This window comes from Amphiura filiformis, chromosome 8 (assembly GCF_039555335.1).
Source record: "Amphiura filiformis chromosome 8, Afil_fr2py, whole genome shotgun sequence".
Classification (NCBI taxonomy): Eukaryota; Metazoa; Echinodermata; class Ophiuroidea; order Amphilepidida; family Amphiuridae; genus Amphiura; species Amphiura filiformis.
In genome coordinates this window covers 8,547,823-8,692,001 of record NC_092635.1, presented here as the reverse complement: position 1 = coordinate 8,692,001, position 144,179 = coordinate 8,547,823, and the positions used below count along the sequence as shown (strand labels likewise).

Sequence of the window (144,179 nt, the reverse complement as noted above, 5' to 3'; positions counted from 1 at the left end):
TTCTATAGAAATACCCATCATATCACGATCCAGGTGTTTAGTTCAAATCATCCGTAACCACCTTCTTGAATTATAAAGATTTAAAATGTTTGTTACACAAATTGAATAAACATAGATTCGTAAAATCATTAAAGTGATTAGACCATCAATAGTTCTTTATGCCCACTTCTAATGTATTACCTGTTGAAGTAGTTGCGTTTAGGTCTCTATTTTGCATAATAAGGAAAATTGGCAAAAAGGTCGTATAGCATGTATAGGCTCATATGAAATGGTCATTACAGTTGTCAACCTCAAGAAAACTACACCTATCGCTATACCTGAGCAATGATACTCTTCTCTGTGAATCGAGTTTACGATTTTGGAACAACCATGCAATTATGGACACTATTGTTTATCATGGATAATTTTGTGATGGAATCATTCCGAGGATATATATCGTTGATTCGCAGCAGAAGGACCAAAATCAGGTACGAAAAGGTACGAAAATTTTAAATGTACTACAACACATTTTACCTAGGCCTATTATTGTCCTTGAACTTTGTCGGCAAAAAACAAAACAAACTTCGCCGCCTTCGACGCGAAATAAAAGCCACCTCAACTTCCAGTCCCCCTTCCGAAATCAAATGGAGCGTCCCTAACATTGTAATATTTAATTGTGACCGTAAAATGGGGGTAACTTCGGTAAGCGGGGTAACTTTGGTCGTTCAAATATATTTTTTAAATGGTCATATTTCCGTACAGCAATATTGTTTTTAGTCATATTTGGTCTCAATTTGTTAAGAAATATATTTGGAAGAAGTCGCTCATGTCCAATTTCTTTGAAAGTTATGAAAATATTGGCATTTTGACCAAAAATGAGCATTTTTTACATTTTTTCAGACAAAATAAAAATCGATATTTGTGAGCAAGGATGCGTGCTTGCTTAATTTTGCATGGGGACAAATGTCACAAAAAAAAACCTTGCCCATATACAGCGAAGATCAATTTTTTCATTTTCTTTTCTTCATGGAATGTAATACTCTGACCAAAGTTGCCCCAAATGCGGGGTAACTTTGGTCAGGCTATTTTCAACCCCTAGGGCACCCTTTCAAAATTATTCAAAATCTTTTTCAACTTCAAGGTGTAGAAGGAACCCTAACGTCATAAAAAGAGATAATTAGAAATATATTTGGTTTTGTTTGGAAGCAGTGGTTTTTGAAAAGTGCCCAAAGTTACCCGTTTTACGGTATCGGATAGGCCTACTGATCGATGTAAGTAAATATTCAAGCATGCCAAAATACCATCAGATGAAACATCAGATATACTAATGACAAATAAAAATTATACAGAAAATAGACCTACTGTGGCTTTTATCATTATTAAACATGCCCGAAGAGAACGATTTGAAAATAAACAGATTCATAGGCCTAAATACATTGATACAGAATGTGTATTATGTATATGTAGCAATGTTGCCCAAAATATGACAAATTATTATGTAGGGCCTAAGCCACTGAAAACGTATAAAAATATAAAGAAGGAAAAAAAATGTTATAAAAAACAGTAAGCGTAGAAAGAAAAAGTAAAGGCCTACGAAGTAAAGCCTAAGTGAGGGTAAAACACATCTTGCATAATAAGTACAACGTACTTAGCCAACAATTTAACCTGCCCGTTTTGATCTTGACTTACTTTTCACAGATTGCATTGTAAGGGCTCGGATAGCGACGTTTTTACGTATTTTGTTTGTGGCACCTAAGAGCAAATCAGACACATCCTTCTGATATCAAATAATTTAGATTTTTATTAAATTCGCGATACAATACACATTTTAAGGCAAATTATTAAAAATTGATATTTTTGAAATTTAACAGTCCTCAAAGTAAATTGTATAAATCTAACGATATGCAGTAAATAGTAAGAAGTTGGGTTGAACAGCCGTCAATCATATGAAAATTGTGACCTTCATTATTAAAGATATAGATTTTTTCCTCAAAACACTAAAAATGTAGGTCTTTTGGAAACAAATGTTTAAGTTCTATATGAAAGGTCAAATTTTCAATTGAGTCGGCTTTTCATCCCAGCTACATAGGCCTATAGTTTAATTACATATCATTAGATTTATAAAGTTTACTTCGAGGACTGTTAAATTTGGAAAAATATAAAAAATATGAAATTTTAATAATTTGTATTATATCGCGAATTTCACGAAATCAAAATTATTATTATTATTAGATATAGGGACAATCCTCGTATTCAGCATGCAATTCGATATGTCTGATGTGCTCTCAGGTCCCATGACAATACTGTGCAAATGTTGCTATCCGCTTCCTCAATTTATTGTATTAATGAAAATCATTTTCTTCTTGTTTTTCGTATCATTGTTTTGCATGAATGAAGTGATGATAACAATACCGCACTTTTCGCAAATACTTGCTTTTCAAAAGTGCAATTGATATTAACACTACGTTCGTAGATGCCAGTACTTTTTCCCTGAAAAGTATTTGCTTTTCAGAGAAAAGAGAAAGGCATTTACGAATGGCGTGTTATTGTGATCATCGCTCCATTCGTGGAAAATAATGGAGCGGTAAAACAATAGCGCGACGTCATAGGTGTGTATTAAATAAAAATAACCAACAGATTTTCTATCACTTTACATAGTCATACCCCGCCAATTACTACTATGATGTCAGCACTTTTGGTAAAGCATAATCAAAACTGGTAAATATAAAAGAAACATTCAAAATAATAATAATCATTTCATTTCATTTCATTTTCATTTCATTTTTATTTTTAAAAAAAAAGCATCGTGGCCCTAGGGCCAAATTGAGCAATTTTTACATTAAAAGACATCAACATATTACAAATACAAAATATATAAACATTAAATCTAAATTCAAATAATGCAAGATAAAAGAAGAAAATATTGCACATAAGGTATAAATGGTTATTGTCACAATATTAAAACATCAGCATGCTGGTGCGAGTCCGGTGTGAGTGGGAAAAGGGCACACGGGTGAAGGGAGTATGCGTGCACACAAACCCCTGCATGCAGATACACACACAACAGCGTGCCCAGCACACATGGTCCCATCAATTCTGAAAAAAATACAACACCCAAACACCACAGAAAACAACCACCCACACCTGCATACTCACCCCAAATGCCTAATTCACACCACAGTCACAACCATATCACTGAGCACAAACATACTCCAAAACACCAAGTACATGCTCCCACTCACTCACTTTTGGTAAAGAATAATTAAAACTGGTAAATATAAGAAAAAATACAAAATAATAAAGACTAAATGTGAAAAACAAAGGTGCAGTGTGCTTGTGTTCATGTGTTATTTTAGTAAGTCACTCTTGAGACCACTTTCCTTTTACGCTAGTAAGCTAATTTGCTTTTAAGATACGCAGTACAAACGTATTGGATACTTACAAAATATAATATCGAAAAATTGACGTTGTTTTGTTGTTTCATCGTAAAATGATTATCATATTCTAGATGTAACCTTTGTTTTGGGACACTATGTAACGACTTCTATGCAACCAATGTTGTCGTCTTAGAGCTCGGATCTACACTGATTTTTCTTTTTTTTAAAGAAATGAAATCAAACTAAAAATGCGGCATGGTTGATGATAGCTATATTTTCAACTAAATCAAAAATATTTTTCTGCAATGTCTGAAACTAACCAAAACGCATCAATCTTTCTCCAACATCAAACGAAGAAGAGGACTGACATAAATCCTTTGGTTGAGTTCAAATACAAGATTGATATTTTATTAAACTTATAACCAGATCACACAACTTCCAATATTTTTCACATAGTGTATTAATCAGAATATGATTGATTGGTTTGTTGTTTTAAGTGCAAATATATACAAGCAATGTAAGAATACAAGGAGGAAAAAAAACAGGACAAATTCTGGTCAAGTCGTTGGCGGCACATAGCAAAATCCACGAGAATATAAAAACACGCAGAAGATTACAGTATTACGCTTCTACCGAATGAACTCATCAAAATGGCAGGGCGGTGAGTGTGATCCCAAACTTCTGGCTAGCATTCCAACTTTAACTTACAATTAAGGGGTAGGGTATGAGCGTTTGGACAGTATTTTGTGTGGGACATGAGAGCACACCAGACATATCAAATTGCATTCTGGATACCAAGAATGTCGTTCAGATATCAATTAATTTAGATTTTTTTGAAATTCGCAATATAAAATACATTTTATGGCACATGATTAAAGTGTATGTAGCTGGGATGAAAATCCGACGATCAATTGAAAGATTTTGAATCTTCAATATGAAACGTTAAAATGTTCAATTGACCGTAGGTTTTTTCTCCCATACAATTTAAGTACATATACAATTAGATTTACAAAGTTAACTTCGAGAACTGTTATATAGCAAAAATTTAAAAAATATCAAATATCAATAATTTGTCATAAAATTTGTATTATATCACGAATTTCAAAAACAAAAATTATTTGACATTCTTCGTATTCAGAATGCAATTTGATATGTCTAATGCTCTCATGTCCCATACAAATACTGTCGAAACGCTCATGACAGAACCCTTATGAAACGTTTGAATAAATAGCAAATGTATCAGCAGAGACACATTGAATCAAGTTTATGAAATGTAAATATAACAAAAAACAGGAAATAACTCCAAATTTCCAATGCATTGAGAACCCGTTTGTTGAAGCTTATATCAAGTTGACTGAATTACTTTGGTTCTCTTGGGAAATTTATACCAAAGTAAAGATGAACGAGTACTTTCGTCAGTCAAGCGATGTGCGCTGAAACTGACCAATGAGCTGGACGGTCAATTCTATACCGGGAGATATCGTTTTTCATCGTTTGTCAAATAGCATTAGTATAGCAACTTAAGTATGAATACAATTGCAAATGCTTCAACATAATTTCAATATGATACTTTTTGAAAGAGTCGAATTTCAGAGCTGCAAGTAAAATGACGAATTTATCAAAACAATTTGTAACAAGGACTAAGACAAAACTGGAAATAATATATCGTACGAAGTTTTGAATATGTCACGTTTGCTATTGATAATGTCCATTCCGATGAATACGGGGACATGTCAGCCATGGGTAATTCATGAATCAGGAGTTATATATTACAAGGACTAATATTACAAGAGAAACATGGCGTTAACATGTTAGTCTCATATTATAGAGATGGTGTACCAGGCAAAGGTAATAAAGCAGAGGTAATCAGGCAATGTATACTCGATCATGTCTTCTGATTTTGATAGTCAAAAGACAAAGTGCAAACGTTGACCTCAAGTTGTGGAATACGAGTTCTGAGGTTAAAGATCTGTACTAATAACTGTTATTGAGATATTGGTGTTATACGCGCAATGAAGGTATTCATTAAACACGGTGACCAAAAACAAATATCCATCTTTTTCGCATGTTCCACAGTGCAATTTACACATTAACAACTTCAAAGTAATGCTCCATATTGCCGAAGCTCCAAACTGCAGCACCTATTATATGTATCCAGCAGGCAAATCACTCATGAACTTTCATGTTAAAATGTTCAAATGTTGATTGCACCATAATGTATATGATACTAAAGAATGACTTTATTTTATTTTAGTTTAGTTTAGTTTAGTTTATTAGATCTTATTTTGCCTGGGGAACAAACTCAGTGACCAAGTACCATTTTAGCCTACATACCATGGAATTAACAATTAACATCATGTAAGAAGACATCAAAAGAAGCACATCTGTGCTGGCCGTCTGCAGTGCGGCAGTATCTGCAGGCTTCTATGACAGCCCGCAGACAAAGTCCGCACTGCAGCCGACCAACATGCAACAACCTGAAGAATTCAATAATTAAATTGCAAATTGATTGGTCTGGTGTAGGAGGCAATGGATCTTTAACAAACATGGGCTGGCAATAGGTTAATAGAGACCACGCCTCTGGATGTGAATTTTCTCTTAGTAGATTCGCTCGTACTAGGTGGGATGACCAGGACACCCTGCACTATTCAGATGGCTGTGACTAGAGGCAACTGTATAGAAAATATTTCACAGTGGAGATGGTAGTAGATTACAAAGGCTTTTGTACACTATTATATTTAGATGGAAATTACGGTGGCAATCCATTTTATCCCATTTCAGGTCGTTGAGAAGTATATCTGCTTGGGAGTGATAGTATGATTTTACCAGCTGAATTTTGGAGTTTATCAAGCCTAGTACTAAGGGATGTCTTCACAGCGTTACCCAGACAATATCCCAATAATCAAGTTGCGGGAGTATGGGGTTTTCTTAGGCAAGATGCTTCTCAGCCTTCGTAGCAAACCGTTACGTTTAGAAACAGCGCTTGAGATCTTCTCAATGTGAGAAAACCAAGTGAGTGCCGGGTCCAGCCAAACAAACTCTTCAACATTCTCCATGACAGACTCATTGATGTAAACTCCAAGCTCCGTGTCTTTAGGAGCAAGTGTTTGGGCAGTACCTAGAATCATCCCTTTGGTTTGAGCATGAGGAAGTTGTTGTTTAGCCACTCGGCAACATGGGTGAGTTCATAGTTCAAAATGTCATTAAATGCCCTGATAGGTTTAGCTCTAACATGGTAAAAAGGAGAGGCCCAGTATTGACCCCTGCGGGACTTTTAGTGACTTGTTGCCGATCTCTAATGTAAGATCCGAACCAGTCAAGTTCAGTGCCATGCACACCTATGCTATGAAGTTTGTTAATCAGGACGTGTTGCTGCACTGCGTCAAAAGCCTTCTTTAGTTCTAAAAATAGCACCAGTGAAAAAAACAGACCACAAGAAGGCATGTTCGAGTGGAGTGCATAGCCCTGAAACCCGACTGGTTTGGAGACAAACGATTGCAATCTGTGATGTAGCTGTAAAAAAGACCGTGGACCAACCTTTCCAACACTTCCATACAATCAGGGATGACTGATATTGGCCTGTAGTTGCTAGTGCCTATGTGGTCACCCTCTTTAAATATTGGAGAAACTCGGTTTTTCTTCCATTTTGAAGGTACTCATCAAAAACTTATTTGGAGTACAACTCATATAGTAAAACGTAATAAAACATTGCCTAATGGTCGTGCATATAAGCTTTTTTTTACTGCATAAATGGATACATGGTTGTACATTAACGAATAGTAGAGCTTGCATGATCTTTATAAATGTGCTCTAAAGAAATAACATTCAAGAGAACGGACGGAAATTGAGGTAAGTGTATATCAATGAGCACTACCGCATAAGAGAAGAAATGAGTGAGAAACTACTTCGCGAATGGTTTTTGAGATGGCTTACTGATTCATACACTTTTACTTTCATTGCTGTAGAAAAATATAGAATGCAATTACATTTCTGTAGTCAAAACAGGATATTAAAAACTGTCATTTACAAAATTAATGCAAATATTCATGGTTCAAGTATCTTGTTTGATACTCGAAACAAATTACATGCCTCGGTATTTATATTGAAATAAAGGAAATGTCGTTTGTGAGACAAACGAAATTTAGTTGATACTTATACACCATAAAAATTAAATGTTAATAGTTGTTAGGGATTTGACATAATCATTATACGGATATCGTACGCTGATATGATGGTAACATGCCCTTCAGCTATATTCCTGTTTTAGGATTTGCACAAGGTGCAATAGAAGTGCGATAAGTAAAGGCAAATATATCTTATACAAGATTGCAAAAAAAATGTTATAAATACTTCAGCAGCAGAGGCAAGGCTTGTAAGTCCCAAAATAAGCAAAATAGAAGACACACAAAGTGTACTTTCTCTGGGAAGTTCCACTTGTGCGATTCTTAATCCAAGTGTGGCTGTTATGTTAAGAATTTAATGGTGTGACCGTCAGAGAATAGTTAGCTTCAGTATCGCGATAAATACGGCAGTCGATTTGTAATTAATTCAAGCGATTATATGTACTGATAGTAATTGTATTTTCATGCTTCGAAATCAAGTAGACGACTTACTTTCAAATTTGTAATTATCAATGTACATGTATGAATGTTGAAAATGACAAGTACAAGATATGATAGTGAAAGAGGTGCACCATGCCCTTTATGCCTACATTTAAACGATATTTTCAAGTTTACCCATTACTAGCCCATAGCTTCCACATTATCAACTCCTTTCAACAATTACAACTGCAGAGCTCAAGGACTTTTTCATTATACCCAGATCTGGAGCTCTAAAGCCCAGGGGTTCCGATACTAACCTCAGTCCTGAACGGGTCCCATTTGTTGTTACATACAATTCCTCTCTACCTAACCATGCAAGATGCATGTAAGAAGGCCATACATAATGTCCTGATGGTGGCATGCAGGAGAAGTACCAACATAAAGGATATGGTGGTACGCTCTGAAATTCCGCCAGTGAAAAGCTATACAACCTTCTCCCAGAGGCTCATTTACTTGCGGTCAATGAAGATCATTTAAATACAAACTTGATCATGCTGACGGATTTGGCAGGCCAGTTTCACATACCAATGAAGACATATTTACCAGATCATCTACTGGAGACACTCACACAATTATTCACAAACATCTCAACTGTCAGACTGATAATGTAGTATACCTTATCAATGTCACAGATAACAGGTATATATAGTAGGAGAGATAAGCCCTACTCTTGAAAACCGTCTAGTTGAACCAACCGATTCACACACATCTACACGGATACATATCCTGTATTTAATACAGGATACGTATGCACACGGTGTACCATGTTGTCAAAATAGGTAGTACACGGTGTACCATGTTGTCAAAATAGGTAGTACGTTACATTTACATGTCATACCCGAGGTTTAACATTAAGGTTATTTATTTATTTTTAGAGCCAATCCGTCACCATTAAGGTTACTCGTGCTTTCTTGCCCTGCGGTGTTTAGTCGTCGTATGGGAATCGCGGGTTTCTGGCCTGTCGGCCTTGATGTTTCTGTTGATACTGGGGCCTAGTACTACATACTTTTCCCATTTTTTTACATTTTACTCCTCATTCGTCAGGCCCTGCCCTCCCCCATCGGTTGCTAATTTACAGTTTAAGCTGGTTTTAAGCTTGAATTTGTCTTTTAAATTTCGTACCAAATAAATTTTACATAAGCATTCTTTAAAAAGGCAATTTTGGGGGAAATTAGTACAGGCGTCTATGGGAAAATGTAAATGTCCGACATATTTTGATATGTAACAAAAAATCTACTCCTACAATTAAATTACAATTTAAACATTACTTACATGTATTATTGATTTCCTCTTGCCGAATCATTTTACTGAAATTGTATTACATTACAAATTTACAATCACACAAAGTTACAGTTTACAAAGTTAAACGGCAACCAAACGGCAAATTGGGTGACACCATTACCCTGTCAATCACAACATAACTTTCTTTGGCAGCTTGTACGCGAAATATATTTTTTGGATTTCTGAAATAAAAATGAATGTCGTCGAAGAGTTAGTCTAAAAATGTTTGAATACATGTACTCCTACACTAATTCTATTGATTATTCATACCCATTTAAGATGTCTATTCATAGCACTTGAACTTTTCTAGTATCACGGTATTGTTCAATTTATTTCATTGTTGAATACACTTGCTCTTTTGCTTTAGTAGCAAACTAGCTCTCTTACTGTAGAGTCTAGAGACGTTACTCTTCAATAGAGGATGTAAGCGATATCGTTCCGTCACAGAAGAGTGATTGTGAATAGTTAGATGGGCGTACTATCACGGCGTTTGGGATTCGCAGCCTCTCTAATATATTCAGTGCATGCCAGATAACATGAAAGTAAAGCATTCCAATCATCAACAAGAATAAAATATCATTTTCATTTCCAGGTTGAATGCACCTGTATCTATTTTCTGCGAAACTTCACGCCTGTGATGGATTTGTTCTAGTACAGATATCTAACCACAAATGAGCCGTAGAAACAAAATAATTTCTCTTTCGCTGGACATTGCATGGGTGTCCATCCAGCCATCCCAAGAGTGATTTATTAAACGTATTACCTAATCACACAACGTCCTGTACATTTCACACAGTATAATCATATGATCGATTACTTCTGTAATTTACAATTATACACGGTTGAATGACTAGAAAATGTATCAAAACAACGAAGACACTTTGGATCAATTTGATGAAATGTAAAGAAAACAAAACGGGCACAATTCCAGTGCATTGGGAACCCGTTTGTTGAAGCCCATATCAGATTGCACTGAATTACTTTGGTTCTCTTGGGAAATCTACACCAAAGTAAAGATGGACACGTACTTTCGTCAGTCAAGCGATGCGGACTGACCAATGAGCTGGACGGTCTTATTTCTTCCGGGAAATAACTTACTAGTTGCTTGAGTATGAACACATATTGCAACATGCTTGAACATAATTTGATTTTTATATTTATCTCCAGAGTCACATTTTTGAATAGCAAGTAATATGACGATTTTATACGAAAAGGGAAAGTGTTAAGGAAAATCGAATCAGGTTATAATACTGATTGTAATAATAATAATAATAATAATAATAATAATAATAATAGCGACAAGGCACATATCCACTCAATTAAGAGCGCTCAAGGCACTAAAACAAAAAACAAAAACAAACAAGACAAAGAAAACTGGAACTAAATTAAGAAACATAACTTAAGAATTAGAGAATGTCTCTGACATAAGATGAGTTTTTAATTAACAACTTTTTAAACACAGTAACATTTTTAGCAGTTCTAATATAAATAGGCAGTTCATTCCATAATTGGAGAGAACGTGGACGTTTTCCGACTTCATTATTAAGTTTAAGTCCAAAGTATATAAGACTTGGAAATTTGAAAAAAAATCACAAAAATACCACTTTTACCTTTCAAGACAGATGGAGTTACTTGAATTACAACCGATGATTCCAAACGCGTATGGAGCGTAGATAAAAGGAAACCCTCGGTAGATGACATTGGTACCTGGTACTTCAATTGATGATCATTGTGAGATGGATATTATCAAACTGGTTGTGGATTTTGTAGAGCATCACACTGCATGTTCTACCAGGCTTCTTTCATGTAGGTAGTCCCAAAAAAAACTGGTAATCATAGTTGTAACTGAGGTCGTCCGGCGGAAATCAGCGTAAACGAAGCGTGCACAAGCCCTTTTAACTTGCTCGAGCTTGTTTACTAACAATATTGTATATAGATTCCAAGCTGCTGAAGTATACTCTAAACGTGGACGAACCAGGGCCTCATAAGCTTTCTTTTTAACATCTCTGAAGCAGGGTGATAATGTCCTCCGCAACTGGCCCAGAGCCTTGTAAGACTTCTTGATGACGTTGTTACAGTGTTCCATCGAAGACCGTTGGAGATTGAGATACCTAGGTAATAATGTTGCTCTACACTGGTTAGTGGTTGCCCAAGTATGGAGTATTGGAAACGACTGCGTTTTTCTTTTTGCGAGATATAGCAAGAACCGCACACTTTTTGACGTCCATCAGCCAATCAGCAGCCCAATCAGTAAGTACTCAGGTTGTCTTGGAGAATTAGACGATCTTCTTAGTTGTTGATCTCACGATAAAGGATGGAATCGTCAGGGAATAGCCCGCTGTTTGATTTTATGTTGTCTTGGATGCCGTTTATATTATAATAAGAAAAGGGCTGGCCCTAGGGTACTACGGATGTTACGTTATCCCACGTTTTGTGAATACCGTTGACCGAGACAGCTTCTTTGCGATAAGCTAGGAATGCACAGATCCATCGGAGCGTAGATCCACTGATCCCATAGAAATCTTACTGAGCGGATAGATGTGGGTGTGAAACTGTATCGAATGCTTTGCTGAAATCGAGCAATATAACGTCTGTCTGATGGTAAGGTAGTCAGCAACAGTAATATACACAATGGATGCTACAATCTTGAAAATCGAGAATTGGGAAGACAAAACTACTCCAATTAGGACTTTTTTTTCAGTTAGCGTTTTAAAGTAAAGACATGAAATTACAGAAGGGCTTTTTAATTATTTGGACATTCGCGTTTAATTTTTTTTAATGTGAACAAAGCAATTTTGTCACTCTATTAAGCAAAACATTGCACAATATGGTGTATATTTTTGTTAAAAAATATGTTTAGAAAAATATGAGACAACTATTCCTAGACTTTGATATGCTTAAAACGATAGTACAAAAATTTTACATTTTACATCGTGCAATGTTGTCAAAAATAAACTGCGAGAAATCGACGTTTTAAACATTGTTTTGTATTGTATCTTTATACAGTGGACTTCGGGTATATATCGTCGGCCGCATCACATACTGACGTATTTGCAAAATACGCATTTCGAGAAAATCGAACTTGAAAATTTAGCGATTTTCATTTGCCTTATAATCTTGATTAAAATATTATTGACGATTAAAACCAGGTTAACAGTAATGCAAATATGCCATATTTTCAATATAATTCACTTATCACTATCAGAGCATAACTCATTCTGCAAAAATCAATATTAAATAAAATACGTCACTATGTGAAAAGGACTAATGTCAATTTCGCCGTTCAAATGACAAATACGTCGCGCAAATACGTCAGTATGTGAAACAGTTGCGCAAATACGTCAGTATGTGAAAAGGACAAAACAGCAATTTTGCCATGAAATGACAGAATTGCAGATACGATATACTGGGCTTGCGCAGTATAGGTGATCGGCAAATACGTCGTTATGTGATGCAGACATTTCACGGTTTTGTAAATACGACATAATTAAATTAATTAATATCTTACTAATTAAGCCACTTTGAGGCATGGTTTTTGGTGAATATATAGATTAGAACATAACAAACTAATATACCAATTTTCTCAACAATGTTAAAAATGTCGAATACGTCAGTATGTGATACGGCCGACGATATATAAATGCGCTTTTATAAATGCGTACGTGACAGCTACAAGTCGCCACACCATGTTCAACGATGTAAGGTACCCGGATGTACACAAACTCCATACGCAAAAGTATAGGCGAAAATGACAGGTCGCAAGGAAAATTGTTCTGGCAAAATAGTGTCATTTATTGCAAAGGGTAAAATAATTTGACCCGAAACATAAACTCTTTATTTGGGTTTTCCATTACGGAAAAAATAACGACGGAAAAGCTAGATAAAGCTGATTTAAAAACTTATATTTCATTATTTCCGTGCTAAATGGGCGTGGCAATTGGCCATGTTGATGACGAAATGAGATTCTTACGGGCATTAAGGTCAGAACTGCGTAGCTGCCGATAATGTTATTTGATAATATTTTGCACATGATGGTAGGAAACTTAGGGGGCTGTAATTTTCTTTGTAAAGAATGGGTCATGAATTTATTTATTTGGGAATTAGCATCGAACCTCCAGCCAATGTTCCTTACCAGTGCTAGCCACGAAACAAGGTCATGACTGCAACCACTCCCTGAATGGGCGCCATTTCAGTGACTGACAGTGATGTAATGCAAATATGGCACTGGCCATCTGGTCACGTGCGCATTTATAAAAGTTCATTTATATATATGACCGAAGTCTACTGTTATACATAGAAGTATACATTTGCAGCAAGGAATCTACAATTTCGATGAAGATTGCCCCCAAATTCAACCACTGGATATAGATTTCCCACCATGTGTTGCTTATGTTCCAACTAAAGAAGGCGCACTGTACATTTGTGGTTTGTACACTTCAGTAGTTTAATACGAAACAAGTCTCATGGCATGTTTTCGTCTTTTGGGGATTGATATTTCAACCTGCAATTGATAATGATGTCTTTTTTGCTGTGAGAGTTCCACGTATGATTAAATTTTACTCGAACTAACCCATTTCCATTAAATACTTTCTAATAGAGAATCTGTGGTATTTGTACCGTTACTGAATCTTTCTTTCGCTTGATACGTGACTTTATAAAGTACCGTTAGTTGAACATAAGAATTTTAAAATTATGCATATAATACATGTGCAGTGACTTACTGTTCTACATCATGCAGCGAAAAAAATTTCAGAATCCCAACAAACGCAAGCCATCAATTTAGACGCACTAAATATAACAATGTTTTCATTAAACACTGGTGACCCATCAAAACTGATTTGGCGTGAAACCGATTTACTTGTACAAACGTAATAAAGCAGTGCCCAATTCCCGTACATAAGGCTTTGTTTGCATAGATGGATACATGGGTGTACATCAGCTAACAGTAGATTCAGCATGATTATTTGAAATGCGCTCTAAAGAAGTAACATTCAAGAGGACGGACGGTAAGTTAATACCAATGAGCACTACCACATAAGAGGAGAAATGAGTGAGAAACTACTTCTGGAATAGTTGAGATGGTTTGCTTATACATACCCTTTCACATTCTTTACTGCACTAAACCTAGGATGCTATACAGTTTTGTCCCAAACAGGATATTAAAGGAAGGTGACCTGATATATTTGAAAAATGGAATTCTTTAAAATTGACGTATAACATAAAATGTCATCCCTTTCAAACATTTATGAAAAAGAACGCATAAATGTTTCTTGTAAATGGGACTAATTCCTAATGTAATTTTTGGCATTTATACAGCATGATAATCATGATAATATTGTCTACCGTGATTTTATTAATAATATTCATGTACTAAATTTGGAGAGATCTTATTTTTCTCATTAACATAATAAATTAGGAGTTCCAAATCGGTGTATTTCCAAAGATATCATCAAAAACTGTCGAATTAGTCTCAAACGTGGTATCAAACCACAGTTAAGACTAATTCAACAGTTTTTTTATGATTTCTTTTAAAATCTGCAGATTTTGAACGCCAAGCTTGGTTAATAACTGCGTGTTCGTACTTGTAGGGAGTAAAATTGTACAAAACAATACACGCGTACTGAGATGTTGATGCCACTAATGCCCGAGCTCCGCAAGGGGGTATGCATTAGACGCGTGTAATTATATAGTTCATAAATTCAAATAATAATTGTGACTATAATGTTCAGGTTGAGGTCATTCACACAAACTAAACGATGTGATTAACGAAAAGCTAAAATCATTCTAAAAAATTCACTGGTCAGCAGCAGTAGTAGAACAAAGTCAATTTAGTTTTGAATATATTCATCAGTTTATTGAAAATCAGTCTCAGCAAGGGTCATATTTCAATCGAACCTCGCTTAAAATGCGCTTTTCAAGAAATTGAATAATTCATTTTGTTTTACGTTGATATGCCTGACCACCTTAAAGGTTTTAAAACAGTCACTTTGAAGATAGGATGAAGTCAAGAGAAACCACTTCACGTTGGGTAAATACGCTAAACTTGAATAAATGGTTTTACCTTGGTTTTTACTAAATAACATATTTTTGAGCTCCGGGGATGCTTTATACGAGTATATTTAATTTTTGCGAAAAACAATTTATGTACTTACTATGAATTAGAGGTTTCAATCTGATCTACAGAACTTACTTACTGTAAGAGGAATATTTTCACATCCTATCCTGGATATATCATCATGCCGAATGAATTTCTGGCGGCATAAGTTCGTTGACTTTGAAGCGGATGTTATGTAAATTCAAAAGTTGGTTGAATTATCCGTCTTATGTTTACTGTATAAGACATTGTTACTGTATAAGACACTCAAGACATCACTTTGCAGATGTCTCATGCTATGTGCTATGCAACTATATATCAACTTTTTGTCAAAGAAATAGTCCAAGACTTTATAAAGACGCTAAATTCCCAAGCTGGGCTTGCAATTCAGTGATTTTAATCAAACCAACATTGTGGCAATGCGCTAACAAAGGTGGTCATGTCAGCAACGTGGCAACACTGATTTCTAACATTTTCAACAAAAGAAATATCTTCATGTTGATCTCTTAATGTTTGTATCCTGAGTTTCAGAAATGTGGTTCGGAGAAATTGAGTTAGTTACAGTTTTGATGTTAGTAAGGAAATTAATCATTTTAAATGTCTTTTAAATGGTTTTATTCTGCAAACTTCAAAGTGAAAATTTATATCAATTAAAAAACTCATTTGTAATGAATATTAATGTACAATTTATATTTAAGATATAGTACTGAAACTAATTTTAAATAACAGAATAAGCTGTTGTAAGGTATTCAATTATTTGCAAGGAAATGAGGAATAAATATACACTATATCTAGAAACACTCATTTTAATTAACTCCACAGCTCTGAAACCGTTTTACTATTATGGTATGGCGCCGGCTCCCATTTTCCCCCTTGCATATTTCACCTGTTTGAAGTGTGCTCGGCATCAATTAAATTAAAACAACGAATCTTCACCCCATTAAATAGCTCTAGATTCTTAGTCTCGTCATGTTAAACTTTATTCTATTTTTAAAAGTTGGTACAACTTTAATGATTATGCTTACTTTTTTGTACTTTGTTTAGAAAAACAGCTTTTACTGCAAATTACGTAGACAAACATATAGCCATGTATCAATCCACGTACTGCTTTACCATGAGGCAAATTCGTTTTCTTAACACCGCCCTGTGCATCTAGTGTAATTAGTTATACGGCTTGCATGTAACAAATCAAGCTTTTCAATCCTACACACAATTGTCCACGTTGATGACATTTTCTTTCGTCCAGTTTTAATAATTAATTTTGTCCACTGCTACTTCCTTTTCGCCAGCCCATTCAGGGGCTGGTACCTGTTTCAGGTTTGGGGTCAGTTTACTCAAGAGATTATATTTTAGTGGTATTGGAATGATTTTTTTTTTTACTTTTTGTGGTTAAATTTTTTTTAAATATTTTAATTCGATTTGTTAGGAAAAGTAAGTATGTTTTGCCGTTTCAACGAACGAAAACGAGTGAGTATTACCAAAGTTATGTTTGAACTAATTAATTATGACTTTAAAAGTTTAAAGGCCTAAATGTAACAATAATAGTTAATATATATAGCATCATATGGTCAGCAGAAGAAAATCTGACATCACCTATGATGTCATACCAGTGTCCTTGACCGGGGGTCCTTACTCCTTGACCACTGAACAGCGTGATATCATGTTGATAACAGATCTATAGAATCAAAATCTTCATCATATCCCCGGATCATATCACAGATTCTCAACAATCTGTGATCATATGGACCATATTGATGTGAAAGTAGTTATCTATCATATCCTGTGTCGTTTTATGGATAAAAATGACTCAAAATGTTATTGATGAAATGGTTGCTATCATAAACATCAGTTTTGTCTTTTCAACGGGAAAAATCCGATGCAAAATAAAGTTTTTAGGGCCTAGCTATAATATGGGCATAATTTATGCATATAGTATTGAACAATGTACCCCATTTGACATGCACTTATAGATAAATAAATTGTCTTATTTTATTAATTTAATAACTTCTTTATTATAAATAAAATGACACATAACTATTTGATTCATAAAATTACATTCAACAAAATGATTGAAGAGAAAACACACAAGGCACTAGGCAGACTGTTATAGAATGGAGTATGTAAGATGCCATGTCCATAGCTTTGCAGGAGTTTCCGACTAGCAATCAACATGATCAGCACATTCAGAAAAACACAGTTTAAGAGTGAAGATTGTAGTGAGTAACCAGTCCTTTATAAATGTGCTGGCCACTATCTATTATAATATAGTAGGCTTAAACTATACATTGCGAATTAATTAAGTTATTTTAAAATAAAATGTACATGTAAGTTAACTCAAACCGGCAGTGTATATATCGAAAGCAGTGAAATCGGACATTCCTAAGCGAAGATATTGAGTTCGTAAGTTCTGGTATTACAAAATTGGAAATTGAGATATCGTGGGTAAAAAGCTGAAAAGACAAAAAAACCAACGACAACAACAACAACAACAAAACAAACAGACCAGAACAATTTGGAGTACATGTAATGAATTAAAAGAGTTGACATGAGATTAGGAATTAATGTTTTCTGCTGTTTCAGTGTGCATGTTCTCATCGTTGATGGTTTGGTGGACTGTCATGTAGATGTAAGCGTGATCCTAAAAATGCCTTTCACATTGACCAAAACTAATTACAAGACCTCTTCTACATTGAGGCTGGCTTTCCCTTTTAAAGGGAATTTTTATTAGTAGCATACTGTCCTTTTTTCCAGCAGTGCTATAATTCCCTATTGAACGAACAATGTCTTCCTATAAGAGAACAAATTTCAATTATAAAGGACAACATACTTGACTGATAAGAGATTTTTGAGACCGATTGATAATTAAACATAGGTGGGTGTAAAAGCCTTGTTCTGGATTTTCAAACATAACCACTCGAACCTTACATAAAAAAAACTAAAACAGGGCATTCTCGATAAAAAGAACGCCTTTCGAAAGAATAATTCGCGACTGGCGCCGCTCATACTCTTACTACTGCTAAGAATTGCTATGTGCCTGGTACTGTAGACGGGTTAATTTACGTATGAGCTAGACAAAAATAGAACACCAATGTTTTTGCTTGCTAGTGACTCTAAACACCCTCCTGAACCACATATCCAAAAAGGGGGAAAAGGGCACAGGGGAAATGTTAATTTGCATATTTCCAAAGTGGCCGCATATGCAGGCCTCAAATTTCAAAATTGGGGGAATATGGATAAAAATCATGTAATTGTAATCCACTCATTATTATAATTCATTATGATGAAGATTGTTTTGATTGGCCCTCACATATGCGGGGCTCATGTTATCATCAAGATGGTTGTTTGCCTGCCTGGTTGTTTGCCTGTTTGGCTGGCTGTCAGGGCGGAAGCAAATTCATCAATCCACTCTGCAGCTCTAACGCGATACTCGATCAACTTCAAACTTGGTATGGTAAAAGGATATGGTGGCCTGATGTGCTGTATAGTTTTGTGTTATGTTATTTGAATATTTATGAATATTAATGAGCTTATTTGCACATTTTGCCTACATTTTCATTAATCCACTCTGCAGCTTAAACCTTCTTTATTTACATACCTTTCAAGTGTTTCAAGTAGTATATTTATTAAAACCAACATACGTGACCTGGAGGTCAAATTACATGTCAATGTACAGATTAAAATATTTTGTCAACTCTTAAATAACGTTCTTTTTAGAAAGTTTTGCATTAAGTTTTCAAAACTGTTTTTGGATGTTATTCAATGTTTTTATATCTTTTACATAACCCGACATCTGTCAAACGTTTTGTGTTTGTCGGGTATGTAGTTGTGCCAAAGTTTGACATAAAAACATTAGTAAATTTCTCATTGTACCCATGATATGACGTATTTTAATACTGCCTACGGATCCATCATTTAAACAAATGAATGTTTACGAGCAAAAAAAAAATGTGACACAGATTGTGGCATTTGCCATTATATCTAGTACTAATGTTGCGTTGATTTGTCGAACCTGTGCACACTGTCTCTCTGTCTTCAGAATATAGACTCCAACTATGTCCTGTAATAAATTGTCAAGGATTTCCATTTGTGAATAAGATACATACTTTTTGGCGTACTCTAAATATCCTTCGTTATTACCTAAACGATATAGCACATTATTAGGTATGCAAAATAGGGTTGGTTTGCAAATGCCTTTCTTTGAAGGCAAATTGACTGTAATTATAATAATATTGATAATAATATAGTTGTATTTTGCATTACATAATCAATTTTTACTCAAAGACCAGCCTATTACCATATTTGGAAAAGGATGGGAACAAACAAGAGTAAGTATCATTATCTAATAATAATTACGTGAATACCAAATCAAAGGTGACCACCTCAGGCATTGAAAGAGTGTGCAACTTCATAACGAAGAAGTCTCATAAATAATTTGAATTTGACGAAGTTGTTGCACAATGCCTCTCTACCTGTAGAACATAAACTGTAACTGTTTAAAAAGAACTAAAACGTTTATGTTGGTGTTGCTTTCAGTTTCAAAATGTCAACATATGGTCAGGAGATTTTGTAAGATGCAGATTCTAAGCAGGATTTGATACCCCGGAAACGGTAAAAACATATTCGAATATTCCACAAAATTAATGCTACGACTTCCTTGGAGGTTTTTTTTTTATATAATATTATTATTAACAATGCTATTAGATATAACGAGTGACCAAAAAACTCCATACGTTTTTGACCACAAATAACGTAAACTTTCATCTCAATGACTTCAACCAGTAAAATATTAAACAACAGTAAAACAATCGGGTAAATCGAGGAAATACAACTATTTTGAAACTTTACTCTCATGATAAAAATTGTCCAAACCAAGTACCTGTAAGGGATCAAATCAAAACTCGACCGCCGGTTGCCCGCCGGTTCCGGGCGGTTCCGTCCGGTTGGCAGAGGTCATTGGTATATGAATATTCGAGAATGCATGAGTAGCAACCGCCGGTTGGTTTAAGCACATAACCGGAGAGATTAACAAAATGTCGATATGTTTATTTCGCGATCACAATAGCGCATACTTGAAATTTCACGGTCACAATAGCCATGATAGCCCATACTTTAAAGTACTGCACGATGATCGATTTTTCTTAGTCGCGTGTCTATTGACTTGCCACCAAAGCAAATTAATTTTGGAAATGATTTCTTGTTTATGGTTAAAATTGCTTGAATATATCACTATTGTTTTAATCAGTTAATTTAAGTTCATAACAGTGTTTCAATGATTTCTATCGGTTAAGTAATTTAGAAGTTGTGAATTTATTATTTTGTGAATCACATAGGCCTGTATTGGTGATGGACAATTATACGAAAGGTCATTAGTTCAAAACTGCCTCCAGAAGATATGATGCGTGCATAAATCACAAAAGAAATCCCCAGTTGAAGTGATATTGATTGACTAATTTGCTTTGTATATACTTCAACTGGGGATTTCTTTTGTGATTTATGCCAAAAAATGTAACTTCAATACTAAAATGAACAAAATTGAGGACAACTTGCCAAAGGAAGATGCATAGGCCTTTTACAACTATTGGTTTTATTTTAGTCCCGGTAGGCTTATTTTGATCCACCTAAAGAGTATTATATCAGAGGAGCTGATCTAACACTCCCGACACACCCCTAAGCATGCAAAAATTGTATTGAAATCAGTCTTTTTGAAGGAAACAAACACACTATCTGTGGTCATCTTATGACTCCCTACATTTTGGTCATCAAAGTTTTTATGACCCCCCACCCCATTTTTTCTTTCCAAACATTTATGACCCCTCCCCCTCTCGTATATTTGGGACACCTCTCCCCCTTCCGAAGAAAATGATAGCCCAAAATGGTACAAAATGGGGTTGATTTTGGGTCTAAAATAGACCAAAAGCAAGATTTTGTAACAACATTTCTGACGACTGAGCAGGAGAGGGGAATGACTTGCCACCCTGCCCCATGGCTAATCTCCATTGGTGCTGATGACGGGGGCGGTGCCGAGGGGTGATGGGATTCGCATATATTTTGTCGATCTTGCAAAATCATTAGTTCTTCTTGCACATCACCTCAACGAGCCTGGCCAACATCATTGTAGGCCCAATATACCAGCCTAATGGCCTAGGCCTATATTACGAACTTAGTGTAGTTTTTATCCCCCTCTCTCTCATGTGATTTGAGAGACACATCTCATACTCTCACCCCTTTTCCACCTCTCCCCATCCTCCATCTCCCTGTTCCTCTCCCCTCTCTCTTCCCCTTCTGTCTCCCTTTCTGTCTTGTTTTTTTCTCTCTTTTCCCTTTCTTAGTGTGTGACCCTTGCGTTTTAAAACATGCAGAATTTCGTGATCGCGATTATCCCCTCGGAAATGAAACCTGTCACGATGTAAAATAATTTGAAATAAATAGACCAGGTCTCTGTTTATATTTTATCAAAATAAAATGCTAAAAGTAGCTATATTGATTGAGAAGAACTCCGAGACGGAAAATCGATTATTCCTATTGTACTAAATTTGAAAAGAAACCACTTGAAATCACTCCACTCATTCACTCGATGATACCAACCGGCCATATGAGCCAGAGTGTGACGACTGACCTCATTACTGTGTATAATTTAGAACCGGACGGAACCGCCCGGAACCGGCGGGCAACCGGCGGTCGAGTTTTGATTTGATCCCTAAGCATTAAGAGCCACTGGAAGAGAGACATCGCACTGGTGTCTGCTGTCAACACATCCATCCAAAGAGACATTTATTAAAAGGTATTAAATTACCCAATTACACTACGTTCTGTATAACGATCAATTGGTTTTGTAATATTACAACAAACGGTTGAATGACTAGAAAATGTATCAAAACAACGGAGACACCTTAGATCAATTTGACGAAATGTAAAGAAAACAAAATAGTACAGAACCCATTTTTTTTAGTTTAAGAGGAGACCATAACAGGGCGACCTGACTTACTTTAGTTCTACTTTTAATTACTGGGGAAATTTACACCACGATAAAGATGAAATAGTAATTTGAATGGTTGTAGATTAAAGCTGACTAATGAGGTGAATGTCTATGCAGTTGAAAACAACATCCACTTTTATTGGTCAAATGTCGTTATAAATTAAGTATTATATTACTCGTACATAAATTCTAGACAGTTCATTGGTTGATTACCATTTATCATTTTTACCATCAGCCTCTCCGTGTGATAGTTCTTACCATCATAGTGCTGCGCCGCAGTGCGCCTGCGCCAAGCCGTGCGCTGACTCTTAGACTCGCCGATTTAGTAAAATGGGTTGGACCCAAAAAAAGTGAAGTGTATCATGGCAAAACATGGTGTTATGTTGATGAAACATTTTTATCCTACCTTAAATAGTATTTTAGTAATAGAATTTATGTACGAGTGATATAAAACAAATATTAACTGTCTTAAATTCGTGTATGGTCGAAATATAATCCCTCGGTGAAAGATGTATTGTTCCATTCCACTCGCCGTTCCAGCTCTTGAAATGGAACAATCCATCTTTCACCTCGTGATATATTTCGACCATTACACTCATAGAGAGTTAATCTATTCCAGCTCCAGTGACACAGGGTGGCAGTAAACATATGCCTGTAGGAAAATGTGCATGGTGTGTCTCTGGAGTTGGAACAGGTAAGATGTCAACTTGTTTAAGCTATGGAAAATAAACACAAGCCCAGTGTATGTTAGATGAGATATTTATCATCATCTGATTTATCTAGTCCTTTGGATTAGAACTTTTACTAGCCAGCATTTAGCCAGACCCTTTTTTTGTTAATACGTATATCTATGAAAAGCAAGCATCAACAGCAAAAAGTCTGTCGTTTTGATTTGATTCAATGCATGATTTCTGTGAAAGTGTTAAAAATATGCCACGGTTTATAATCGAATAAATGATAACAAAAGTAAGACACTATCCGAAGACACATCTTCCGTAGCGGCAAAACATTGAATATATGATGAATTCTCAATTGAATTCAATATTCATTCTTGAAATATATAGATTTTTAATCAAGAAAAAACGTGCATGGATTTAAACATAATGTCCTACTTGGGAAATGCAATAAGTAAATGGTGGTTTCGAGTTACACTAAATCACATTTCTGTAATGTAAACATACTCATTGATCGGTTTGATAAAGACCTAAATAAAAACTGCAAAAGGCACACATCTGTTGTTGACCGAATAATTATTTCAATATTAAATTGAACCGACTCGTGAGTATAATTCTGTGATATACATATGTTTTTCTTTTAAACAAAAATGAATTTCCCTGAGGTAGCTTTGAGTATATGTATACAAGAACATTAAATGTGCCATTCCTATGTGTCATTTGACTATTTTTAAATAAGTAATCTTTTTGTGGTTTGAATGTTACGAAAAACTTTATCATTAGCCATTTTATCAACAAAATGAACGTCTAGTCAAGTCAAGTCAAGTCAAGTAAAACTTTATTAAATCCACAAGGGAAATTACACTCATGAGTGCTCATACATACAAAAAACATAATTACTACAAAATAACACATCATATCAAAAACACAGTGAAAAATATGAAGCTCTGACAATTACATGTTACTAAGAACGGCGCCCAGAGTGTAGTTAGAGTTATGACGTCTAATAGCTTGTTGAACGAAGGAGGAAAGATGCCGGCTTGTCAAGGCAAAGGACAGGCGCATCCGACCAGATCTGGGAATCAGCTGACATGAGAAACGATTTTGGAGTGGATGACCAGAGTCATGCATCACATCAGTCAGCTTCTTACTCAACAGATCAGCATAAACAGCTTCGAGGTCCCACCTTGACACACCTATAATCCTTCCAGCTTCATTCACAATTCTATCAATTTTGTCCCTTTCCCCTTTTGCAACATTCCCTCCCCAACATAATAAACAATATCTCCAGACACTTTCAATAACGGAATCATAAAACAGAGCAATTATTTTTACATCAACATTAAAGTAGTTCAGTTTTCTTAGACAATACATTCTGGAGTTCAGTCTTTTGATCAAGTAATCTACATGTGATGCGAGGCCTATCAATGGTTGGTAGAAACTTGATCGTGAAAACATTGTTGGCTTCACAGCTTTCATACATTGCTCCAGTTGTAGACCTTCCTGAGAAAGTTGTAAAAAAACTCAACACTATGTTCTTTAAATTTATTTGGAATAAAGTGGAAGCGGTGAAGCGGAATACCATTATTGCAGATTATGAAAGAGGTGGTATAAACATATTTCAGGTTGAGATGTTTTTCAATGCTTTAAAAATGTCTTGGATCAAGAAATTAAACAATTCTAGTACTGCTTGCTGGAAAAACATTCCACTTTACTATGTCAACAAGTTTGGTATGGGTATGAATGTATTTAATTGCAATTGTAGTTTCAGCCAAATCAACACTATTTGCAAGAATGTTATTGACACCTTTCCTGTTTTTTATAACAACATGTTTAAAGTCTGGTTCAATACTAAATGTACTTCAAATAAAGCTGACATTCCTGATTACTACAATCAAATCATTTGGAACAATGATGCTGTAAGTGTAACTGCTAACAAGAAAACACTTTTCTATAGAAACTGATGCTGGCATTGATGCTGGCATTATTTTCATAAAAGATCTTTTTGATGATGATGGTTCAATCTACTCACTTGAGTATTTTAGTCACGGCATTAAGCACACTGGCAACATTCTATTTCAGTACTTTGCTCTTTGCAATGCTCTGCCAAATGATTGGAAGAATGCATCAATTTTAGACCAAATTGGGACTGAATCAATTGTCTTTAACATGTTTAATGCAGTCCCTATAGAAGCCTGTTCTTCGAAGATGTTTAGACTTGCAATGGTTAATAAGACATATGTTCCACCAATCTGTATGAACTACTAGTGTAGAAGATTCTCCAATTACAATTTTAATTGGGAAAAGATTTGGGGTTCAATACCATGTTGTACCAATGAGGCCAGGCTTATTTCACTATTTTATTATGTAAAATGGGGAAAGAAGATACAAATTTGTGCAATTCCTGTAATGCTATTGATCATCCAGAGCACTTCTTTTTTCATTGTATTAAGACTACTCCTATTTGGGAATTTGCTAACAGGGCTTGGTAAGAATGTTAGGCTTTCTGTTGAAAATGTTTTATTTAATTATCATAATGACATTACCAGTGCTCGTTCAAAATATATCAATCATGTTATATGTGTTGGCAAAATGTGCATTGGCAAATTCAGATACGGGGGTCATCCTTGTCTTCTGTTCCTCTTTAGGCAGGAACTTCGTATGAGAGGTTTGATCTGCGATGACTTTAGTTAGTTGATCGCAGATGAACAGTTACTTGGATGACTTTTGTGTTTGTTCTTGGCTCTGTCATTTTGCTTAAATTATTTGTTTGATTTTCTTATTATATATGTAAATGTGTGTAATAATATCTAATATATTTATGAATTATGTGCTGTGCAATATTTTCTTTGTAATATTTGTAGTGTATTTAAGTAAATAAAGGCATTTTGCCTGACATACAATGTCAAAAGATAAAAAAAAAAGTAATCTACATGTGTATGTGAGTTTGTCATCAATCATAGTGCCAAGATATTTATATGAGGACACACGCTCCACATTACTACCCTTCACCACTATTGGGCTTGGCGTTGTACTTGACGTCCTAAAATCAATACTCATTTCCTTATTTTTGGAAACGTTTAATTCCAGGTAATTGGAATCACCGTATTTTACAAAATCATCAAGCTGTTGATGGTAGACAGAATCATCATCATTTGTAATTAAAGCAATCATAGCAGTATCGCAGCAAATTTAATTAAAGGACATGATCTACAATCAGAAGTATATCGCGTAAATAAAAACGGCGCTAAAACTGTACCCTGTGGGGCACCAGTAATGGAATGGAGAACATTATATAGTGTACCATTACATGATATTTTGACATATTGTGAGCGATCAGTTAGATAATCTAAAATCCAAGCCAGAAAAGAACAAGGGACATTTTTATGATCTAATAATTTCTGAATTAACAAATGCGGCTGAATAGTGTTGAAGGCAGATGAAAAGTCAAAAAACATTGTCCTAACTGAATTACCAAATCTAGCACGATCACTGTGTTGATACATTTTTTTAAGCATGACCAAAATAACATAGTCTTCAACATAACCTTTCACAAACTTTCATTGGAATAGATGTTAAAGCAACAGGTCTAAAATCATTCATGCATGAAATGACTGGTTTCTTGGGTACTGGAATAATACATGAATACACCGACGTGCTGATAGGACGTACCAGAACGCTCTATTTTTTTTAAACTGCAGGGCACACTACCGTATTTAGATAGCAATTCCGATGCTAGCATTAATGCACAAAATATTATTGTCGACTTATAATATTATTTTACGATACATTACAGAGTAACTTTAGTATTTTTTCTCCTGATAATTTAGAATGAATTAATTAATTTAAATATTTTAAATGCTACTGCCCAAATATGAGCAAATTGCCCTTTTGTTTAACAATTTTAATTATTATCACACCAGAAAATTCTTGCCTTATAATTATTTTTAAAAGCCACTGATCAGGAATGTAGCAATGAATTGACATTGACTTGATCGGTAGAATATTAAACCACCAGGAAATTGTATATTAGGACAATACTTAAACCCACTTAGCCGACGGATGTGCTCCTTGTTCGTAAGGATGACTGATGTGTCTCAAATGTCAAATGTTAGCATAATGTCTTTGAATTTCAGAGAAGAATACATTAATTTGATAAACTAATTAACTTTAATGTTACGGACAAATACTTTCTGATGTAGTAATAGAATAGAAATAAGCGTAACACCGAATTTAGGGTGGCACGCAGGATCACTCAAAGTAGGAAATTTTAGACATTGTTTTGTATTGTATTTTTAAAAGTAAGGAAGATAAGTACATAAAAGCACACATTTTCAGAGAGAAAATGATGCAAGGAATCCAACTAGCATGGCAGATTTCTGAAAAAATGAGCACTTGTTGAGAAAAGTGCCAAAATTGATTTTCCATGCCAATTTGTTTCGGTCCGCCATAACAACTTACCCTAAATATCAAAATTGACGAAAATGAGATATTTGTGTTCAAAAGACAAATCTAGAAAATGTTTCCTCAAATTTTTGAATTTTTTCTTCGTTTTGAAAATATACCTTAAAATATCCCACATTTTGGTCAAATTGAAAAAAAGTCAAATTTTGATTCTTTTTGACCCATATTTTTAAACCGAAGGAAAAATTCAAAAATTTAATAAAACTCTTTCTAGATTTGTGTCTTTAGAACACAAATGTGCAATTTTCATCAATTTAGGGTAAGTTGTTATGTCGGGTTATATAGTAGGTATAAACACGTTTTAATAACATTCCGAAAACCTTTATGGCAACATGATGAAAAATTTAACATTCTAACAAAACACTTTTAACTGTTAAAAAATATTTTGCAAAAGTGTTTGCCTAAAATATTTTACAATAACGTTTTAAAAACGTATTCATGATGTTTATATAACCCGATATTTAAATGTAATTAAATTGTTTTGAATAAACGTTTGAGAATATTTTTGTGTTTGCTGGGCGATGGGGTGCGCGGCATTAGGCGGATCTTACCGGTATTTTTGGATTTCAATAACCGGCTTGATTATTTTTCAATCAATTACATCAAAAACAGCCCAGTGAAAAATCAAGGGAAAAGGCAAAAAATATACACTCTATGACCCTTTACGCGCATGATACACTTTGTCCTACAACAACATTAAGCACTATGGACCACGGAAAGAAGGACGTTGCACTGGTGTTCACACATCCATCCCAAGAGTGATTTATTAAACGTACTAATCACACTGCGCACTGTATAATGATCGATAGGTTGTAATTTACAATTTACAAACGGTTGAATGAATATAAAATGTATAAAAACAACGAAGACACCTTGGATCAATTTGATGAAATTTAAAGAAAACAACCAGGGTTCAATTCCAATGCATTGGAAACCCTTTTGTTGAAGTTAGGAGGAGACAATAGCAGGTTGAACTGACTTACTTGGGTTCTCTTGGGGAATCTACACCACAGTAAATAAGAATATGAAAGATGATACATTACCAATAAGGTGGATGGTGTCTTCCATACCTGAAAAACAACTTTTTCGTAAGCTAGGAGTCGTTACTAGTAGCTGAGTACGAAAAAAGAGTAAATACTCACAAATATCGAATGCTTGGAAAATTTGATTTAATACAAGGGAGGTTTATAAAATATATAAAAGTTGTAGACTAAATTAATATGGTATTGCATAATTTTGAATACATAGGCCTTTATTAAAACAATGGTTACTGAGATGACTGCGGAAACATACCTCCCATGTGTATCTATGAACTTTACATTTCTGTTTATATACTGAATTTGCATCTATCACCCAAAACAAAATAAGCAGGAACTATATTTTAATGTTAGCATCATAAATATATTAAGTATTTTACATAACGTGTGTATCTGATATGCGCGAGTAACTGTATATTTTAGGATTGTCTTCTTCAAGCTATCTTTGGATGTTATTGTGTAAAACCAAAAAGGACACTAATAGGACACAACGTCTGAGCATTTTGTTACCTGAAGGACATTCAAAAAAAATTATGTAAACGATGCCATTTGGAGTTGCTCTCAATAATGTTTCTATAGTGCGGTTCAAAAGCAACTTTAACCAATATCAGAGGTTGATATCTCACAGTCGGAAAATTGCTTCAAACTGCTGTTAAACATCTACCAAAAAGTATTTAGTGAAAACATGGCTGAAAAATAATGTAAATTACAAAAATATTAGGTCAAACAAAAAAGGTTCGTCTCAAAGCTTGCGCGCGCATTTGTAAAATCGTGAGATTTGAAAAAAAATGAAATGAGAAATTTTTTTTATTTAAAAGAATTCTTTATTTTTTATAGTTTTTTCCGGAAAAATTCGGCGAAAATCAGACTTTTTTCTCAAACCATAAAAATATCAAGTCGGGAATAAAAAAAAAATTGCATTTCGCGTTTGTTTTCAAACCACTCGTGAGCTTTGAGACAAAACTCTGTTTGGTTTGGCCTTATTGAGTTTGTCCACGTGTAAATCTAATTAATTGTCACAAACTATCTTCTAAAATCAATAAACTTAACTTACTGTGTTTGGAATAGAGATGAATTTAAAGAGAAACAATTTGTTTATTCTCGCAAAATAATTTGAGGAGATTCGTTGTGAGAATCGATTCTCTCTGCTGAATACTCTGTCTCGACGAATGGGCAGGCTTGTGCCATTATTGAAATTGCCAACATGCAACAGTAGGCCTATTGCGTTAGATCAATATGTATCCATGTATATGTAAATCATTTTCTTTACTTTAAAGTATTTTTTGAAAATGCAGAATTTACTAATACCTGCTAATACCTGTGGTCAATTTTTGATAAATATATTAGAAAAGAGTCAACAAAATAGCGTTATAATATAATAATGCCCAAAATATTAACAACTTGCAGTGAATATTAACAACTTACAGTGATGCGACAAGTTAGGGAATGCAGTGTGAGCTATAGACGAATCCAAATCCACGCATTCCTACACCTGACTAGCAGCCTTTAGTTGGGTACTCGTCGCCTACAATGCACCCAAAATGTGAAATGATTCGGCCTTGGCGGACATTTTAAACTGCATTCCATCATCCGTTTTACAACTTCCGCGAAAACACAGGTAGACAAAAGAATGATTAAAGTTTACAACACAATAGGCCCTACAGTTCCCTTCGGCAAAACACACAGCTTCTACATGGTCTATTCGCTGTTGAAGTGACATAATAATCGGATTAACTACACGCGGTATCTATGCATTGAACCATATCATTCTGATCACTCGCACCTGTACGATAAGTATCTTTGAGAAAAGCAGTATTGTATTTAATCTATGATTGCAGACATATCAAACGCTACAAATGGATGTACTTGCGAACAAAATGACTATGTATGAATAGATGCGACGGATTACCTTTATACAATTATCTCTATTGTATTATTCTATTAACCATCCTCGTCCTTGCATCTTCTCTAGGTGTTAGGCGGCTATTATTTGCATAATTGGGCACTCAAAACATCAGGTTGGTGGTAACGGGTAACCAAAGATGGCCGACCAAATCCTGACCATGACTTGGCTCGTTGGATTCGTCTATAACATAAAAAAAAAATTATAACAACGTTTACCAAAAATGTGGGGTTATATAAAGGGTATAAAAACATTTTAATAAATTCATAAAAAACATATAATTTAATTTAATCTTTATATAAACCGACATTTAGATGTAATGGAAAGTTTGAAGCATTTTGACTAAACGTTTTAATAACATTTTTACGTTTGCTGGGTACGTGCCTAGCCACCCAACCCCAGAACAATGGAACACATTTCTAGCACATCTAACAAGACAGAAAGTTGAGAAATAATGTAGATATAATAAGATGTTAAAATAAACGTCCCAAAATCAAACTATCGATGCAAGATTCTCGAAAATGTTCCCCTAACGGGCTTCTAAAATCTAATCGGTATTGCATTTTGTTCTGATAAATGGCGACATTAGTTCTTTGTCCACTTTGTAGCACCTTACAAAAAAGAGATAAAGCAATCAGTTGGCGTGGTTTTATACGGCGCACTCATTAAAAAAACCCATCATGAACACGTTTTTGATCTCGTCAACATGGTGCGTAACAAGGATACAAACGAAGGATATTCAATCGGATTATATTATTATGTATAAACATAGAAAAATAACATACATAAAAAACATACCAAAAAGCTTTATCCAATGCACCACAATTTTTCTCACTGGGATATTTAATTGCTGAGAAAACTTGATTTTAGAGAACAAGTTTATACATCTTTTATACGTTTTTTATACGTTTCTTGCCGTAACCTTAATATGTTTCACAATTAAATAAATGATAAAGAAAAACTAGGCACTATCAGATGACACATCTTTCGTGTGACGGCACAGCATGCTGAATGTACAATAATATCTCAATGGAATTCAATAATCATTCTTTAAATAGATTTTAAAAACAAGACAAACGTGCAGGGATTTAAAAATACGTCCAACTTGGGAAATGCAAGAAGTAAATGGTGGTTTAGAGTTACACCGAATCACATTTCTATAATGTAAACATACTCATTTATCGGTGTGATGCAAATAAAAACTCTAAAAGGCACACATCTCTTGTTGACCGAATTCCAATATTGAATTGAGCCCATGAGTATTAACGATATTCTTCTTTCCAACAAAATGTATCTCCCTTTGGTAGCATGACATGAATTTGTACTAGAGCATTAATTTAATTGTGTTAATTTTCGTTCAAATGTGTCATTTGACCACTTTTAAACTACGTACTCCTTTGCTTGTTTTGGATGTTATGAAACATGATTATTGGTCTTTTTTAAATAAATGAATGAATGGATGTATGTATAAATTTCAATTTGGAGTGAACATGAAACGGGAAAGCGAGTGGCAGAAAGTGGAGAAATAATGTAGATATAGTAAGATGTCAAAATTAACGTCCCATAATCAAAATATCGATGATGTAACAAAACAGTTTTTTGTCATGCAAGATTCTCGAAAATATTCCGCCAAAACGGGCTTCTAAAATTTAATAGGTACTGATTTTGTTATGATAAATGGCAACATTTTTTTTTTTTTTTTTTGTAGCACCGCGTACAAAAAAGAGATAAAGCAATCACTTGGCGTGGTTTTATACGGAGAAAGTGAGAAATGTAGATATAGTAAGATGTCAAAAGTAACGTCCCATAATCAAAATGTCGATGATGTAACAAAACAGTGTTTTGTCATGCAAGATTCTCGATAATGTTCCCCCTAACGGGCTTCTAAAATATTTAATCGGTACTGCATTTTGTTCTGATAAATGGCGACATTATTTCCTTGATCGATTTGTAGCACCGTAAAAAAAGAGATAAAGCAATCCCTTGGCGTGATTTTATACGGAGCACTTGAAAAAAAAAAATCATGAACACGTTTTTGATGTTTCGTCCCATGAATGAATTTGCATTTGGAGTAAACATGAAATGGGAAAGCGAGTGACAGAAAGTTAAGAAATAATGTAGATATAGTAAGATGCTAAAAGTAACGTCCCATAATCAAAATATCGATGATAAGAAAATCTTATTTTAGAGAAAAAGTTTACACCTCTTTTATATGTTTTTATGCGTTTCTTGCCGTAACCTTAATATATTTCACAATTAAATAAATGAAAAGAAAAACTAGGCACTATCAGATGACACATCTTTCGCGTGACGGCACAGCATGCTGAATGTACAATAATTTCTCAATGGAATTCAATAATCATTCTTTAAATAGATTTTAAAACAAGACAAACGTGCAGGGATTTAAACATACGTCCAACTTGGGAAATGCAAGAGGTAAATGGTGGTTTAGAGTTACACCGAATCACATTTCTACAATGTAAACATACTCATTTATCGGTGTGATGCAAATAAAAACTATAAAAGGCACACATCTCTTGTTGACCGAATTCCAATATTGAATTGAGCCCATGAGTATTAACGATGTTCTTCTTTCCTACAAAATGTATTTCCCTTTGGTTGCATGACACAGATTTGTACTAGAACTTTTAATTGTGTTAAATTTCATTCAAATGTGTCATTTGACCACTTTTAAACAACGTATTTCTTTGCTTGTTTGGATATTACGAAACATTATTATTAGCCTTTTTTAAATGAATGAATGAATGAATGAATGAATGAATGAATGAATGAATGAATGAATGAATGAATGAATGAATGAATGAATGAATGAATGAATTAATTAATTTCTGTACCGCTGTGTTCATAAGACGTACCAGGAAGCCAAATGGCCAACAAATTGTTATTAATGAACTATTAATGAATCATAACTGCTCAATTATTGGTCTAAAGTATATAAAGGAATTCATATTTAGAATGGCAAAGTCTTGATGAATTTTTCTGTGAGGTCAAATTTGGGCAAAAATGCTCATTTTTGGTGAAAATCTAAAAAATAAAATCTCAAAATTAATCACAATTCAAAAATATAATAATAAGATACTTTTATCTACTTTTTAAAAATGAATAAAATGAAATTTTGACTCAAGACTTTTATATACTTTAGACCAAAAGAATCCTTTATTGCAGGGTTATGACCACCTTTTTTTGGGCCCACAGGAACAACATGTGATATTTTATAACTTAATTTAAGCATTTCAAAAATGTAATCCCATTGTGTAACCTTTGGCCCCAATGACCTCAATCCTCGACTATTGCCAAGTTGTTAATAATCTTATTTAGTTTAGTTAATATCATTTTTTTCACATTTAAATGATGTTCTAAGCTTCTTTTTTATTTCAAGCTTTTGATCCTAGTACGATCTTTATTAAAGGTAGAGTGAAGATCCTGCTAAGATCGAAAGCCCAGGCTCCTAAAACTTAGACATTTTACTTAACAGGCTATTTTTTAACTTCTGACTACATTTGATGAAACATAACTTCTATATAACAACTTACACTGTTAGTGTTACAACTATGACTTTAACAATATCAGAATTAGGTCAGGATTGTCCCTCAATGGCATCCTTGCAGTATATGTGATGTTAGACATCTCCGCAGTCCACTTGCCCATTTTGCATACTCTGGCTATTACATTTAAGCATAAAACTCTGATTTATATTGATTTGTGTGCAACTGCTAGATTTTCACATCTGTATCTGATCTTTTCAGTCACCGCACTGTTTGTTAGCTTCCCAAGTGGACTACTGACTTTGCCTTGCGGTCAATATTTTTAACACGGGACTCTATGGAGAGTTAAACTAAAATTGGCCATGATGTAATGCATCTTTTAATGGATCTGCATTGTGATTGGTCGCCCATATCTCGCTATGGTTTAAATCTTCTGGGCCCACGCCATTACCATTAACTACACCGTACACAACTGTCTGTGGTATTTGCGGCGTTTTGTGTTTACGCGAACGTTAATCTCTCATCAAACATCTAGCGTGTCTTGTACTATACCATGCTTAGTACTTGTGGTTAATGGACTGATAAACAAGTATGCTTGACAGAGTGTTTTTAGAGAGTAAAAACCCGGGGTAAAGTTCTGCTTAAAATTCAAAGTCCATAGTCGGATTTTCGGGGTTCGCTATCAATAAACTGGCAGATTCCAAAATCAGAATTGTTCAGTATTAAAGTGAGCCATTATAATTATGCAAGATAATGTTGCATTCAATTACTTTTATTGTCACTAATCATCTGATATTTAACTCTTTATGACCATTTTACTATTGAATACTTTAATTTTAATAAACATCAGTATAATTTTGAGTTCAACGAAATGGGTTCATCATGACTAATAATAACATATTTTTAATAGAATTCGACTATGGCATAGTCTAATGTGATGTGTGCTGTCGACATAACTATACCAAGTTGGGTTTGATTTTAATACTTGGTCAGTTCCATGTGTTCTACTAATGTAATATGTAAAATGTAAAATGTAATATTTCATTACCATGTGTTCGTAACATGTCCTATTGGAGTCATAACTATTGGAGTCATAATTTTGTTAGCTCATGTCTTCTGTGTCAAACACAAAACCTTGGATAAAAATGTATACACATTTTGAAACTTTATGTAATGGAGCAATGAAACAATGTTTTGCAGTTGACTGTCGCAGTTCTACATGTCTGTCTATGATAAAGAACACAATCCTGAAGCCCATATTTTAAGGCTATATTTTATTAATGAACCCTGTATAACAATGAAGATACATATAATATAAAGCCATACGAGACCGCAATATAGTTGCCCGCCTTAAATTATTTACAACCTTAACATACATACATGAATGCTTTCCAATTAAGAAAAGAATCTCATGCATAAATAAGTATATTATCTATCAATGTATTCATATGCTATTTTCATTCAATAGTATCAATACGATAGATATACCTACTTTAGCTGCCAAATTGTTTCTAAATAACATAACTTTCAACGCTTTGAGCTACATTGGCTGAAAAATACTGGAAAAATAGCAAGATACATGTAGTATCGTATCACAAAATCAACCGAGCACTATGTTCCATGTCTACCAAGTAGATTTATTTATGCCAGAAGGCACTTCATGTTTTACCAAAAATGATGACCCACTTTTTGGTTGGTTTGCTATGACTTCGCGCCATTTTATTTTATACATCTAGATATCGAAAGCACTGGGACTCGTATTACATAGCATTGTTGTTTGTTAGTGGTTGTTCTCTCATCTTTCTTTGTCAGGGAGCAAGTTACATCCAAATTATCAGTTACTTAGAGGTACATGATGTGTAAATTTTAACAGATTAATGGACCTTTCCATTAGCATGAAATCAGCACCATTGGCTCAAAATGACCTTCTTTCAGCTGTGGATAGTCAGAAGGAAGGACCTCATGGGAGGGCGAGTTAGCGCAGCGGTAATTCCCTCGCTTTGCACCACTGAGGTCCCGGGTTCAAGCCCAGGCGCGGCCCAAGGACTCATGTGCACTTGGTTTATCCCGATTCCATGCTCGTTTTCTCCGGGATCTCCGGTTTCCTCCTGCTTTCAAAAAATCGGTGATTAGTTGTTTGGCTATCAAAAACTTCCTTCACCCAATGGAATTTGGGGAGCTGCATAGATAATTGGTGGATGTTACAATCTAAGTGTGGATAGGTTTGCGCCAAATTCGGCTGCAACTAGCCTAGTTGATGCGATCTGATTGTGATGATCCACCATGGCAGCGAAATTACAGCGCTTTGATCCCTCTAAGATCCGGAAAAGGCGCTATATAAAACAACGAAATTTATTTATTTATTTATTTATTTATTTCCAGCGCCTTCGACACGATCGATCGCATTTTCTTGAATCGTCGTGAGTCTCGCTATGGAATTGACGATAAAGCACTTGACTGGCTTACTTCGTACATTGACAATCGCAGCCAGCAAATAGTCATTGGTGATAATGTTTCCGTATCACAACCGTTGGACTTTGGCGTCCCCCAAGGCTCAGTGGTGGGACCGCTACCATTCATTATGTATACGGCACCCCTTGAGGACACCATCTTGTCTCTCAAGCCATCTGAGAGGGCAAATAGCCTGCCGCGTCTAGAGGAGTGTATATGTGATGTTCAAAGCAAGGGGCCGTCGCTAATAAAGTGATGATAAACGATAGCAAATCCGAAGTCATCCATATCAGGTCGCGTTTGACTAATATTCCTGCTGTGCCTCCTCTAGCTGTTGGTGCTATGTCGGTCGAGACTTCTGACATTGCCCGCAACCTCGATGCTGCTATGGACGGTTTATGTGCACCCATATGAACAACATCTGTAAATCCGCTACCATCACCATCAGGAAGATTGGTCAGATCCGTACATGCCTTGACCAACAATTACCACCGAGCGTGTTGTTTACACGTTTATTACGTCCCGTCTTGGCAGTTGCAATTCATTCACGGATTAGAAGGAACAGTGCTGCTCTGGTTCATGTCATACTTACAAGACCGCGTTCAAGCTGTTGTAGTGGACAAAGTTCTCTCAGACACATTTCACCTTCCTTGGGGTACTCAAGGATCGGGAAGGGTCCTCTGGATTTCATCTTGTATACTGGACCATTAAGACGTTATAAGTGCGCATAGTGGTATCCAACATGTTATCTACGCCGATGATACACAGGTGTATATGGTCCTGAAATCATCTGAACATCCTGAGGCTGTCAATATACTAAAAATGTGTGTCGTCTATCACCAACAAGCTTATGTTTCGAAGACTGAAATTGTGCAATTTCATTCTCAACACAGAAAAGTTTCTTCTCTTACTCCAGTATATATTGGTGATGCCAAAATCAAAGCATCTGATTCTGACAAAGATCTTAAAATTGTGTTAGACAGTACATTACTTCTGAAGCAACACGTCCGTAACATCTGCCGTGCTGTTTCCTTCGGTATTCACAAAATTAATTGGAAAGATACGTAAATATCTTGATCGAACTGGCACTGAGCGTTTAGTCCATACGTTCGTCACGTTAAGACTGGACTGTAACAAAAGAATGTAGGATTTCCCAAATATATTGCACAGTACGGCTGGACGACGGTGATAAAGGATACATTTGTTACGATGGCTTTGTGCTGTAAATTACACACATGCAGTTTTCGTCCATTTTCAGTATTAAATATCAATGAATACACAGAATAGGTAGAAGACATGAGCGTCATTGTATTGCACTTATTAAAATTAGATACACTGTTGGGACAGCCTGTACAACTCAAGTTACTCTTAATCATGTATTATTGATTATTTTGGCCAATATTAGAGATGGATTGTTTTTGGTGGTATAGAAAAGCGATCTTCTCATAATAAGTTAATTTGTCCTCACTCTCCGACGCGGTGTAAATTCAACTCAAACTCAAAGACACAAAACGTTTGAACCTAATCAAAAATAAAATAAAAAGCTCATTAGCTATTCCAAATGTGCAGTATGGCTCTAGTAGATCCCCTGCGACTCTTGTTTACTGACCGGTAATGATGGTTCACCCATGCAACAAAAGGCATGTCTAAACTACACATTATATCGACTTTCCTCCTATTTACATGGCCCCTATGTGCTCATGGCGTGCCTCTTAACAAGTTGCCATATGAGTCGAATATGACAAGAAGCTGATTTCTTTTCACAATGATATTTCAACCTTTTACCCCGGGTGCGAAATATATAAAGCCACAAAGAGCAGCTATGATAGCAGCATTGGAACTTAATTAACAAATCGTATTATTGAGACTTCTATCGCGATGTTGGTCCTGGGAGAAAAATATCAAATATTTTTTCTGGATAATGCCAAAACAAAAGATGCGACAGGGGACAATAATGTGTATATATTGAGCCCCATGATATAGTTGTAAGCCAAAATATCAACTTTTGTCTGTGACCCACATTTTATACATTTCAGCCCACCAAGATAATCACAATAATCGAACACGGTAGATTTCATAATACTAAGTAATGCCTTCTGCCGTGTATATGGAAGACATTCAATACGCTTTCGGCCTACGGCTCAAATCACTCTGTCGATCATCAGTTGGGCAGGTTATTCAATTTCGTGATTAGAAATTTAGTAGAAAGACAAATTATGCTACCTTGTAACTAAGATTGTGCACAGTTTATTTCATAAAACATGAATAGAATCTATTGCGAAATATCTTCTTTAACTGATAAGATTGTGGGCTTGAAGTGATAGCAAATCCGTATCGAGGAGTTCGGGTGCGACGCACCCCAGCCTACCAAAATCCTAATAAGAAAAAGTACACTTTTCCTATATAAAACCGTTGAAATTCAGCCCTTTTGCTCCGGTTCTTTCGATTAAAGCGTTAAAACTAACCCTTTGCTGAAAAAAAATCCAAACACTTTTTAGCCTCTCGCGTTCCCGAAGAAACTCCTGCCTACGGGCCTGGGTGATTCTTTAATGAATATTTCTTAACATGTATTCGTTATGAATAGGCAATATTGCTGTGTATATATTTTCCTGTTTTGTGAAGGCACGCTCACATTATTACGTCATAGTGATATCATGCGGGGGAATATATGTATACTAATATTTGGAGGAAATAATTACCTAAAACATATCTGAATCATGCAATAACTAAATTTGCTTAAAATTCTCGATTCGTCACTCTCCCGAATTCAAATAGTTATTATTCTAATAAATTATTACATAATTCATACTTTGTTAAGCTCTTTAGTCATCAAATTTGTAAAAGTTCATGTACAGGTTATAAAAAAAAGTCTATGCACTTTGGACAAGAGTATTAAACAAACATTCCGCTTCTTGATTTTATTGAATTTTACTTGGTCGTCAAGGTAGTTTTCTAAGCTACTACATAAGATTTGTTTCAATAAAATCGGTGGTATACAAGCAAAGATATTGACAATTGTGTAAAGTAGTTCGAAAACTACTTGGCCCACTTTCGTGTCTTTGTGTAGCAAAAAGTGACTGAATTGAGTTGAATCATCTGGTCGGTGCTCTTAAGGGTAGACTACGCATTGTTGGTCGAAGCAACCAAAAAATTGATTTTCAAAATCTAAATCAATATATTATTGAAAAATAATACTTTGATGTTTTGCAAAACTTCATTCTACAAATAATATACTGGTGTTTTATCCCTCTTTACAACATAACTCAAGAGCCAAAGGACCTAGAAAAGTAGATCTGTGATATTTGAATTCTTCTACACACTCGCTATAAAATGATCAATGCAATTTTTGCCGAAATTTACTACCATTCCCAAGATGATGTAACTACCAAATCGCAGCAGTTTAAAATAGTTGCTCACCTTAAGGTGGGTAATTTTAAACAATTATCGGGCATTTGAAGTGGTATTTTAAGTTATGATTTTGAAATAAATATCATATTATTTATTTGCTAATGTCAATTAAGTGTAAGAAAATATGAAAAACCGTTGCCTTAGTTCTGGGATCTTTGACGATAAGCATGAGAGTTCATTTTACGCAGTACAAGCTTGATGTGTGAAATTGGCAAAAAGCGGCCGAAAATCGGGTATAGCGTTGGAACCTGACCAAGTCATTCATTCATTTCATATTTTATTTTGCCAATCAATAATGTAATTCAATAATGATATTAATAATAATAACAGAAGCAATAATAGTGATAATGATAATAATATAATGGTAATAAATAACCAATATAATAATAATAGTAACAATCCTGATAATAGGAATAACACGATGATAATAATAATTATATACATGATATGGCGGGATGTACCAGGTTAATAGAGAGATTGCGAAATTTACGTGAAACGTGACACGGGAACGCCAACGGCAAGCTACATTAGTCGGAAATCGGTTATTATGCCCTCTAGAGGGTGAAATCTATTGTGAATTGGTCAATCGTGGAATTACCGTAAGGCGATTACGTTGCGGTTGGTAGCAAAAAATGACGTTCCAAAATGAAAAAAAAAGCATTATAAAATGCAGAAAAATGTTATGTTTATCTTGCTATGAAGCGAATCAAAGTATCCTAATAGAACAAGTAGAGTCCGACATGTAATAAAATCCATTTTGGGGGTTAAAATTTGATCTCGTATAGACAAGAAGAAGTGAACAAATTTCGATTTTTTTCGACGCGAATTCGAACGGGCAGATTGCCTATTCATTTGTGTGTGGAAAATGCCGTCCAAAAATCAGCTTGCGAAGTTGCGTTTTAGGCAAGATTGTGTCGTGTTACGGCATAAATGCGGTATAATTGTCTATTTGGGACGGGAACAGAAGTTCGTGCAACGCTATTTTTCGCCTTGCTTTTTCGTTGTGCATTAAACAGCTGTCAAAGTGTTTTGCTTATGGATACTATTCAGCAAACTCAAAAATGTTTTTAAAACATGATAATGCATGTGTTTTTGATTTTAGTTAAAACATTTTGCTAACATATCGATGTATGTTTATATAAAAATCATGAAAACTCGTGTTATACTGAAAAAATAATACAACAACATTTTAAGCCAAAATTCGAAGCCATATTTAAGTGTCTATTGTGTTAGAACGCTTATCAGCAAGTTTTGAACAAAAGGTTTTTTGAATGTTATTAAAACGTTTAATGCCCTTGACCCTCACATAACCTTTAACCCGACATTTAACGTTTTCTGTAATATATTTGTGTTTGCTGGGTAGTAATCGAACTAGGCATATTAGATTATCTATTTTCATTTTGCTTTAGAAAGTAAACAGGGTATTATTTATATGATAATGGAGTTTATTCGAATAATATACACCAAGACTTCCTAGGCATCCAACACCAAACTCTGTTAAGATTATTTAGACAAATAGCATACACGTGTGAACATAGGCCTATACTCATTTTCCAATAGCCCGCAAAACTCAAATATCGCTAATCTGGACTGAATGCTTAAAACATATTGATACAGGCAGTCGTATTTGCATATCAATACCGAGGAAAGTAGTTCGATGAAAGAAGATAATCTTCTCTGGTTCGATGCACCCAAGGTGAATCAATGGGTGCTTCCTATTACCTTTAGATTATTTGTCTCAGCATAGCGCCATCATGATTGAAATTGCGTTTACACGTAGTCTTGGTTCAGACTCTATGCGGCTATCACGAACATACTAGGAACGACGAGCGTTAGGACCGACACAAACTGGCTGTGTAGGAGGCTAGTTTGGATGTGAACGGGACTATGACGTTCTACCGCAAAATACAGAAATCCGTAACCCGTATGGCGTTTGCAGTGAACGCCTCTCCGCAATCTCTCTAATTGCACGAAATGGCCCCTTCAAAAAAGCAATGTAATAATAATTAAACTTTATACTACAGTGAAAACCCAGATTGAAAACAAAAGTGGGGATGGTGGTAATCAATTAACAGACAATGTAGAGAGGGCTTTAATGCGCGTGTTTATAAAGGATGTAAATAGAAAGATTATACTGCAATAACTTTTGAAATCGCAGTACTTATGCGCTATTAAACACTAGAGACATGATAATCCTTTTTTCCAAGTTTTTCTGTTGGCCAAGATGTTACTGATTCAACGGCATAGAACATTGTTGTCGTGATTTAAAAAAAAAATTCTGACTAGCGAAATTTGAATTGTATAATTTTTATTGTTACAGTCTGTACTCTTGCCATTCCAATTTTTGACCTACGGCGTCGATATCATCGCTCCACCCACCAATTGGATTTTCACGCGATTATGATAATTATGATCATATCATTGGTATAACTGTGAGGAAATAAAATGCCATGGTACCGAATGAGGTATCAAATACGCAGATCAAAGATATCCATTGATTGATTACTTTATTGGGTAATTTTTGATTGAGTGTATTTAATGTGTTCCCTTATGGTTAGAGTTCGGATACATTTTATGTGCAGACTAGTACATTTTGTCAAGGGAAATCAAGTGTATTACTTTTAATCAGCTGTAAATCCCTACAAACAGATGCACTACCAGTTGATATCCTTTTTTGTAATTTTAAAACCTTTTTAACACCAGTACACCAGTACACGAGCAATCTGACATTGTTTCGTGACTCATTCTGCGAATGCAGCAGTAATACGGTTGCGAATATGTTGGAGGCTAGCTTGCGATCCTTGCTCATAGTGAATGTGTTCCAAAGCCTAATGTTATTATCTATCCATGTCATTAACCGTGTGTTTCGTTTTAATCTTTGATGTAGCCAAACCTCATCCGTGGACAGAGTGAAAAAAACGGATACATTTCTTGAAGAGGGTATATCTTCCAAAATTGTGAGCCGATTGAAATAATTGTTTTGGTTTATTAAAGCTAACAATTTAAGGTTCCTTTACATACCAAAATACATTTGATCAACTTTTCAAAAATAGAAGAAAAATAGGGCGCAATTTCAGCACAACTCCATTAGGGCGTCAAATGGGTTATTTGCATATCAAAGAACACACATATAATTATTTCAATATCTGAAGAGGAAACATGTACAATTGTTTTGATATGTAATACGATCAGCTTTTGGTCAATGTTAGATGCAAAAGATTTCGAAAGATTATATTTTGTTCGTATTAAAATATCACAGCTACTGTAGCCTTTTTATTTCTTACATACATGTACGTCGGCGGTGCTATTCCATTTAACAATACACGCCCCAAAATAAGATTGAGCTAGTGTAACCTTAAGGAGCGAGAGTCAGGGACATTACAAATTAAAAATGTCAATATTTTTGACAGGGAATTAAGATACATGAACTATATCAGGATTAAGTATAGTTGTTCTGTCCATTTACCTGTCATAGTGGCCATATTGTTTTAACGCTTTTTACGCTTTGAGCTAAATCAGTTCAGGGATATTGTGCACTTAAGTAGCAATTTACATTTAGTCTAATATCAAACCAAAACATTCAAGTCTATCCAGTACGTTTATGTATGCCATAAGGCATGTCATCTTTTACCAAAAGTTGTGACCCACATCTATGTCGATTGCAATGACTGTTTGCCATTTTACCCGATATATTCAGTTATGGAATACTCTTGTTAAGGATAAAACAGGTAAGGATGTCGTGTATTTATTCAAGAAATTCAATATGTTACGTATTATACGGCTTTACAGGTTGCTAAAGGTTTTCCTGTTATTGCTTTTCTGTGTCAGGTAGCACAGCAATTTACATCCACATTTGCCTATAGTACTTGCTGAGTAAATAAATGGACTTGTTAAAATTCTCAGAAAGTTATTGTATATTTTCATTAACCATTTCTAGGCTCGATAACTAAATGATTCGGCATATGGCACAGCAATCCTAATTAAATTTTAAGAACATTTCAAATTAACACATCATTATGATTGGTTAAATGCAATGATGAGTTCATGCTAATGTGATCTTTTATCATTATTATCATGTGCAATATTATGAACAATTTTAATGCAAATGTGTTCTCATCAATATGTGGTACTCGTTTCAAATGTGTATTTTGATGTTTTTCACCTTGAAATTATGGAGTAAATGGTTTAAGTGTGGGTGTGTGAGGGGGTGAGTGGGTGTGTGATGGGGTGAGTTTGGTGGCTGTGCGTTTAGTGTCGCGGGTGTATGTGGATTGGGGTGTTGGCGATGGTGTGTGGGGTGTGTAAGTGTTTGTAAAGGGGGTGTGTTGGGTGTGTGTGAAGACGGGCGTTGTGAATGTGTTAGGAGTCTGAGTCGTAGTAGTGTGGTGAGTATACTGCTCGAAGCGTGAGTACATGAACATAAAATCTTTTATATCAATTTTAATGAATAATGTGTTAAAATGTTTATTATATTCTGTAAATATGTGGCAATTCAGTTTTTACTGCGAGTGCATATTAATACACCATTTATCTATCTATCTATTTATCTTGAAGAATATTGCGAAGATTATGTACTATAAGTGCATCATCTTAGCTCGAACAACACCCTAACCGATATACAGTTTGTTTTCTCACTACTGCCCTCAACGAATAGTATGGCCATCTATTCGTGAGCTTTTAAAAAGTGACGAAGAACATCAGAACACATTATTTCGTTTGATGTATCTGTTCTAATGATACAATATTTAGTATCCTCCAAAAGCGACTTTCATTCTAACCGTGTTAACATGCGATGTTTACTTCTTATGAAATACATTATATCATCGGGAAGTGGAGACGAAGCAGCTACTTAAGAGATATATCCCTTAAAATTGGAATTAAAACTCACATGCATCGATTTCCCATGATTTGTAACACACTGTATCATGTCCTTAGTTGTATAGGTCGATGTCCTCATATATCTTAGTATATCATTCTTCAACATAATTATTGTGGCAATTCCTGACCTGCAATCATCCACAACGTTACATTCACTAAGATGTTTTACACGTGTTGTTCATCTCGGATAGATGTTTTTATTTCTATTTAAGTTGGTGAATAGAAATCGACTAAAGTAATCCTATAGAAAATAGCACTAGGCACCATAGTAACCACGATTATAATGAGAACACCTCGTCTAAATTCTTTTTTTCCTTAATGGATTATGCGCTACATACAGTATCAGTATAAACAGAACATTATTTTCTTTTTCGATCTTAAATTAAAGCAACATATCGGGTTATATTATTGTATCCATATCTAGGCTACTATACGAAACGTGTATCTAGTTTGATATAAAGTCGCTTCAACCAGAAGCTATACTGCGCAAATAAAATGCTACACGAACATTTTATTCAAATGTATTAGCGTCATTTCACAAATTACACTTGTTTGCTTGAAGCTCTGTTCTTGTTTATGAGTTAAGACCTTCCTATCTAGAAAAGCTAGACAAAATTATATATTCAACTACATCAAGTGTTTATAAAGGAACCAGAAGTTGTGATGCTTTTGGCGGTCTTTTCTCTCTTGTAACCTATAATAAAGAATAGGTCTTCTGCGGTTAATACCAGGAGAATGTCTTTGGGGTGCAAAACATGTATGGAGACAGCTGTAAAACAGATGTCTCCTAGATTCACATTGTCTGTTTCAGGGAATTCGGGAATGTATCTCTAACATTCAAAAGTAATAATTTGAGAACATTTACTAATTTGTTTTTTTGTTTGTTTCTTGTCTTTTTTTTTTTGCATATTTTTATTTTTGTAAATAGGTTTCAAAACATCATAGTCATTAAAATGATAAGAAGATAAAAGCTGTAATAAATATTAGAAATGTTTTGTTCCTTTGATACCGGTTTGATTTTCCGTCATAAAAGAAGTACCACTGTTTCGAACAAAGCGGTTCAGCCATTAAATTGGTCACTGATCCGACAGAATATTGACGCTTTACACAACAGGCGATTATCAACAAGTGACCACGCAACAGTCATGTGTAAGTGCAGTCATGTGTAAAGTGGTACCATTGTTCTCACGTATTCCAAAGCACTGGTCAACCGATTCTTAAATAAACAAAAACAAAAACCACTGTCATGCAATACTGAACACTTGAAACAATACACAATATGGCTTCCATACTATACTGCGCCAATAAAATATCCTTACACTTGGAAAACTAATCACAATTTCTAAACTAAACAATATTGTAAATTTGTTTTTTTAATAGATGTACTATCTAATCCTGCACATTATGACACCAAATTGAATCCAATGTGACCTCAAGAAGTAAAGTTACAAGCATTTGAATAGACGAAGGTCCAGTTTTAAAAGTGACAAACTGGCCCAAGACTTTACCCAATATTGTTCAGTTTTGAAATTGTGATTATTTTTTCAAGTGTAAGGATACTTTATTGGCGCAGTATACTTTATCTTTAGGGTTGTCTGCTGCTTCTTCCCATATGTTTAGAAAAAGTAACATTTTATATTGAATTATGACCTATTATGCAATTTATAGCTGCAACGTTAAAACACCTATTCTAGATTCATTTAAATCCGTACCATTTCCTCGGGGTCGAGACAAAACTTAAATAAAGTTAAAGGGTTACCCCTTGTGAATGCAATAAGCACACACCCAGCCACCTGTTCCACATGAAAACAGTATGCTTGAACATGACTAATTTAGTATTGCTTCATATACATGTACATCGTTGAACGTATTTCATGGTTTCCACATGTGTGTGTTTATTTTCTCTTTGTTTATTTAGTTTCGTTTTGTTTTGTGCCACAGGCTTCACGCTCCGCGTCTTTGCGGCATCCTTATCTCTTCACTTTTCATAGTATTGTTTGTCTAAAGTAATATCATAACGTATTCCTTATCTTGTATTTTCCAGTTTTATAACATTATTGTTAATTGAGATGAAAACAAATAAAGTTTTTTTCTGTTTCTGTGATTTTGATTTTTACAAGAAATCACACAAAAAAGAATGACAAAGCAATCACACAAAAAATCACAAAAGATCACCATTAACAAAAAATTTGCACAAATTTAACACCAATATCATCCAGCAAAAAATGCTGAAAAAACATAACATACTATTCATGCAGCCATCTAAACTTTATAAAATAGATATATCAATAATTAAAAATCAAATATCCATTTACGGAAATGGGCAAAAGTTTGTCTTTACCCTTAGCAATAAAGTATTCTGTTTCCCTATTAAATTTAACATGGGCCCTAAATCCGATAAAAGTTTGCAAATATAATTTTTTATTATTATTATTTATTTATTTTGCTTTTAGATTAAACAGGAAAAAAGACAAATAACTTGAGAAAAAATAAATAAAAGATAGAAAGAATAAAAACAACACACACAACACAAATACAAAAGCATCTCTTATATCACTAGTACAATACAACATTATGCATATTTTTAAATTCGTTTAAATACTTTGTTTGTCCGTGGGCACATGAGAAAGACAATAATAAGTAATAAGTTATATTTATAAATAATTACTTTGTTGTTACATTATTTTCTTACACAAAACCTTCCCATTTCATACGAAAGATATTCAATTTATTTATTTTTGAGAACGTGGCGATATATGGTTTCTCATTTGAAAACCCGTTCCTAAATAAATAATACTTGGCACTCAGAATAATATAGTTAAGCACTTTGAACCTTGAATGTCCTTCCAGTCCCAAAATTATATCTTTGTAACATAGATGTATTCGAGTCTGTATCTTTCCATTTAACCATGTCTCTATCTCCTTCCAAAAAGAGTTTATTTGATGGCATTCCCAGAACATGTGATCAATTGTTTCTTTATTTTGACATAAATGACACTTTTCGTTCTCTTTCAGATTAATAAGCTTTAAATAACTATTGCTTGGAATAATTCGATGAAGGATTTTATATTGAAAAAATCTCATTCTTTCTTCAGTGGTAATTTGAAAAGGTAATGTCAAAATGTATTCCCAATTTAGATTACCCAAATGATCAAACAAACGATCATAATAATTCTGATTTACTGATTTTGTTGATTGTGACATGTTAAATTGTTTAGATACATCACGAGTTGTTAACTTCTTTACTTCGAACGAAATGGTTTTTTTAATACTTTTAAGTTTTCCCATATCTGTTTCAGAAAGTTTCTTTATTTCTAATTTCCATTCCCTTGGTAAACTATTTATAACACCGTAATATGTTACAAAATCAATACATCGTACATACAAAGCTTTTCGTATGAACAAAATGAACCTTTATCATCTAATATATCTTTAATCTTTATTAGTCTTGTTCAAGCTCTATTAAGAGACTTGTTTACATCTTTTGAAAACAACTTGTTATAACTTAGTGACATATGCAATACATCTTCCAAATTGATTGTTTCTTTGTTATTACATTGTTTAAAACTTTGCCAGCTTAAAATGACTTCTTTGTAAAACTGGGGGAAATTTGCAGGAAAAACAGAATCATCAACATTACATTGTAACAGGAACTCCAGACCTCCCATTTTATTAAAGAAATAATTTGGGACATCTTTCCACGGTGCATAACCTTCACTCAAAAATCTGTTTAGCCACATTATCTTTAATGCTTTGTCTGTATTGAATATATTTACCATCTCTATTCCTCCGCTTTCTTTTGGTGCAATTAAAACAGAACGTTTGATTTTTTTCTGGTTTTCCACTCCATAAGAAGTACAGTATCTTTTGAGCATCAGATAACACATTTCCATTCACATAATCTGTGGACATTAAATAAGTCATTTGTGAAATACCAATACTTTTTACTAATAAGATCTTTCCTCAAAGTGTTAGATCTCTTTGTCTCCAAATATCTAATTTGTCCTTTAATTTTGTGAGTCTTGGTTGAATATTATACTCATTACATTTTTTACTATCATAACCAACAGATAAGCCCAATATTTTGACAGGTTCCTTAGTTGGTTTAATACCATAAACATAAGCATTACAGTTTCTAAATATAAATATAATATTTTAAAATCAGGAATAAATGGGCAAAAGAATTTATCACCTGGGACACCAAACATTTTATTAAATTTTGAACAGGAAAAATCAATATCATGCTTGTTAACAGTTACATAGATAGGCTCGTCCCAAATTGGTTTAACAACTTCACAGTCACAGAACACATGAACAATTGTCTCAGACATCTTATCACAAAAGGAACTATTTTGGGAATCCTTTCTTTTGATCATAAAAGAAAGTCATTGAAGGCGATAGCTTTGTGAAATATCTTGAAATGAAATGAACGGAGACCAGTCAATAATCAATAAAATCAATTATTAAGGTGAATTATTTCCCAATTCTCGCAAGAATCACAATTTGCTTCAAGATCATCCACCAACTCACTCCAATCACTCATACGCTTTTCAGGAATACACTTTTCATTCCTAGCAGAATAAGTATACTTGGGAACTTTTGTATTCCAGAGAAGATCTTCTACAATGCGATCAAAAACAATAGTATGAGTAATTTAAGCGGTTGGATTATCAAACCATGGCCTGGGAATATTTTTCATTAGAAAATTTTACTTTTGTCTACCTCGGCGCGAAATATCAAATTCAAGGACTAATTCTTCAAAAAGATTAAAATCTGGGAGAGGTGGATTAAGCAAGTCATTAACAAACAAAATACCATTGTTCCACCACTCTTTGTAGAAAAAGTACTGTTTTGATTTTGATCTAATATTTTTATTATACCATAAGGACGGACAAGTTCCAAGGTCTGGAAAACTAACATCAAACAATAACTTAACAGCACTTTCTCTGTAATAATACCACGTTCTAAGTGAATCAGCTAATTAATTCTGTAAATGTTTTAACACTCCTTCAGGAGCATATGAAAACCACAGCATATCACCATACAATTCACCCATTTTTGTTAACTCAATTGATTTCCACATAAACTTGAAGTTGAACCATAAACGTGGAGGATTAGTGAGGCTCATCATAGATTTCTAAAGTGAAATGCATGATTCCCATATACATATACAGGGACATGGGGGCTAATTTTTTTTTTCCAAATGGTCCATAGAAGTCGAATCAATCGTCAAACCTTACGAGCTAGAGAATGGTCACGGAATTGAGGTTTTTGACTTAACTAATTGTATTTTGTTCGTATTAAAACAACACAGCTACTGTAGTCTTTTCGTTTCTTATATATTTCGGCGGTTCTATTACATTTAACAATACAAGCCCCAAAATAAGATGGAGCTATTGTAACCTTAAGGAGTGAGACTCAGGGACATTACACATTTAAAAATCAATATTTTCGACAGGGAATTAAGATACATGAAATATATCAGGATGTTGTTCTGTCCATTTACCTATCATAGTGGCCATTATTGTTTTAACGCTTTTAACGCTTTGAGCTAAATCGACTCAGGGATACTGTGCACTTAAGTAGCAATTTACATTTAGTCTAATATCAAACCAAAACATTCAAGTCTCTCCAGTACGTTTATTTATGCCATAAGGCATGTCATATTTAACCAAAAGTTGTGACCCACTTCTATGTCAATTGCAATGACTGTTTGCCATTTTACCCGATATATTCAGTTATGGAATACTCTTGTTTAGGATAATGCAGGTAAGCAAGTCCTATATTTATTCAAGAAATTCAATACGTTTCGTATTATATGACCTTACAGGTTGCTAAAGGTTTTCTTCTTATTGCTTTCGTCGTCAGGTAGCACATGATTTGGCACAGTAATCCTAGGTAAACTTTAAAAAAAATCTAAATTGAACTCATATCTTAGTATCTGTAGATAGTACCTCTTTCATATTTTCCATGTTCATAGGGTCTTATCCAGCTTGTGAGACAATTTTGGTTTAATATAGTTTCCCACTTGTTGTAGGCAAAGTAAAAATGAAATCAGAATTCAGTGTCGCGGAAATGGAGAAAATCTGTACTTATATCTACAAAGAACACACAAGAGACCAAATTGAAGTGACCATAAAATACAGTTTGGTCACTTCAGATGGCTTATATTGAAGCTGACGTAAATAAAAATATTGACCATTATCAGATTATGTAATATTACAGGCTGTATCAAAATAATTGGTACCCATCAGTTTGCACTGATTATGGACAAGGCTACCACATCCAAATGCAACATAGGAGCTACCTTGAAGGCAGACTCAGAGTAGATTAACGCTATAAAATGTCATTAAAATATAAATTCTGGGCATTTCAAGATGACCGATTGGTGCATATTGAAGAAGCAGGCTTAATGTCAGTAACACTGAAAACTGATGGGTACCAATCATTTTAGCAAAGAAAAAATACCATCCGATAAGAACTGTAATTAAATTCAAGCATTTCAAACCCCTGCATAAACTCATTCCAATTTATCAATACAATGGTGTACATGTGTAATCCAGTATGTGGAACCTTAAATGGTTCTACATAGAAGACAAAGAACCCTTTCATACATAAAAGGGGTTCTGGAAAAGTCAGAAAGAACCATTTTAGATCTGAAAGAGGTTCTGGAAACGCCAGGAAATAATAAACATTTTTGGTTCTTTAAATTTTCAAGACCCTTTTGTCTTGAGGATTCTACTTACAGGACAGCCAAGAGTGTAGAGTGTAGCAGCTGATTGGGAGGGCCTATTAATGGGCCTATCAATGACCTGTTGCTTATAATTTCAACATGGATATTTCAGGAAACTTTATCAGTCAGCATGATACAGAATACTTTAGCAGATGGTTAGCCGATTGTTGGTTTGCAATGCGATGATTAAGACATAACCAATTATGAACAGGTGGTGGCCGCATTGTATTATCTAAATTCAGTAAATTTTCATCGTCAACCGTGTTATTGAATGGGATTATTTTGAAATTTTAAAACTCTTGAAATATCACAAACAAATAGGCCTATGTTAATAGATAATATAAATACAAGCTAAAACCGTTGGGGTTCGATAATGAACCCCACAAAACTAACCAAGTATATTGAAAATGCCATACGGCCGGGCGCTTTCACAAGTTGCCGGCTCGATCATGTCAGCCACCACCTGATTATGAACATAATAATTAATATTAGACAGAAAGTCGACTAAATAAGAAGGACCGTTGATGGGCTTGAAGAGATTGGTATCATCTGTATTGAGGACCAGGGTGTTAATTAAATAAAGCGAGGTAAGACAAACATCGTTGACATAGATGAGAAAAAGAAGAGGCCCTAGACAAGGCCCTGTGGGACACCGGAAAGGATATGGGTAGGATGGGAATAAATACCACGGATATCAGCTAGCTGGGTTCTACTGGAAAGGTAAGACCGGAACCATGAGAGTACCGGACACTGACAGATATATGTTAATGTTTGAGAAACAGAGAACGATTTTTCGCTGCATTCTTCATTAACTTGTGGAATACATCAAAAGAGATGAATTCCACAAGTTAATGAAGAATGCGGCTGAAAATTTGTTTAATTTTGGGTTTATTACTCAGTAAATCAAAATTGCAAATGAGAAACAGGTAATAATGACTTAGGCACTTTGGTTATGAGGGTGACGATTATGATCAAACGCATTGGACAGACCGAATCATGTTTTCCATGATTGGATAAAAATTATTGCGGTGAAAGGGTGATATATGTATAAGTGTACCATCTCAGCTCGAACAACATCCTAACCGGTATACAATTTGGTTTCTTACAACTGCCCACATAGAATAGTATGGTCATCTGTGTGTGAAAACATCAGAGCACAGTATTTCATTTGATATGTCTGTTCTAATGATACAATATTTTTATCCTCCAAAATTGACTTTCATTCTAACCGTGTTAAACTGCGATGTTTACTTGTTAAGAAATACATTATTTAATCGGAAAAAGTGGAGAAGAAGCAACTACTTATAAGAGATAATATCTGTTAAAATTGCAATTTTCAAACTGGAATTAAACTCACATGCATCGATTTCCCATAATTTGTAACATACCGTATCATGTCCTTAGTTGTATAGGTCGATGTCCTGATATATTTTAGTGTATCATTCTTCAACATAATTATTGTGGCAATTCCTGACCTGAAATCACCCACAACGTTACATTTACTAAGATGATTTACACGTGTTGTTCGTCTCAGATTTTTGTTTCCATTGTAAGTAGGTGAATAGAAATCGACTAGAGCGAATCTATAGAAAACAGCACTATAGGCACAATACTAACCACGATTGTAACGAGAACACCTCATCTAAATTCATTTTTTCCTTAATGGATTATGTGCTACATGTCAGTAAAAATAGAACATTATTTTCTTTTTAGATCTTAAATTAAAACAACATATCGGGTTATATTATTGTATCCATATCTGGGCTACTATAAGAAACGTGTATCTAGTTTGACATAAAGACACTTCAGCCAGAAGCTATACTGTGGAAATCAAATGATACACGAAAATTTTATTCAAATGTTTTAGCGTCATTTCACAAATTGCACTTTGGTTTGCCTGAAGCTATGTTCTTGTTTATGAGTTAAGACCTTCCTATCTAGAAAAGCGAGACCAAATTATATATTCAACTACACCAAGTGTGTATAAAGGAACCAGAAGTTGTGATGCTGTTGGCTGTCTTTTCTCTCTTGTATCCTATAATAAAGAATAGGTCTTCTGCGGTTAATACCAGGAGAAACGCCTTTGAGGTGCAAAACATGTATGGAGACAGCTGTAAAATAGCTGTCTCCTTGACTCACGTTGTCTGTTCAAGATAACGGGAATGTATCTCTAACAATCAAAAGTAATAATTTGAGAATATTTATTGATCTGTTTATTTGTTTTGTTTTTTTTAACTAGGTTTCAAAACATTGAACAGTCCTTGAAATGATAAGAAGAATAACGCTGTAATAAACATTAGAAAAGAGATGGGACAGGGAAATATCATATATTTCTTTTCCTAACATCAAAGGAGAGCAATTTCCCCATCACTAAATCTAAATGAAAAGTAACATCATTTGACCCCTAATGACCTTTGACCTCAAATATATCCACTCAAAGATTATTATCGCCAGGTTTGCGATATATGAATAATAACACATTTAAAGTTGCGCAAACACAAAAGACAACAGACGTTCGCATCTTATAGTATAGACTAATTCATAACAAGCTGTTTTTGAAGATTTAAGTACACAAAATAAGAAATATTTTTTTGCGAAAAGCATAAATAAAAACTAAATAAATGTTGAAAATTTGGCCATGTAGAAAACTTTGTTGACCTTTGATCTATTCGGGCTCATATCGTACAACTAAAGCATCATAGACACAACTGATGATTGATTTTTTTAATTCCTTATGATCAGAGGAAGAATTGCAGCTACATTAAAACTTGATCCGCGCAATAATTTATTTTTTTATCCATGAAAATGGGGACGTGGTCTATGACGTGATTAACGGGGTCGAATTTGCTGTCACATCTTCTATGAAGATATATATTTAGCCCCTAAAAGCCGGCCATACCTACTTCGGTGCTTTAATCCGGAAGTACACGGTCAATATAACGCAATTTTGACTTATGTCGTACGCGTATCTGCATGGGTTTGCCACTAACAATTCTTTATTGTAGTATCAGGCAAATGAATTGTGCTACATCTAAAACTTTCCGAAAAGGTTCCTCATTGTGCATGGGCAGCCAATGGAATAAAAACGTTGTTTGAGAATCAAGGTCACTTAAAACAAGCAATGCCTCATTTCAAATATATAGTTTTAGTTTTGGTTTTGGTTTTGGTCACGTGGTTTCCTATTGTCCTGCCTAACCACTTGAATCACAAGATATCGAACTCTTTGTTTCTACCTTTTGTTTAAAACTAAACATTTGTGACAGGTAGTTTCGGTTTTGGTTTCAGTTTCTTATAAGTGGTGTGACGAATAAAATTACAGGATTTTCGAGTTACCTGATCTAAGTATACAAAAGAAATGTTTAAATTTCGCAGTGCAATATTCACGAGCAGAGAAGTCGAACAAAACAGTCTACATTTGAAAGCATTGATTTAGTTTGAAAGCATTGGCTTGAGACTACGAAATAGCCTAAGCTGATTTCACTGTGAAAATATATAGACCATCGAAATATTTGCATTCGACATTACAAAAGGGGCCACTACTGTAATTGTATAGGTGCTATAAACAAAATCGATTCATGTCCTTAATCCTATGTACCAGAATCGATGGAAGGCCATTATATGACCTCTAATAACCTAATGACTTTTACTAAAGCAATTTTTACTGCAAAAAGTAGAAGATAGAGGGGAGAAGATTGGGTTGTGTGTGTGTGTGTGTGGGGGGGGGGGTTGGAGGGCAAGGGGATATGGGCCGGGAGAGAGAGAAACATATGAGAGAGAGCATTGGAAGTGAAAGAGAAGGGGAGGAGAGCTCGAGATGAAGATATCGAATGTAGGGGAGGAGGAGGGGAAAGGGGTAATTTAGGAAAGAGGTGGTTATATAGGGAGGGAGCCCCTCTTAAAGAGGTATGGGTTGTGCTTCCTGGGGATAATAAACTAATTCATAATCAAATCATCTCCATGCATCGTTTATGTTTCATACAAACAAACAAATTCCCCACCCCACCCCATCCTTCAGTATACGCGCATGTATATGATTTCTAGGCCTAGAACTCGTGAGTGTAATATGCCACCTACCTTCGACAGAGAGCATCAACTGTCGTCCGCGGGATACATTTCCGATATCAATCATGATAATAATTACGTTAGCACAATAGGCTATTGTATACTTCTGGTTATATACCCTATACTGTGTCCTCCCAGCATAATAGTGTTATGATTGCAGATCAGATCAGCTCTACTTTTTAATCCCTTGATTTTTGGTTTCTGAACAAAAGAGAAACCAAAACTATATATTTGAAATGAGGTAATGTCTTGTTATCAGTCTATTTCAATTGCGATGAATGACAGGTTAGCATACTTGAGTCACTCTACTTTCCACTAAATTATTTTGATTCTAAACCGCTTTCTAGGACTAGTGTATTTTCAGATTATATTTAGATTTCATTTTATCAAAAAGCATTGTGGGCCTACGGCCAAATTGAGCAATTTTTACAATAAAAGACGTCAAAATATTACAAAGTTACAAATACAAAATATATAAACAACAAATTTAAATTTAAATAATGTAAGATAAAAGTATGAAATATTGCACATATAAAGCATAAATCGTCGGCTGTATTCCATAGTGGCGTATAGTGAGGCATCGCGAATAAACAACTTTTCGAGAAAATCTGGTTTGAAAAAATACCATTTTTAAAATCGAGTTGTGTAAATCAGACATTCATCATATTTTGTAAATGATGTGAAATTTCTGTAGTTAACTAAATAGATTTTATTTCTATATATTTTTCAAAACGCAATACCCTAACCTAATGTTAACCTTACGCCACCTCGATCGCCGTGTAATCTCTATGGCGTTACTTTTCGTCGGCTTCATTCCATAGTGGCGTATAGGTCACGATACGTCACTATGACATGTAGCGAGGTGTACGCCACTATGACATACAATGTTTTTCATTTTTGCCGATATTTCTTAATTATAAAATTGTATACAAAGTGGCATATGGTCGATATGGTCGTTGTAACTATACGCCACATTAAAATTATTAATTAATTAACTAATTATGACTGATGATACTTAGAAAAAATGAAAGAGAACATAATTAAAAACATATGGGCCAATTAAAAAAAAATGACCAAAAATCACTATACGCCACTATGGAATACAGCCGACGAAATGGTTATTGCTACAGAAACATCAGCATGCAGGTGTCAGTCGGGTGTGGGTCGAAAAAGGGCACACAGGTGAAGGGAGCGTGATTGCGCACACTGTCATCCATGCAGATGCACACACAGCAGCATGCCGAGCACACATGGTCCCCTCACCCGTGAACACAAACAACACCCAAACATCACAGAAAACAGCCACCCACATCTGCATACTCACCCCCACGTACCTAATTCACACCACAGCCACACCACACATACCACTGAGCTCAAACATACTCCAAAACACCAGGTACACCCTCATGCTCCCACTCACATATACAAAATACCATAAATTATATGAATAATAATGACACCTGCATACATGTAATACATCAAAAATGTTTAAAAACACTAAAATGGCAAGTACAACTGATTCAACAGATTAATTATATGGCACTGGACTATTAGCAAACCTGGATGGCCTGACTGGAATTTTTGATATTACACTCGACTTGAATTGCCCCGGTGAATTGCGAAGAATTCTACCGTGCGCTTCAAACCTGGTGGGGGAATGAAATGTCTAGTAGGAGCACTACTTGATAGCCCTTCAGCAAATGAGTGACAGAGTAATTAATATACTAACTAGTATTCTGTTAGTTAACAAATCCCCGTATTTTGACTCTTCTAATTTTTTGAGGTAATACTTGAGTGCCACACCACAGCAGCATATTCTAGAACTGATCTAAGGTAACTTTTGAGAACAATGATGAGCTCATCTTGAGAGAAGCATAAAAAAACGCTCCTTAGCTCTGGTTAGCATATATCCTTAACCTGGTGTCCCATTTAAGGTCATTTTGTAACCAGAGACCGAGCACTTTCGCTTTGTCAACATAAGGAAGAGGGTCATTACCAATTCTTAAATCTGTGTGTAGTGGCTCTGATATACCAAAGTTAATAAGACGAGCCTGGCATTTGGATGGATTATAAGATGTTTCAATACATTATCATTGTATAGTTATTTCAAAAAGTATTCTCAATATAGCAGTAATGTTGTGGGCTCTACACTAGTCCTGCCCGTCGCTTTACATCACCCCAGTCGACCGGTGCAACGGTGTAGCACTTGTTACAATCTTTGAAATAAGTACTTGCTTGGCACACTCTGCCGTTAATTCCGTGCAGAATTTCTAATGATCATGGAAATGACGTATTGAGCATATTATATTGCCCACTATAACGTGAAAAAAGGCTTTGATGGTGACGGTGTTGATGTCCTTCCAATAGCTTATTCCTCAATTACACTGTTCATAGATCTACAATAGTTCTACTTGTAGCCTTACATCACGCCAGGTCGACCGTTGTAACGGTGTGACACTTGCTAGTGTAGCTTAAGCCTTCATAGTCTCAAGTATAAGCTGATGTTGTTTGTAGCAAAGAGAATAAACACAGTTCAAGGAAATCTCCCTGAGCCACTTTCACAGGTGTCCCATAAAAAGGTTTCATGTAGAGAATGAACCGCATTTTGCGATGGTACAACTAAAAAGTATCATTCTTTCAGCTATTCTTTATTCATCATTCGTTTTAATAGTCTACAGTATTAAGTTTCAACCCCGTATCTTAAACGCAACTAAACTTATGAGCGCAAGATGACAGGGGTGTCAAGAGTGACTAACCATTAGAATATCGTACAGCGAAAATTAAACACAAGCACGTCTTTGTTTGCATATTTTTTCTTATTAGTCTACTTTTTATTTTTCTCTTATTTCTTTTTTACATGTTTGAACTTATTCCTCTAAAGAACCACATTGACAAATTAAATACCGTATTGCACATCTTAGGGCTTCTAAAGGAAGATGGTCATGAGAAACGAACACCTTGTTGGTAATGGCATTTCTGCACGCTGTATCTCCTGCCATCAACATAATGAAATTAATTTGCATTTAGGCTTTGTTTGGGGTTTGTTGAGAAGAAATCACTGCTGTGTTAAATACTGTAAAAATATTGTCAATTTTCTGACAGAATTCTCGAATAAAACTGAGATGTTTAATTCTCTGTTCAACAGAATATTATAGGCATACCACGCCTGCCATGCTATGGCTGGACCTACTCAAATGACCCGCGGACTGCGGATGTGCGTGCAGTGAATAGTGTTGCATTATATCACGTAAGCATGGTAAACATCTTGCTCAAGAATGCGTGGAATGCGGGCTAAATACGCACGTTGTAAACTTGTTTTTCACAGATTATAGATTTTATTCAACAATTTAAATGTAACCTTTGGGGAGGGGGGGGCACCCGCTACATGCTATTTATCTGATAACTGAAAATCCTTTATAGCTTAGTTCTACAAAAATGCCGTATGAAGTCTTCTATCTAAATGAATTTTATTTCTCACCATCTTAACATCATAACTAACCAATAAACCAAGGAAATTGACACCAAATTACGAAAACAGAAGCCCTAGACACGTAGCTATTTCCCCTCCGGAAAGATTTCTCGGGCTTATCAATATATCGCTCATCAATAATTAAATATCGTCCGGGATTTAAGGTTACCATCTATTTTAAACTGTTGCGATTTGGTAGTTCGCAGCATCTTGCGAATGGTGGTGAGTTTTGGCAAAAATCGCATTGACCATTTCATAACGAGTGCGTAGAAAAATTCAACTATCGCAGATATATTTTTGTAGATCCGATGGTTTTTGAGTTTTGTTGTAAAGAGAGCTAAAACAACATCACTTCTATAAAACGATAAAAACTCATTAACAACAATGAATCATGCAACTTTCAAAGTACAGAATGAAGTTTTGCAAAACTTCAAAGTATTATTTTTCAAAAAATATATTGATTTCGATATTGAAAATTATTTTTTGGCTGCTTCGACCAAGAATACCTCGTCTACCCTTGACGCTAGAAAAGTGCAATACTGAACACTTGAAACAATACACAATATGACTTCCAAACTACTTTAGGGTTGTCTGCTGCTTCTTCCCATGTTTAGAAAACTAACATTTTATATTGAATTATGACCTATTATGCAATTTATAGCTGCAACGTTAAAACACCTATTCTAGATGCATTTCAATCCGTACCATTTCCTCGGGGTCGAGACAAAACTTGGTGTTTTAAATCAAGTTAAAGGCTTACCCCATGTGGATGCAATAAACATTCTTGAACAGACGCAACTTGCACAACCGGCCACCTGTTCCACATGAAAACAGTATGCTTGAACACGACTACTTTATTATTGCTTCATATACATGTATATCTTTGAACTTAATTCATGGTTTCCAGATGTGTGTGTTTATTTACTCTTTGTTTGTTTGTTTAGTTTTGTTTTGTTTTGTGCCACATGCTTCACGCTCCGCGTCTTTGCGGCATCCTTATCTCTTCACTTTTCATAGTATTGTTTTTCTAAAGTAATATCATAACGTATTCCTTATCTTGCATTTTCCAGTTTTATAACATCATTGTGAATAGAGATGAAAACAAATAAACTTGAACTCATCATAGATTTCTACAGTAAAAACCATGATTCCCATATAAATGCGCTTTTATAAATGCGCACGTGACATCTACAAGTCGCCATATCGTATTCAACGATGTAAGGTACCCGGATGTACACAAACTCCACACACAAAAGTATAGACGAAAATGACAGGTCGCAAGGAAAATGATTCTTGCAAAATAGTGGCATTTATTGCAAAGGGTAAAATGATTTGACCCGAAACCCAAACTCTTTATTTGGGTTTTCCATTACGTAAAAAAATTAACGACGGAAAAGCTAGATATAGCTGATTTAAAAAATTATATTTCATTGTTTCCGTGCTAAATGGGCGTGGCAATTGGCCATATTGATGACGAAATGGGATTCTTACGGGCATTACGATCAAAAGTGCGTAGCTGCCGGTGATGATATTTGATAATTTTTGCACGTCATGATAGGGAACTTAGGGAGCTGTCATTTTCTTTGGAAGGAATGGGCCATGAATTTATTTATTTGGGGGGGGTCAATAGTAATATTTCGCTAGTGCCGCCATAACCCTGACCTTAAATTTTAAATATTATTTTAATGTAAGTTGGCGAAACTATAATAACGTTAGCCCTTTTCGGAATAATGACCCTCTCGAACTAATTGGTTAGAAGTCCCCGCCCGACCCCTCAACCCTTACTTATGATTTTTAAAAAGAAGAAAATTGGGAGGGTAGCAAAAAGATTCCTCTGTTCACAGGTTTTTAAATTTTTCAAATCAACCTAATGTATGTCAAGTTATGCAAAGAAATGTTTTGTAATTTTAGGGGAGAGTTATTTCTTTTGAACCCTGTAGTATGACTGGGATATAAGAGACTTAAACATACGAATATAAGAGACTTAAACATACACATTAGTACCAATCAATTAGAATGGTATATGACGTTCATAGTAGAAATTAGGGGGTTGAAATAGCACCCCCCCCCCCCTTGTATGTTTTGTTACAAAATGTGTTTTAGTGCACGAGGTACAGGTATAAAGGTATAAACATGTTTTTACGAAGCGCAGCGCCAACTTTCACCAATCGTTTTGTTGTTTGTGTTGAAGAAAGTTGAAGTGTGAGCAACCAAGAAAAAACCAGCAAACTTAAATATATGTATAACTTTGTAAGAGGACGTGTTGAAGATACAAATGGGCATTTCTATTTATGTAACAAGTCTACTATTTACCAACAATCAGAAGGCGGTTTGCCCCAACGCCAAACTTTCTGTTTTCAAGTATGTTTGTTATTTGCTTCTCGCACTAAGAACAGCCATAAAACATATCCCTAAAGTCAGTGGAGTGTTTGATGAGCTAAAAGACCGAGTATGTGATTTGTTTTGTTCCGAGTAGTAGAACGCGTCCTATTTCGCCAGGGAGTTATAAAAACAAGAGTTGGCAATAACTATATTCACATCAGAAAACGTATCCCAAGATTAAAATGTGTACATGCAAAAATATTGACATCTCGCTATATCACCGTGTTTTATTCACACGTACTTGCAACTGCCACTATTACTTAACAATGCACTATGAGTGATTCGCTCAATTAGAAAATCAAAAACAAATCATCTTTGTATGCTTGAAAAGGGCTGGATGTGCTACAATACCTTGCAAGTAATAAGACTGACACAGCCTAACAATGGTCAAATATTAGATTGTGGAATTTTGGACAGTCATTTAAGGAGATTCATATTTAAGCAATAAAGGGTAATGCAGTAGCCTTAACCAAACCCATTATTTAAACGCTTTACTGCCGATTTGGGAGTAAAGGATAGTGTTACAAATGCTAATGTGTTTACGCTTTTAATGGGATCACTGACCTGTTATTCTGACCTCTACCGATACTCATGTCCTGTCATTTACCAATTATTTTTTGTTTTGTTCAGTTCCATTAAAATTTGCTCCACAGAATTTGCTTGAGCAACTTTGAATAAAAATTCCGTGGAAGTACCATATGTGAACATCTTAAAATCTTAAAATATCGAGATCGTGTGGGCACGACTATTACATAAAGGTTTGACCACAAGTGCTACTTTTTACGATTGATCAGTCTTGTCTGCCCTACAAAGCGATTTAGAAATAAATTGAGTAGAGGGAGTGAAATTCAAGAGAGATTCAAGCATTCTAGACTGATAAGCTGATGAGAAGAAAAAGTTAGATTCAGTCAGCATGAATTCTTAAGTATACATATTGATCATTCTTTTGTTCAAACACCCTGAATTCCACTTCCTTCGATACAATGTTGAATACGTGAATTTCACACTTTTAGCTCATTGTGTGTCTCACGCCTACGCAAACACGTACCCTACACACCCCCACACACCCAGACAGCTCTCTGCCTAACATTACACAAAACTACAGAATACAATGCAACAAATCAAAAGTAATAAACTCACAGTGAAGAAAATACAGAAAGACATGACAGCCAATAAACCGGTATACCTGTGATAAAATATTATGAAGAAACACATTTTAATGAATGAAATATAAGCTCTACAACGAAAGTATCTATATTTCAGATTAGTTGTAACATATTAATGTCGTGTTGCATATCAATGGATAGCTAATAACTGTATCTCCCTTTACAATGACACCACATTTGAAATAATCACCTTTTTCCACACCTGAGTACACGTCCTGTGAATATAGTGGGGTCTCAAACCGAATGTGCCAAATTGACCATTATTATGTGCGGCAAGCTGCAATCCCATATCTACACAATCTGGGACCTAATGGAATCCTCCAAACTGACAACGCTCGCCCCCAAAAAGCCCGTGTAGTCCACGTCAAAGGAGGAGGGTCAAGGTGGGGGCGATTTTTGGTAGACCATTTTTAGAATGTCCAAGTGATGCAATAATCGGATTAACTACCATAGCAATAGATGAATACAATTTTTGAATAGATGGCTCTGCACTACAAGCAAGTTGCACTCATCAACTATGTATGTCTACAATCATAGATTGTATACAATACCGCTCTTTTCAAAGATACTTATCTTAGAGGTGCGAGTGATCAGCATTTCTTTCAAATCTATGGTTCAATGCATAGGTACCGCGTGAACGTTGTAGTGCAGGGCAATCTATTCAAATTATTGTATTCATCTATTGCTATGGTAGTTAATCCGAGGATTACTGTCGACTGTATTGATGTTGATATTGATAAAAATAAAAATGTGACCACCTGTTTATTAAATATCCCCCAGGGTATATGGTGAAACGTGTGTGCCTACTAAGCATGCCGGCAAATATACTAACATATTTCATTTCAGTTCATAGAGATGATATACCACTTGTGACCTTATGACCTTTTTCAGTCGCCTATCCCTTTAAATTGATCCCTCACCCGACCGACTGATTACTCCAGGCTGATTGCATGCAAAACATATCACCAGATGACTGACTATAGAACATAGCGCCACCACACGAGCGTTGGTTAAGTATGTACGTATTAACGTACGTAAAAACTTTTGAAGCTGTAAATTTCGTTTGATAAAGGCTTTGGAACTTATTTCTTCTTCTTCTTTTAATTTATTTATTTTTATTTAATTATTTGTTTTATTTATTTATTTATTTTATTTTATTTTTTATTTTATTTTATTTTTTTGCTTGCAAAAAAAGGGAAAAAATCAGGGTAAGTTGGGTTACGCCAATCAAACAATATTTTAAAGCGTAAATCTCGAAAATAAAATATCACGTCAATTTCCATTTATCGGAAGGCGACAGGTGATATTTGTAAGGGTAAATAGCTCCTACTTAGTATGACATTGTGTATTCATCTTCCGATTGTAGAAGCACAATGCGTAGCTTTTTTCAATTATACTCCATCAATTTCTCTAAGTTACTGTTGGGGAAATTTCAAGTTTCACAAAACATCATACCGGCACAGCTGTTTCGACGAAATAAAAGACTGATGCTGTGATACATGAAACAATATGCTCTCCATATAGACCAGTCAAATTAAGAAAAATGTGTGGTTAATCCTTAATTGCAACATAATCCATGTAATCACCTTTCGTGCCAGAAAAGCAACTAAAAAACAAATCAAAAGTATACAAAAATACAAGTAGTGGAACAGTGCCTAATTTGCGTAAATCCAAAATAGCCGCTTATGCAGTGCAGCGGTGAAATGTCAAAGTTAGTCAAATCTTGTTGAAAGCCATACTAATGAACTGTTCTCGTGATAAGGATTCGGAAAAAGTATATAATTTGAAAAATGCTGCAATCTTAATCCAACTGGAGTCAAATTGTTCATTTGGCAAAATAAATCAAAATGAGAAAAGTTACATTGTTTTGGATGTTTGTTATAATAGGTCAAAATTACAAAATAGATCAAGGTCAACAGGGCTCAATGGATTTAGATCTTTTTGCCATCTAATAAAGGAAAATAACCACCTGAGATGCAAATTAGGCACCCTTCCACTACTTGTATTTCCGAGACTTTTGATATGTTTTGCGTGAGCTTTTAGGAGATTCTGTTGGAATTACTGGCGGGTGATTTGATCATTTGACTGGGCTATTATTGAAATACAATCCTACTGCTTGCTTGTATTGTTCCATTATACATTTAAATAACCAGTAGCTTAGTTTAATGGAAAAGGGCATAGTTAGTTCGCTCTCACGGACTTAAAAGTTCCCATGTGATCCTTTTCTTGCGAAACAGAAAGGCAGGTAAAGACCTGTTCGACTACAAGTACTACAGAAATTCAATCTCTCTTTGCGCTCTTTGCGACCAAGCAGAACACATCGTCACTGTAAGGACTGTCGCTGTACATTAACACTTGCTTGTTCTGAATTTCAATAGTTAAGAGTCATGTATCAGCCTTTTTTCCACCACTTCAAGTGTGTTCTTTTATTGGTGGAAATCAATGCCCGGTTTACAAGCTTAAAAGCGCCGAGATCAACGAATATGTTTTGCATTTAAAGGTCGTTGAAAGCGTCATAACATAAAATGCTTACACTTTGTCTTGCAAATGCGCTGGCTCCTGAATTTAGAAAATCAACTCAATAAATTTAAGGTTTCCTCTTATAGTTTGGTGTAAAATCCCAAGGGATTATTCATATTATATTTTAGCTTTAATAATACGTATAACTTAATCAATGTAAGGATTATAACATTTAAAATTGTTGGTTATATATAATAGACTGGTTCTATTATGTGCTTATTTAAGCACCAAGCTGCAAGTTCGCGTAAAAGCTGACAACCCAACTGTTTTTGTTAATTAAGGTATGCTGAATAATTTTGTCTGCCAAGCTGTATTTGATCCACGTGACTCTTAAAAGGAACCCGAAACCTCTACATGATCATGCAGAGGTTATTTAAACATGCCCAAATTCACTAAAAAGCATGTCAAATTTGTTTGCTTAGGCCCAAGAAGCACAAAAATATAACATATTTGCGCGTAGGACATACGTCAGTTACCAAGTTATGCAAGGTCAATTTACATATTGTACAGGGTTGAAAAATTAACGTTGCTCCGAGTTTCGTAAAAATGGATGGAAATTGGTCCTCAAGTTGAAGAGATAGTTTTCACTATCTGCGATATGAAAGTTAGACGATAAACATCTCAAATAAAGAAATTCCGCAGTTATGTAACCCGTCCTACATCGAAACATGATCTCATTGTAACAATTTGATTGATAAGGTCGTGTGTATAATCTTGTTAGCTCCAATTTTATACCAAATTTTCAAAAGCATATTCTAGCATTGTTGTTTTCGATGTGCTTGACCTTCATTCTCATCTCTCATCCATGCGTTTCAAATGAACAATTAAATAAACCGCGCAAGCAAGTTTGATCACTCTTAGCAATTTCGACCGCGTGCATCGTTTTGATTTTGAAATATACCAACTTCCATATGCTGACATCATTCCTTGTCAGTTTAGAAGCAAATTTGGTATCAAATTAGAGCTAACAATATTCTGCAGACAACTTCTAAATTGTTCCGACTTTCGTAAAAATGGGTGCAAACTGTTCATCAAGTTCAAGGGATTCGAGAAAAGAATAGTTTTGACTGTCTGCGATGTCAAGTTCAGAAGATAAATATATATTTAGTCATATGGAATCCTACATCACCTGGTATCTTTTAATTCTTTGCTGTGTAAATAGACATCCCAACTTTTACGAACATTTGAGCAACTTTGCCTTTTGACCCATACACAACAAACAAATCGACCAGTGACCTTTTGTGCCCCATAACTTCTTAACGATACGGTATGTCGTACACGCACAAACATTACATTTCTGGGATCTGTGGGGCCAGACGCATAATGTGACGTGATGGAAAATCTTATTGGAATAAAATTGGGGGTCTTTATGATGGTCACTGTCTCAAGTTATTGCTTGGCAGACAACAGATTCGAGTTTAGCATTCCCAAAATAACATAAGCCGTTTACCAACATTTACGCAACATTGCTGCTACGAACGTGATTTTTCCAAAACAGAACCAGTCTAATATAGACTGGTTAAGAAATAATTCCTGACATATCAGCTTCATATGAGAGTTCAAGCAATATTCTAAGGATAATCTCATAATAATATTATACTAACCACATGTGTATTAAAGTCGCTGCTGTTTGTTTTTTTTTCAATCACTATAGTGAGATGGATGATAAAGTCACCACTTTTCAAATCCCTGTACCAAGAATACCTTCTGTAATAACAACACGCACACAGTGCTAGACCTTGGGGAATTCTCTTGTTCAGTCATCTTTGTCTCAGAAAACAATTGATTCAGAATGCATCCACGGATTTGCGTATGTAGATGAGGACTTGTTGCCGTTAATCGACGCCAACAATGGCACTGTGTATTTGTCATACTATAAAAGAATAAAGCTTACATTATTATACTGCAGTAGGCCTTCCAGCGATTTGGATACAGTGTATCAATTTTTCAAAGTTAATTATCAAACGATCTAGAGCATTAGTTAATCATATCGCTTAACCTTTCAAATTCAAGTACAGTTTGAATAACGAAACATCAAGGATCTAGATATTTTCAGCCTAGGGATATACTGAGTTATTATGTATTATCTCCTCCTTTCATTAAATTGGTCTTATTAAATGCCACATAGGAGATTACATTAATCAACATTTATTTGGTAACGATTTAAATGTCATAGCAAATACAATACAGAGAGTATTCACAATCTGTAAATACAAATTTCTGCGAATGTGATATTCATAAATCCCCGTACACCTAATCTTTTGAAATACAATACTTAAGGTATTAATGTTTCTATGTCAACGGTTATCAATTCAAACGTTGTACCTATGCAAAGCGATATCAACCGGGAAAACTATGTAGCTTTCCGAACAACATTTCACAAAATATAAGATTGACTGTTAGAAATATAGATCTTGAGCAGCCAATGTGAATCAAGGAGACAACTATTTGACAGCTGTCTTCATAAACCTTGCACCTCAAAGGCATTTCATGACAAGTTATCATGATACATACTCTAACTGATACCCATTCTGTATTATGATTATTGACTGAACGGGAGAAAAGACCGGTATAGCTATCAAAACTCTCTGGATCCAGTTTAGACACTTCATGCGATTGAATATTAAACGAATTATACAATAATTGTATAACAACTAACTAGGGAGATTTAACTTCAATCAGGAGACTTGGTTTGAGAAAAGTACGGTTAAGGTTAGTGTTAGCCCATTGTGACCTATGGAAACCGTTGCAGAAAATAAATGCGCACCCCGGTTACCTGTTGTGCATTGTGCTATATCCAAAGTCAATTTCGTTACGAGTTGGAAAGACTCAAGGCCAGATACACCTTTTATCAGTTCTCACTCACACGAATACACAACAACAATACGATAATTTGATTAAGATAACAAAACCTGAAACTTAACTTACTAATTAATATTTATCCGGCAGCTGTTTACAAAATAATTTGTTGTTTCACTCAATGATCCGACGACTGATTATCCTGATTCAAACTTGTCCTGCGAAGACCACTGTTTTACCAAGTGCACTGCGCTGTTTATTTAAAGTTATATATCCTTTGCGTACGAATCCATGGGCAGATGACAATTTCCAAAATGGTGCTGCATGCTTTCACCAATGACTCACTTTCTCCAGGAAACAGGCCACGCGGTTGATCCACTTGTTCCCATTTACCATTTTACATAGACAGATGTGTTTAATTCATCAGACTTTAGTTTAGTAAGTCGACAGAAGAATACAATTTTCCTCGGAGGAAGATGAGCACTTTCGTATACTTATTATTGGCTGTGCAAACTGTAGGTTCTACAGGTAGCCCTCTTTGCAGGCACATAGACTACTAACACATTAGTAAACCTGCAACTTTTTTTATCTAAATCTGCCACAAGGACCTCTTACTTCCCTCTTTTATGCCAAAGTAGTAAAACTGGAAAGTCTCTTCACTGTATTATACCCGGGGTATTATAGCTACAGGAATTTTCCATAATGACCAGTATGATGACATTCAATCAAAACATCATGTGCAACCCAATTTTAGGCTTAACGTTAAAAGTGATATCCTGCTAATGTATACAGATGCTTTTGAGTCATTTTGAACTTTCATTTCCCCTCTTTTACAAAATTTTTCACTTTTATAGTATTTTTAAAGCTTTTTTGGATATAAAATGTATCTATTAATGACAGAATTGGTGGGGCTATTTAGTTCCTGCAAATTACTCGTTCAAACTTTTAATACAAATAATTCCTTTTATTATTTGATAAAATATGCTTAAATAATTTCATTGTTGCTTGTTTCACCTATTCCAGCTGTTTTAATGGCAGTATTAATCACATAACCCTTGCAAATAAAGAAATATGATTTAGGATAAATAGCGCCATCTATAGTTTGCATTTAGTTAATAATGAAGCCAATTCTATATACATCAAACAACCGTGGTGTACGTACTGTGCATACGTGTTCGACGAATATTTCCATCGTAATAATAAAACGCCAGTTCCATCGTTTTATTCAAAATCTCGGATTTTGACAAAACTACAGCACCTAAAGTCTTGATTTTTGCAGAGCATATTTATTGACTAAAGTACATTACAATTGTGTAAAAAACAGAATTTAATTTTTTTGAGGGCGTTCTCCTCAGCAAATGTTATAATATACCTTTAAGCATGCTGTTCATCCCCCACCCGGCCAACACGCACCCCATACGCTGATCACCTGATCCGCCCCATGGAACTTATCATGACGTTGAGAAATTTCATGTTCAACAACCGTCACTACATCCAATGTGCAGCTACTGTCATAGGAACAGCTTTTGCACCGTCGAATGTAAATCCTTTAATGGGCCATCTTCAACAGCAGATCTTCTCTTCTTCCCTCTTCAAACTGTTCCCCCAAATCATGGTTCCGCTTCATCGATGACATGTTCTTCATATGGACAGACACCAAGGTCAACCGAGTCCAAATTATAATTAGACTTTGCTTTACTCCATCATCTATACAAAATAGAGCGACCTTATTAGGAAGCATTTACCACGTTAACTATTTGAAGAGAAAAACCCTATTGCTCGTCACATAAAAACGGTGCTTCAATATGCCCGTATCAATCGTGGTTGGAGAAGCTCCAGCAATTTCGAAATGATACTGTAGAGGACGTAGATAAACAAGTCTGCCTCAAATGCAATATGAGACTGATTGAGAGTATAAATTCAATCACATAAAAGCAAAGACTACAGGTTTACTTCTTACAAGTATACCCATAGACGCCTTTGATTAAAATAATAATAATAATAATAATAATAATAATAATAATGAATAATAATAATAATAATAATAATAATAATAATAATAATAATAATAATAATAATAATAATAATAATAATAATAATAATAATAATAATAATAATATCCATGCTTAGCTCAATACACAATTAAGTCTCAAAGCGCTGCTTTGCAAAGTCATTGGTGAAAGCATGCAGCACTCAAATGTTACCATAAACATAGAATTAGCATACAAAATCTGTAGATAAAGTAAGACATTGCGGCTCTAAAGAAGCATGTATATGAAATTACAACCAAGTTTGATTTAATAAATATTTCTTAAATTGTTTGATTTGGTCATCAAAATAATCAGAGAACCGGTCAACAAGTGGAACATTGGATGTGTCGGCACTCGGCAGGTAGAACCTTTGTAGATTTGGGGGTACATAAACTGTCAACCTTTTTAAATAGCTGGCGAGAGTCGATGTCCTTGCAATAACATAATAATCTCGCTTTGCGTGTTTAATAATTTGGTGATAACGATTACTCTTTTTTGAAGATCTGCCTATGAATTGTATAATAAAGTGTCATAGATTTGAACAAAATTCTCGACCCATGATAGAGAATTTTGAAAAAAAAACGGGATAAGAGAATATGTTGGTAACGCAAAACATGGCCTTTATAACATTTGCTGAGGGGAACGCCTTCATTTTTTTTAAATTCTGGTTTTTACACGATTGTAATGTACTTTAGTCAATAAAGATACTCTACAAAAATCAAGACTTCAGGTGCTGTAGTTTTGTCATATCCGAGATTTTGAATAAAACGCCGGAACCGTTGTTTCATTATTACGATGTAAATATTAGTCGAACACGTACGCACAGTCACGTACCCTACGTGCGGGATACACCCCCACACCCCCCCCCACCCACACACACCAGAGGATCGTACCGTATTACAACCACAGGAGTAACGTGCATTGGCGCTAGTAGTAAATTCCAATCTTCTATGCTTTACCTCACTTGTTCGGCTCAAAATTAAAAGGGGACATATCTGGCAGTAAAAGTTAACATTTTATGGAAATACTAATCTATTTTTAAGGGAGCACGGTGGTCTAGTGGAACGGGCACTGACTCATAATCGAAAGGTTGCGGGTTCGAGCCCCGGCGACGCCATCGTGTTGTGCCCTTGAGTAAGGCACTTTATCTCGATTACTCCTCTCCACCCAGGTGTTCAAATGGGTACCGGCATTCTTAAATGCTGGGAAGGTAACAGATTCGCTGTAGAGGAGGTGTAGCGATCCCCCTATAGCAACATTACATGGAGGAGTCTGGCCCAATCGCCAATGAAAGAGAGATGGGCTTTCCGATTACTGTTCATACATGATCGACACCTTTACCTTTACTTTTTTTAATCGATTTTTACAGAAATGTTATAATATGGCTTTATTTAAAGTCTAATATTAAAAAATGCTTCAATTGTGGTCATTGATTTATGTACCAGATGTAATTGAGTTGCTCAGCTAATTCACAGGTACAATAAAATAGGATTAACATCTGCAGTGTTCGGTGTATCTATGTACAAACTCAACAACACGGACTTACACAGAAAAGGTCAACTTCGTGTTGTCTGAGGTTCATAATGGCGTCAATATATTCGTCCGGATTGCACAATTAATATGTTTTAGTAGCGCCTGCGAAAATCACCTTATCCTTCAACGTTATATGTATACATAAGAAAAAGGTAAATTAAAGCTTGAATAGCTGGCCAAGACAGAATGGCTGAAATGGCTGAATGGCGCTAATCAAATTACCAATACACAAGAACAGCTGCTTTTTTATGCTTTTAATGGCATTGTAATTTGAATGAAAAAAACCCACACTAACCAATCTGAAAGATTTGATAATCATTGATCGATGAATGAGTTAATGAGGTAAAAAATCAGCAAAACCGGTTAGGGGCAGTGTAATAATTGTGCGCCCGGAGAGAATAATTGTGTGGAGGTCAGGCGGCGGATGACATGATCGAGCCGGCAACTTGTGAAACCGCCCGGTCGTATGGCATTTTCCAATGTAGTCGGTTAAGTTTGTGGGGTTCATTATCGAACCCCAACGGTTTTAGCTTGTATTTATATTATTTATCAACATAGGCCTATTTGTTTGTGATATTTCAAGCGTTTTAAAACTTTCAAAATAATCCCATTCAATTACACGGTTGACGATGACAATTTACGGAATTTAGGGAATGCAATGCGGCCACCACCTGGTGGGGGTGTTAAAATTACTTCTTAAAAGACAAAAGAGGTCCATTTGGTGTATAGCTTCCACGCACTACAAAGGTAATGGATGTAAGCTCCTGAAAAAAGAAGTCATGGGTTGAAGATTGTAGAAAAAGGGGTTTATCGACAAACATGACACTTCGAATCCCCTTTGGCATGGGCCCTACTATGCGCATTACGCATACCTTGATACGGACGTTAGGTGAGATCTGGATATAAAGAATGGTACTTTGCTCGGCACAGTATTAGGAGAAGAGCGACCGGAAATTGAAGACAAAAATAGCTTTTTCCATTTAAACTCAGAAAGCTTGATGCAAAGCCCGTCAGATCAGTTCTTAAATGTCTATTGACATTCTAAAATAGACCAACGGAGACGTATAATAGGTATAAAATAAGAATTCAATGAAACGTATCAGCTACAATTTATTCGTTACTATTGAATTTTATCCTGATCAAGATACTTTTTCAATTGAAGACTTTTATCTCTACGTTATAGGGTTCTTGCGAATAAATCAAACTGTTGATAAACCAATGGTACGGGAAACCAAACAAAGACTATCAATGTCCAAAAAGCTACTACTGGATACCTGCCTGATTTACTTAATGGTTTAATTAATAAATGCACAATTGTTTCAAGCTGAATCCCTCTATTCACATGGGAGCTTGTCTTGGAATATTGATGTTTTCAACATAAAATGATAACTTTACGTATTCTCAGTTCTAAATTATTGGTTGATCCAATAAAATTCAAAGACCATCCAATTACACGATGATTTGTTATGAGTATTTTAATTTTAATCTTGACGGAGGCAGCGGTCTAGAAATCAAAAGACTCCTGGCCATGTCAAGGATATCTGCTAAATGCTCTTACCGACATTTGGAGGGGAGTTCCTAGAGCAACAAAAAAGGGATTGTATATATATTGAATTTCATAACAAGCGGTCTTCATCCAGAGAAAGTGCAAACAAAAGGATACAAAACATACAAACAAAGGATAACTGCCTAATTCACACCTAACTGTATCATTGATAGTTAAGTGAAGAATTTCCTGCACCAAGACATTTTGCGACGATTCAATTATAAAAGGTTTTTTTGTCTTTATAATTATGTAAAATTTTACTTATAATGTCTGTAGTGGTTGAATAACCTTTTTTTGTTCATTTGATGCGAGCATATTATAACAACAATGTTAAACTTAAAATATCGGCCAGCGGAGTGTTCCCTACTGCGAATGATCAGTCTTGTCTGCCCAACAAAGCAATTGAAAATCATATTGAGTGGGCAACGAAGAAATTCAAGAGCGGCTCAAGTATTCCAGCCTCTCATTCACCATTTAAATAGGTCGTTTACAAGACAATGTTTGTTTCGCAAGACAACTGAAATAGTTCTCTGGACCTCGCATGTGAATTAGAGCATAACAAACATGTTATTTTTATAATGTTATAATGTTACTCATTTCGGCAACAAATGGATTGTTATTTCTGCCCTCCGTAATAAATGCAAGTGGCTTTGGGGTATACCGTATGCATGGTCACTTAAAAAGTTAGCATAGTAATAGTTAGACACAAGTGACCATGTACATACCCCAAAGTCACTTACATTATATTATATTAAGAGGGCAGAATTAACCCGTCCATTTGTTGCCGAAATGAGTAACATGTATTAAATTGTGGACATAGCTACTTCTGGCTCAAAGCCATCGATATGCAACATGTGAAGATGATGTTGGTGTAATATTAAGAATGAATGAATGTATGATAGGATTCTATTTTATAAGTTAACTGCGACTATATTTGACATGTTTGTCATTTTATGAAATATTTTGAGAATACTCTTGATAATGAAATATCATATTAATTTAAGTCTATCGAAACGCAATAGGTGATATTAGATAATAGACAGTATGCAAAATGCAAACACGTCAAATTCTATGTTATAGAAGGTTATTTATACAAACCATTCTGTCATGAAAGCCTCTAGAAGTCGAAATGAACGCAAAAATCTATAGTTAGCAGTAAATTATGCCCAAAAATACATCAATTTAAGAACAACAGTTTCTATATTATCAAAATTGTAAAAGTTATGTATTATCTAGTTTAAAGACCAATTATTAGAAATCTTATTTGGGTATAAAACACGCCACATAATTAATTAAAAAATATTAATTAAATGGCGTTTTGTGAAACTTCAACGGCAAGGGGATTCAGTTCACGGACAATTGACTTATTTTATCAGAGCTATCATTGTAGATACTTCTGGGAGGAGTATAGCAGGTGCGTATGTTTTTTAATAGAACAAGACAGTTATATGTTCGTAAGAAAGGGTGGTTTAAACAGGAGCAGAGGGGCATTGGAAGTGAACAGGGAGGTGCAGTGGCGGTAGCCAAGGGTGAGGAAAAGTACCTTATGGGACATCATGTTCTCCTGCTTGACCCCCCTTTGATGCTGACCGCAGTGATCATTTAAGTTTTTAGACCTTTTTGCCCATTTTTGTCCAATAATGTTTTCCATTGAATGTCGCCTCCCCCATATGTCCTCCTAAAAGAAAAACCATGACAACGCCACTGGTGAGGGAAAATGGGAGTGCCCAGAAGTGGGAGTGGGGTATTATATGAGGAGGTAAAGTTTGATAGCAAGTAGTGTATAGGGAGGGGAGAGGGAGAGGAAAGAATATGGACACGGGAGTGGAGAGGAAGGGATACGGGAGGAGAGGGGAAAGAGAGAGATAGGGAAAGAGGGAGAATTGGTGTTTTATTACGCTTTGTGCTGTAAAATGGAGATATGAAATTGACAAAGCTAGCATTAACATTAATAATTTAGCCTTTACTAAGTAAAAATGCCCTATGCTACTCTCATAAAAATGCATTTAATCGAAACATTATGGCGAGTTTAAAAATAATATGATACGGAGGTCCCTGTTGAAAAGGTAATCCATCGCCTGACGAGTTCATTTTTATTCAAACGAAGCGCCTAAAGTAGAGTCTGTGACAAATAACCCACTTGGCCCAACAAAAGGGAGCAGTCGCTAACACATGTTCTTCGTTTGATCGCCATGTTTCCCGAGTTTACGCGACAAGATGCCATCGGTGCAGTAATCAATCAGACGTTCGAGTTAAAGTAAAACTGAGCAAGAAATCCAATCGTGAAGTTTCCATTAAAGTTGAAATACTTAATTTTCAAACTTGAATGCGTTTAATTCGGGTGAAGCAAATCGACCACACATGGTTTTCACTCACATCACCCAAACAACCATATAGAGAAACCGCATATGCCGAAAACCGCGCAAACCGAGAAGCACTAGTTTTAATTCAAAATCCCTATCAATGTATAAAGTAATGAATGTTAAGATAATTCTGAATGTCACAAAATGCATTTGAACGTGTCGCTGCGGCAACCGCACAGCTGCAAAGCCGGAAACACACAATGACGCTGCGATCATCAATCAACGCGTTCGTGTAATTGAAATATAATCTTACCAATCCTGTGTACAATATCAAGTATGACGATTCAAACAGGTTACAGGAGGAGATTTGCTTTACATTTACTTATCCAGAATATCCATTATGGTTAAAAGCCTAAGACGCATACCACTTTCTATTGTGCGATTTTATGTTTGTTTTTTATTACTGGAATATGCTGTAGATGGAAACATCTCCGATACTTCGATGTCTCCAACGGAGATCTGCAGGGTAATGTTGTGGCTCCATTCATATTGAGAGTGTTAGTAGACTTTCTACTATAGAAGGCCACCTCCAATCTTGACTCGGGAGTTATAACATACCCTCATCGCTCAGACGTTATCCGGCTAAAGTATTAAATGACTTGAATTTTGCTGATGACATTGTCCTACTATAATTCACTGTCCCTACCCCTCTGACCATAAGAGCAGTAGCTGCAGACGACTATGGCCCAATATCCAAGACGGAGTATGTGACTGATTGCTAACTGTCATCCCATGCAACACTTCACGTCTATGGTAAACCCATCAAGCATTGTGACAGATTAGTTTAGGTTCTTAAATGGCACCTGCTGTAAGAGACCTAAAAGTCCTCAATAATCTATATTTTGCAAAAAGTAAAATGATTCCAAACTATGATAAACAGAGATTTTATACAGTTCTCTCAACAAATATTTAACTTACTTGCTATCCCACATCCATGCGATTTCATCAGAAAGTGAGGTAGAGCGGTAAACACCTAGTCATGTGACCCACGGGGTAACTCGGGGCCACATGACGTGATGATCGGCTTGTAGACGCTGGGTAGCACGTGTCTTCCTTTGTCCTGGTTGAAATCGGGGTCCAAGGCGGCTATATAAATAGACTTCTTTGATGTCTCTTTGAAGCCATCGTGAGACTGAGTCAAGTACTTTGACATTGTCCGAACTGAAATCATGCCCTTCTGAGGTAAAGTACGCCTCCACAGGAGAAGACGGCCTTTTGTGTTCTTTAAGCCGTAAAGGTCTTTCGGTTTCGCACATACTGCGAAGAACAATTGTTACACGAGATGCCGTAGATGACACAAGAACGGTCGCATTTCTTGGGTTTGTCCTTGAGAGCTACCAGCATGCTTCTGGTGGTGTTGGAGGGTTTAACATGCACTTGCACACCCGCTTTACGTATTTTCCGGCTGGGGCCTTCTGTAACACCCTGTATGTAGGGGAGGGTTATACTTTTTCACACACAGAGAAGGACTGTTGAAAAAGATCAAGTTCTTTCTCCAGAATTTCGTTGTCAGAAGAGATGGTGTGGGCGCGATGTTTTAAGGTGCGAATGACTCCCAGCTTGTGTTGAAGAGGTTGATTACAGTCAAAATGGAGGTATTAATCAGTGTGGGTGCTCTTAAGATAGACTTCTTGTGGATCAAAGTGTCCAAAATGGCAATACAACGGTTTTGTTCATGCTCTACAGTGAGTTTTGTCGCTGGGTGAATAGAGTTCAAGTGACCAGTAAAGCTGTCAACGGCCGATCTCTTAAGTATCACCATAGTGTCGTCAACATAGCGACCATAGAACACGAAATTCTTCAAAAATTTTCCATGAAAAGGTTAGCGATGATGGGGCTAACCTGAGAACCCATCGCAGCGCCCACACATTGGGAATAGAAAGAGCTGTTATGGATGATTATGGTTGTTGTCACATGCATGTAGGGCAAACTCAACGCTTTTGATACCTCCTGTTTCTGGATTATGCCAAATAGTAAATGGAAAGATGTCTCAAATGTAAGCATACAGTATATGCCATGACCAACACTGAGTTTCTTGAAATTCCTGGGGCATATCTTCGTCTTCCAGAGGAGAAGCCTTCTATACGACAGCAAAAGAAGACCTGTATGTCCTTTCAGCTCTTATGAAACCTACATTCAAACAACTATTGTTGGTGTATTTTTGAACATTTCCAAGGCAATTTATACTATAAAGTATGATATCATCTTCCATAAAATGCCACATAACGGACTTAGGGGTACTGTCTTGGATTGGTTCAAACATTACCTCACTAATAGAAAACAGTTTGCTGATTACAACAGCCATAAATCTGCAACAAACCAACTTAATTCTGAAATGCTACAAGGTCCAATTTTAGGACCTCTAGGTTTCATGTAAATGACATTCCAAATTTTGTTCCTGATTTATCATTTATTCTTTATACAGTAAATTATGAGTAAATTAAATACATTGGCCCTTTAACACATTAATTAAGATATTACTGCATAGAGTAGTGCAGGCAGTTTGGGTAAAAAATAAGCTTCACGTTTTACAAAAACGTGCTTTACGGGCAGTCAGTAATAATGAGTACAAAAGTCATTCCTATTCAATGTTATCAAATATAATCATCTCAAAGTTCTTGACTTATGTAAACTGACTGTTTGCACATGTTTAAAAACTGCAATAACTTGTTGCCAACAGCATTTAACAATATGTTTACATTTTAAGCAGAAAATCATAATTATAACTCTAGATATCCTTCTGACTTTGAATATCTTAATAATATGCTTGAATTTAGCATCAAATCTAATTGCTACCAGGGTGTAAAGATTTTGAACAATATCCCAAATCATGTTAAAAGTTTGACAGGCCTGTGGCTTATTTCACAGTTCTCTTCAACTATGTTTTTTTTTGTATTTGTACTATAGATTTCTTGTGTTTTATTGTACATTGCATATGTTGAAGAAATACATTATGTTATGTTATGTTATGTTATGTTATGTTATGTTATGTTATGTTATGTTATGTTATGTTATGTTATGTTATGTTATGTTATGTTATGTTATGTTATGTTATGTTATGTTATGATAAGTTATGTTATGTTATGTTCAACATGTACAGGGTATTATAATAATGAGGGCATTTAAGCAGAAAGGTCGCTGTACTTGGTAAAATCAGCCGCAGGATGCTGGTCTCATAGATTTCATACAGCTTCAATAAATTTGTGGGTATGTCACGGACCCGTGTCTGCCGATGCATCGGGGAGCATGTGTGAAACTTGGCCATTAGACCAGAATAGACCAGATGACTAGATTGCAATTCCACATCTTTCCTCATTTAATATTTTAAGGGGGTACTACACCCCTGCCCAATGTTGTGCCTATTTTTGCATTTTTCTCAAAGTTATAGCGCATTGGTGACAAGTAAGATATGTATATTATAGGGGCAAGGACTACAACTACTACACTGGAAATTTTATTTCAGCACAGACAACAGTTGTGGAGTTACAGTCAAAAATGAGGGAAAACCAATATTTGATCAATAAATCAATAACTACTTGCCTTGAGTTGCCGAATTTTCGGTTCAGTAGTTGTAGTCTTTGCCCCTATAATATACATATCTTACCTGTCACCAATGCGCTATAATGTTTGAGAAAAATGCAAAAATGGGCACAAAATTTGCCAGGGGTGTAGTACCCCCTTAACTAAATAGATGAATGCTCATCTTCACAGACGTATCTTAATATTTGATTTAGGTTTAGGGTTAGGTCATGTATCAGCCTTTTCGTTGTGCAACATCTAGTATGTTCTTTAATGTTTTTAGTTTCCTGCTATAGTGACATGGATGGGGTAAGTAAACATTGTTTGAAATGAACATGAACCCCTTAACGAGGGTGCTTTTTGCTATAACAAAGACCACGAAGTGCTAGACATTGAAGAATTATCTCCTTCTCTCGTATGCTGTTTGTAAAACGTTATAAATGCACAATACATGCTTTTTGGTATGATCAAAATGGTTTAATAGCATTTAAATGACAATTGACACGGAGATTCGGGGGATACTTTTAAGTATTCAGGATAACAATGTTACAACATCAAATGCATAACGATAGAGAAGTACGGTACATCATTTACACGCGTTAGTTGTTGCATAAAGGTGTTTGCATAAAATGAAGTATTTCTCTCAACAGTATTGTTAAGGGAAAGGTATTGTCCTGGTTTTGATGTGAGAGCGCAACATTCTTCGTACTTAATCCCACATATTAGAGTCCATTATCCTGAATCAATACATTATAGATTCGAAGACAATGTCTAAATTTAAGACCTTGTTACATTTGGGAGTTGCTTAGCTTGACAAACATTCCCATAATTAGCTAAAAATTCGTAGTGTGAAAATCGTTGTAACTTGTAAATCGATTGCAGACTACTACACATTTTCAGTTAGCAACCTGGACAACCGATTCTTTTGTTCTGCAAGGCTCACTCAGTCATTTAATGAGGCAATACAAACGATCGAATTTGGTGTTGAAATGAGCTAAATTTTGCGTTACACCTTTTCATTGTAAAATTAATTTTCTCGGCCAAATGAAAAGCAATCCTTTTCATTGTTTCAGTAAATGTCAGGAAAAACTGTAGTGCTTGATACCGTATTTTTTTTCAAATCCTAGTGTTAAACTTAGGCGTGAAATTTAGTCATTTAGTGTAAGATTTTCGATTTTGATAGGCTGAAACTCTGCCCGCGAGCCTTTTTTTGGATCAACCTTTTAGCTTTTCAAAGTAAGATAGTTCGCTAATGAAGGATTTTTCCCAACTTTCTAACGCACATCACCGTGAGCGATATATCATAGTTTTGTCAGAATTTCCGTTTTGATTTCACCATCTTTCACTGTCGGCTGAAAAATTTTCAAAATCAACACGTGAAATCTAAGGCTAGTACTAGCATTGTGGATCGATATCCCTGGGTTTAATAGGAATACCGGCATGGCTGTAGTGTTGCTAGAACTTCAATATAGCAAAGAAATTCCCAGACCTATAGCGCTCCTACTGATCATGTTTAACCAGAACACCCAATTGGGGATTTAATCGCTGGTCGGGCAATTTGCTTTCAATGAAAAATTGACCTGGATAACAACAAAGGAAATATCGACTATTTCTGCTGGTTGCTCTCGAGATAAAAGTACTCACCATTACCTGCTTTTACTTAGTTTGACATTTTCGGAGCATGAATGGAGAAAGGGTAAAACAAAAACGGAAATTCTGACAAAACTATAACATATAGACCCACACGATGTGCTTTACAGAGGTGGGAAATATCTTTCTTTAGCAAACTATGTTAGTTTGAGACGCTAAAACATGAATTCCGTAAAAAGCTCGCAGGCGAATTCAAGGCCTATAAAAATCAAAAATATCACACTAAAAGACACAATTTGATGCTTAATTTTAACACCAGGATTTAAAAAAATGTATATCCAAGCACCAAGTTTTTATTGCTTTATATTTGACCGAGAAAATTAATTTCATAGCAAAAAGGTGTATCTCTGAATTGTGCTGATTTTTACATGTATCGATCGACTTTTAGCGCGACTAAGCATTTCTAAAGAATTGGTTGTCCAGGCGGCTGACTGTTTTGTAATGTTGCGTATAAGTCATTTACAAATTATACTGCAGTTGCTGGTTACGAGCGACTGATTTTGGCCAATGAAATGTACTGTTCTTTCTAAGGTGATTATCAAAGGATCTAGCGTATCGGTCAAATCATATCGCCCAAACTTTTGAATTTCAAGTACAATTTCAGAAATATGAACTAGTAAAAATCTCTAAATAACTTGTCAGCCTATATAGGGATATGAGTGTTATATCCACTGCTCTCAATGATTTGGTGTTATCAAACATCACAAATGAGACCTCATTTAACATTGACTTGGCAACGATTTTTAAAAATGTCATAACAAATACATGACAAAAAAGAGAGTACATACTACATGCAATTATATAAAACAGAGACATTCCCATTTCTAGCTGATATGATATATGTATACATCTCCCAATTCCAAGCCTTTTGAAATACAATACTTCAGGTCTTCATGTTTCTATGCCAGCAAGTATAAATTCAAAACTTGAACCCACGACATTATCTTACAACCGGGATACCTTTTGTACATTTCCGTTAAACATTAAAACAAAACATGACTTAGAGATATGAATTCCTATTATCTCGAGCAGTTAATGTGAATAGAGCAGACAGCTGCTTGGCAGCTGTTTTCATAAATGCATATTAAATTGTCCTGGCATTAATATCACAAAGACCTATTGTTTAAGTTGCCTGGAATAAAAGATCTGTATCGTGTCACAAATTCTTAAATGTATAAACATTTGATTCGTGTATAAACACTTGATGCGGTTTATGTTTATAATTGTATCTAGTCTTAGGTGGTTTATTTTACAATCTGTTAAAAATTACTTTGAGGAAACTAAAAAGTGTAATTCTTTTTTTTTTTTAGTTTAGTTTCTTATGTCTTAAGTATATCCAGCCATTAACAGCTTAATTCTAGGAGATAACGCAGATAACTTCGGTCAGGTGACCTGGTGAAGGTGGTTGCCGTAGGTCGGGGCATTTTTCAGGACAGGCAAGTGTCGCCAACAATCGGGCTTTCCTGTCATCTACAGTTTACCTTGATGGATAAATGCAATCGAACTGAAATAATGGCCGCGTCACACATCATGGCACACATCAACTGCGAAAGTAAAAATGTGTTATTTATTTTTTCACAATTAACCATTTGAAGGTATGGTTGGGTATTGTATGGATGGCAGATACCTTCTAAATACTCCTAAGATAATACACCTAACCTTACACGTCCACGATGCAATCTTAGACATCCAAGATGCGATCTTAGATGTCTAAGAATTTCGCGATAGACTTAAAGCAATAATGTGCAAAATGAATCGGTTCCTATTTAAATGTTTGTTTTCACTGATCACATTATCCCCTTTTAATTTCGGGCCAAACAAATGAGGTATAACGAAGAAAATTGTGATTTCATTCCAGCACCAACATTGCGTGTACTACGCTCGCCGATCGTAACATCCACGCGAGATGTTAGCAAGCAGTCGATCGATGTTTAATATAAAAATTTAAATTTTACTGTTATTAAAACACTTCAGGCGTAGTCTTTTACATGGTATTTTAGAACACCACTGGGCATTATAATTATGCAAAAAGTAGAAATTCGAGTAAAAGTGAGGGCGTCGCTGTGAAGCAAATCACACATTATGGCTTTAAATCAACGAATCACAGGACAAGAAATCCCAAACAGCCAATCATCTTAAGTGTATTGGATTATTGACCAATGAAATCTCAGACGCCTTAGAAGATTCCACACGCCTAAGATTTCTTACACGTCTAAGATTAGTGATGGACGGTATCACCAATTATAGCTCACAACAGTACCTTGGAAGACTACTAGCAGCTCGTGTTACAGATACCATGCACAGTGATCGATCATAAAGTACGGCGGGATAATCAGTTCAGTTCAGTCAAGTTACGACTAATTTTATTAGCTATTATCAGGGAAGTGCCATTATAATCCGGAGAATTATGGCAAATCGCCACTAGTAGAATAGGTTGACCAAATAACACGACCGCCAACCATGCCAACACAGCCTATAACAGCAGCTACACCTGGGTCTCACCAACAATCGGGTCAACAAACAATAGGCGCCAGTAATGAAAGCATCTACACAAGGGTAAGCTTACATAAATTGTTTTTGCTACAGTTGGAAATTAAACATGTTATCACGTTTCCTATACTCTGGTTGCTCTATGAAAAAGGAATAAAAATCAAAACCACTAATCCCTCCAATTAGCTCCTGCTGATTTCCCATTTTAAACTACCAAAAGTGTGCCAACAGGTATCATAATAACATTATTACATAACAATTTCCTATCTTTTGGATTGTCTGCTGTGGTTTATCATTGGGGTGGGCTTGTCTAGCTGGAAGTGTAATTGACCAAAGGGGGTAATTATCAGTAATTGGGCCTGGATTTATCACCTTTTTCATAGCAAAAGCCAACTATACTTCTCCTTGCTAGTAGACCCTAGACGTATATAAGGGGCTGCGATTTCGATCATAATCACTGATTTTGCATTCTAAAACCTCATTTCAGGAGAAAACCAAATGAAAATCATATTCTTTTAAGCTTTAAAAATTGTGTTGAGTGGGTGTAATCATAGATTTATATTGTTCACATAGACATTGACATTCCATGCATTCAAGCACTAACATCCGGCACTGACATCGCCGATATCGATGTAACCCCGGCATGCCCAGGGAAATTGGATAACACCATGTACCAGTCCGAAGTTGTATACATTAATTTACCTGTTTGAAATTGCGTCTAGAAAATCTCTGGGTACACCCTCCGCCGATAGTTGTCGAACTACATCGTGTATAGAACGCCTTGTTCAGATTGTATGACCGCCATTTTTCAAGTGACACCGATTTTATCGAGTTTGCGATATCATCCATCACTAGTCACGGTAAATGGTCAATCTTGGTCCTGTAAGAAAAACTTAGGCGTGTAAAATCTTAGGCGTCCAAGATTTTATTGGTCAATAATTGAATACGCCTAAGATGATTGGTGTTTGGGATTTTTGGTCCTTTTTATTCGTTGATTTAAGTCTACCGCGAAATTAGATTGCATCTTAGACGTCTAAGGTTAGGTGTATTATCTTAGGCGTATTTAGAAGGTATCCGCCATCCATAGTATTTACTGTCCTTCGATTGAAATTAGACTCTGCTTCAAACCATAAAATACATAAATATAGAAACCTTAATGCTGCGGGTCATTCGTTTCCACGTTAATTATCTAAAGAGACTAAACCTCTATTGCTCGACATACAAAAAGCGATGGTTCTACTTGCCCATATCAATCATGGTCTGGAGAAGCTTCGGCAATTTTTAGAGGATACTGAGAGGACTTAGATAAACAAATCGGTCTCATATGCAATACGAGACTGATTGAGAAGTATAAATCCAATCACAATAAAGCTAAGACGACAGCTTTATTTTTCACAAGGCATTGATTTCACCACAACACCAAAATAAGTAACATGAGAGGTTTATACACAACGAAACCTTTGATTAATATAAGACAGGTATATTTATGACTTTTATTTTTATCATAAAGCCTTGAGGCAATATGTAGTTTTAAATTGAGAACTTTTCCCTGACATAGCTCTCACATATGTTGAATTCTACATTGGTAAAAGGATTTGGAACTAAGTTGATTTGCAATGTCGTAACCCATATGAAAATGAATGCATAATTATGATTTACATCATCTGAAATATATGCATACTGTTTTATATGTGTCGAATATATTTAATAAGAATTGGCATCAATGCTGGGCTTGTTATATATAAGTATATAAAAGCATCCGAACACTTAAAATAAAGCATTCTAAATTAGAAATAACGTGATAGATGTATGGAGAATTTTTATGCGTGCTTTGATAAGTTATTTGGCAAGATGAGACATTTGAATGACAAAAGGTCGAGTTTAAAAAGTGACACATTTGGAGCTCTTTCAAGGCGATTCCCCATGCCTGTTGTTTCAGGTTTACTACAGCTTGACAGATTAACACCTCACTGTGTTCTATATCTGCGTGCTTCGAGGGAATAGTCAATTTAATTTTTTTTGGTCACTTTTGAAAAGCTCTATTTTTTATTCAAATTGGTATAAGTTGGTGAATAAAGTCTTATTGTGCCGAATGAGGCATCAAAGTATCCCCCCCCCCAAAAAAACGTTTTTAAATATATCGCTTCTGTAGCCTCGTACGGATTGACTGAGGCTTCTGGAAATTAACTGCTTTATATCAGGCCAGTCATATCATTGTTGTTTCCCTATGTAGCGGCTTAATTGTTGAGCTATATGGGAAAATTGTATCCCCGGTTTTAATTACAAACACTTAAGATTTACTGTAATTAAAACACTAAAGCAGGTTTAGTCTTTCAAAGGGTATTACAGTCATGGTAAGTATAAATTAAAAATGAGGGCGTTCTTGTTAACAAATCACACATTATTTGTTTACGTGGAAGCTGGTTGGATGCCTACTAGTATGCAACAGCTAAAGCAATACTGACTGGTGTGTCAGATCTTTGGAAATGTCGGGATTCTAGAATTCTGACGGGTATCAGAATACCTATATTGTTTTGAGGATTGTATGCATGTAATCTTTCTTTCTTTCTTTCATTCTTTCTTTCTTTCTTTCTTTCTTTCGCTCGTTCTATTTTTATTTTGTCTAGTGTCATATGTAATGTATTTTAGACTTGTAATAATTACACATTTATGTATTACCTATTTTTATAATACTCTGTTTTTTATGGAACCAAAATCAATCGATCAATCATAAGGGGAGCTCATTGTTGTGACCGTAAACAGTTTGGTCGGGATCAACTAATTTGTTTTGCATAGAAAGGTCGTTAAAAGCGTGATAACATAAAATGCTTACACATTGTCTTGCAAATACGTTAGCTACAGAACACGGAATCCCAAGTCAATTAAGGATTAATTGGATCCATACACCCCATAAATATATTTACGTTATATATTGTACCCATGGGGCCCAAACAACAAATCCATCAAAATATTCCCATATTCACAGAATATGGAAATAATCATGATCTTACTGACATGCGTGATGTTGTGCTGCCGGGCAAGGGCAGTCTGTTTCATGTCTGCATTCCGAAGGGAAAAGACTCCGTGACAAAATGCTTGCATCTAATTGGCGCTCAGAAACTTGTGTTAAACTTTCACCGATATAGTTCCAACAGTCTTTGATATATAGCTGTCGATAGAAGAATGGCCATGCATTCATTGACGGGGCAAACGACACAATGAACAAAGAGGTGGACATGCATGACTTACAACAGACCAAAACGCATTGTCCGGGGGTCATAGAATTAGAGCTATAAATCAGTTTTTGGTAAAATAATATTATAAAAAATATTACATATTAAATGTCCAGTTAATATTACATATTATTATGTTTTCAGGGTTATTAGGAGTTAAGAAAACCTAATAATGATAATATTGGATGGCTTATTTCGCATGATACCATAACATATCGGATTCGTCATACAAATATCGAACTCGCCGTTGGCTCGTCCGATATTTTTATGACTCATCCGATATGTTATGGTATCATGCTCAGCCATCCAATATTATATCATTAAATGTCAAAAATTGGATTTGATAGTATGAATTCCCATCAAACAGTTATAATTGACAATCCAGATGAACCTAATACAACATATGTCAAGTTTGTACTTCTTTTGTTTATTTGTATAATTGTAATTTGTTAGCGCTTTAAAAAGGTACCCAAAACTAATTCATGTGATTCAAATTACAAATTATAAATGTTTGTTCGTTTCTTTACAAGCTTCAAAAACACACTTATTATTTATATTTGTTTTTAGTTGTCTTATAATTCTCACATTGGAAACAGAACTTATCGATCGATTATTTGTATCAGTGAGCTAAACAATCAGCTAACCGTTGATCAATATATTGATTGATTGATTGGTTGGTTGATTGATTGATTGATTGATTGATTGGTTGATTGATCGATTGATTGATTGATTGATTGATTGATTGATTGATTGATTGATTGATTGATTGATTGATTGATTGATTGATTGATTGATTGATTGATTGATTGACTGACTGATTGATTGATTGATTGATTGATTTTTATACAACCAGTCTGACAAGTACACACAAATAATCTGATACAGACTTATATGGATGTCATTATATGGATGTTAAAGTACGGAACTAAAACCACGGCACTGAAACTGTTCATGGTATTTGGCAAAGAGAAACCGGTAATGGAAGACGAAAATAGCAATTTCTATTTCAACTCAGAAAGCTCGAAACGAAGCCCGTCAGATCAGTTCGTAAATATATATTGACATTATAAAACAGACTAACTGAGATGCAAGAATAGAAATTCAGCAAACTTTAATCAACTCCAATTCCCTTCTAATGAATTCGTTCTGATGAATATGCCTTTCCAATTGAAGCTATTCTCTTGCGCTAGGTCTAATTTACTTCAATTCATAAATACGGCAACAATATGGTCAGGACAGTCAACAACAGCATAGCTTCACTCTCTAAGCTACAACTGTTATAGAATACTGGTTAGTCGCAGCTTCATATGAATGTACTTATTGTAAATTGCGTTCACAGTTACATTAATTAACTAAATAGTTCCTGTGTGCTAATCTTAGTGCTCCTTTTCTTAAGAGAACAAGAAAGGCAGGTAAAGACCTGCTCGATGACGAGTTCAAATGAAATCCTATATCTCTTTGTGCATAAACAGGACACGTCGTCACTACAGGGTGTCCCAGAATGATCTATGCCGCGAATGAATTTTGTTACGTATGAAGATCATTGCTATAGGTCGTATTGTTTTACATATATTTAGCTTTGAACAATTTTAGATTTTAATATATTTTTTTCAAACATGGTAAAGATCACCCTGGGAAACCCTGTATAAGGACCGGTGCTGTGCAGGATTTCAATAGTTACGAGTCATGTATCACCTTTTACTGCTGGAAATCAATGCCCAGTTTATCAAAGTTAAATCCACCGGGATCAACTAATTTGTTTTGCATAGAAAGGTCGTTAAAAGCGTGATAACATAAAATGATTACACATTGTCTTGCAAATACGTTAGCTACAGAACACGGAATCCCAAGTCAATTAAGGATTAATGGGATCCATACCCCCCATAAATATATTTACGTTATATATTGTACCCATGGGGCCCAAACAACAAATCCATCAAAATATTCTCATATTCACAGAATATGGAAATAAGGTAACCTTCAGAGGCAACATATCATTCCAACCTGGAAATTGGCATTATATGATGCAAAATTAATCTTGAAACTATTAATATCAAAATTTCGATTGTCAAATTAAGATTGAGATATAATACAGATTGGATAAATTGTACCGACAAGTAAATCTATACCTAGTATACCTATTTCTTCTTCGGTTCATACGGGGATCTTTTGTTCTCTCAACTTTAAACAATAGAATCCACAGATTCGTTTGTAGCTGAATCCATGTCCCATCCAAAAATGAATGAGTTGTGTATATTAGTGTAATATTTTGCCCTTGTCTTCTGTAAAGATTGGTTGCTGTGAAGACATTTTTTGAAAAGTTGATGCATTACATATTGCGCAAACGTATTTCCGTACCAACGAGTATCACCTAACAAAAATTCCAGAATGTAAAAAAAAAAAAAATTTAAAACAGGATATAAGTGTACTTTTTTCTATTTTTCTAAAATTAACAAGTATTTTGACGGTATCTGTGTTGGATTACAGACTTTTCACGGATGTTTCAACCGATCACAGATTCTTGTCTTCTCCCGTTGTCTTTTCGAGTGATAGGAGAACGGAATCAGGAATCGCCCATTATCAAGTGTTGATAAAGGCAACAGTGTTGCTGAAACGTACACAAGTAAGTGCAATTTCTGGATCAGATACAACCACCTTTGTTTACTGATTTCCCTCCATTGATCCTGATGAATTTGTTCAACCAGGCTATTGATACTGTTTTTGAAAAGAAAAGACGGGGATAGGACCAAACCTGCTGGATAACAACCCAAGACTGGTGTCTGGTGGTATTTTTATACCTTTTAGGTTTCCCTCCCTTTTGGGGGTGGAATAAAGAGATTCATTTTTATAGCTTCTTCGGGAGAAATTTATAACGCTCCTTTGAGGACAGGCTGACACCATGCTAAACCTCTCTAGAAAGGACTTTTCCCGCCTTTTCTACCTTTTTCCATAAACCTACTCCATGGTGGAATATTGGACAAATTCACTATAAATCCTGTTTTGAAAAATAGGTTTTAGAAAATCCAGTTTTTCCACTTTGGACAAGATTATTGGGTTGTTATCCAGCAGGTTCGGTCCTATCCCCGTCTTTTCTTTTCAAATACAAATTAGTTCGATCTTTCGATAGACCATCAATAAATGGTCGATCCATATTAGTTATGAATTCAATTGATTTACTATTGTTAATTGTAATAACATAGTAATTTATACCTGTATTGATATTGACCAGTATAAATTTAGCATTAATTCTGATTAATTAGTTGATAGTCCATTAATAACATTAACAAGCATCGAAGCAGCATCGACGATCGATCCAAAGATCGAACAAATTTGTTTCTGGCGGGACAACCTTGGTGGCTATTGTTTCTTTTTAGCTATGCGGGGCAACTTTGATGGCATTTGCATTTTTGTAGAGAACATATCTTAATTTCTTAGAAGAGGAATGATACATGTAAAATCTTCACACCTGTGCGATTGCGGAATATACTAATATTCTGAGATGCTCCCTTCACATAGGGCATGAATGTTACACCCTTTGAGCCATCTTTAACTACCTGCTCTTGAGTAAAGTTGTTTCTACTTTGACTGACCAATGTCGATCTTCTCTGTGCTTGACTGTTTTTGTACAGTGTCTCAGTGCTTCAGAATATTATGGTGGTAGTAAAGCATGATATTGATATTTGTGCAACAAGCGATAAAGTTAATGACAGCCCGTCACCTATCATGTCATTAGTTAGTTAAAGAAAGCCTGTCCTCTGAAATCATGGCGGGGAACTGAATTTGAAATTGGGTAAACAGGTTTTTGGACGATACTGTACATATATATATATATAATGATTATTCTCTTCATTCGTTTTTGCGATAACCTGGAAACAGAAATATAACCTAACCTTATATTATCATTTACCTCATAATCAGTTCGCCTTCAGCAATTTGATCTTGTTTAAACTTTACTTACCACGCACCAAGACTTAAAATCTAAACTTTTGTGAACTGCTGTGTTATTGTTATAGTCAAGTTTATAGATTCATGAAACGAATCAATTTCACATCTCACTGATCATCAAGCGATAGTCATACTATATGATTGCATACTGCCAGTCAAGTGAACGCGGTCTCTCACCTTCTCTGTCTATGTTTTCACGTTTGTTCTCTCCGAGATAATACAGCATTCCATTTCCTTATCGATGACCTTGTCATCCTTGCTAAGACAACAGGTTTTCATAACATATGAACATCCAAGCACTTGACATGACAACCTAAGCGAAACATTAGATCCAAGCAAAAACATATGTAATGATTTTCCTCTTTTTAGCAGTGCCTTTTTATACAGTAATAGTTGATCATGTTGAGGTAATTCAGTATACGTTTGCAGCTACACGTGGAAACAGATTCAAAGCAAAGTTCCAATCTTGCTTGCTTTACTTTTCTTTTATGTTTCAAACCACCTTTATGTTTTTAGTTTTTTTCGTTTGTTATCCTGCTATACAATGTAAGTAAATAAACATCTCAAAAAAGGTAACTAACCCCCCCCCCCCTAAATAATGGCCATTATTCAAAAAGGGGCTATTGTATCGCAAATCTGTAAAATGCGTTGGAAGCCGAATTCATTTCTGCGCATTTTGATATCTCATTTAATACGATAGCCCAGAAAACAATAAAACACCGGCCAATTTAATGTAGTAAGGTCCAGATTTGAAAGTTGCACTTACATACAATAATGTTTACAATACAAAATCACTCAGATATTATTACACAGATATTCTTCCATTACACTGAATGCAAAATCAATAGAATTTACTGCAACTTTCAAATCTTGGGCTACATTGATTTAAAGGGGTGCTACACCTCTCGATAAATTTGTGTCTATTTTTGCATTTTTCAAAAACTAATAACACAGTGGTAACAAAAGTTATGTATATTATTGGGGCAAGGAATCCAATTACTACACTGTAATTTCAGTGACCCAAGACAAGCAGTTCGCTATTTATGATAAAAAATAAGGTACCGATAGGATGTACCTCATTTCCTATCATATATACTGAACCGCTTGTCTTGAATCACTGCAATTTCAGTGTAGTAATTGGATTCCTTGCCCCAATAATATTGCCCCATATAACTTTTGTTACCAGTGTGTTATTATTAGTTGAGAAAAAAGCAAAAATAGTCAAAAATTTACCACAGGGGTGTATTACCCCCTTAAATGTACGCTGTGACGTCAATAGTTGGTCAATTGCTACAAACGAGGTGTCAAAATGTGCAGAAATAAATTCTGCTTTCAACGCAATTTACATATTTGAAATATAATCACCCGTTTTTGAATATTGGTCATTATTTAAGGGGGGTTAGTTATTTTTTGAGATGTTTATATGTGTTCAATATGCCTGATTACATAATGTCCTTTAATACTTTTAACTCCTTTTGACTTGTTTAAATTTGAATTCGGATTAGAAAATGGTATTTCTATAGACAAAGATATGTTCAAGTTATAGTACATATTACCATATATATATATCGGGATTACATCGAGAATACTGCCTCTGATTCAGTTAATATGGTTTTCTTATGATGGATTTTACGCTACAGATGTGAACACAGTGACCATTGAAGTATGAATAATATTCCAGAAGACATGTGTATAGAATAGTATAGTGATAATCCATATTACACTGAAGAGAATCCGAAGGAAAAAAGTGCTTCTGTCGTGTAGAGTAAGAGATGCTGTCCTTATACAAAAAGAGGAAGATAGATCAATCTAAACCAGAATTGTTTAGAAACATTACGTTAACTGATGTCAGTGGAAAAGTGTTTTTTCAACTGATTGCCAATCGCCCGCACCGATTTATGGTACAGAATTGATACATATACTCAGACACTGAGAAAGGATTTTTACCTGGAATCGCAGGATGTGTGGAACATACTCAAGCTCTTATGAAAACTATTGTTTGGTGCCACGCAAAATACTAGAGAATTATTGTTGTGTCATTGCTAGACTTGTTCAATGCATATGGATCCAGTTTGCTCTTGCAGGTACCACGTTCCATCTGACATCCGTAGTAAACTACGCAAAAAAAGTTTCTTTATGTTTAGGAAATTTACCCACTAAACCAATTGTGTACGTTTGCTAAATAATCGCATGCGGGAGATTGTCCTGCGCATTTTGACACCTCAATCACTACCCTATGACACTCCTGAGAAAAGATATGAATGTTTAAGTAACACGAAGTCGAAAAATGAAAAATGCAAAGAAGCCTATTCAATGGTTTTAGAACTGATTCACTGATCCAAGACGGTTTCATTATTCCCGCCTTTTCAATTTTAATTTAAAGCATTTTAACTGATGCATGTTGGATAATCCTTTGCTTATTGTGCAGATGAATGATCAAAGATAAAGGTGAGTGGATACTAAGACATTTACGTTTTGAGAGATGGATTTGGAAAAGGGATTCAAAACAGGTCATGATTACAGCTGTATTCCTGGAAGCAGAGGGAATTGGGACACTTAAGTGGACCTCCAGAAGTCCTGATCTTAACCCCTTACGAACCTTTGGGATCAGCACAAGAGACGAGTCAACAAGAAGATAAAGGCAGATACAACTCTGGTGGGATTGCGTCGCATCGTTATCAACGAGTGGAGGATATGAGGATTGGAGAGTGGTATGGGACAAAGACAAACACTTGTTCATATTCCCACCACAAATAGTGACCAAGTCAAGGAGACCGGACATTAGCATCTACTCACCCAGTGACGATACCTGCCGAAGAGAATATGGCACAAGCAAGCAGAAAAAGTGCAAATATGTTGAAGACCTTATCAGAGAAGGACAAGAAGCAGGATGGGAGCTGAAATACTTCCCTGTAGAAGTTGGATCCAGAGGCTTCAGCAATGAGACACCAAGAACTTGTTTCAAATTCCTAGCCTGATAAATAAGGAAGTAAAGAAGGCACTAGATACTATCAAGATGTTGGTTTCTTTACCAAAACCTATCTATACATAATCAATATTATCTTAGGTTAAATATAAAGTAGGTTATAGCCCATATGGCAGCTATGATGGCCGCCATCTTGGATTTAGAACCTTGAAAATGGTTTATTTGGATGTATTGACCTACAAAAAAACCTATGACTAGACACCAAAAGTACCAAGTTGAATCTGAAGAAAGTTGATAATATAAAATGGCTGCAATTTTGGACGCCATCTTACATTTCTCAAAACCCTCAAGGGTGAGCAATTTTTACCCGGCTGATTCTGAAAGAGTACACCCTTAGCTATCTAAGCCAATGAAAAAAAAAACTATATACAAAATTTCCAGCTCGGTTAAAAAATCCCACATAGCAGCCAGACACTATAATATGAATATGGGCATTATGTTCGACAACACAATGCGTGGAAAATCTGATAACCTAGTTATTTTCACTAACGGAAAATAAACATTATTTGTCAGTAGCAACTTCACAATTGCTCGCTTTATTATATGGAAAACTTTTACCTCATGAAATTGTGTAATCATAGCAACAACACTTTCAAGACTTAACTCAATTATACAGAGATGCTTTTTTGCGTTAACTTGTATTTAGTTTTTACGTGCTTATCTCTTTCCTCAGTGAATATAATTAGAAAACTAGATAGATGGCGCTATATAAATATGTGTTTATCATTTAGTGGTGTAAGTTATATTTTGGGGTTTAGGTGTAGGCTGTATTTGGGACCGGGGCAATGAGAGTGTGTGTATATGCGTTATCTTGGGAGTGATTTTGGTGCTGGGGTTCTATATACATGGGATCGAGTGGCAGAGTTTTTCTTCTTTCTTGTGAAAATGCTCTCAGGAATTATGCAACTTATGCGTGTAGACATTTTTAGAACTTTATTTCTTTTCTTTATGCTCTTATTGTAAATCAGTTCCTTGGCTGTCATTTGTGTGATGTGGTTATTATTCTAGTGAAAACATGCTTTGATATGCTATAAGCTATATCACACGCACCAACATTTCTCTCACTAGGATATTTATTTGCTTAGAAAAGTTGGTTTTAGAGAACAAGCTTATACGTCTTTTATACGTTATTTATATGCTTCTTTTGGTTACCTTAATGCATTAATATAAAGAGATATTTGAAATGCGTTTATGATTTATAACATGCATATAATGACAGCTGTCAAGCGAGCGTCTCCATGATTAACATTGACTGGTCAACCTAATGGGAATTAGCACTCAAGACTCTCATGCTAGATGAAACAAATATAATCGCATTCGTAAGATAGCTGAATGCTTTTTAAAGTGTTAACACATTGTGGTCTAAAAACAACTTTACCCAATTTTAAATGTTCATTTCGCACAGTTAAAAGTCTGTTTCAAATTGTTCTTGCATATTCTGAAAGACAGTTTTTTTAAGTTTAAGTTTGTAATAATTTAGAAATAAGAGAGAGGGGCGTACAACTATGAACAGAGACGAGTGGCAATACCAGCTTTCTCACTTTTTTGTAGAGTTCCTGCAACATGGAAGGAAAACCATCTGGTAACCCAAAAAATCACGCTGGAAATCCCTCCAGCGTCAGTTGTCAGTAGATTGCAGTAAAATCATCATCCAGTGTTAACAAAGGCAACAGTGGTTGCTGAAACGTACACAGTAAGTGCATTATATCTGGATCAGATACTACGAACTTTGGTTACTAATTTACAACAACAATTTGAAACAGACTTTTCAACACTGAGATATTAACTTAAAGTTGTTTTTTGACCACCTTGTTTTAAATTGCTAAACTTGGCATACAAACATTGCAACCGCCATCAAATAAATTGGGAATGCAATCTGTGGCACAGATGACATTGACAATACCAGATTATTTATAGGAAGAGATGCTGCCGAATATACTGGTAAACTGTTATACAAATTAAGCGTACTGCTATCCGTCCAGCGCGTATTATTTTGCACAAGGTCCAATGAATACGCTGACGTCTCGCACGTATGGTTAATGCTGTTAAAGGAACCTTGGAAAACATTATAATCCCTAGGTTGAAAAGACAACACAAAGTCTTATCCCCGGTTTTGTTTTCTTAATATCGTTAAATCTAAGTAATATTAGTTGACCAATGCTCTGGATCGTTTTGTAATTAACATGCAAAGAACGATGATAAATTATTGACCAAACCAAATGTTCGTATCCTGGAAATGATGTAGTCATTTTAGTCTTAACCATTAATCTTCAAAATAGTTTACTGACAAGGCTGTTTGGAGCACAAACGTGTTAACTACTAAGGGTAAACAAAGATGGCACCTGAGCAGTGTGTGTTAAACAAATATTCAATAATTATGACAAAATGGAGTCGATTTGCGGTTTAAACCGCGTGCTTTATTTCTCCATTATTACCAATTTTTACTAATGGAATAGTAATGCCCACATGTAACAAATATTTACATACAGTAAGCCAAAAAATTAAGGTACCAGTTGTGTATACCACCCGTGTATATCCTAAATAAAACCAAATATGTAAGATTAAAACATACAGCCGATACCTGTACTCTTTAGCTCTGATTTTTAGACCTTGTTTATTGAAATTGGTTGAGAATTAAAGAAACAGTGATCTAAAACCTAATGAAGAAACTAAATCCAAAGTTGCACTTTTGTGTTCTAATCAATGAAAGCATGACGTTGGTTGCTTGTTCGCGAACGCGTTGTGTACAAATCAATAGGGCATCATGGAGCAAACTGCAACTTTTAAATTGGTATCTTCCTTGAGTTTTTGGAACGGCGTGTGTTTATTTCTTGAACAATTTCAACAAATGAGGTCTTAAATTCGAGCTAAAAGATGTAGCTATTGACTGCTGGTTCCAATTATGACATTATGTGTCTTTGTTTAGGATATACAAGGGGTGAACATAACTGGTACCTTAATTATTTGGCTTACTGCGTGTGTTGCTTTAAAAATTAAACTCAGTTAGCAGCTAAGATATATTTCAATAAAGTTATTTCAGAAATCCATTTTATATGAAATCTCTGGCAATGCAAAGAAAACGTTCAAATTATAACGATCATCATGAAATCTAGGTTACATAAATGTAACCGAATCGAATGTTTTCTGGAAAAATGATTAAATAATTTAATCGGCAAGCATTATCGCTTCGACAACATTATTTTTGTGGGCAAATTTTATTTCTGATACGAGGTTCTAAGGCTTAAACTCAAAACTAAAGGTGTTCATTTACTTAATTTCTGGTACCGGGTTTCATCCGATGTTAGCTAAGTCACCCATATCATATTGTGCAACAGGAGAAATAAAAAACGACTTTCGCATAATTCATGTGGTTCTTTAGGACATTAATATTGTTTTATTGCTATGAATATTGCTTGGAATTTCATATGAACCGGTGAATGACACTTAAATCCGTTCTCAACCTTCCACCATCTTACACAAGGTATAGCTTTATCTCACAAGACAATTTAATCAGTCTGTACAATAACAAACTAAACATTTGAAACGTTCTACACCGTACATTGGTTAAGTTTACGTATTATGAAATTTAAGAGCACGAATATGAAAATCCCTTTGCATTTTACTTCTGTGTTCACAAGCTCTATAAGACTAAATCTTCAGTTTTTATTAACTTCTGTATTGAATTGACTTTCTGAAAAATGTAACAAACAAATTTGCAATAGAATGTACGGGAGAATGTAGGCCCATGCCTTTTTGTCATGGCGCTTATCACATTAAAATTCCGAAAATTATTCGTTATAATTGGAAGGCGTATATCTGAACTCTTAGCTTTTGAAATTCTGGATAAGTAAATGTTTATATACAGCGGCGACAGTCAGTGACAGTCCTTACACTGGCGATTATGTTCTACCTAGTCGCAAAGAGGACTTTTATGGGATGTATTGTGTCTTCCTGTAACTGTTATTTATGGGAAGCGACAGGCAAGGAAGGTGTTGACATAATGTGGCGTTTATGCTGTCGCATATGGAAGGAGCAGAAATGACCCAAAGACTGGTGCAGAGCTGTATTTGTTCCACTCGCCAAGAACATGAAGAAGGGTAACTAACTTAAAAGAGTGTTCCAACCATCACACCATCAGCTTGATATGTCAGGCAAGTAAGGTTCTGCTAAAGATCATCATCAGAAGGCTGAAGCTAAAACTAGACCAGGAGATTTTGATGAGCAGGCTGGCTTTCGAGAAGGAAGGGGAACTAGAGACCAGATCGTAAACAGCAGGAATATAATTGAGAAGTGTAAAGATCTTAGACTACCACTTTATATGTGCTTCATGACTACAGCAAGGCCTTTGAATGTGACAGCCATCCCCAATTGTGGAAGACATTGAGAAGGATGGGATTCCCTGGGCACATTATAGACCTTATTAGTCAACTATATATATATGAGGACCAGGAATCTGCAGTCAGGACAAGTAATGGAGATACTGAATGGTTCAAGATTGGACGAGGGCTGAGACAGGGCTGCATATTGTCACCAAACCTGTTTAACATTTATTCAGAAGACATCATGAGAGAAGCTTTGGTCGGGTTTACTGGTGGAGTCAAATTTGGCGGTAGCTGTATCACAAATCTACGCTATGCTGATGATACCACCCTAATATGCAGCAGTAGAGAGGAACCGCTGACCCTTTTGAAATGCATCAAGGAAGCCAGTGAGGAGAAAGGCCTTCTAAATGCCAAGAAGACTAAAGTAATGGTTATTGATAGAAATAAAACTGGTGAGGACTTTTTGATAGATGGTCAAAAGGTTGAGGAGGTTAAACAATTTGAATACCTGGGTTCAATGATAGACAACAAAGGTGATAGCACATCTGAGATCAAAAGAAGATTAGCTATGGCAAGGACAACAACTCAACAAAGGTGATCTGGAAGAGGCGTGGTTTATCAATCAACCTCAAGGTACGGTTACTTCGTGCAACAGTCTTCTTAATTAATTGCTACATACGGGTGCGATTTTTTTTATCTATCCAGATCAACAACCTCAATTGGTCACACTTTCTTCCCGACTGTTTGGCATTCCATGAATCCTCTCGGTCATAATGATTTTTGTATTGTATAATACCCGCATATTTACTGAAGCGCTAAGTGATAATTAAGACATTGAAACAGACACGACCAGAACATGCACCTTAATGAATATTCTTTAGACAAACAGTTTTCAGGCGCCTCCTTTCTAAATGGTACGGTTTGCGTGGGAGATGAGCCTTGTGTAGTCCTTTTGCAATGTTTGAACTTAATAATTAAGATATCGAATAAGTGCACTTCAATAGAAGTACAGAGAATAAAACCAACATGATAATGTATTTGATTAACTCTAGAACTATGAAGAAAATCGTAAGTGTTTGCGCTTAAATGACCATGCTAATCGTATTTCCATCATTTGCGCTCATTTTAGTGATAAAGTTTTACCCCACAATCCCAGCACCTTAACCGGAGGAAGGACCAGCTCAAATATGAACCAGGGAGCTCTTGTTAACTTATTCAAAGAACTGCCTACTTTTTACTTCTTAGTTGAAATAGTCATTTCATTTTGTAGTTAGGAGAAAATTCGGTGAAAATCGCATGTTCATGGAATTTGTAGGCGAAAATCAATTATTGTATATACTTTTGTACGTACACAGCCAGAATTGTCCAAATTTGCATGGGCGCGCTCATAATATGACGTCATAGCGACATTATGTGGCAAATGTTTGAAATTATTTTAGTATCACTGGATAGAGAAGACCCATAGCTATACTTGGTACGAAATATAACGGTAGGTGACTTTCATAATTGAAAATTAGGGGGTTGTAACAAAAAAAAACGCCATTTGCTGATGCTGTTTTGGATCACGCTGTATTATGTATTTCCTTGTTCGTCTTTGCGATAACATTTAAGTCACATATAAACCTGGGTGGCCCCGTACGCCCCTGCTTATATAGAGTTCGCTTTCATCATCTTGTTTCAAAACGTGTGTGACCTGCTGTATCTTTATCAAGTTTAAAGATTCATGAAAGGAATCGATTTCATGACCGATCAAGTGTGATGTACCCTGTGTAATTGTATTTCATGAAATAGGGGAAGTTACCTGTATAATCATGCAATAGTTTATTATGACTTTTCTGGAAAACCCCTATGATGGAAATAACAACATCATTTATCAAGAGTATTTATGTCAAGGGGAAATCCCAGAGACTGTAAAGAAAGAATGACATCATGGGAAAAACCCACAGGAAGTGATGTAAGGTGAAATGTTAATGTCTATTATTAGAACATTGGAAAATCCAAGATTGGCTACAAAACATCATGTTGGTAGTAATTCTTGGCAGACCTGTATCGATATGATTGTAATGTGAATGGATGTAGCTGTAGCTATAGCTCTCAAAAAGAGAGTATTTAATGTTAACCAGTTATTCTGAATACTCAGAGAGTATTTAAAGTGTGGCCATGGAGGATTCCTACAGTGCTACAAGTTCAGCCTCTGAGCGATGTAGATATGGAGATGGATCTCGTCAAGTACGGATACCGTTGTGTGCCCACAGGGCTATTATTTCGTCTTCACCGACATGCCGAAATTATGGTTATTTCAAAGCTACGAAAATGGACCAAAGTAAGACATCAGGGTCTACTGCGGATTGTAGAGGCGACTTTATGAAATTTTGTTACAATTATTATCATCTGGATACAGATCTGACAGGCTGCAATAGCCTTTATTATTGTCACAGTTTATAGTGTTGATCTGGGCTAGCTAGCTAATATGCTTACAGTCCAATTCCTTCAAAGAAAGGAAATTGCAAACCAGAAATATTTTAGGTAGTCAAAGTACTATTTGCCAGTGTTGTCGGAGAAGATCTAGAATACGTCAAAGAACGTACTTCTTCCAAGAAAGGAAAATACATTCTTCTGTCGACTTGCTGAAGTCTGGTGTTTTCAACGCAACTGTCAAAATAAGTAGGGACAACTGCATCGCAGTCCTGCTTCCTGAAGATATTGTGTGAAAGGTGGAAATAGCACCAAGTTTGGAGAAAGCAGCGCAAGGAGTTTAATATTGGAGAACGGCGCAAGGAGTAAAGTGATTTGGAGAACTGCGCAAGGAGTTACAAATTGTGTTTGGAGAACGACGCAAGGAGTTTAGTACTTGGGAGAAAGTAACACCATTTTCGTATGAGGATTTTATACGCAAGGATTTATCAATGCAAGTGTACAAAGGACTTCGCTGATTTCCGCAGGACAAGTGAATAAGGATACATTACATCAGTCGTCCAGAACATTGCAAGAACTTTATGATCACCAAGAAGAAGAATGCTGGCTAAGTACTAAATAGTTAAAGAGTGATTATATTTGATTATTATGTGTGTGCATTTGTTGTCATATATTGCACCAATCATAACTGGCTTTCAATTAAAGACTTAGATTTTGTTAGCTTAAACAAACAGTGTAGGCCTATTTGTGTTGTGCATTCGTGTGAGTTCCAATAAAAGGTGATTTTGGCCTTGAGTCAAGTACGACTCGTAACACAAGCAATAGTCAAGTCTTATACTATGCCATTCTGGTAACGTGGCCATAATGGTAGATGTACGCAGGACTTGATGCTGACACTGACAACGTCAAAGTGCTCTGCAGAGAAGAGCTATTGCCAAGAAAAGCGAGAGAAGCGATTTTCATCAAGAAAGAGACCAGCCCCACCCTTAATAGGGACGGGGGCTGAGAACTTTCAAAAATCTACGACATTTTACTTCTAGAAACACCTAAAAAAAAAGGTCAAAAAAGGACATTGTCAACAGGAAGTAAAGGTCATACATCAGTCATTCACCTGTACCACACCGCTGATGACGGAGTATGATTATGAAATTATTCGGACAAAAACGAGAGTGTGTGGTTTTCAACTTTTCTTTGATATCTTCGTAAACGTATTACTGCTGCATTCACAAGTATACGGCGCACGGCGCACAAGGAGGGTACACAATGTAATTGATGCATTGAGGACCATGGCTGTATTCGTCACGGAGGCAACCAGTTAGAGGATGAAGCAGCACAGTATACTCACTTCAGAAGAACCAAGGACATACCAAACAGCTTTTTTAGGCGACTTTTATCCCAAAAGGAAAAAATGACATGTTGTAAATAAAAAGAAAGCAAGAAACAACAAAGTAGGAAAGTAAGAAACATAATAAAACAAAAAGGCATAAATAACCAAGAAAAAATAAGTTTAATTGCAAGTATAGCAAGAGAAGTCCCATCCCACATCCATTTTGTCGACAAGTTAATGACACTTAACACAATCCATAAACCCATCGGTAAAGCCCATTCCCTAAAAACAAAATTCGCTATTTTATAAAGTCATGATTGAGGAATGCTTGATATTCATGCATTGTACGTGTACAAATGTTATTCCTCCTACGGTTATACCCGAAAGTGTTCAGTCTGTTACTTAATTTCAAACTATGTTGACTCATATTGTACAAGTAGGGATCAACAACAACTTTAATGAAATTCATGTTGTTCCTTATGATATACCGGTATTCTTTTGTTTTGTTATGAATATTACCTTGAATCTCATATGAGCTGGTGAATGACACTTATATATGTCCTCAACCTTTCTCCACCTTACATTATAGGTATAGATTTACCTCTCAGTCAAATTTAACCTGTCTGTATTATATCAAATAAACATTTGATATCTTCTACGCTGCACATTGATTAAGTTTAGTGAAAACTGAAAGCATGATCTAATATGATTAATTCCTTGACATTTTTCATTCATGTTCACAAAGCTCAATAACAGGACACCTTAAGTTCTTTATTGACTTGCGTTTTTGTATTCTGTAGCGATGACATTTACAAGAGAATATATAAGCGTTTTATTTTACGCCACTTTCAACGCACATTTAATCTGAAAGATATTCTTTGATCCTATGGTTTTTAAACTTATAAACTGGGCATTGTTTTCCAATAAAAGAACGCAGTTGAAATTGTAAAAGGGAAATGTTGATATACATGACTCTAAACTATTGACATTCTGGAGAAGTAAGTGCTAATGTATAGCGATAGTCATTATTAGCTTAGAGTGGCTATTTCTTCAGCTGCAGAACATATGGTCACTAACTTCTCTTTTTAGCAAAGAGATATTGGTGGATTCCCCCTGTACTCATTAGTGCAAGTGGGATATTCAACTATGGCCGCAATCGGAATTGCTAAAAGTACACATTATGGATCTCCAAAATATGGATGTTATAATAAAGAGATAAGCTTATAAGATCCATAACGGCATATGCCATCAAGTGCCTTGGACATGTCGGAGCCTGGGTTGTTTTCATTGAAGGGTATCAAGACACACAGGGCAGAAGCATGGAGGACATGCGGCAAAGTCAGGTCTTAGGTCAACAGTTCCTGAGAAATTTAAATCGTATTTTTGTACTGTAACAGTAGTTATATGAAGAGCTTTGTTGCAAAACCCCTTACATCCACTTGAGTAATTCTGAGAACACATCAAAGAATTATCAAAAAAATCACTGATATTGCGGGCTTCTTAACAAAAGCAGTTTTTGGCGGGGTGGTCATCCTAGGCAGCTTTTGTTGCCAACGCATATAACAGTACTTTTGAGTACAGTTCTCAAAAGTGCTCAAGTGGGTGTAAGGGGTTTTGCAACAAAGCTCTTCATTATTTTGCTGATAGGCCGTCATTAGGAAACGAATTTGGAGAAAACCTTCTGTTAATAAAATACTATGCTGAGCCACCAGCCTGGGTGGCTCACGCTCCAGTTATGTCTAGTGATTGAGCTCAGTAATACATCAAAGAATGTATTTCAATTCATGAAAACAAATAGATAATCAGCTTATCGGATTAAAAGCGTAGAGAGAAGGTCTTGCTGCTCAGCGAGTGTTTGTAATTATCAGAAGGTTTTATCCAAATTCATTCTCTAACGGAAACATGAACTATCAAGGGATGGTTGTTACACCAGCAGGATGTTTAGATGGACGCAGCACCTAGCAAACACGGATCTGTATGGGGACATCCCTGTGGGTGAGAAAGACAAATTGAGAAGGATCAGATTTAATCAGATTTCAAGAAGTGAAGAACTGTATCCAAAATACATAACATGGACTCAAGAACTTGATGGAGGGACGGCCTGCCCTGACATACGTTGATGTTCTCAGCCAAGATACTGGCCTAGAAGCTACCGATTGTGGGACTGAATGAGACATAAAGTGCAGAAAGCAATCGTAGCTTGAGAACACAACTCAATTTAACCAAGTAAGCAAGTGAGCTTACATATTGTAAATATTTCTTAGCGGAAACGCAAAATGTAAAGTTAAGTCTGGTGGTTGTTTATTTTTTAAGCACGTTTTCATTAAAAACTGTAACGGATAATTCTATTATTGAAAGTTTCGATAAATGCCACACACAATAGTCACCTGTTTTGAAAAAATGAAGTCAATCACATCTACCGTTTAATTTTTATGAGTCCTTTTGCTACGATACCCAATTTCATTATTTGTCCACGAGGTACCATGTATTTTGAATGAGAGCACACAATGCACGATAAAGGCACCAGCTCTGAAACTGACTTTAACTTAAATAAGCTTGATTTTTGCGTTATTTTAATTTTTTTTTCTGTTCAAACAAACTTTCTAACATTACTTTAAGTCCTTCATACCTCACTCGACTCCAACTCCAGTTTTTTTAATTCCAATATGTCCAACTTACTGGATATTTTATAATTCACTCATTTTGCGCATATTTCATTTCGACATTTGAAAAAATCCGCCTACAAATGTGTATGATTTTGATAGAGAATAAACATCTTTAAAGTAAAGGTAAAATGAAAATAACAAATAATGTTTCTTTTCCTTAAACAAGACCAAGGACAATAACAATTTGGGTGCTCCATTTTATTTCAATGCCAATAATGTTAAGAAAATATATAGCAGTTGTTCCAAATCTACCTTACACAGAGTGGGCTGACATTCAAATTTTAGATGTTTCTTGGACAAACATTAAAATTGGGTATCGCTATAAAATGTGTCATAAAAACAAAACGGTAAATGCTAATTCCTTGGTTTTTTCACACAAGGTCACTAATGGATATAGCATTTATAAAATGTTTTAAAACCTAAAAGGTTCAAATCTGTTCTTAAATAACAATGGATTCTTTTCTCTATTGCACTTTTTCTGACTCACCCTGTATGTGCTTAATATCGAGCGCTTTTGAAAACATGAAATTGTACCAAATTCCGCCGCTTTACTAATGGGGTTGAGACACTATATGACTTGTGTCAATGATTTGCTCAAAATTTCCATTTTTGAAGTCTGACTTGAGCGTTTTGCCTGAGCCTGATATCATCAGAAATTGCCCCCTTAAGTGTGTCTCATTTACATAGAGCGACCGTTATAAACAAACAAGGAAACAAAGAAGCAACAAAATACTGCTTCTTTCTTTGGATAATTCAATAAGGCATGTTGCTAATTTGATTAGCACGAGCCATTTGAGCCACTCAGCCTTGACCAGCTATTCAAGCGATATTGTTATTTCACTATGTTTACGTCTAACGTTGAAGGAAAATATGATTTTCGAGGAGCTAAACTAAAAACACATTAATTCAGACGAATACAATGATGCCTAGACAGGACGATATTGACCTTAATATAAAATTCATTTATAAAATTTGACTCGCACACTGTTGATATTACTCCTATTCTCTATTGCATTAGTAATATTTAGCCGATTTAGGTTAATGCGCGAATCCTTGTTTTAGACTACATCCTAAACCTATTTTGCAATCAAATCAATTTACTAAATTATACTATCCTTAACAAAATCATCCGCCCATTAACGAAAAAATCCTACATATTATTTCTACCGATCATTGTGGTTGATTTTATTGCTTGACTTTCCCATATTAAAATAAAGTTACTACCATAAAAATGTTAAATGATTTAATATTAGCACAGTTTAAAATTGCACATGTATTTTTTTCATGATGAAGTATTTATAATCATTGACATCATGAAACTATCATCTTGGGAAACTCCACATTCTAATTAAAGATCATTCTGTCACATTCACCTTATATTGGACACATGGTTTTTAAAATATTACGCAATTCAATAAATATTATAGAATCTGGGGATTTCTAAAATAGGTCTGACATGATTCTGTTGTGTTTTCATCAGAGGGAATCCCCTTGGCCCCAAATGTTAAATTAAGCGGTAACAGATTGACAAAGCTAGCTCAAACACTACAAGGGTACCAGGGCTCATATGTGGCCCATGTATGGCCCTAAGTTGTAGATGTGCCTATTTGCCTATTTTGGGCAAAGATGTTTCCCAGAGGCCACAATGTTAAAACAAGGGCCGGCCGTTTCTCATCCAATAAAGTAGCTTCAAGTCTCAGAGTTTTTACACAGATTGTACCTGGGAATTGCATTCTTAATTGTTACGAGTCGCAATGGCGAAAATCACCATGTACCCGAATTCACACGAATACACAACAACAATACACTGTTTGATTTAGTTCAATCTAAGTCTTTAATTGAAAGTATAATATGATTGACAACAACTACACAACACACATTACGTTTCACTATGAATTGATCAAAAATTGAATTCCCTCATGAGTTTGGTATCTGTCAATGAGTTGACCACATCACCAGGCTTTCATTATATCTAGAGGTATTATATGGCACACGTGGGTCAATGAGTTACATAAAAATGACCTTGTGTGTATGTGGTTCCCACGATGTGAATTTTACTTGAGGTAATTTGTGGTATGTTGATCCCTCACTACAAGAGATATTACCGTCGATTTGGTTGAAAAATCGGGTGAGACATGATTAAATCTCTGCAGGTAAAAAAACGCAATGAATATAATCACGAAATCAAATCACAGTTTAACTAATCAGTAATTAACCAGCAGTCCTCTTCTTTCAGTTCTTGGTGATCATAGAGTTCTATTGCAATGTTCTGGACGGCTGATGTATATCTCCTCGTTTACTTATCCTGCGGAATTCACTGTTCAGCGAAGTCCATTGAACACTTGCATTTATATATCCTTGCGTATAAAATCCTTGCACAGAAATGATGCTGCTTTCTCCAAATACTTAACTCCTTGCGCAGTTCTCCAAACACTTAACTTCTTGCGCAGATGACAATCACTAAAAATTGTGCTTCTTTCGCCAATCACTCTTTCTCCAGTTGTGTTGTTTCATAAACCAGACTCCAGCAAGTCAACAGAAGAATAATAATCCTTTCATGAGTAGGCGACGAGCACATTCGTGTACTCGAAATCTCCTTCGTTGTTATATTAAAATAGCACATTATTGGCTATGTAAACTGGTTAAAATGTACATCATTTTGAAGCACAACGACAATCAACACAGAGAATTTACAAACTCGCATGGTATTCTGCAAAGAGCAAACTAAAACTTTTACCTTTTATACATATAACCTAATATTGGACCATTCTGTCATTCACTTCCTGGGGGATTTCCGGAATAATGTCATCACATCTATTTCACAATCTAAGGGATTTTCCCAATGATGCAATACAGAGAATCTTCTGGAAAAGGGAATTCCCCAAATATTCAAAATTAGAAATGATTCAATTTGCAAATGTTATTATGTACAAATCCAAAAATATTTCGCTATAAAGATCTTAAACATACCTCAATGACGTTTCGTACTACACCGTAGTACTTTCTCAAATTGACTGATCAACTCTCACACTCCTCGTCTGTTTCCTGCTGGAACTTGACGTTGGTGGCGTTTTGGAGTAGAGTAATTGGTTATAAATGTGGGGTAGGAAGTGGTTGTCCTCGTTTCGGTTGAAAGTGTTGGCCCCCTTTTGCCGGATCAAGATGGCTTCCTTAATGTGTCCTCGTTTTCTGTTTTGTTCTTTGTCTCTGATTTTTGCGTCTTCCCAACCAATTACGTGGTTTTCCTCTCCTGTAACAGACGCATTTCTCTGAGATCTTGTGAACGCCGTATTACAGACTTTGTCAGCTTCAGTCTTATGTTCTTTTAGGCGTGTTCCAAATACCCTCGCGGTTTCCCCTATGTAGGATTTTTCACAATTTAGACAAGGTATCTCATAATACACTCTCAGCTGTTTGTAGTGTGTCGCGCTTGTCTTTGGGGTGTACCAGTATGTTCCTAAGGCTCAGATGTGGCTTGAATGAATACCATGTTTGTTAAACACGCGTCTAGTTGTACTGAGATGTTGATGCGTCTAATGCACTCCCCCCTTCGGGGCTCGGTCATTAGACGCATCAACATCTCAGTACGCGTGCATTATTATGTACAATTTCACTCTAAACAAGTAAGACGCAATCATTAACCTATAAATAAAAGTTAACTACTATCTTCTAATGAAGAGAAAAACATTCCTTGGTTTTATTGTGTGAAAATAATCCTGCTTGTATTGATTCGTATAATACATTGTCGCTTTGGAGCCAAAATCTATATTTGAGAACTTGTTGCATATGGGTATTACCATATGATCGGATGAAATTCGTAATAATGTGGAAATGAATCCGTGAAAGCCGACTGACTTCAATAGATACACTACACATTTTGTCATGTTGAGTATTGCACCTTGAGGCTATATTATACTTCCTTTGCTGGATTCAAGCGCTTGGTTTGGTGAATGAAATATCATCGTTCTTTCCATATCGATTATAGAACGATCTAGCGCATTGGCTAAATCATATCGCGTAACCTTGGCGATTCAAGTATAATTTTAAAGATATAAAGAAACAAAATCGAGGATAAGACTTAGTACTGTCAGCCTCGGGATATACAAGTATTCGTCAATCTCCTCCTCTCATGGATTTGTTGTTGTCAAAGGCCACATATGCAACATACTCCGTTTCACATTGATTTGGTAACGACTTTTAAGTCGTGTCATAGCAAATACATTTAACCTCGAATACACATTACTGATGATATAACACATTACCATTACTACGGATATAATATCTATCAATCTCAAAATCACTTACGAATCTTTTGAAACAAATAATCATGCATATGACGTTTCTTTGCCAGCGTTATCAATTCAAAATTTGTACCTACTTTAAAAGTCATTTGTCTATCTAAAGACATCTTTCTATCTCAAAAAAGTGATAAATGTGTACCTGCCGCGCGACAATTCACAAATATTAAATATTAGCAATATAATTATTCCAATCATCTTCTGCAGCCAATGTTAATCAAGCCTGATACTTGCTTGACAGCTATCGTCATATACCTATTTTACACGTCAGAGGCATTTCACACACATCACTAAAAAGCATTCCCTGTAATAGGTTACATTAACGAGAAGACCGCTATCGGCATCATAATCTCTTGTGTCCTGTATAAATACTTTATGCGGTTGAGAATAATTGTATCTAGCTTTTCTAAATAGGGAGGTCTTAACTTATAAACAGGAACTTGCTGTAAGCAAACCAAATGTGTAATATGTGAAATGACGATAAAAAAGTTTTTGAAAAAAATTACGTCTAGGATATGATTTTAGTGTATTACTTCGAGGCTCAATTTTCTGGGGGAAATTTAAGTCAAACTAGATACACGTTTCTTAGCAGTCCAGATACAGGTATAATAATAACCTTTTGTGCTGTTTTTATGATAGTAATTGTCTACAGTCGTTTTGTAGCACACAATCTATTTTATAGAAAACATCTTTATTGGAATTAGATGAATTGGATGGGTCATTTACGATACAATGTATATACTATGGGCAAAACGCGTCATTTTTTTAAAGAAGAATGCGGATCCCTTGGATATAAATGCCTAAGTTTGAACTATGCTCATATTTTTTTAAGAACAGTTTTCCGTCTTGTAACACTGAGATGACAATTAAATAAGTATACCTCAGTTGAGACTAATTCGACTGTTTTTTGATGATTTCTCCGGAAATATACTGATTTGGAACGCCTAATTTCAGTATGTTAATGAGAAAAATATGAGCTTTTACCTGATGCCAAAAGCTGTATTTTGATGGGGTAAAGTGGGGGATGAGGTTGTCAATCAGGTTTTACCACTTTTAATACTGATATTAAACTTTTCACCATTGTTTGAAGTAGAGTTTGGATTAGAATAGTGTACTATTCCTATAGATATAAACATAAACATAAATTTATTAACAATATCATCATGAAATTCTGACTATATGGGATACTCCATGTATGGATGTACCTAAATCAAGTTTTTAAAAACAATTATGACAATGCCGCAAGCTATATCCCTTTGAAAATATTGTTGTGTGCAAATGTTATTCCTTCTACGGTTATACCCGAAAGTGTTACTTCATTTCAAACTATGTTGACTCATATTGTACAAGTAGAGATCAACAACGACTTTTATGAAATTCATGTTGTTCCTTATGATATATTCTTTTGTTTTGTTATGAATATAACTTTGAATCTCATATGAGCTGGTGAATGACACCTATATATGTCCTCAACCTTTCCCCACCTTACACTATAGGTATAGATTTACTTCTCAGTCAAATTTAACCTGTCTGTATTATATCAAATAAACATTTGATATCTTCTACACTGCACATTGATTAAGTTTAGTGAAAACTGAAAGCATGATCTAATATGATTAATTCCTTGACATTTTTCATTCTTGTTCACAAAGCTCAATAACAGGACACCTTAAGTTCTTTATTGACTTGCGTTGTTGTATTCTGTAGCGATGACATTTACAAGAGAATATATAAGCGTTTTATTTTACGCCACTTTCAACGCACATTTAATCTGAAAGATATTCTTTGATCCCATGGTATTTAAACCTGTAAACTGGGCATTGTTTTCCAATAAAAGAACACAATTGAAGTTGTAAGGGGGAAATGTTGATATTCACGATTCTAAACTATTGACATTCTGGAGAAGTAAGTGCTAATGTATAGCGACAGTCATTATCAGCTTAGAGTGGCCATTTCTTCAGCTACAGAACATATGGTCACAACTTTTCTTTTTAGCAAAGAGATACATTATTAGTGGATTTCCCCTGTACTCATCAGTGCAAGTGGGCTATTCAACTACTGGACGCAATCGAAATTGCTAAAAGTATACATTATGGATCTCCAAAATTCAACTACTGGACGCAATCGGAATTGCTAAAAGTACACATTATGGATCTCCAAAATATGGATGATATAATAAAGAGATAAGCTTATAAGATCCATAACGGTACCTTGGACATGTCGGAGCCTGCTGGGTTGTTTTCATTGAAGGGTATCAAGACAAACAGGGCAGAAGCATGGGGATGCGGCAAAGTCAGGTCTTAGGTCAATACTTCCTGAGTAATTTAAATCGTATTTTGTACTGTAACAGTAGAATCTATATATGAAGCGCTTTGTTGCAAAATCCCTTAGATCCATTTGAGTAATTTTGAGAACACATCAAAAAATTATCAAAAAAATCACTGATATAAGGGGCTTTTCAACAAAAGCAGTTTTTGGCGGGATGGTCATCCTAAGCATCCAGCCAAAAACAGCTTTTGTTGTAAACGCATACGGTATATCAGTACTTTTCAGTACAGTTCTCAAAATTGATCAAGTGGATTTAAGGGGTTTTGCAACAAAGCTCTTCATTATTTTGCTGATAGGCCGTGAAACATGAACTATCAAGGGATGGTTGTTACACCAGCAGGATGTTTAGATGAAAGCAGCACCTAACAAACACGGATCTGTATGGGGACATCCCTGTGGGTGAGAAAGTCAAATTGAGAAGGATTTAATCAGATTTCAAGAAGTGAAGAACTGGTATCCAAAATACATAACATGGACTCAAGAACTTGATAAAGGGAAACCTGGACGGTCTGCCCTGACATACGTTGATGTTATCAGGCAAGATACTGGCCTAGAAGCTACCGATCGTGGGACTACATGAGACATAAAATGCAGAAAGCAATCGTAGCTTGAGAACACAACTCAATTTAAGCAAGTAAGCAAGTGAGCTTACATCAATAGTTCATAGCGGAAACGCAAAATGTAAAGTTTAGTCTGGTGGTTTTAATTTTTTAAGCACGTTTTCATTAAAAACTGTAACTGATTCTCAGACAGACTGGATTTGAAGTTCTACACCATTAAAATATGTGCTTACTATCGAGCGCTTTTGAAAACATGAAATTGTACCAAATTCCGCCGCTTTACTAATGGGGTTGAGACACAAATTTGTAGGGTTACTTGTTCGTATTATATCTATGTGTCAACGATTTGTTCAAAACCTTTGTGGATGAGGCTCTTCATGTTTGCATGTTTCAAAAGCGCTCGATAGTAATCACATATGCTAACTATCGAGTTTTTACGGTATACTATTATTGATGATACTAGGGAGATTGACAAACACAAGTTTAGGGTAGAAGTATAGGCGTCGGGTCTTAAGGAAAAACATATTGGTTGAAATAAAAAATTATTATTATCAATATTACTTTTGTTGTGAGAAATATAATTTCGACAAGGAACAGTAACTGCTGTCTCGGCATTCAGTCCAGACTGTTGAAAGTATCCATTGTCTATGTCCTGGAATATGTTATGTTAGGTGTGGCCATATTTGTCTTGCTCTCTATCGTGTCTATTGTCACTGCAATGTTACTTCTTTCTTCTTTTTCTGTATAGGCAGCTATGTGCATTTTTGAGTTGAGCGTTTTGCCTGAGCATGATCCCATCAGAAATTACCCAAGTGTGTCTCATCTGCACAGAGCGACCGCTTAAACAAGGAAACAAAGAAGCAACAAAATGCTGCTTCTTTCTTTTGGATAATTCAATTAGGCATGTTGCTAATTTGATTAGCACGAGCCATTTGAGCCACTCAGCCTTGACCAGCTATTCAAGCGATATTGTTATTTCACTATGTTTACGTCTAACGTTGAAGGAAAATATTATTTTCGAGGAGCTAAACTAGAAAAACACATTAATTCAGACGAATACAATGACGCCTAGACAGGACGATATTGACCTTAATATAAAATTCATTTATAACATTTGACGCGCACACTGTTGATTATTACTCCTATTCTCTATTTCATTAGTGTTATTTAGCCAAACAACTCAAATCAAAAAAAAATGTAAGATAGGCGCAAATCCTTGTTTTAGACTAATCCTCAACCTATTTTGCAATCAAACATTTTACTAAAATATACTATCCTTAATCAAATCATCCGCCCATTAACGAAATAATCCTGCATACTATTTCTACCGATTATTGTGATTGATTTTATTGCTTGACTTCCCCATAGTAAAATCAAGTTATAGCCATACATTATTAAATGATTAACTGTATTTTGTTTCATGACGAAGTATTTATAATCATTAACAGCATGGAACTATCATCTTGGGAAAATCCCAATTCTGGTTAAAGATCATTCTTCACATTCACCTTATTTTGGACACAGGTTTTTTTCTTCAAATATTATGCAATACAATAATATTATAGAATCTGGTGATTTCTAAAATAGGTCTGACATGATTCTGTTGTGTTTTCATCAGAGGGGATCCCCATGGGCCCAAATGTTAAATTAAGCGGTAACAGATTGACAAAGCTAGTTCAAAAAACTACCAGGGTACCAGGGCTCATATGTGGCCCATGTATGGCCCTAAGTTGTAGATGTGCCTTTTGCCTATTTTGGGCAAATATGTTTAAGGCTAGGGGCCGCCCCACAGACCACAATGTCGTTTCAGGTAAAGTAGCTTCAGGTCTCAGAGTTTTTACACAGATTGTACCTGGGAATTGTATTCTTAATTGTTACCAGTCGCAATGACTCAAGGCCAAAATCACCATTTACCCGAATTCACACGAATACACAACACAAATACACTGTTTGATGTAGTTCAATCTAAGTCTTTAATTGAAAGTATTATGATTGCTACGTGACAACAACTACACAACACACATTACGTTTCACTACCTGAAGAGAATTGATCAAAAATTGAATTCCCTCCTGAGATTGGTATCTGTCAATGAGTTGACCACATCACCAGGCTGTCATTATATCTAGAGGTAGTATATGGCACACATGGGTCAATGAGTTACATAAAAATGACCTTGTGTGTATGTTGTTCCCACGATGTGAGTTTTACTTGAGGTAATTTGTAATATGTTGATCCCTCACTACAAGAGATATTACCGTCGATTTGGTTGGAAAAGGGGGTGAGACATGATTAAATCTCTGCAGGTAAGAAAACGTAATGAATATAATCACGAAATCAAATCACAGTTTAACTAATCAGTAATTAACCAGCAGTCATATTCTTTCAGTTCTTGGTGATCATAGAGTTCTATTTCAATGTTCTGGACGCCTGATGTATATCTCCTCGTTTCCTTATCCTGCTGAATTCACTGTTCAGCGAAGTCCATTGAACACTTGCATTTATATATCCTTGCGTATAAAATCCTTGCACAGAAATGATGCTGCTTTCTCCAAATACTTAAAACTCCTTGCGCAGTTCTCCAAACACTAAAACTTCTTGGGCATATGACAATCACTAAAAATTGTGCTTCTTTCGCCAATCACTCTTTCTCCAGGTAAAATGCTTCTTTCTGCACTGCTCCACTTTATTGACAGAAGTGTTGTTTCATAAACCAGACTCCAGCAAGTCGACAGAAGAATATTAATCATTTCATGAGTAAGCGACGAGCACATTCGTGTACTCGTAATCTCCTTCGTTGTTGTATTAAAATAGCACATTATTGGCTATGTAAACTGGTTAAAATGTACATCCTTTTGAAGCACAACGACAATCAACACATAGAGAATTTACAAACTCGCATGATATTCTGCAAAGAGCAAACTAAAACTTTTACCTTTTATACATACAACCTATTATTGGACCATTATGTCATTCACTTCCTGGGGGATTTCCGGAATGATGTCATCACATCTATACAGTGCACAACTTATAAGTTCCCCCTAATGCTTTTTGAAATAAATCGAACATTATTTAACGAAATGTAAAATTGTAAAAAGTTATGAGTAACCTTATTTGTTTTACAAATATGGGTTAATTTGTAGTGTCACACATCATTGCGTTTGGTCACAATGGTTCATTATGTAAAAAAAGAGGGTGTTTTAAAAGTTGCACCTGAGTCCATAGGAGTCAATTGTCAAACAATACAGGGTGTCCCAGAAAAAATTACCGAGCGAATATAATTGAACGTAAGTCGAGAAATAGACATCAGAATCACAAAATTTAAAACGTGGCGCATAGCTTATTTTGTTGTGCATCACATACGCAAATTTTATTTGATTCGTTTGACTGGTTGCGAAGAAATGAATGATTACATAATGCGTGCATCAATGCAGTTCATTCCAAGTTTGATCAACAGTCGTTTTTTTCATACTTGCTCACCGCTTCCTAAAGTTTGTGTATCTCATTAAATTTAGTCCACATTATCTATTTTATAATCCGACGGTGTTATGTTATTCATGCTTTCACTGAAGATGATAACAGTTTGTCCGAGAAAACTTTGATTTCTGCAATTGGAAGCTTTCCAACTTCAATTCTTTATGTTGTGCAAATATGTTATATTTTAACTTTCCAAAGAACACTTGAGCCAAGAATAACAATGATCAAGGGCTTACAGCTTTACGCCTGATACTTGATACTATGCAACATTAATGTTGAAGTTTTAAAGATTTAAACTTTGCATTATAATTTCTTGGAAATATTCCAAAAACATTAATGTGTGTAAGAATTTTTTAAGCCAGCTGGAATTCTTTATGCAACATTAATATCAACATTAATGAAAAAAACATATTTCCAAGTACCGAGCATCATCTTACATGCAAGCTTTCACTTTCAATATCGTGCAGGTTTTCAAATTTGAACAAAACCTAATTAAATGTTTTGCAAGAAACAGATTGTTTAAAAAGATCGAAAAGGATTTCACAGAACAAAATATGAAGGCCATTGGCAGTTAACCACTTGTGTGCATTGTGTTGAATGATCTTTCTTTCAAACTTGGAATGAAGTGAATTGACGCATGCGTTATATAATCCCTCATTTCTTCGCGATCAGTCAACCGATTTTAGTAAAATTGGCGTATAAGATGCAGAATAAAATGGGCTACACGCTGATGTTTAGATTTTGGATTCTGATGTCTATTTCTTGAGTTACGTCCACATTCATTCGCCCGGTAATTTTTTCTGGGACACCCTGTACAGTATGTTAGGCCTGTCCATGTGTTTGTAATGGAAATGAAACTTAAAGTCTAGATGTTTAGTAGGGGATGTGTCCTCCTGCACTGTTGACAAGTGCATTGCAACTCCCATACGACGAGCAATTTCTTTCACCGGTACATTTTCATCCAGCAAACATATTGCTCTACCGCGAAGAAATTCGGGCAAACGCGGCATTATTAAAATGTGACTTTTTACATGTGATGAACTACTGGCGATGTGGTCTATTCTCACTGCAGTACATATCCCTTCCATCTCAGACATTTATCATTAAAAAGAAAAGAATCAAACACCTGCTTTGCTTTTGAAGAAGAAGAAGAATACCAAAGATTAAGTTTTCTTTTACAAACACATGAATATCCCTGGCCTACTGCATTGTTTGAGAATTGAGTCCTATGGACTCAGATGCAACTTTTAACACTGTTTAAAACGGTCTTTTTTTTTACATAATGAACCATTGTGACTGAACGCAATGACGTGTGACGCTAAAATTGAGTCCACATGTGTAAAACAAATAAGGATATCATTTTACAGGTTTGCATTTCGTCAAATAGTTTTCGATTTATTTTTAAAAAAATGTAGGGGGGAACTTATAAGTTGTGCACCCTATATTTCACAATCTAAGGGATTTTCCCAATGATGCAATACAGAGAAACTTCTGGAGAAGGTAATTCCCCAAATATTCAAAATTAGAAATGATTCAATTTGTTAATTTGCAAATGTTATTCTGTACAAATCCAACAATATTTCGGTATAAAGATCTTAAACATACCTCAATGACGTTTCGTACTACACCGTAGTATTTTCGCAAATTGACTGATCAACTCTCACACTCCTTGTCTGTTTCCTGCTGGAACTTGACGTTAGTGGCGTTTTGGAGTAGAGTAATTGGTTATAAATGTGGGGTAGGAAGTGGTTGTCCTCGTCTCGGTTGAAAGTGTTGGCCCCCCTTTTGCCGGATCAAGACGGCTTCCTTAATGTGTCCTCGTTTTCTGTTTTGTTCTTTGTCTCTGATTTTTGCGTCTTCCCAACCAATTACGTGGTTTTCCTCCGCAACATGGTCTGTTGTGGCTGATGTGTTTACCTCTCCTGTAACAGACGCATTTCTCTGAGATCTTGTGAACGCTTTATTAGAGGCTTTGTCAGCTTCAGTCTTATGTTCTTTTAGGCGTGTTCCAAATACCCTCGCGGTTTCCCCTATGTAGGATTTTTCACAATTTAGACAAGGTATCTCATAATACACTCTCAGCTGTTTGTAGTGTGTCGCGCTTGTCTTTGGGGTGTCCCAGTATGTTCCTAAGGCTCAGATGTGGCTCGAATGATGTCTGAATACCATGTTTGTTAAACACGCGTCTAGTTGTACTGATATGTTGATGCGTCTAATGCACTCCCCCCTTCGGGGCTCGTGCATTAGACGCATCAACATCTCAGTACGCGTGCATATTATGTACAATTTCACTCTCAACAAGTAAGACGCATTCATTTGTATAAATAAAAGTTAACTACTATCTTTTAATGAAGAGAAAAACATTCCTTGGTTTTATTGTGTGAAAATAATGCTGCTTGTATTGATTCGTATAATACATTGTCGCTTTGGAGCCAAAATCTATATTTGAGAACTTGTTGCATATGGGTATTACCATATGATCGGGTGAAATTCGTAATAATGTGGAAATGAATCCGTGAAAGCCGACTGACTTCAATAGATACACTACACATTTTGTCATGTTGAGTATTGCACCTTGAGGCTAAATTATACTTCCTTTGCTGGATTCAAGCGCTTGGTTTGGTGAATGAAATATCATCGTTCTTTCCATATTCCCAATTCTAGCGCATTGGCTAAATCATATCGCGTAACCTTGGCGATTCAAGTATAATTTTAAAGATATAAAGAAACAAAATCGAGGATAAGACTTAGTACTGTCAGCCTAGGGATATACAAGTATTCGTCAATCTCCTCCTCTCATGGATTTGTTGTTGTCAAAGGCCACATATGCAACAAACTCCGTTTCACATTGATTTGGTAACGACTTAAATGTCATAGCAAATACATTTAACCTCGAAAACACATTACCGATGATACAACACATTACTATTACTACGAATATAATATCTATAAATCTCAAAATCACTTACGAATCTTTTGAAACAAATAATCATGCATATAACGTTTCTTTGCCAGCGTTATTAATGCAAAAATTGTCCTTACTTTAAAAGTCAATTCTCTAAGGCACCAGAAACAAATTTGTTCGATCTTTGGATCGACCGTCGATGCTGCTTCGATGCTTCGAACTAATTAATCAGAATGAACGCTAAATTTATATTGGACAATTTCATTACAGGCACAAATTAATATTTTGTCATAATTAATATTAGTAAATAATTCATAAATCGCAAGGATCGACCAAGCATGATGGTTGATCGAACGATCGAACTAATTTGTTTCTCTTGCCTAAAGACATCTTTCTATCTCAAACACGCGATAAATTTGTACCTGCCACGCGACAGTTCACAAATATTAAATATTAGCAATATAATTATTTCAATCATCTTCTGCAGCCAATGTTAATCAAGAAGACACTTGCTTGACAGCTGTCGTCATATACCTATTTTACACCTCACAGGCATTTCACATTCTCCTAGTATCAACCTCACTAAAAAGCATTCCCTGTAATAGGTTACATTAACGAGACGACCGCTATCGGCATCATAATCTCTTGTGTCCTGTATAAATACTTTATGCGGTTGAGAATAATTTTATCTAGCTTTTCTAAATAGGGAGGTCTTAACTAAACAGGAACTTGCTGTAAGCAAACCAAAAGTGTAATATGTGAAATGACGATAAAACAGTTTGAAAAAAATTACGTCTAGGATATGATTTTAGTGTACTACTTCGGGGCTCAATTTTCTGGGGGAAATTTAAACTAGATACACGTTTCTTAGCAGCCCAGATACAGGTATAATAATAACCTCTTGTGCTGTTTTTATGATAGTAATTGTCTACAGTCGTTTTGTAGCACACAGTCTATTTTATAGAAAACATCTTTATTGGAATTAGATGAATTGGATGGGTCATTTACGATACAATGTATATACTATGAGCAAAACGCATCGTTTTTATGAAGAATACGAATATCTTTTGAAAAACAGTTTTCCACCTGTAACACTGAGATGACAATTAAATAAAGTTTGTTTAGTTAACAAAGACCACATGATGCCTTGTTTCAATCTTAAAATATTAGTTTCGGCTTTGGTCACAATAGTTAAACGTGGTTTCCTATTGCCCTACCTAAACTCTTGACGCACTCGCTCATGACGGATGGCATTATCAACGCGTTTTTGTGTACATCAAACTACAAACTTGTAGAAAGCAGTTTGAATATCATGCATGCATGAGTAACGTGAGAAAAACGCCAGGGACAGAACATCAATTTACCCTATTATACAACATTATGTATAGGAACCACTTGAAATCACTCCACTTGACAATTGTATTACTTTGCGCGGACTACTGGATGATATCGACCAGAACCAGCCATATGAACCAGGGTGTGACGACTGACCTCATTACTGTGTATGTGCTTCTGGTCTCATATTGTAGCTAAAAAGTTATATTTTCTTGGTAAAAGCTAAAAACACAGCAACTGCTCTGTACTGTAAACTGTTGAAAACAAATTATGCATGTGAATATGAAGTCTATAAGTTACTCAAACTATAAACACCAGAAATGTTCATATTTTATGACATGTAGCTTGGTCAGCATTGTTTGAGTACCAATGTTACGATTAAAAGCATCATTCCACAACGCAAAAGTATCATTTATTACCACTGCAATTTAAAAAAAAAAGGTTGATTTTCACTGAAACTAGAATGCAAAGCAAATTTATTCATCCTATTAAATGAAACAAATTTTTTTTTTTTTTTAAGTCTAATTTGCGGTGGTAACGATCAATTAAAGTTGCATCAGTCCGTAATGTTGCGGAATAATGTACCCGTTTGAAAAAAAATAAACACAATTTTTGGTTGAAGCTTTCTGTTTGAACCATTGTAAGTGACATGTCGGAAAATTTGGCATAAAGAGACTATCCTCACGATTTTTTTCAAATGGATACTGACAGTTGTTAGTTTACATCCTAAGCTTTACATTAAGTGGCAAATTTAATATCTCGGATTACTAAACTCACAGAGTTTGCCGAAAATGTTTTAGTGAAAAAACACTGCTCCCGTGCGCATCGTTCCGCAACGCGAACTTTACATAATTATGCAAATTAGGAAATTAAGGTGGTTTGGAAAAGTTTCTCCTACCTTAATCATTCACTTACCAAAAATAGTTTTAACATTATGCTATTGACCTTATGCTGTTAATATATATTTGGCTGCTGCATTAAAATGAAATTCGTACAAAGGCATTTTGCATCATTCCTCAACGCTTGGAATTGCCCGTATATTCCCGTAGACTTTCAGAACCGCCGGAGACCGCTAGGAACCGGCGGTCAACCAACAGTCAAGGTTTGATTTGATTCCTAAGTAACTCAGTTAGCACGTTATTATTAGAGATGAAAACACGACATGTTTTGCCCGTCACACAATAACCTTTTTTAAATTTCGTATCCGTCATGGTCTGGAGAGGCTCCGGCAATTTCAGGAGGATACTGAGACGACTTAGGTAAATATGTATATGCAATACGAGGCTGATGAAAAGTATAAATCCAATCACAACAAAGATAAGACGACATCTTTACTTCTCACAAGGCATTGGTTTCACCACAACACCAAAATAAGTAACATGAGATGTTTATCTACAAAGACACCTTGGATTAAAACAAGAAAAGTATATCTATGCCTTTAAATTAATCATTAAGGACTTGCCCCAAAATACGTTGAATTAATTCTTCATGAAAAATGATGCGTATTGCTAGATACGTGATGAAAGTTTATGTTTGGGAATAAAGCTGAGTGTCAATGTCGCAACACCTATGATAATAAATACATATGATGTCATTCAATTTGAATATTTTCATATTGTTTACATTCGCTTAAAATATTTACATAACTGTTTAATGTAACAATTATTTTATGGATAGCATCACTGCTGAATTCAGATTTAACATTATAACATAATAAAAAAACATGGTATACAGGGTGTCAAAAAACAGAACCCTCGCTGTGCCCTCTTTTTCTCCAATTTCTGAACAGTTGATCAAATATATTTTGATATGTAACCAAAACAATTATTTCAATCGGCTAACAAATTTCGAAGATATGCCCTTTTTAAGAAATGTACCTGTTTTTTACTATGTCCACGGATGAGGTTTGGCTACTTCAAAGATTAAAATGAAACACATGGTTAATATCATGGAAAGGTAATAGCATAAGGGTTTGGAACGCATTCAGTATGAGCGAGGATAAGCAGCTAGCCTCCAAGATCTGCGCAACCGTGTTACTGATGCATTCGCAAGTATCCGGCGCACAAGGATGGTACGCAACATGTATTCGTCAAGGAGGCATCCATATAGAGGGCAGAGCAGCGCAGTAAACTCAGTTCATAAGAACCAAGGACAAACCAAACCGCCCTTTTCAGGGCTACCTTTCTATCCCAAAAGAGAAATGGCTTATGTTGTAAATAAAAAGTAAGAAACAGCAAAGTAAGAAACCCAATAAAACAAAAAGACATAAATAACCAAGTAAAAATGAGTAATTGCAGGTATAGCAAGAGAAGTCCCATCCAACATCCATTTTGCCGAAAAGTTAATGACACTTAACAATATCCATAAACCATACCTCACCAGTAAAGCCCATTCCCTAAATAAGGTTGTTACTTTGAGGAATTAATGCTTCCACCTCCGTTGACAAAGTGGAAAACGGGTACATTTCTTAAAAAGAGCATAATCTTCAAACGTGAGCCGATTTTTGATTTACTCTCCAGAAATGGGAGAAAAAGAGGGCGCAATGCGGGTTCTGTTTTTTCCGGGACACCCTGTATCTACACATGGGGCACATGTATTCAAATACCTTTGAAGCGTTGCCTCTACCCTCAACCTAGCAATATCGAGTTTGTTTACTGATTAAACGGCAAATACACTAATTGAATAACTAACATTGAACAAATTGTTTGGAGCGCATTCAGTATTCGTATTGCATGGTGCATACAATTGTTAAGGGTTGTATAAGATTGTTGACATTTTGACCAAAACACGTGTGTATTTATGATTTTCCCATCAGAAACTAACAGAATAATACCTAAAAGTATCATTTTAATCATTTTGTCATAAACACCATTTTCCACAATTTACAATTGTTTGTACCGTGGTATGCCTGTTGTTTTAAAAGTCGTTGACAGACACGCGTAACAACTTTGAATAATAATACAGAATTGTCCGTACAGAGGGTACTCAATACGACGTGACATCACTCATGAGAGAGCCATAATCATTCAAATAAAAGTCTCCATATATCCTCTATAAGAATTACACTTTTCGGTAAAAATTGTGGTAAAAAAGTATATTGAAAAATGTCACTTAATCCAATACCAAAATTATTCAGTGTTTTAGTTCTACATCTGTGCCAAACTTGGTGCATTTCCTATGACAAATGTATGATTTCTACACTATATTGCAAAGTACGACTGGGTGATAGTGATAAATCAGCAATATCTTATGAAGCCTTTGTGCTGTAAATTACACACATTCAGTTTTTGTCCAGTTTTAACAATATCAATATCACGCCAAAACGAATCAAGTTTTTTCAATGAAATTAACACAATAATAGGTGACATGTATGCCATTGTGTTTCACGTACCAAAGGGTTTGAGGTTACTAAACTGCGTCAGAAACCCATGATTGTTTTGGATACTTTTCATTCTGAATTGTTAATGTGACCACATCGCCTTTTAAAAATGTGGGGCTTTCCTATGAGATATAAATATATATATAAATAGGTGAATGGGGTTTCAATGACATTAATGTTTCCATCGTTCAACATAGGTTATGAAACATCAAACAGTATAATGACTTATTATTTCTATCTTTCAACATAGAGGCACCAAAGTGTTAAACCTTTTTTTTTTTTTTTTGTTACCTTTGCTTGTCATGTACCCTTGAAATCAGAAGGAAATCAATGTCGCTTGGGATGCGCTTAGCCATTGTCAGTGTAGAGGTCATGGTCTGTCTCTTTATTATAACGGATAACATTAAGGGAGGTCTAATGAGCGTGAACCTGGTTTGGATGCAGAGGGAGTGTGCCTGTAACAGACACAGCCACCAGAAAAGGACCAGCTCAGATCGCGCGCCAAATAAGTTTGCAGTCCAGAAATTTCATTTTTTTCTCAGCCTTGCAAAAAATAGGCAGAGGTGGGAATCGAACCCGGGACCTCGGTGTTGTAAAACCTACTGCGTTTCCACTGAGCCAACTGACAATCAGCTATGAGAAGTTTGATAGTAATCCTTGATATTGCTGAATAGAATAAATCAATACTGATCTAGGTCTATTTATCTAATGTACGATGTTATTCAAATTGGCCTATAAATTAGGAATATAATGTGAAATGACTATCAATCGATCAATCAATCAAGTTGTCAAGTTATCAACAATCAATAATAAACCGACGTAGGCCTATCATGGAATATTACTAACTAGGCCTACTAACTAATATACCAAATAAATAAAATAAATAAATAAGTCAGTAAATAAATAAATAGGCATAGGCCTAAATAAATAAATAAATACAGAATGCAGAATGCAGTTAGTATTTTAGTTGCAAAATTCAAACATTCTATTCACACATTCTATTATAATTTTCTGCTATACACGCAAAGGACCTGTGCCTTTAATATGTCCGCGCCTAATCAATAATGAGTCTTTCACCATGCTCACACACCATGTTAAACTATTGTATCCCTGCAAGTATTATACTGACCAAGTCCTAACACCTCAATGAAATGGATGCTATAACGTACCCAATCAAGCGAACATATCAAGGTCATATCAGGGCGTTATACAAAGAATGGTCAAAGGTCAACGTTTCCAAAGAAGTATAGTAATAGATGTAGACACAAGCTTTCGTGCGGGAAACATAAACACATAGTCGTCAGTCGTGTGGTTTTTATGAGATTTGATACGGCGCTGAAGTCTATTGGCTGTCCCAAAATCAGTACCAGACCCGGTTTCCAGACGGCAATGTGTGTGTTGTTACAAGGAATGCAAACTCATTTTATCAATGAGTGAACCACATAGAGGAATACGACATCTATCGTGAGCCAATCTGCATTCTGTTGCCTGCAAAAGCCGACGATCAGGTAAAAATTCTAAAAGCAGCGTGACTAGATATTTGCGTTAATTTCATGATACGTGTAAAACGCATTGAAAACGCCAAATTGCAGTCATAAAATATATAATATTAGTAAATCACCCAATCGAATGTTAACGTAGGTATGTGGAAAAGAACTGCAATAACAATAACAAACTATGTGCCCAAAGAGTTGTCTTTGGCATGTCGCTTTTTTGAAATATGACCAAAAATATCAAATTTTGGAAAAACGCCCCAAAATTTAAAACAAACACGAACCTTCCAAAATAAATATATATTAGCACTCGGCGGCCCAGTCACTACCTGCCGCTGTGATTTGAGGTAACTCATTGCTTCCCCTCTCCAGATACCGGAACTTCAAGGTCGCTCATACCCCAGCCCTTAATCTGAAGCCGTCGCCTTAAAACTATGGACTTTATCATGCGCGTAAAAAACCTTGCATGTAGCAATCTAATTCTCGCGTATCTGTCCTCCCTTTTCATATTAAAATTGATTTTTGGTCAAATTTAAATCTTATTTCACTATAAATCGTGTAAAAAATTATTCCGTTACATCGATGATAGGAAGAGGTTTTTATGATGCATTATACCCTTCAAAAGAGTCTTACTAAAACTATATACAATAATTAACGTCATCAACAGAAATGTAACATATTTTAATCGCAACATTTCAGCATAATATTACATTATTGGGATAAGAAGTTCTGTCATTTGTGTAAATAAATAAATGATGATTTCCATGAAGATTTGGATATACGCCAAATATTACTTTAAAATGTTGTTGTATTGCAAGTGCTAAATTGTCGTTTTATTTTAAAAGTCACCCTCCCCCGCAATTTATGGTGTTTAGCACAGACAAACATCTAATACTTTTGTTTTATACAGAGCTAAATTCAATTTTGAATATTTATTTATTATACTTCAATAAGTAATGAGGATGAAGTATAACAGTGATACAGCAAAAAAGGATCGCAATGAATACATAAAGCGGTAATAAAATAAATAACATTATTCTTGTAGTCCCAAATGCATGCCAAATGGCTCTAAACAAACAAATACACTCACTTTAAAAACCAAAACATTCATTACGTAATATCATTATACTTTTCAGTTCTTAAATTTTTGTTCAGCTGTTGTTTCGAGCATCTTACACCATTTACATTATGAGCGGTGCACACCGTCATCAACCCTATATCTTCGTGTCAAAAATTGCCGTGATAGTACGATGAATGGTGATTTTATTCGAGATAGGCCGAGCGACTTAGGCTAAGCATACAATTTGAGATTTTGAGAGCCTGCCACACTGTTTCTATTCTATGTTTTTACGATTTTCGCATGATGAGTATATGGCTGGCCGTAACCGCCACAACGTGGAGCTGCTGCGCGTAGCTTACTTTTCGCTTCACGGAGCTAAATTGACCAATCATGTTAGATCTTTTCATTACGCGGAGCCAGTGGATGCATCCTCGTTTCAGAGAGAGAAAACTCTTGCCAAAATTAATGTTTACTCTGGGGATTTTAAATGAATCGATTGTAAATAAACCACGACCAGTTGTACAGGATCAATACCATTGTTTGATTAGTGTATAGTCAATGTTACCTTGCATGCATGTGTCATGTGTGTGGCGTGTTTGTTTATTTGTTTGTTTGTTTGTTTGTCAGGACAGGATCACTGACACCCACGGTACTGATACTGTCATACTATCACGGTGATCATATTGTTGAATGTTATTGACTTTAAAATAATCATGCTGCAGTCATGTCTACAGTAGAATTCACCACGACCTTTGAAGGACTTAAACCCCATTAAAAGCTATTAAACCAAGATAACACTCAATGAAAACAGCTCAACTATGTTACATCAGATCTTCTCTGGTTAAATACACACTGCACTTGTGTCTGTTTTACCTGTGCAATGAGCAATGAGCTGGTATTATAGTTTCAGTTGGGTGAACGATTATAAAGCGAACACAAGGTAACAATACTGTGGGCTTTTGTTTACGAAATGAGACAATAGTCTGCTTATTGTTAACCAGCGTTCTTGAAAATGAGAAGCTTAATGACTTAACACGGTTTAGAAATGATTTCTTCATATTTTTTGGTGTTATCTGTCGTTTACATATCCTTCCTAAAACACTAAAGCACCAATATTTCCAAACACCTAAATTAGCTAAAAATTTAGGACATGTTACAAAACTATATTTTCTAGAATTTCAGAGAATACTTTAAAAACTAGGCAATGGCCTATACTTCTAACATACACTATTTGTAGAGGTCACGCGTCAATGGTGAGCGCACTGAGTATTGTGTATAGGAAAACGGACAGTAACTACAGTATGTATGGCCTACTACTAGTATATAAAGTAAATCCGAACTGGTTTGCAGTTTGCTGAAGGTCGAATTCCGCAGGGACACCGCGCAAGTTATACAAATTAGCTCCCGGCGATATACTGCAGATCGCAGAACTGTGTGCATAGTTTACCACCACTCTGCCTAGATATATAGTTATGTACAATACTGTATGAGTTTCTTATGAGTGCATGTCCATCTTAATAATAAGTCAGTTCGTACTTTTCATAAATTACTTTTTGAATCATAACTTTCGTGACCGAGGATATCTTGCAACTACGTGACGCTCGTCTGGCAAATTCTTAATGAATAAATTCGCTTCACGTAATGAGTAAGTCGTACTTAATTGGTCAGTTTACCTCCGAGTAATGAAAAACTCTAACATGATCATGATAATGTTTTTTTAATTTGGCTCCACGGAGCAAAAAGTCAGCTACGCGTAGCAGCTCCACGTTGTGGCGGTTGCGGCCTACCATATCAGTATCCCATATGATATTTCTATTGCAAGAAAATTTTATTTGATGTCAGGTTTTATCTTAAATACACTAACTGGAAATTAAATACACTAATTAGTGAGGACCGGTATTTTGCTGTGGATATGTTTAACTGCAATTTGCGGGTAAAAAATTTGAAATCCTGGGTAAAAATTGTGATTATATTCAACTCTTTGAGAAAATAATAATATAAAGGAATGCATGTAAAATCCAGCTGCAATACAATGTACATTATTGACACACTATCACTCTCTTTATCTACGCCAATAATAGAATATCGATTTCAATCGAATTGAATACGTTGCTCAGTTTTGAGTTTGTAGTTGACTACTAAGCGACCTAAGCGATCGATTGCTAGCCAATCAGATAGAACTCCTTTTCTTGCGTTCGGTGAAATACCACTCGCCCGTCGCTCACCAACGGAGTATTAAATTTATATTTATCGTATAGGACGTCGACACTGTGCGGTGGTTGTTTGGGATGTTCCTGTGGGTGTGTCATTTGGGTGTAAGTGTGCGTTGATTTTCACCGTGGACACACCTATGAATTAAGTCTGAGTATAACAGTTACAACAAACACCACACCCCCTCACCAACACCCCCCACCCACACACTCCCACACCCACCCCAACCAAAACAAAACAAAACAGAGCGCTCTCAGTTTTCATACATTGCTCAATATAGGGCAACAAACCTAAATTTTCCATATACGAGGCCTTATAAGTTTATACGCGAAAAAACAATAATTAATGAATATGACAAAGACGCAAATTATAATATATACTTAGATTTGTAAAAGAGGTAAACATATTTCATAGTATAGCTGAAACCCCCGGATTATCAATATTAAATGGTAATGCTGCACCAATTTATAGCTGGTCTTCTTAATCTGGTGATGCCAAAATGTGTTCAATGATAAAACGGCATGGACACTAATTATGTAACACATTGTCTGGAGTTCAAATCCGTTAAAGGCTTTTAAGTACAGCTATATGTGACGTGTCATGTCAAAAGGAGACACTTTTGGGCAGGATCGTAAATGGAGAAATAGCCAAAAAACTGCTGGTGGGTGATTTTTTCACAATTTGGGTTTGTTGCTAATTTGTGATGTTATTAATGTTAAAAATATTGTCTGATAGTTTCAGACCGGAATGTAACTGGCATCTTGTATTTTTTGAGACATTTTTCAAGTTAATTCCCAACATTGTCAATAATATTTTTAAAGGCTGATATCTCAATTTCCAATTTTATAATACCATAACTTCCGAACTCAATATCTTTGCTTAGGAATGTCCAAATTCATTTGGGAAAACGGCGTTGTGGAGCAAAATATCTCTATATTTAAGATAATGTAAAAACCTCAAAATTCATAACCTGCCCAAAAGTGTCTCCTTTTGACATGACACGTCACATATACATTTTAAAATTACACATATGCTGTTGATCTGTTTTTGTGCTCCAATACTTTATATTGTGAAAATGTTCAGGGTGCACAACTATAAACCAAACTCACTGTGGAAAACAATACTTCTCAACAGTCGTGACTTAAAAGTCTTGTAAAAAAGCTTGTAAACATACTGTGGTATGAATGTTTATCAACCCTCACCAACATTAAACACATATGATTCTAGCCCCATGTAGCTTTAAAAGAGAGATATATAGATATATTAAAAGAGAGACTGTAAACAGAGACATGAACTTTACCTTTACCTTACTTGCCGGCTCTTACCCTTTTCCTGCCGATCATATCACGTTTCTTGACACGACTGCTCCTTTTCAACGAATTCAAGCGAATTATGCCTAGAAAATTGTGATAAGAGAGTTGCTGTATGAGCTCGTGTATCGTCTTATAGCATAATGTGCATATTATTAAAGTATTAAAGTATTTATATAGATTAGAACTAAAATATCTTTATTCAGAGAAAGAGCGAACTATATTTTGCCACGATTTGACATTAAAATTTGATCGCAACACAAATAATCGGGTCACATGATGAAGATTAAATCGAACAATTGACCACCCCGGTAGACACAACGATAAAACCCATTTTTCCTATAGTTTTTATACAACTATATGTTTCTATTTAATTTTTCGGAAAATGCGTTTCAGAAAGTTCGTTTAACTGTATTATATTTCGCACATAGATGTACCAAAAAAGTGTGCTTATACTTCGCTCTTCAAACATAAACGATCAAGACAAGTTTCCATCATTCTTATTCCTCTATTTGAAGACCTGGGCGCAAGAAGACCGTAAGTCCACTTGGCCCCTCAACGAGTATACACTAAAGTTGCGTATAGTTTGGTAATGTTTTATACATGTTCAGGGGCCAAAGCAAATCTTTCACAACCTTTCATGATGTTTTCACCCTGGAACATGTATTAAACATAATAAAACCCTAAGAAACTATACGTAACTTTAGTGTATACATGCTGAGGGGCCAAGAGGACTTACGGTCTTCTTGCGCTCAGGTCTTCATTTGTAATATGAGTTTGTGTGTATGATATCGTGACATATACTATCATGTATGGATGATGCAATGTCTGGTAGCGGTTGTTACACATACTCCGATGATATTATACCATCCTACAGTGCCTTTTGGTCGTAGCTAAAATCATATCAAATTTATTGGTTTAAAGTATCGGGTTAAGATGTAAAGCGACAATGGTAGTGGAGCCCTATATATTAACACGGATCGATGTAGATTTGAAACCTGGATTCCCATGTGTCGCATTCAAACAATAATTAAAATAAAGGTGTTTCATCAGGAATAATGAAACCCTTGTTTTTGCACTCTAATAACTTTTAGCTCATCGTATCTCCCTCCTGTACGCTCATTGTAATGCTAATGATTTTAACCAGCCATCTTTAGGCCGACGGTCAAAAATTTGTTTGGTAAAGCTCATTGACCTTTTGTTGACAGTTGGCGATTTTGGTCGAATGAGGGCGTTGTATAAGGCCAGCAATTCCAATTCATGATCACGATTTAGTTCTGGCGATTTCTTCTTGATCTGGCGGCCCTCCCTCACGAAACTATGGTACTTTCTATCATCCTTGGCTAAAACCTAAGTGGATTCCCAGTCAATGTTATGGCGAGATTCAGCTGTATGCTCTGCGACAGCAGAGGTTTTGCGACTGGGTCAGTTGACTACCGGTCTGGCCGATATAAAAACTTGAACATAAACCACACCTAATTTTTTCTCTGTTGGCGTGGGATCCTAAGAGTTTTCCCGGCGTATTGTGCGGCCTGCAGCTTGTCGCAACACCGTAATATTTAAAAATACGCTGTTTCTTTATTTTATACAATCACTGGCATACGAGTTTCTGTGACAACACCTCCAACATATCTTGCCCTCTACTTGGTTTACAGTAGTAGGAGGGTCAGGAATGTTCTTACGCTTGTCCGTGGCTTTAGCCAAACCGAAAGTCCAATTGCGGCATCCACACGTACCGAGGGTTCAGCTCTGTGAATAATGTCCTGATGACACTTAATTTATGAGCAATTGGGCGGTGTTAATCCGAATGGAGGTATTGATCCGTGTGTGTTGGTTTTCTGCAGATGGAGATACTCATGGATCCGTCAGCGCTTTGCGACACTTTGGTGTCCAAGAAAATAAGGTATCCATTAACTTCCGATTCACTTGTGAATTTGATATGCGAGTTCCAGATGCTCTGTGAATATTTTCACATCGGTTTGGCGACTGATTACGTATGTTTCATCCATATTAGGAAGCCACGCAAATGGTTTAACCGGTAAATTGCGCAAGGCGGTGATCTCAAAATGTTCCAGATACAGGTTTGCGATAACCAAGATTGAGTGGACCGCCCAAAGCACAACCCCTACATTATTGTCCTCGGAAAACTAAGACAGAACCCTAATGACTTAGTCAGCCGCAAGCTCAGTCTTATTCTTTCTAATCAATCCTTCGCTACAGTCAACGCGCAATCCACAGAGATACTTGTAAGTTGTAAACAATGCAGATACGTCATATAAAATCTGGATTTCTCCCGGCTCAAGGCACAATGTTTTGATACGTTCAACGAAGGATTCGGCGTTCTTAATATGATGCTCACTTTTGCCGATCAGTACATTCAAAATATCTGCAAGGTACTTGGCGGATTCAAATGCTGAATTGGTCGGAGAGGCGCTCCCTCTTTACGATTTTTTGGTAGCCCATAAAACGACGGCACACAGCATGATGAGCGGGTAATTACCCTCCGACTTAAAGTTATTTTGGTAGGTCTAAGAAGGGTATAAAGCTTAACATACTAAACGTCTAATAAGGACAAGTCCGTCACAACATTAGAGAACTTCTTCTGATGAAAATTGAAGTCGAAAATTCAAGGTTAGTTGAATTCGTATGCTGAAAGTCTGTTAAAACATTATCACCAGCATGTATGAACTCGAGAATATAAATCCAACCTGGGCCTAAAAAACAATTATTTGATTGGCGTAACCCGACCTAACCTAAAAATTTACTTATTTTTTGCAAAAAATTAAAAAACAAACAAACACAAAAGTTCGAAGGCCTTTATCATATGCAATTTACAGCTTAAAATGTGTGAGTAAAATAAAAATGCCGACCGACCTAAAATAATTATTTTTTATGTTGCGCCAATTAACAATTTTTAAGGCCTTGTTGTTGTTGTTGTTGTTGGTTTTTTTGGGGTGCCTATATCTGTGGGTGAAATAAATATCCGGATATCCGGATATTTTGTTCAATTTATTTTCATTCAATTTTTATGCAATCTTTGCCTTTGATTTTGGCTTCTGATTCATTAATTTTATTCCAAATCGCTTTTGATCCATCAATTGGGCCATTGGGTCCCGAAGTTATAGATAAGATGACGACAACTTGACATGTTTGCTCATTTTATGTGGCAACTTAAGTTAATATTTTCGCTATTTTAAACAATTTTCGCTTTACAGAACACTCGCCTTGTAAGAGGTTTATTTTAAAACACACATTTTGAAATGAAAACATCGATTTCCGTTTATCGTGTATATCGGAACGCAACAGATGATATGGTTGGTTTTTATAACGTGCATAGTTCCATACTGTTGCATTATTTCTTATTATCTTCCAACTGTTTAAGTATTGAGGCAGAAAAAACATTATCACAAAAGCGCCCAGCATATTAAATGAACATTACACTGTCACATCCGCACAGCTGCTTCAACGGAACATTATAAGACAAACATGCTACATGTACTACATTGTATACATGAATCATTGTGCTCATGTAATTGAAATACAATCTTACCAACCAGCTGTTTGAGCTACTATACTATATATTTGATATAACGTGTGGCTTAGTTTTATGGTGGTTCTCAAAGAATGGTAACATGCGTTCATTAATTTTCTTGGAATTGTGATAGATAGGTAAAGACCGTTCTTGGCAACAAATGCATTCATTTGGGACCAAGCTGAACTCATCGTCAGTGTAAGAACTGTCGCTGTACATGATCATCTACTTGTCCACTATTTCAATAGCTAAGAGTTCATGTAACGTCCTTTCCATTATAAATGGCATGTGTTTTCTTTTATTGGAAACCAATGCCCTATTTACAGCTTTAAAAGCCCTGGGATCAAGGAATAAGTTTCGGATTTAAAGTGTGTTGAAAGCATCATAGCATAAAAGTCATACATTCTATTGTAAATGCATTTGCATCAGAATACAGAATATTCTGTTAAACAGCTTCGTAAACATTGAAGTGAAATGCTAAGGGATAAATCATATTAGATCGTGTTTTCGATGTAATAATACGTATCGAGAAGTAAATCTATACCTATAGTGTTAAATCGCGGAGGAAGTGTATGTAATTTCCAGTGAAATTTTAAGCCATATTCACAACAAAAAAACAACTATAAAAAACCCAGTAATTTCCTAAAGACCAAATGAATAAATTATTGTGTGAAAGAAGGTGTTGATTATTATATTTTTCCTGTTGTAGAATACATGTATGCTATGAATGACTGAGTCAACATCTCCATCGCGCACCAGGAATTTAGAAAATACAATAACAAATATTGAGGAAGCAACAGAGCTGCTGAATTTTCTACCATCTCCATTCTTGTTTCAGTAAACAATTAATCCAGTTTGATCCATTGGTTATCGCATGTAGCCGATATTTCATGGAGATGACACGTTTTTCTTTACATTACCGGATACCTGATATTTTAATACCAGGTGTCCATTTAAAAATGGAATTCTATTTATACAGTCATGGACTAACTTTTGGAATATATTTAATTTTGGTCTCAAATGCAGTTTTCAATCATATTAGGAACATGTTTATTGTTCTGGAGTAGTGCTCAGTTGAATATAATTGAAAGATACCAATGTCCTTTGATGTTTACATCACACAGTTGCGGCAAAGATACCGGTCTTCCCTGGCGGTTGTCTTTCGGAACCGACCTGACCTTGGTCTAGGTGTTGTTGTTCCGGTCTCTCGACGTCTCTTTAAATTTTTTTAGACTGAGACTGCACCTTATGTAATTCCAAAAGCGGCGCCAATATCCTTCTGTTTGTAGCCGCGATTACGTAAGTCAATGACGCGGGCGTATAACTCTGCGCTCAACTCGCGCCACATAATCAGAAATATCGTATACAATAGAGAGATGCAAGAAAGTAAAGCTGGTTTCTTCACACGGTAATGCAAAAGCCAATGCAACCTCATGAGTCATATCGCTAAAATAATTGCGAAAAGGATGCCTGATGGTTCATTGGTCAGGCATAAGAAGCCATTTTCCTACGTATTGTTGTTGAGTTATGAAAAGTCTAACCTCACTTTTTGGTCAGGTCTCATGGTCTAATACCTAACTGTGAAGAGTAACTAAAGGGAGATAATCCATCCACATGGGATCGCCCTCAGGATCAAACGATAAAATGAAAGACAAATCGTGGATAAGACGCAGTATTGTCAGCCTAGAGATATACAAGTATTATTCGATAATATCTCCTCCTCTCATTCATTTGGTGTTGTCAAAGGTCACATATGCCAAGACTCCATTCCATATTGATGACTAAAATGTCATAGCAAATACATTCAACCACATCTAAACATTACCGATGCAAAATATAAAATATATTCCAATATCTACAGATGTTATCCGCAAATCTCCCACACAGTGTCATTTGAAATACAATAGTACTTAAGGTGTTCCATATTCCTATGGCAAGTTAATCAATTTACAACTTGTACCTACTTTTAAAAGACATTCCGTTATCTTACAATAAACATGTACCTTGTCCATGTAAATAGTCCATGTGGCTAATTTTTACATATTTCAGGTAATTCATTTATTAAACTAAAGTGCCAATCTGCCTTTTGCGCCAAAAATGAAACAAGAGTGTATAGTTTGCAAAATATAGATTACTTACGAAACTAAAAGTCAATGGCGTTTCTTTGTCACATGTTTTCAGGTAATTGATTTATTAACCCCAAGTGCAAGGAAGGAGAGAAAGAAAGAAGAATGAAAGAAGATAAAGAGTAAAGTTATATTCCCCGTACGGTAATTGACCCACTGACCCCTCGGGTGCCCACCAGCAGAGCGGTGACCGTTCAACGGTTTCGTGCGTAAATGTAGTTTGGTAGGATTTTACGTGGGATGCATGGTCTTGCAGTCGCTTCGTGCTGTGTGTTTTTCTTTGGTCTAGTAGCGTTATGGTTAATGAACTACAATTACTGTTTTATTGTAAAATATTGTATAACTTAGTCGATCTGTATTCAGGTAGGTCTCCGTACGATCCTGCGTATAATATCGCTCAACCAAACTGGTCGATGTCCTGAAGGAGATATTGGCCAAAAAGTGAGGTTAGATTTTGCGTAATCTGGGAACAACTCAAACAACTCAAACGTCAATCTTGCTCTGATTATTTCGAAAGTTATAACAATGCATTCCCCTAGTCATCAGATTTCAATTATACTTCCAACTATTCTTTATTTGAATTATTACATAAAAACTCAGATTTTTACACTTCTCTTTCAAAATCGAAGCATTTTCACGGTTTCATCACTACATGACCAAAACAAAAACCTTTCTTGTATAATTCCAGAACATCTATACATTTTTTTAATCCTCATGACTTGCAATATACTTATATAACATAATTGGGTCATATTTGACAAAGTTGTTTTTGGTCAGGTCTCATGATCTAATACCTACTGTGAAAAGTAACTAAAGGGAGATAATCCATCCTCATGAAATCTCCCTCATGACATGGATCAAATGATAAAATGAAAGACAAATCGGGGATAAGACGCAGCATTATAAGCCTAGAGATATACAAGTATTATTCGATAATATCTCCTCCTCTCATTCATTTGGTGTTGTCAAAGGTCACATATGCCCAGACTCCATTCCATATTGATGACTTAAATGTCATAGCAAATACATTTTATCCACGTATACACATTACCGATGATAAATATAACATATATTCCCATTACTACAGATATGATATCCGCAAATCTCCTACACAGTGGATCTTAGGTATCATTTGAAATACAATAATACTTAAGACGCTCCATTTGTCTATAACAAGTTAATCAATTTTCAACTTGTACTTACTTTTAAGAGACATTTAGTTATCTTAAAATAAACATTACATGTACCTTGTCGCACGTCAGATTAAAAATATTACTTTCTATTTCTTTTCATTTTATTTTTTGTCTACAAATTAGGCCATAAAAAAACATCAAAAAGTAAAAGAAAATAAAGAAGGTAGACCCAATGGGCTAGCCTGAGAGAGTCAGAAACACCATCTATGGAAACACCAAGATACTACCACTAAGAAATGTGACTCCTCCATCCCATTTGGGAATTTACATAAGGTACAGGCTGTATCAAAATGTTTGATACCCATCAGTTTTTGGTGATTATTGATAAACATTTTCTTCAATATGCAACATAAAATCTTCTGGAAATGCCCATGATTTATAGTTTGATGACCTTGCATAACATTAATCTATAAATAAAGTCAGGGTTACCCAATCGAATCACGTGGGAAGCATTTTATATTTGATTCGCTTCGTGCTGTATGGTGTTGTATTGTTAATCAAGGAGACACTTGCTTGACAGCTGTCTTCATACCTGTTTACACCTCACAGGCATTTAAAATTATCCTGGTATTAATCTGGCTAAGACCTATTCTTTATTATAGGTTACATTAATAAGAAGACCGCTATGGGCATCGCAAACAGTTGTTTCCTGTATAAATACTTTTCGCGGTTGAGTACATTAATGTATCTAGCTTTTCGAAATAGAATAGGGAAACTTGCTGTAAGCATACCAAACGTCTAATTTGCAAAATGATAATAAAACAGTTTGAATAAAGTATACGAATAGGATGTGATTTTAGTATTATAGCTTCTGGGTTTCATTTGCCGAGGATTTAGCTCAAACTGGAGGCACGTATTTAGTAGCAACCAGGTTTAATAGCACAACCTAGTATATTGGTTTTTAATTGAATTAGATGGAGGTAAATCCCGACATATTGTGTATAATAATAAATAAGTAAAATGAGGGATAGCGATCGCTTAAACACAAACGCTCAACTTTAATCATACTCATATCATATGAAGGACAACTTTTTGGTCTTATAGCCCACGTCCTATTATACTGTGCCCCATTTTGTAACATAAGAACTCCTCTAATTTTCTATTATAAACATCGCTGTAACATCATAATGTTTATGTACAAAAGTATAAGGAATTTAATTTGCCCGCTCAAAATTCTACAAACGTGTAATTTTCACCGGATTGTCTCATAATTATGAACGAAACAGGAACCTATAGCTGTTAAGTCAGAAGTCGATCTCGGAGCAAAATGAAAAGAATGGATTTTACTGTAGAAGCCTATAGTGGGCCTCAACACAAGCATGGTCATATTTAATGGTCTGTTCTAACCCGGGTTAGATGCTGGGTTAATATTTGTATCGCTAAAACTAGCGCAAAGGATGGATCCACGATTAGCTTAAGGGATCTGGAATGAGCGTTTTGAGCGTTTCGACAGTATTTTTTGTGGGACATGAGAGCACATCAGACATATCGAATTGCATTCTGAATACGAAGAATGTCTTTCTGATATCAAATAATTTTCATTTTTGAAATACAAATTTTATGACAAATTATTCAAATTTGATATTTTTCACATTTTTGATACATAACAGTCCTCGAAGTAAATTTTATAAATCTAATGACATATTCTTAAAGTGTATGTAGCTGCGAGGAAAAGCCGACGATCAATTGAAAATTTAGACCTTTCATATTGAAGATATGGATTTTTTTCCCAAAAAGACCTAATATTTTTTTGGTGTTTTGGGAAAAAAATCTTCAATACGAAAGGTCAACATTTTCAATTGATCATCGGCTTTTCATCCCACCTACATACACTTTAAGCATAAATAATCAGATTTATAAAGTTTACTTCGAGTACTGTTTAATATCAATTTTTAATCATTTGCCATAAAATGTGTATTACATTGGGAATTTCAAAAAATCAAAATTATGTGATATCAGAAGGACATTCTTCGTATTCAGAATGCAATTCGATATGTCTGATGTGCTCTAATGTCCCACAATAAATACTGTCCAAACGTTCATACCCCACCCCTTAAGTCTTTCGGCGTAAATACGCGCGGGTTTTTTTAAATCCCGGATGGGGTTCTCCCTGGTTGAAGGTATACGAAGATGCGCCACAGTTTTGGGATACCTTTTCAGTGGAAACTAACGCGCCCAATTGAATATATGAATACAAAAGCCACCTAAGTCCATACTTTGGCCAAATTGAGTTAAGCATGGGAAATCGTTGCTATACATAGGCCTGTCATATCCATGAAAGAACAACTCAAATTCATTCTCTGTGTCTATTGGGCATGTGAAAAATAGCATGTATGAAAGAATCACCCAATTCCATGATTTGAGTCTTGTAACACATTGATTGAAATCCAGTATGTATAAAAGTTCACTTGTAACACATTCATTTGCTAGAGAATGACTTTTGAACAAAAAATGGGTTTAATAAAGGAAAGTGTGTGGTTTATATTACATGGCAGAATGCTTATCAACATTATACATACCTGTGTGCTTTATTTTGTATTATCTTACTAGTGGTAATCTCATTCTAACATTGTTGTCTTTGTATATGATTCAAAAAGCCACCTAAGTCCAAAATTTAAAATGAACCCCACGAAGTCCCTGAAATGCTAATCGTCATACCTAAAACTTACCATATTGACCAGGTAAATCTAACTGAAGGAATTAAAATGATATACGGGTTTTTCTCTCAAAATAACTTCGCATGGACTTAGGTGGATTTTGTATTCATGTATTCAATTGTGCGCATTTGGGCAGAAGTGCCCCTAAAAGTGCCCAATTAGGGCAATTTTATCGGAAATTTTGGCCCGTACAGCATTTAGTTACGTAGCTGGTTGAAACAAGCTAAAACTCATCACGTAGCGTTAAATTTGTAAATCGGACCAAATTGGTTCTTCGGAAGAGTGCGACGATGATATCGGAACATACCGATACACTATTTCAGCATCGTAAAGAACTACGGAAGGTCAAAATGTAAATATTGGGTTTCTATGTACATGTATAGTGTACATGTACATGTACTACTGTAGTACAGTATAGTGCGTGTATTATCCCTACATGTCATATCATTTCTGCAAAGTATATGGACTGTGACACTGTTATGCTCGCACAAATTATTATCATTAGCATCTGTTTTACTTGTAAATAAAGCGAGGATGATTATTAACTGTTTTTATGTTCCAATATTCTGACTAAAATACGCTATACCATACGGTATGATACGCATTTTGTGCAGTGAAGTAGTGATGGTGTACGGACATAAGTTGTCTATTATTAAGCATCTAAGGAGTGTGAACGGTAACTCTTGGATAGCATTTTTATCTAAAGCTTCTGGTTTACTTGAAAAAATTAATAAAAGATAATTGGGAGTGTGTTTGTGGGTCTATTCTAGTGTTCAAAATGGCTTATTTTCACCTTCGAAAGGACATTTCGTCGCCATTATCGGCGACCGATTACATTCGGTAACTATGTAGGGTTGGGCGGTATGAGAATTTTGAGTCAACAGTACCGCTATACTTTTGTGTGCTAATTGGTATCGGTAGTTTACAATTATAACTCTTTGTATCGCCTTACACCACTTAAACGAAATAAGACACCTTAAGTCAAAACTGAGGGCGCTCTAGATAAAAGTGGACATCACGCATAGGCGGCGAACGGCCGTGAAATGTAGTTTGGCAGGATATTATATTGCGCAATTACGTGGGATGCATTATATGTTCTTGCAGTCGCTTCGTGCTGTATGTTTTTTTTGGCCTAGTAGCGTTAGGATTAATAAAATACAATTACTGTTTTATTGTAAAAACAATTGTACAACTTAGTCAATCTCCCACTTCAATCTTCATTTAATCATTCCATGTTAGTACAATAAAATGAATGCATACAACTCCTCAGTATGATCTACAGACTTTCAAAATATCTTATTCGGTATTCAGTGGTCAAATTTCAAACTTGATCAATTCTTCCTCTGGTTAAAAAAAATCAGAAAAAAGTATAGTTTAGTTTATCTGCGACGTATGGTTTTAGACCATTTTGAGCAAAATCGGGGTTGGATTTTGACCTCTGTTTATATTAAACTCAAGAACCAAAAATCTCAGATAAGTCAAACAATTTAGAATCGTTACAATCTAAGCATTACTTGGCGTGATATGAGCACTTTTGATATATATTAGCATTTTTTACATCAAGGTTATGCCTATTTTGTGAGGTTAATTTATGATACAAAAGCTGATTTTGGACCATAGTAACAAAAAGCATACAGTTCATAGGCCCTTGTGGAAAATAATTATTTTATTTTATTTTATTTTTTAAAGGAATTCTACAAAAATATAAAAAGGTTGTAAAAACCATGTTCGACAAGTGCATTGGAATGTTTATGAATGAACTGGTAACGATTTGTTAATGGCTATTGTTACCGGGTTCTATTTGACGACCTTTGATTATATGCGAGTTGCACCGATCGGGCGATGTGGCGCGATGTTTGATTTCTTATTATCTGGTCGTGTTCCCCTTCAAATATTAAAAGACCATCAAACATATGTTTATTGCATATAATTAGACTTGGAAACTCGATAGTTTATACAAATGCATGTACTGCCTTATTAAATTGCTCCTATTGATTTGTTTTATGAATTATTTGCGTTCACTCACTATCTCATGTGAGAGGGGAAACATGGTCCTCCATTTATGTGTTAAATTGTTAATTTTTCATTATGACTTTGCGTCTGTAAGTATTTCATAGTGCAATAACTGCATGATGTGGTTACAATGCGAGCACCCTTTGGTATATAAAAAAATACAATAGAAAGTTAAGTATCGATGATTCATCCCCAGGTGTTTTACGTACTCAACTATGGGGAAGGTCGGTAAGATTCTTCACTTGTAATAAGACCCTTCTTCGCTCGATAACCTCTACAAATACATGTATAGTGACCTTGCATTGCCTAGGGTCGTCCGTTTGTAACTCAGTTACCACGTTAATTATTTGAAGAGACGAAAACCCTATTGTCCGTAACAAAAGAACCTAGGTTCTATATATCCCCGTATCAATCATGGTCTGGAGAGGCTCTGGCGTGGACACTGGGAGGTTTACATAAACAAGTCTGACTAATATGCAATACGAGACTGATTGAAAAGTATAAATCCAATCACAATAAAGCTAAGACGACAGCTTTATTTTTCACAAGGCATTGATTTCACACAGAACCAAAATTGATTAATATAAGACAGATATTTTTATGACTTTTATTTTTATTGTAAATTATTGTATAACCTTGTGACAAATTATACTTTTCCCTTGAGGATTCCAAACCCGAGAAGTTAAATTTTTCATGAAAAATGTGATGAAGATCACACAACTGGATAAATAATAAAGTTACATGTGTGGGACTTGAGCTGAGTATCAATGTCGGAACTCTTATGATTATAAATACATTGACGTCCTTTACCTTTAATATGTTCATACCCTATAATGTATCAATAGTGTATGAATATTATCTTTGCCGTCACTGCAAATGTGACATTAAAATAGACACATGTATTCACTTACTTTTGAAACTTTTTTTATCCCGTTTTCAAGAACTACGCACATTATGAAACTCTTAGAATTACCTCACGGTTTAAGATAATTCCATTACTTTCGAGTGATATGAAGCTATATTATTCTCATGTTTTAGGAAGATTATGAGACATGTCTAGGGCATATATTTTTCCTGCGTTCCTAGCAATGTAACATCTGAATCTTTCAGAATAATTTTTTTTTTTAATTATACAAAATATTTATCATTAGTCCTGAAAAGGAATAGAAGTGAATAGAAATATCATTGTTGCACATCTTCGTTTAACATATTATCTTGACTAGAGGAAAAAAACTTCCCAGACACATGAATCTTGATGATAGACGATTGGCGACTTGGTACTGACGAATTACACGAATCGTTATATTTTTACTCAGTTAGAGCATTCGGCCAGAGACCGATGTCACATTTTTAACGATTTATCTTTAAACTTGGCCTCATAAAACATATTGTAGCCATCGCTAGATAACCCCTTTCACTCTCATATTCTGATTGCTATCTTTATAAACTAATTCAATGTTATTAAAATTGTGTTATGCTGCTTTCAGTTGGTCAACAAAGAGAGAAGCTTGCACTTAAAGTGATACCAGGCATACGCAATACTTCGAAGCCATGTTTCTGTCTATCTCCACGCCACGGATGTGTTATATTTTTTTTAAATATAGATGTGGATTGTGATAAACTTTAAGTGAAGTTGAATGTTTCCGAATGGACGGGACACGTAGTTAAACCTTCTAAACTGTATTAATCAATGTGAATATTACTCATGTTTCTGCAAAATCACGTTAAATCAAATCTTGACCTGTTGACCAAGTTCTTTGGCCTCAAAAGCAAACAAAACCAAAAAGGCACTGGATACTGTGGCGAGAACAGCATTAAGAGCAACATACACTCTATGGCTCTACAACAGACACTTTGGAAACTGGGAATTGGTGAATCGGCCGTATATGCCACCACTCGACTTACCCGAAGTTGAATAAATGACCAAGCTTTACTTCCCTACATAGGACCAGGATCCTGTGACCAGCCTAACCGCTAATGGAACGTGCACACATCAAGATGTTCCAGCAGTGCAAGTCCTGCAGATCCATGACTATTAAATAAACATTACACTCATATCGCACAGCTGCTTCAACGGAACATTATAAGACAAACATGCTACATGTACTACATTGTATACATGAATCATTGTGCTCATGTAATTGAAATACAATCTTACCAACCAGCTGTTTGAGCTACTATACTCTATATTGATATAACATGTACTACATTGTATACATGAATCATTGTGCTCATGTAATTGAAATACAATCTTACCAACCAGCTGTTTGAGCTACTATACTCTATATTGATATAACATGTACTACATTGTATACATGAATCATTGTGCTCATGTAATTGAAATACAATCTTACCAACCAGCTGTTTACTAGCTACTATACTCTATATTGATATAACATTTAGTTTAGTTTTATAGTGGTACTAAGAGAATGGTAACATTCGTTTATTAATAGATAGGTAAAGTCTTTTTGGCAACTGCGTCCATTTGAGACCAAGCTGAACTCATCGTCAACTATTTCAATAGCTAAGAGTTCATGTAACGTCCTTTCCATTATAAATGTCATGTGTTTTCTTTTATTGGAAACCAATACCCTGTTTGCAGCTTTAAAAGCCCCGGGATCAAAGAATAAGTTTCGGATTTAAAGTGTGTTGAAAGCGTCAAAGCATAAAATTCATACATTCTATTTTAAATGCATTCGCATCAGAATACTGAATATCCTGTTATACAGCTTCATGAACATTGAAGTGAAATGCTAAGGAATAAATCATATTAGATCGTGTTTTTGATGTAATATAAATACGTATCGAGAAGTAAATCTATACCTATCTATATATATAGTGTAAAGTAAAATCGCGGAGGAAGTTTTTAAACTTAAAAGCAATTTCCAGTGAAATTGTAAGCCATATTCACAGCCAAAAAACAAGACAAACCAAAAAACAATAATATTCTAAAGACCAAATGTAGCAAATACAGAGGAATCTCTCTGCTCAGCCATACTGGGAAGATTTATGCAAAGATCTTAGAGAAACGAATAAGACCAGTTGTTGAACATCAGCTGAGTGAAGCACAGTTTGGGTTCAGGAAGAACAGAGGGTGCACTGATGCCATATTTGCTCTGAGACAGCTGTGTGAAAGGAGTATTGAGTACAACCAAGACCTGTACACTATATTCATAGACCAAGAGAAGGCGTTTGATCGAGTAAACAGAGATCTACTCTGGACTGTGCTAGAAGACTACGGTGTAAAAGGGCAACTGCTGGACAGTGTGAGAGCCATCTACAGGGGCAGCCTCTGTACTGTCAGGACAAGGACCGGACTCACCAAGTGGTTTCCTGTGAAGTCAGGTGTCCGACAAGGATGTGTCCTCTCGCCTCTCCTGTTCCTCATTTTTATGGACAGGATCACCCAAGAAGCAAATCTAGATGAAGAAGCTCTCAATGAACTACTGTTTGCAGATGATCAATGTCTCATCCACCAAGACAGCCTTAGCTTACAAAACCACACCAACAGACTGCACGCAACCTGCCAAAAGTATGGCATGAGCATAAGCATCCCAAAGACAGAAACCATGCTGATCAGCCGATCCCAAAAGACCTTGGACATCAAGATTGACAACACAACCCTCCAGCAATCAAAGGAGTTTAAGTATCTGGGCAGCATCTTTACTGAAGACGGGAAGATAGACCGAGAAATTGAAACCAGATGCCAGAAAGCAAACAACATCACCTTCATGCTTGGGCCTATACTTTCCCACCCAGCTGTGCCAATGGATGCAAAAAGAACAATCATCAACACAATCTATACCCCGACTCTCTGCTACCAGGCACAAACATGGGCTATGAACAAAAAGACTGAACAGAAGATCACCACCTGTGAAATGAAATGCCTACGAAAAGCTGTAAACAAGACACGACGGGACAAAATTAGGAATGAAGTCATCAGAGACATGGTTGGCACCAAGCCTATGCTAGACCAGATTGAAAGCCATCGCATCAAATGGTTTGGTCATCTTATGTGCATGCCCACAAATCAACCAGCCCTACGGTCCTACAACAGCAAACTGTCCGGTACCAAACCTGTCGGAAGGCCAAGAAGAAGATGGATTGAGGGGGTCCAGAAAATCCTGACAAGGCACAATACCAACCTGACAGATGCTACCCATGCAGCCCAAGACAGACGTCCCATCATTTCCCCGCGACTCTGAGAGGAATAAGCGGAGGACAAAAGTAAAGTAAAGTAAGTAAGACCAAATGAATTATTGTGTGAAAGCCGGTGTTGATTATTTTATTTTTCCTGTTGTAGAATATGCTATGGATGACTGAGTCAACATCTCCATCCCGCACCAGGAATTTAAAAAATACAGTAAAAAATATTGAGGAATTAAGCGACAGAGCTGCTGAATTTTCTACCATCTCCATCCTTGTTTCAGTAAACAATAATTCAGTTGCATCCATTGATTATCGCATGTAGCCGATATTTCATGAGGATGAGACGTTTTTCTTTACATTACCGGATACC

The 144,179-nt window shown here is 35.6% G+C and overlaps 1 long non-coding RNA gene across 1 annotated transcript; it reads right to left on the bottom strand.

Moving 5' to 3' along the window:
* Positions 1-81,801: 81,801 nt before the first annotated feature.
* On the bottom strand, positions 81,802-141,730 carry LOC140158209 (uncharacterized). Its single transcript, XR_011859725.1, has 3 exons — positions 141,566-141,730; positions 128,155-128,225; positions 81,802-81,945 (listed from the first exon to the last, which is right to left on the bottom strand). It is a non-coding gene; the product is annotated as an uncharacterized lncRNA (long non-coding RNA).
* Positions 141,731-144,179: the final 2,449 nt, after the last annotated feature.